Below are 144,179 nucleotides of genomic sequence, written 5' to 3'. Positions count from 1 at the left end.
TGGGATTCTTTCCTCATATTTCGATGATGTCATCGTCTTTAGCAAAACCTTTGACAAACATTTGCAGCGATTGTGCTCGGTCTTAGAGAGTGTGTACGGCCAAATTCAAATTCAAGCCACAGAAATGCCATTTGCTTAAGATGTCGGTTAGGTACTTGGGGCATGTAGTTAGTGTGGCCACGGATCCAGAAAAGACTTTGTGTGTGTGCACGTGGCAGGCGCCTAAATCGGTAGCAGATGTCCGCAGTTTCGTTGGATTCGCTTCTTACTATCGGCGGTTCATTAAAGATTTTGCCACCATTGCTAAACCGCTCCATGCCCTTACCGCCAAGGGCCAGAGATTTCGGTGGAATAGGGTTGAAGAGGATTCCTTCCTCGCCCTCCGCTCTTCCCTTGCCGATGCCACCTGCTCGCGTACCCCAATTTCACTAAACCCTTCGTTTTGGACTCCGCCAGTGACACAGGCATCAGGGCGGTCCTTTCCCAGCTTATCGAGGGAACGGAGAGAGTGGTTGCTTACGGCAGTCGAGTCCTGTCTCCTGCCCAGCAGCGCTATTGTGTCACGTGCAAGGAGCTACTGGCCATGGTCCACTTTATTCAGCTCAATCGTCCTTATTTGTACGGATGGAACTTTGTAGTCCGCACGGACCATGTGCGGCCCTCCAGTATTCCCTGGGCATCGACCAGCCGTCTGGCCAGTTGTCCCGATGGCTCGATCCTCCATGGATTCTCGTTCACGGTGGTGCACAGGAAGGACACCTGGCACGTCAACGCTGACGCCTTGTCCCGGCTGCCGCCCCATTTCGTATGCACGTGTGCTTCGGGCGCATCGAGATGTAAGCCCCCGCAAGGGAAGGCACCCATGGTGCTCACTGCAGCAGGGACAACGCGGCATGTGGGCGCTCAGTCGCCATGTGATTCTATTCTGAATCTCAACCACGAGACGTGGGCTAAGCTGCAGTTTGATGATGCTTCGTTGTTGACATTGCGCCGGTTTGCTTCTCGGGGCCTGGGTCCTGCGGGTCTCCCTTCCATCGTGCTGCGGGAGGGACTCCTCATGCGGTGGGAGGGGGAGTCCCAGCGATATGCCCTGATCATACCCAGGGTCCTTAGGGGCAAACTTACAAAGGCCATACACGAAAAGTGAATGCATTTGGGAGTGCAAAAAACGTTGGCGACATTGAAAAATACTTTTACTGGCGCGGAATGGAGAGTGATGTCCTCCTCCTGATTAAAAGTTGTGTCGATTGTGTGCATCAGAAATCTTCTGCCATGCGACCACATATTCCGCTACAGTCTATTGTTGTGTCACGGGTGAATGAATTAGTTGCCCTGGGCATTTTGGGTCCCTTCCCGGTCTACCGGAGAAGGCACAAGTACCTCCTCATGGGGGTCATATCTGACTCGTTGGCCTATGGCCTGGCCCTTGGCTGACCAGTCAGCTGCGTCTATAGCCGACACCTTTGTGAACAGCTATGTTCTGGATAAGGGAGCCCCGGAGCAACTGCTCACGGATCAGGAGGTGTGTGAGTCCTTGGGCATGCGCAAATATGCACCTCACCGTATTATCCACAGACTGATGGGATGGTTGAGCAGTTGCATAGAACCCTCACCGCTATGCTATGCCAGCAAGTGACCGAGGGACAGTCGGATTGGGATCTGCATATCCCGGGGATACTTGCTCCCTATGCTTCGACATGCTTCTCGCCATTTTACTTGATGTATGGGAGGGAGCCCGAACCCCCTGTGCAAATTCAGTTGGGACTGAGCCCCCCGCGAAAAGTTCGGCAGTGCCTGACCCCATGTTGAAAACACTGGAGCAGCTACGGTTGGCCCGTGAAGCCACTAGGGTCAACTCGGCCCACAGACAGGCCTGTAACGAGCGGCTGAAGGGTTATGAAGGGCCCGGAATACCGTGGCAAGTGGGGGACAAGGCTTGGCGACATTGCCCCCAGTTACCTGTGGGCACGTCCCCGAAACTGTACCATCCCTGGCACGGACCCGTTGAGGTCATTGAGGTTTTGCGACCACAGTGTGTGCATATCCGTTTGGGCCGGCGGCGCTGATTTGTGCATCTTTCACGGTTAAAAACATACGTCCGGTCCAGTCGATTCATCCCCACATCCCTGCCGGCCGGTGTCTGATGCGTCTGGTACGCCGACCACCATGCCTAAAGTAATAGGCCGTGAGGAGGAATGTTCTGTATCACCTGCAGGGCCAGAGGACCTAAAGACCACGGACGGAGCATTGTGGACTCCCTCATCGGACCACTCATCCAACTCAAGCTGACCCGTCTCTACCCGCGGGGACAGGCCTGCTGCACATACCCGTTCGCGACGCAACGTTTTTTAGTTAATTCCCCATTCCCTTGTTCTTGTTCATGGTCACTGCTTATGATTGTCTTGTAGTTCGGGGTCGGTCACTGGTCACTATAGAGTTGTGTTAGGGGTTGCACGTTGCGTGCGCACGAGGGATGTATGTTACAGCTGGGACGGCTGCATTTTTGTTCATGGGGGGGGGATGATGTAGTGTGGTAAAATACGCAGTGCACACTGCGGCCCAAGGGCAACCGAGGGCAGACAGGTGCGCGTGTGAAACGTAAGGTTGCACGTGCAAACCGCCACCTCTTTAACAGGAGATTCGGTTGCAGACAGGGTCGGTCCAGGGTCGTACGCTGGTACTGGAGGTGTCGCCTTGGAGATGTGCGATAAGGAGTGGTTGATGACCTGACAGGCGCCAACCTGTCGGGCCCTAAAGAGACACAAGGGTAGAGTTGGATAATTGGAAGAAGGATTTAAGGGGCTGTGTGAGAGCGGAGCAGGAGTTCGGGTTCTGGGACCAAGGTGAAGACATCTCGCCGCTGCCGCTCAAGCCAGGGATGGACCTCAACCCTCACGAGTCGACGGGCGGGTGATGGTTGATCCCCTCCAACCGGATCGGACGAGGGAGTGCGGTCTGAGGGAACGTAGGCGAGGGCAGCGGCGCAGAGGGAGAGCAGCTGTGTGCAATCTCTGTGTGAGCACGACTGTGTGAGCTGCTGTCTGTGTGCGAAGTTGTGAGTGAGGAGCTGCTGCTGAGAGGAAGAGCTGCCGCAGGCAGGTCAGCGAGGTGTAAAGTAGATAGGGTAAGTTGGTTAACAAAGTGACCATATGGACAGAGATAGGAGTGCCTACAACTGATGCGAGAGAGTAATAAAGTGTAAGCAGGTGACTTGGAACAACGTGTCCGACAGTGATTCTACACGACACTACAAATGTGTAATGCGGGCGTAAACGGCTTCGCGGATATGACGTCATGGGGGGAGGAGTTAGGTCACGTGGGAGAGAGGGGTGAGGTCTTAAGGGAGAGATACCGGAAGAGACGGGAGAGTGTGGGAGACAGAGTTAGAGTGAGGCCACGCAGGGCGGAGGTCGAGGAGTGGCGAGATCGCCACATACACGGAGGGTAAGACTTGGCACCGTCGGCCAGCGGTGACCAAGCACGGAGGAACGACGGGCAGCGGTGGAGCTGCAGTGAGGGCAGCGGTGGAGCTGCAGTGAGGGCAGCCGGAGGACTGCACCGGGGATCTGCAGCGGAGCTGCAGAGGTGTGGAGGCTACGGGAGCGAAAGCAGCTATGGAGCTGCCAAGGGGAGAGCTCTGAGCGAGGGCCGTGCGGGAAAGGTGTAAGAACCCGAATAAAGGACGACGGAGACAGAACCAGGATCGAGTCCCTTATTACAAATGTAAGCACATTTCACAAGGGGAAGGTGTGGCTAACACCATGACCAGTCCGCCTTTGTCTCCACAGTGCTGATGTATATACACTGCATCCGGTACTAATTTAGGGCTGAGTAGATCTAGGGGAGGCCCAGGACCCGTTCTGCTCTCACTTGTCACTGATGTTAGCCTTGCCAAGGTTTGTAGTTTGTAGTTTAGCGCATTCATCACTCGGTCACCCACGACGCACACTCCACACGACGAGCGAGCACAGGGGGAGAATGAGTGTGCTAATGAGTGTAATTTAGCCACGGTTAATGGCTGTTTTCCTGTAATTTGGGAATGAGGTGGGTGGACGTGATTATGCGTATTGTGGGAGTTCTGAAGCTGATTAAAAGCCACACACACGCACACGGTTGATAATCAGCACTAATTGGGTCTTGCTGGGCTGCACTTTGTATGTGTAAATAAACGTGACAGGATTGGTGTTTTGTTGTTATTCAAGTGTAAATGTCCTGTCTGTGCACGTGTAACGATGCGCGCGTGTGGTGTGTGAGCGCGTGTCATGATTCTCCCCTAGATCGACTCACCTTAAATGAGTACCCGGTGCGATGTGTAAAACATGTACTCACATCGCTACTTGGGGACAAAGGCAGTCGGGCGTGGTGCTGGCCACCCGCCCCCTCGTGTGCCGTGCCGGCCTTCATAGGTGCGACTTACTAACAGCACTTGCACCAACAGTCTGTTCAGGCTTTACGGAAGATCTTTGTCTTTTTTTGAGCGTGTGTGTATATGAATGTGCGTGTGTGTGTGTGAGGTGCTTGCTTACAGCACTTGTCGCAAAAAAGCAAGTTAAGGCTATATGGGGGATCTTTGTCTTGCCTTAGACAAATACTATCCCTAACTCTAGCGAAATAGCTAACCAACCACAAACACTAACCCTATGCGGAATAAACTAACTGATCAACCACTAGTTCTAGCCCTCTCATTGACCCAAACCAATTAACAAACCAGCCACTAGTTCTAGCCACACTCCGAAACCGGAGCCATGCAGTGATAATGCGTTTCTCAGTCCGCTTGTCCTGATGAGGGTCACGGCGACACCATGTTGAGTATGGTGGTCCAGACCTCCCTTTCGCTGGCGACAGACTCTCGCTCTTCCTGGGGAATTCCCAGGTATTCTCAGGCCAGCTGAGAAACATAGTCCCGCCAGCGTGTCCTGGACCGGCCCCACCACCTCCATGCCCCCATACTGGATATTCTACATACCTCGCCTTGATATCCTGTCCATGAAAATCACAAACAGGAGTGGAGACAAGAAGCACCCTTGGTGGAGTCTAACACCCACAGTGAACGACTTTGATTCAACACCAAGAATATGGATACAGCTCTCACTCTGGGAACAGAGGGACTGGATAGAACACAAAAACGGCAACAGTACATCATTCTCCCGCAGCACCTCCCACGACATTGCAGGGAACAGTCATTAGTTTTCTTCAAGTCTTCAAAGCAGAGGTAGACTGGAGAAGCATACTCCCATGACTCCTCAAATATCTGCGAGAGGGAAAAGAGTTGGTCCATTGTCCCACGACCATATCTAAATCCAAATGATTCCTCCTGAATCTGAGGCTCGACCAACGGGCGCAGCCTGCTCTCAAACACTCTGGCATAAGCTTTACCTGGGACACTGAGGAGTGTGATTCCTTTGTAGTTGGAGCACACCCTTTGGTCCCCTTTTTGAACATGGGAACCACGACCTCAGTTTACCAATCCAGAGGTACTGTATCCGCCTTCCATGCAACATTGAAGAGGAGTGTTAACCATGACATTACTGCACAGTCCAGCCCTTTCAACAACCAACAACTCTGGGCGAATCTCGTCCACTCCAGCAGCTTTTCCGCTATGAAGGCCCTAGACCACCGCAGCAACTTCAGCAGCCGTGCTGGATCCGACCCCCCCCCCCCCCCAGCTGTTTCCAGGGCTGCCTTCTGAGAGGAGGGCATGTCCACCGGGTTGAGCTCCTCAAAGTCTTCCTTCCACTTCTCGACTATCTCCTTAGTTGAGGTCAATATTACGATACCCTTATTTAAAACAGCTTGGACCACATCCCGTCGACCCCTCTTAAGGCGTCGGATGGTTGGCCAGAATATCTTTGAGGCTGCCTGGTAGTCCCTCTCCAAACTCCACCTGTGCCTGGGCTTTCGCTTCAGCAACTGCTGCAGCTAACGCCCTCTTGGTAAGCCAGTACTTCTAATTCGAGTCGGGAGACATTTTTACGAGCATAGCTCAGCCTCCTTCAAATTGACAGCTTCCCTCATGATTGGTATCCACCAGCGGGTCCTAGGGTTGCCGCCTTGACAGGCACCAACTGCTTTCAGGCCACAGTTTTTCGCAGCTGCATCCACAATCAAAGTCCTGAACATCTTCCACTCAGATTCAATGTTCATGACCTCCCCTGGAGTGCAGGAGAAGTTTTCCTGGAGGTGGAAGTTGAAATCTTTCTGCACTGGGTCTTCCGCCAGACGTTCCTAGAAACCCCACACTATTCGTTCGGGCCTTCCACATCTATCTGGTCGGTGCCCCAAGCGTCGGATCCAACATACCAACAGATGGTAATCAGTTGACAGCTCCGCCCCTCTCTTCACCCGAGTGTCCAGAACATATGGCCTTAGGTATGATGATACAACTATGAAGTCGGCCCAGTGTGCTCTGGTACCAAGTACACGTGTAGGGGTGATACGCGCTGGCAGTAGGGATCGTGGGGCAGCGCGTGGTGATTGGCTGTGTAGTGGTGACGCGCGCTGACAGTGATGGATCGTGTGGCAGCGCGTGGTGATTGGTTGTGTGAGCTGACACAAGCTGGGAAAAGGGATCGTGTGGCAGCGCGTGGTGATTGGTCAACTAGGGTGGGTGCTCACATCGCGGTCCGCATAGGCTCCGTCTCCTCAGGAGCGGAGGACTATAAAAGGCGGTGCGCGCTGGCGCTCGGGGAGTTGGTGACCAGTGAAGACGGAAGACGGAGGAGGAAGAGATAGGGCCCTGAGACCCCTAGTCCCGCTGTCTTTGTAAGGACCGGGACCCTGTGTGGCTCAGAGGCGGGACCTTGGGACCCGGGGCCGGACGTCCGTGTGAGGGCCGGGCCGCGGGACCCAGTGGTCGTGACCCATACCCAAGCTGGGGTGGGTCTGTAGGTTCCCCTGGATGCTACGGGGCTGGAGAGCCCGTGTGTGTGTAGCCGGGTGGAACGTGTAGCGTGAGCTGTAGTAACCACACGTGTCGGGTGGAAGGTGTAGCATGAGCTGTAGTGACCACACGTGTTATTGTGGCAAAGACAAGTGTTAATAAAGTGTGCTACCCGTCAAGTGGTCTCCCGCCGTAATTTACAATATTACACACGTATGAGCATCCTTGTGTTCGAACACGGTGTTTGTTATTGACATTCCGTGACTAGCGCAACATTTCAATAACATCTCACCATTCAGGTTCAGATCAGGAGGACCATTCCTCACAATCTCGCCTCTCCAGGTATCTCCATCGTTTCCCACGTGGGCATTGAAGTTGCCCAGTAAGACTATGGAGTCAGTAGGTGGCACTCTGTCGAACACTGCTCCTACCATCTCCAAGAAGGTCGAATACTCTGAACTGCTGTTTGGTGCATACACACAGACAACAGTCACAGTTTTCCGTTCTGAGACCCAAAGTCTCATTGAGACGGCCTCTTGTCTACTGGGAGAAACTCCAACTGAACAGCACCCAGCCGGGGGCTTGTGAGTATCCCCACACCCGCCTAAGACCCCTCACCAGTGGTTACTCCGGAATAGGAGACCACCCCCGATCGAGAAGTTTGGTTCCAGTGCCAATGGTGTGTGTGGAGGGGAGACTGACTATATCTAGTCGGTACCTTTCCACCTCCTCCACCAGCTCTGACTTTCCCCCCCAGTGACGTGACATTCCACGTCCCAATAACTAGTATCTATCGCCAAGGTCCAGTCTGTCTGAAACAATCCCTCTTCCTGCCATGCTGGCATAGCACCCATCTCTCACCCTTCATCCTACAGATCGTGGGCCCACAGGACAGTGCCATGTAGTAATTTCAGGCTGGACCTAATTGGAATACGTGGGTCACCCAGCCAACAGGCGCTTGCCGGCGAACACCACTTCCAGGCCTGGCTCCAAATGGTGTGTCCCGATATCCCTTGTTCGGGCGAGGTTCTCTGATTTTTGTTTTGTTTAACCATTCATGAGGGGCTTTTATTGGACTGTTACTTGTGTGGATCCTACCCCCAGGCCCGTTCGCCAAGGCAGACCCTACCAGAAGTACAAGACTCCAGGCGACATGGCTCTGAGGGTCATTGGAACACACACACAGATTCCACCTATTGTGTCGACGACGGGGACATGATCCCCCCAACAGGTCCATAATCAAGGACTCCGGAGATAAGTCCTGAAGCAGCGGTCCCCAAGGAGCAGCAAAGCAGGGACGTTGTCACCTCGCTGCCTGCGGCCGGAGAGGGTGGCGCGAGCTCACCTCACATCTCGCGGGCTTGCTTTCTGTCGCAGCGGAACTAGTTGTCCAGCTCGGGTCTGCAACGCCTACCGAGGATGCTGCAGCACGGGGGCAGCGGGCGGGCGGCCAGCTCTACTGTCGCCGCCGTGGAAGCGCCGCTATTTTTCCCGCCATGGGCGGAGCGCCAAAATCGCCCGTCATTTTGTCGACCTTAGTGGGAACCACTTCCCGCAAAATTCGAGTTGCCGTCGGCGCCTCGTCCGGAGGTGCCTTCTCTTCAAAAGCGGCTGCCTTTTGTCAAATCATTTGTTGATGCAGGGGGCCTCCTTCTCTTTGTGTCTCTGAGTCAGTCACTACACATGTACACTCGTGTGTTTGCATGTGCACTCGTGTGTGTGCGTGTGTATGTACATTGCTGTGTATGTGCTCTCGTGTGTATCTATGTGCACGTGTGTGTGTATGTACACGGGTGTGTGTTTGTGCAAGCGTGTGTGTGTATGTAGGGAGCGGTAGTGTAGTGGTGATACGCGCTGGGGTAGGGATCGTGTGTCAGCGCGTAGTGATTGGCTGTGTGTGTTGGTGACGCGCGCTGACGGTGGGGGATCAGGGGTCAGCGCGGGGTCATGGGTTGTGTGGTGGTGATTGGCTGTGTGCCGGTGACGCGCTTGAGAGGGAGTGATCGTGTGGCAGCGCGGCGTGATTGGTTGCGTAGTGGTAACACGCGCTGGGGAAAACGGATCGTAGGAACAGCGCGGCGTGATTGGTCAACTAAGGAGCGATGCTCACGTCGAGGTCCGCATACACTCCGTCTCCCGTGAGCGGGGACTATATAAGGGGATGCGCGCAGGCGCACGGGGGAGAAAAGTACCAGCGAAGACGGAAGACGGAGGAAGAGGCGGAACCCTGGGACCCGGAGCTGAACGGCCGTGAGAGGGCCGGCTCGTGGGACTCGGAGGTTGTGGCCCACGCCCAAGCCGGGGCGGGCCTGTAGGCTTCACGGACGTTACGGAGTCAAGTGCAGTGTGTGTAGCCGGAGGAATAGAAGCTACACGAGTCAAGTGCAGTGTGTGTAGCCAGAGGAATAGAAGCTACACGAGTCAATTTCAGTGTGTGTAGCCGGAGGAATAGGAGCTACACGAGTCAAGTGCAGTGTGTGTAGCCGGAGGAATAGAAGCTACACGAGTCAAGTGAAGTGTGTGTAGTCTGAGGAATAGAGACCACTCGTTGTATAGTGACAAGTAAAGATTTAATAAAAAGTGTGTTACCCGTCAAGGAGTTTCCTGCCGTCATTCAATACTTCAACTGGCGTCAGAAGTGAAACAGTCTTCCAAGCATGGATACAAGGAAGACCAGTCGGACTCACGAGATTGACCGCGAGGATAACCTTGACGACTCGGGCCAGCTGGCATCGGGGGGTGAGGAAGAAGAAATGCCGACGCCGCAGGATCCACCGAGGGCGCCGGACGAGCAATTGGGGACGGAAGCCGTGCTCCGCGAGGCGCACTCCCGTCTGGCGGAGCTGCTGCTCGCCGCCGCGTCCATCCTGGCGGAGATCAGCACGTCGGGAGGAGCGGGGACGTCGGTGGACTTTCAACAGGGTCGCCCCGGGGATTCCCGCCAAAATGACTGCGGGATTCCCGCCCTTTCTACTGCGCGGCCATCTTTTGGCGGGAACGGCGAGCACCACGTGGCGGCGGTTCTCCAAGCGCGCCCGCTTACGTCATCAACGCGCGCTGCGGACCGCCATCAGACACCCGCCATTGGGGCCGCCATCTCGCACACCGACGGAGCGGCGGAGAGGAACCACGAGGCAGAGGACGCCTTCATCTTTCAACAGCGCCTTCCAACATTGTCAGCCTTCAAGGCGGATGGTGGGGACTGGGCCCAATTCCAGCGCAGATTTCTGGCGCATCAGGAGATGTCCGCCTGGTCCGACGCTACAGTGCTGCGGGCACTGCCTGCCATGTTGGACGACAACGCGCTCGCGGCCTTCACGTCAGCACGGAGGTCGGACCGCTCCACGCTTAAGGCCACGTTGGGTCTCATGGCCAAGGTCTACGGACCTCCCTCGGCGTGTCGCCATCATTTCTAAGCAAGGCGGAAGGCGGACACGGAGACCGTGCTCGCCTACCGGACGGCGTTGCTGGCTCTCGCCGACGCCGCGTTCCCTCGTATGGACGAGGAGGGCCAGGACGCGATGGTCTTGGAGCAACTGCTCAAGTTGGCGCAGGACCTGGGGGTCCCCATCAACACGGCCAACGAGAGCGATATTTCTTCCTTGCGGGTCGCAACAAGTATACAGGCGCACGAGGTCCTTCAACGTAAACAGGGGGTCGTCTGCAATGCTGCCGTGGCCTTAGCTCCAGGCCCGGTGGTCACCGAACCCCAGGTTGTCAGCCCACGAGAGGAGGCGTTCACCACGGGACGACCGGGGGACTGGAGGTCGGGGGGTCATTCGCCTCTGCGATCGGCCCGCAAGCTGGAGCAACCGAGATCTCCGACGACCCTCATCACGTGTTATAACTGCGGCCTCCGGGGCCACGTGGCGTCCGGTTGCCGCGCTCCACGTCAGCGCCATGGGACCTCGGCTGGACGACGACCAAGGCCCCAAGTCGTCCCTACTAATCCCGGCAAGTCGCAGCACCTCACATGCTCGGCCTACGGGCACGACACACATGGGCCATCGCGTTGCAGTGGGGGAGAGCCGGTTAGGGTTCGGGAATTCGGTTCGGCGAGGGGGGTTCGGCCGGGACCGGGGGGACATTGAATGGTCGGAGTTGGGGCACAGAATAGTGGCTGCCTCGGCGGGATCATCCGTCGTTACGGGATTCATTGATGGGGTCGAGGTCAGGGTGTTAGTGGACACGGGGGCGTCGGCGACTATTATATCGGACCTCATTTACAACATTCTCCCCGTCCAATGTCGACCGCTGCTCCCAGTGGACGTGCCATTTTACGCCGCTAATGGGGGATCGTTGGGCATTATCGGTCAGATTAGGGCGTCCATTTGCATTGGAGATATAAAATTGTCGGGACCCGTTTTCGTTTCTTCTTCCTTGGCGGTTCCTTGTCTATTGGGCACTGATTTTTTGGCTAAAATGCCCGTTAAAATTCTCATCGATCAGCGTTGCATTGAACTACCATCGGGTCGCCGTATTTCATTTTTGACGAACCCTACTGAAATTCGGACGGCGTGCGCTACAATACAAGCGTTAGCGACACAGACCGTGCACGTGCCCCCGGGTTCACAGATGTTAATTCCCCTCCGGTTGCGGAAACCGTGGGTGGGGGAGACCTCGGAACAAGGCATGCTGTTGGGTCCTTCGAATAGGGCTGTCGGGGGTCTCGATTTGTCGGTGGCTCACACTTTGGTTCGGGCTGACAAGGACCCGTTTGTGATGGTTTTAAACGCTGGGTCGCGGCCGGCCGTTATTCAGCAGGGCACCGTGCTAGCTCACGCGGCACGGATCCCTGCGGAAAAGCGGCTGGTCGCGCAGGTTGATCCGAGCCCAACGGGGAACATTACAGCGACGGAGGACCTTGTATGGGTCGATTCGCTGTGCGCAGGCTCGAACGATTTGTCAACGGGACAGTTGGGTGCGCTGCGGGCGTTGCTGATAGAGTTTTCTGATGTGTTTAGTAAGCATAAGCATGACATTGGGTGCACGAACCTGTTACGCCACCATATTGAAACGGGCGATGCGGCACCAGTCAGGCAAAATCCCTTCCGACTGAGTCCTACTGAGAAGGAACACGTTCAGTTGGCCGTCAACGATATGCTGGAAGCCGACATTATTTTGCCTTCTTCCAGTCCTTGGGGAGCACCTATTGTGCTGGTTAAAAAGCAGGATGGTTCCTTGCGATTTTGGGTAGATTTCCGTCGCCTGAATAAAATCTCTGTGGCTGACGCGTATCCGCTCCCCAGAATGGACGAGTCCCTCGATGCATTGTCTGGTGCGCAATATTTTTCGACTCTTGACTTATTATCGGTATTCTGGCAGTTGCCACTCGACGACGAGTCTAAACCTAAGACAGCGGTTCGGACTCCAGGGGGCCTGTTCCAGTTTAACCGGTTACCCATGGGACTTCATTCCGCTCCCGCGACGTTTCAGCGCCTTATGGAGTTGGTTTTGTCGGGCTTGCAATGGGATACGTGCTTGATTTACCTTGACGATGTCATTGTTTTCAGTAAGACGTTTGAGGAACACCTCCAGCGATTGAGAGGGGTGTTCTTGAGAATGCGATTGGCTAATTTAAAGTTTAAACCGGCCAAATGCCACCTTCTTCGTAAGTCCGTTAGATACTTGGGCCACATTATCGACTCTTCAGGGATCTCTACCGATCCCGCGAAGACGGACTGTGTCAGTTCATGGCCGACGCCCACGTCAGATTCTGACGTGCGCAGTTTCATCGGGTTTGCTTCTTATTACCGCCGATTCGTTGAGCATTTCGCCACCATTGCAAAACCCTTGCACGCTCTAACGGCAAAAGGAATCAAGTTCCGATGGGGACCGGAGAAGGAGGCTGCATTCTGCTCCCTCCGGGACGCCTTGGTGGGTGCCCCACCCTTGCGTTATCCTGACTTTGCGAGTCCCTTCTTGCTAGACACGGATGCTAGCAACACGGGCATTGGGGGGGTGCTCTCGCAAGTCGTTGGAGGGGTCGAAAGGGTGGTCGCCTATGGTAGCAGGGTATTGTCACCGGCGGAGCAGCGCTACTGCGTCACCCGTCGCGAGCTGCTTGCTATTGTTTTTTTTATACAACAGTTTAGACCGTATCTATATGGCCGTCACTTTACGGTCCGGACGGACCACGCGGCGCTTCAGTATTCATTGAGGGTCGCCCAACCCTCGGGCCAATTGTCACGGTGGTTGGAAGTCCTCCAGGACTATCAGTTCACGACTACATACCGTAAGGGGTTGCGCCACACAAACGCCGATGCCCTGTCGCGATTGTCGCCTTGTCACAAATGTGCGTGCTTATCGGGATCGGCGCGCTGTAAACCGACAGTTGGGGAAGGTATGGGGGCGTTGGCTGCGACTGCGGGTGCACCAATCGGGGATGTTCCCGCTGTCCCTGAGGGAGAGGACTCGCTACTCTCACTGTCGCTGATTGAGTGGGGCCGTCTCCAAATGGAAGACAGCTCCCTGCTGGCGTTGCGCCGCAGGGTGGGGGGCCCCGAGGAGGGTTGTGAGCGAACTGGCTCCTGGGTACTTAAGCAAGGCCTATTAATGAGATGGGATAGTTTGTCCCGGCGGCACACACTCGTGGTGCCTTCCGCTGTGAGGGGGAAAGTTGTCCTGGCCGCACATGAACGCCTCTTGCATTTGGGAGTAAACAAAACGCTTGCTCTGCTTCAGCGTGACTATTATTGGCCGGGGATGGGGAGTGACGTGGTAAATATTCTAAAGGGATGTGTTGATTGTGCCAGACGGAAACCACCACCCGTGGCATCTAATCCACCGCTGCAATCTATTCAGGTCTCGCGCACTAACGAGCTCGTTGCGCTCGATATTTTGGGGCCTTTTCCAGTCACGCCTAGGGGTAATAGGTACCTGTTGGTGGGGGTCGAATATTTTACCCGGTGGCCTATGGCGTGGCCACTCGCCAACCAGTCGGCGGCGGCTGTGACGGACGCCTTTGTCCAGGGCTACGTCCTGGACAAGGGGGCTCCCGAACGCTTGCTGACCGACCAAGGGAAAAAATTTTCAAGTAAATTGCTGCAAGAGGTGTGCGACCTATTGGGTACTAAGAAGGTGCGTACCTCCCCGTACCACCCACAGACGGATGGGATGGTGGAGAGACTCCACAGGACTTTGACTTCTATGCTGTGCCAGCAGGTGTGTGAGGCACATGTTGATTGGGACCTGCAGGTCCCGGGGGTCCTCGCCGCGTATAGAATGGCCCCCCATTCAGCAACGGGATTTTCCCCATTCTATCTGATGTACGGTCGGGAAGCCGACCCGCCCATGGAAACGCAGCTGGGCCTGCCCGCACCACGAACAAATTCGAAATTGGCTGAACATATTAAATTTAATATCCATAAGCTGACAGAGGCAAGGGAGGCCGCACGGCTTAATTCGCGGGCTCGCCAAATTGCAAACGAGCGGTTGCGTGCACGGAAGGTGTCCGTGCACGACTGGAAACCTGGTGATAGGGCCTGGCTGCATTGCCCTCAGGCACCGTTGGCTACGTCGCCTAAATTGTTGAAGCCATGGCGGGGACCCTTGGAGGTCGTGCGGGTTGCACGCCCCCAGTGCGTTCAGATAAAATGGGGAAATATTCTTTGGTTCTTTTCGGTTAAGTCACGTCTAAAAATAAAATAATAAATCAAAATAAAACAACACATTACGACGTTTCGATTGCAACACAAGCAATCATCATCAGGCATAAGACGTGACTTAACCGAAAAGAACCAAAGAATAATTCCTGCAGTCACGAAAGCTCCCAAATTAAAAATGGGGAAAGCGTCGTTGGTACGTCCACCCCTCCCGACTGAAACCGTTCTCGCCTCCATATGGCCTCCCTTTGTGTCGTGGGGGCCGAGCATGTGACATGACCGACGACCCAAGGGGGGAAATGTCTCTGCCTGATCCTCACGTGTCTCCGCCTGATCCGCTCCCAGGTGTCTCGGAACTGACAGCTGCCGACCACCGGCGGCCGGATCTTCACGGCGCGACCGGTCCTTCCAGGCCCGATCTGCGCCGTCCAGAGCTGCCGGAGCCACCGGACGGTCGTCAGCGTCCCGTGCCATACGACGGACCGGCCAGGCAGACTCGCGCTAGGTCGCGCTACTTGTTATGACCTACCGATTGAGGAGTCGAGGCGGCCGGAGCGCCTCGTCACTGCATGTGGTCGCAGAGACACTGGATGCGTTCATTTTCTGGAATTCGCTTTTATTGTGTTGTTCGTCGGGCTGTACATAGCTTCTTATCTAGGTGTTGTTGTTGACTTTTATTGCGTTGGTTGTCGATTTGTACATAAGTTGTTGTTATTGTTGTGTTGTTGTTGTTGCGTTACGGGGCACACTAGGGGGGTGGGGTTTCTTGTGTTGTTGGTTAGCAGCCGGGCCGGCTGCGAGCTATGTGGGAGGGGGTGATGTAGTGGTGATACGCGCTGGGGTAGGGATCGTGTGTCAGCGCGTAGTGATTGGCTGTGTGTGTTGGTGACGCGCGCTGACGGTGGGGGATCAGGGGTCAGCGCGGGGTCATGGGTTGTGTGGTGGTGATTGGCTGTGTGCCGGTGACGCGCTTGAGAGGGAGTGATCGTGTGGCAGCGCGGCGTGATTGGTTGCGTAGTGGTAACACGCGCTGGGGAAAACGGATCGTAGGAACAGCGCGGCGTGATTGGTCAACTAAGGAGCGATGCTCACGTCGAGGTCCGCATACACTCCGTCTCCCGTGAGCGGGGACTATATAAGTGGATGCGCGCAGGCGCACGGGGGAGAAGAGTACCAGCGAAGACGGAAGACGGAGGAAGAGGCGGAACCCTGGGACCCGGAGCTGAACGGCCGTGAGAGGGCCGGCTCGTGGGACTCGGAGGTTGTGGCCCACGCCCAAGCCGGGGCGGGCCTGTAGGCTTCACGGACGTTACGGAGTCAAGTGCAGTGTGTGTAGCCGGAGGAATAGAAGCTACACGAGTCAAGTGCAGTGTGTGTAGCCGGAGGAATAGAAGCTACACGAGTCAATTGCAGTGTGTGTAGCCGGAGGAATAGGAGCTACACGAGTCAAGTGCAGTGTGTGTAGTCTGAGGAATAGAGACCACTCGTTGTATAGTGACAAGTAAATATTTAATAAAAAGTGTGTTACCCGTCAAGGAGTTTCCTGCCGTCATTCAATACTTCAGTAGTATAGGGGTTAGCACGCTGCGCTATGAATCTTGTGGCGCGAGTTCGATTTCCGCTTGTGACCAACACCAGTGACAATTATCTGAACTGGTCCTGGGTCTCCCCTAGATCGACTCAGCCTCAAATGAGTACCTGATGCGGTGTGTAAACATTGCCACTAGGGAGACAAAGGCGGCCGGGCGTGATGCTGGTCACCCACCCCCTCATGTGTCGTTCGGCTTTCATAGGTGCTCGCTAACAGCACTTCCCCCAACAGTCTGTTAAGGCTATATGGGAGATCTTTGTCTTTGTAGTGGAATGCAATCTCTTTGAAGATATTGCCTCGTGTATAAGGGAATTGGGGGGCTACGTGGTAAAGGAGGTGGCACCCCAACAGGGAACTCAAGCTGCTGCTGAAGCACTCATACATGCCATTGTAACCTCCACACTGGATCACTACAATTCTCTGTTATATGCTCTGACTTAACTGCTTCAATTTTGACTTAAAACTTTCGTGACTGCAGGAATTCATATTCTTTGGTTCTTTCGGTAAGTCACGTAGATAGAAAATACAATTTATTTAAAAAATGATGACGACCGCTTGTATTGCGATCAAAACGTCGTGAGGTTTTTTTTAAATTGTATTTTCTATATACGTAACTTTACCGAAAGAACCAAAGAATATGAACTGGTTCAGTTGGTCCAAACATGCCGCTGCAAGGGTGCTGACTCGCTCCCGATCTGTTTTAGAATTCGGTTTAAGATTTCACGAATGACGTGCACGCATTTTGAATGGACTTGCCCTTGCCTATAAATCTGCCCTCATTGAAACCTACACCCCACTCAGGGTGCTTCGTTCATCGGGTATGGAGCTGCTCATTTAGCTTCAGGTTAAATGCAAGGCACGTGGGGTGTGCGTGTCTTCCCATCTGTAGCTCCCGTGGCGTGGAACGCACTCCCGCTCCATATTCGTCAACTTCAGTCCATTCCAATTTTTTTAAATATCTATTTGTTTACTAAAGCATTTAATTGAGTTCACCTTCGTTCGGGTGTTCTATCTGTCTTGCAAGGGGCAATGTATAAATGTTAGGCCTCTCTCCATCATTTATGCAGAGACAATAAGAATGGTAAATTGTGGCCTGAACAGCTGATGACATTTTTAAACTGGCATCAATACCGTACAAAGCTCAATTCGTCTTAGGAAAATTTCGCTCCGCTGCTGTCGTCTCTGAGTCACTTCATATTTCTGCCGCGAGGCCGTTGTTGGCTGTGAGATAGTTGCGACTGTAGCCTTAGACCTCACGAGTGTATGACTGAGTCAACCATTGCATTCTGCCGAGCCAACACCGCGCTCACCTTAGCTTTCTTCCAATCTGTTTTCATGAGGCACACCCAGTATGAGCTGCAGCTGCCGTGTCTCGTTGTGCACTCGTGTGAGTCACTCCGCCATCAGCTGTGAGATGATTCAAAGGGGCAGAGTGTTTGGGTCCTCTTGCTGTTCTTATTTTAGTTTTGGGACAAACGAAGCTGCTCACTACTACGATCCCTGGAGAGTGTCTTTCTGTCTTGTCTGGCTGAGTGTCCTGCGAATGTACGGAAATAAAAATCGCCGCAAAACTCATCGCACGGCCTCCCCAATACCAAAGGGACCAAAAAAATCGCACGCACCTTTGACCGTGTGGTCGGGGAAATATTGGTTGGAATGAAATACGGTGAAAATAACAATTTGCTGTATTTTCACACACGAGTCAAATATCATCGTGACCTGGGCATTGGCGCGCATGCGATCATCAGAATGCGACAGAAGGTGTGTTTGTGCGCGCGTTTGCGTGTTTGCGTGTACATGTTTATACTGCGCGCGGTTTGCTTCCTCTAACAACAAAAAGAGGCTCCTTCATTTGAGCGGCCTGACAGTTTGTTCTGCATTATCGACCTACGCATAGTCCGGTCACGGGCGTGTGTTGACGGTGCTATAATTTATTCCAGTGCGTTTACTTCACCCGGGAAATAAATAATTCTATAATCTAATTTTTGTCGTACATTTGTTTGGCTCTTATGCTGCGGGCCACTTCATTGCAATTGGATTCACCTTCGTATTGACTTGTACGGAACTCTCATGCTCAGAAGACCCAGTCATGACTAACTCAACACATGTTTTCAATACCACGGTGGCCTTAAAAAGACAAATATGTAATCAGCGACGTTTCGGGCAATGGCCCTTCAAAATTGCCCAAAACCTTGACTATTATATATTTGTCCTTTTAAGGCCACAGTGCTATTGACGAACGTGTTGAGTGTTTTTTGTTGATTGTACTTTGGCACTACTGCCAATGCAGCGTCACCAAATAATTCGTTTAGTTTAGAAGACCAAGTCACTGTAACACAACGCAGGTTTTCTGAAAGGTAACTGGGTGGCTCACGGGGATGATAAAGCATCAAAGCACTGAGCCGGCACCGTGGATATCGTGGGTTCAAATCGGGGGTTTAGCCACCCATCATTAAACCAAGTTCCCATGCGTAGTGGGTACATGATCTCAGTCTGGTCACCAATGGCTGTACAATAAACCCATTACATTTTAAGATAGAAAAAAATGCTTATTAGCTGGACGGCCTTTACGGTCAATAACTGAGCCGGGCAGTGGTGGCTCTGCACGTGGCTGCCTGTAATCCAGTACTGTGGAGGCAGCAGCAGCTAGTGTTGGTGGATCACCGCACGCATGCTGTGAAACTCCCTTCCCGTGGGTGTCGAGGTGCTATACCTTGAATCGTCAGGAATACGAGCAAGTGGACTAATCTCCACCTGTTTTCATCTTACAGGGATAGTGTGCTTCCTCCTCGTGCGCGTGTGATTTATCCGGGTGCTTGAGTTTCCTCCCAAATGTATAAACACTCATCAGTGATTGGCTGTAAATATGAAAACAAAACCCATGCAGAACTCTCCTGAAAAATAAGATTACCTGGATAACTAAGTAATTATTAACATACTAGGAATACTAATTTTGGAAGGAATGTCAAATGTGTGCCCTTGGTGCAAATACAAAGAAATACCGATTCAAGAGACTCGAGCAGGAATTCTGTCTAATCACCTTCCCATGCAGTTATGTTTGACCCAAGGTGGGGGGCGTTGCTCGCTCCGAGAGTTGTGAACCATGCTACCACCAGCCAACACATTGGGGTGTTGGCTGGTGGTAGATTCAACGTTGAGGTTATCAGTTACTTCCTTACGGTGTGCACATAGCTTGGTACCGTACGTACAACGTGCGTTACGTGTATTCTCCTGTACCGATGCGAACAGGTGCTGGGTTTGTATGCATTCGGTGGGCCGGCGGTAGTGCATTTGCCGATTGTTGGAGAGGTTCGGATTTTGAAATACAGTCTGATTCAGACGGTGGTTAAAGAACCAGTGACACCATGAATGGTGCCGCGGTGGCGAGATGGTAACCTCGCCTGGTATATAGGAGGTCGTGGGATCGATCCTGACATGTTCTTCCCGTGGTCGTGTGAATTTTTCTGTAGTTCCTCCGTTTATTTCCTCCACATTTAGAAACATGCGTTTGGAGTATATGGCTGCAATAAATTGCCATATGATAATAACCCACTTCGTTGCGCCATCATTTGTGGCCAGGTCGCTTTTGAAAGAGAGCTACATAGCTCAGCGGGCCTTACCGGGTAAAATATAAAAAGTAGTATAATTGTAGTTTTAATAGTTTAATGGTCCAAATTTGCCAAATTTGAAATTTTCCATCGCTAATTACTGAATTTGGAAAAAAGTAGTAATGGGTGCCACCCTCCCCTCTTCTTATGCCAAAATCTAGCAGGACCCTCCAGCAAAAGAGTCTGGGGACTCAATTAGGCTTTCCTGGATAATTAAGCGATATGTAAAATGTTAACACAATGCATCTAAAGTCTCATGACAATCCCATGTGCAGCCCAAGAAACTGCACAACGTGCGCAAAGATGACAGTGACGCCAATTACACGACGGTCCAATTCGAGGAAAGCGGTGGGTGGGGAGAGCGAGTGGAGAGCTTGTGGTGAGAGCGGGTGGGGAGAGCGGGTGGTGAGAGCGGGTGGGGAGAGCGGGTGGTGAGAGCGAGTGGCTCGGATCCCCCGGAGAGCCGTACCGACGTCTCGTGTGCGTGTGTGTATGTTTAACTTCTTTCGTACCGTGCGTAGCGAATCGTGCCATTGCCACTGGCCGCACGGTGAGCTCGTGGTAAACCCCCACGGTACAGTTGACACCATGCGCCTCGCTTGCCCAGCGGTCCACACAGGGGTAGTGAGGGAGGCGCTGCAGGCACCGTGTGTACCAATTGGCCAGAAATCTCGTGCTCTGCCACGTGTTCCTTTTCCGCACCTTCCAATTAGCACGGATGGCTACGTACGGTGCAAAAGAGGTTCAACAACTGCCATTCACCACCAGGTGGTGGTGACGTCACCGCTGTGTTTGTGCTAGGGCAGCTAGGCTATGTGCACTTTAAGGTCACGTGGGGTGACGAACGCCCGCTGGCAGGTTACGGGACATACCCAGGTGCCATGGGTTGACTGAGATGGATGGCCGAAGTACCACCTGTGCCCCCTACTCTGCCAACTTGCTGTGTTTTAGCCGCCTGTGCTCCTCTCGTTGTTGTGAGCGTTGCTCCTCTGCCCTCTGTTGTTACGGGAGGGCGTTTGCCTACAACTACCCAATAGCGTCCTTCACATGCCTCCTCCACAGAGGCAGATTTTGATACCGCTGGTACCAGTTATTGGCAAGTCCACTCAGCTCCATATCCTCTCATACCACATCATTCCATCCCTTCTCTAGCCGTGCAGCGCATTGTTTAGCCCCCTCTATCTGGCTGAACAAAATCTATTTGGGTATGCGGTCGCCAGACATGCAGGCTACATGTATCAGCCAAACGCAACCTTGCCTGCCGTAGGAGCTCACCAATGGGACTGTGTCCAGATCTTTTGAAGATTTGTGAGCTCCTCACACAATCCCATCTGGTTAAACCCAGGATGGACCGTAGGCAGGCCAGCCTGAATGTTTCTAACCAGCGAAGATGTTCCACTAAGGGGGTCCACGTTTCGCAAGCATAGATAAGGAAGGGCATGACCGTAGCCGAGAAGACCCGAAGCTTCGTGTGGAGCAACAGACCAGGTAGCTTCCACACAGCGTTAAGCAGCCGATGAAAATATATAATGTCCCTCGACTGATTCGGTGTGAGAGCTCTGCTGTCAACCAGAACTGGTCATAAGCACACTACCCAGTTATGGAAACCTCTCCACTCCACAACTACCCCACCGATGGGGCGTTGAGGGGGTGGAGTGTTTGAAGACACAAACTACTCAGGCGAATGCTTAGGTGTGGTGGGGCTGAGTGAGCAGCAATTAACAGCACCTGAGCATCGATCAGCCTCCCATTTTATCTGTACCAGATGGAAATTCCTCCGCTACAGCCATGGAATCTTCTCGTACTACGTGGTCGAAAAATATGTTAAATGTAGGTGCCAGAGGACATCCCTGTCGCACTCCGAAGTGAACAGGGAATGTCTCCAACTCCCAGCCACGTAGCTTTACCCGAGCCTGCCCACCATCATGAAGGTCCTTAATGATTGTGAGCAGAGTTATTGACTCTGAAAGCACGAAGACCAATCCAGAGCCCAGGCCTATTAATGGTATCCTCGACCTTGACCAGGTCAATAAAGCAGAGATGTAGGTCCCATTGGAATTCCCTACACCTCTGCTATACCAGACGGACAGAAAATATGGCATCTGTGCAGGACCGCCCTGGCCTGAAACCACATTGGTGCTCCACAAGCTTCTCCTCAGCGTGTCTGGCAAGGTGATCTTCAATAATCCATGCCAGGACCTTTCCTAGCACACTGAGGAGGGAGATACCCCTGTAGTTGTTACAGTATTGCAGTCCCGCTTCCAATCCTGCGTAACCCATCCAGTTGTCCAGACTGTTATTGTGCACATAAACACCACCCTCCCTCAGCAGTTCGCTTGGGAGCTCAACTCTTCACGGCGCTTTTCCTGGAATTAAAGAGTGATTTGTGATCGTGAGCTTCTTCTTCTTCCTAGCGTTGTTCCCGCTGTGGCGCAGGGTCCGCTTTTCGGCATTGTCTTCTCCATTTGGCTCAGTCCAGGGCATCTTCAGGGGATGCGTTGACCGTCTTTATGTCTTCCTTTATTCGATCCATCCATCGCTTCTTCGGACGTCCGCGTGGACGGCGGCCCTCTGGCTCAATACGCATGGCAGTCTTGGCCACTGATGACTCTTCACTTCGCATCACATGGCCGTACCACCGAAGCCTTGCCTCAAGCATCTTGTCCGCAATGAGGGCCACACCAAGTCGCTTCCGAACGTCTTCGTTCATGACACGATCCCATCGAGTGAGTCCGAGGCTCCATCTGAGCTTCCTCATATCCATGGTGTGGAGAGCTTGTTCGTGTACAGTTGTGGCTGGCCAGCACTCGGATCCATAGAGTGCCACCGGTCGGACGATGGTCTTGTAAATTTTTCCCTTCAGCCTATCCGGCATTTTCCGATCACAGAGGACTCCGGTGACTTGCCTCCACTTCATCCATGCCGCATTGACTCGTGACCTCACATCAGTCGTGATGCTACCATCTGAGCTGATGGTGGAGCCCAGGTACTTAAAGTCCGTCACTTTCTTCAGATCTTCTCCGTCAATGCTGATGGTGCCGTCGGTTTGGGGGCCACACTCCATATACTCCGTCTTTTTGATGTTGAACCTCATCCCGTTTTCGTCCAAACGTTCCTTCCACAGGCGCGTTTGTCTTTCCACTTCTCCTCTCTCTTCATCTGAGAGGAGGACGTCATCCGCGTAGAGAATTGACCATGGCAGGGGCGTGTGCAGGTCGGCAGTGATCGTGTCCATGCACAGGATAAACAGGAGTGGTGACAGGGCCGATCCTTGGTGCACTCCAACGCTGATGGGAAATGGCGGTGATATGCCCACTGCACACCTGACTGCACTGGTGACGTTCTTGTATAGGAGTTGCACCCAATGCACGTAGGTTTCAGGGACTCCATGGGATCGAAGCGAGTGCCAGATGAGGTCGTGGGGGACCCTGTCAAATGCCTTTTCAAGGTCGAGGAACGACACGTGCACAGCTTTGTTCTTCTCTCTGTGCCTCTCCAGCAGGAGCCTCGCCGCAAATATGGCGTCCGTAGTGCCACATCCTTTGACGAAGCCGCATTGGTTGGGTGATAGGGTGATGATGTTTCTAATCCTCGTGTCCAAAACTCGCTCAAAGATCTTCATCGCATGACACACGAGCCGGATTGGCCTGTAATTCGAGCATTCTGCCACGTCCCCTTTACCCTTCCAAATTGGAACCGTCGTGCTGGTCGACCAGGCTTCTGGGACCTCACCGGTGCTCGTGATGGTGCTGAAGAGCTGGGTAAGGAGGGCAGCACCCTGCCTGCCAAGGATCTTCCAGGCCTCAGCAGGGATATCGTCCCGGCCAGTCGCTTTCCCATTCTTCATTCTCTTGATAGCTTGTTCCACTTCGGTGATGGTGATAGGTGAAACCGGACCGAGGACGTGGGTGGGGAAATTCCTGGTTGCAGATTCCAGAGAAGTAGTCGCTCCAGCGTTGAAGGATGGCGGGCGGGTCTCTGAGAGCGCTGTGATTCTCATCCTTTATGCAATTGACCTGACCAATATCCTGAGTCGAACGATAGCGCGCCTCTGCCAGTCGATAGATCTTATTGGCACCTTCTGGGGTGTCCAGTTCGGCATACAGTTGGTCGTATTGAGCTAATTTCACCGCTGCTACTACTCGCTTCGCTGCCGATTTGCAGTTTCTGTATTGTCAATGAAGTGTTTTCCCGGCTTAGTTAGCCCCAGTGCTTCCGTTGCTGCTGTGCACAGTTGGCCGGCGAGATCTTCCCAAATCGCATTCGCTGATCGGTTGGTGTTCACGTCAATCTGATTGAGGGCGACTCTCAGCTGATCCTTGCATTCCTTCATCCGCCACCATTTAATTCGCTGCTGTCCCGTTGTTGGTGAGCGATGTCGCTAGCCAATGTCCATTTTCATGTCCATGACCAGGATGCGATGTTGTGGGGCGATGTTGTCCGATGGTATGACTTTAGTGTTTGTCACCGTTTTCAGCTTATCCCGCTTGACAAGCCAGTAATCAATTTGAGTTGATCTCCCACCACTGGCGTACGTAATGAGATGGGACGGTCTCTTCTTGAAGAAGGTGTTGGCGAGGACAAGATCATGGGCTTCCGCAAAGTCCAGGGCTCGGTTTCCCTCATTGTTCCGGGTACCATATCCTTGGCCACCATGGTTTCGAGGGTATCCATCCCGGGCGTTTCCAACGTGTCCATTTAGGTCTCCATCAATTACTAACTGCTCTTCTCCATTTATCGATTGCATGTGTCCATCAAATTTGTTTCCCCAAAATTCCTCCTTGGTATCTGCTGGGCAGCCAGGCTGCGGCGCATAACAGTGATCGTGAGCTGAGACAAATTCCATCTCTTCAGCAACCCGCGACCACCACTCAACCTTGCAGTGCCGCACGGTTCTCCCAACCTCTGAGGGAAGGCTGTGCCTCATTCTCCGATGGGGAATGTTGTGGATGGTGGGAGTGGGCCTGTCACATTTTATCAGGCAGCTGGAACACCTCCATCAGCCAGTGTCTCCGGGCAGGTGTGTATCCCAAGCTGCCATTGCAGCAACATGAGCCATAGTCCTAAACCTTGCCCATTACCCCTCGGCATCAGGAGGGGGGGTCGGTGCCAACCCCGCTGCATGCAATGAGACCAGGCCACTGTGGGTTTGAATGGGGTCCTAGATAGACACTCACCACCGGAGTGGGAATATGGCAGGCGCATCTTACAAATGGCAAGCCAATGGTTAGTGGGCATATCAGCTCCACGGTAGGTCCTGGTGTCAAGGACATGGGCTCGCATCCGTTGTTCCGTTACTATATAGTCCCGCAAATGTTCTTGCTTGGACCCGGCGTGCATCTGTGGTGTTGTGCAGATGTGCCGATGCCGAAACAGCATGTTGGTAATTACAAGCCCATGGGCTGCACAGAAGTCTAGCAGCTTCCTTCTGCTGTTATTGAACTAATCTGGCTCATGCCTTCCAATCACTCAATCCCAGGTGCCAGCGTCATGACCCACTCAGGCATTAAAGTCACCCAACAGGCCAACACTATCCCGAGGGGCCACTTTAGGTAGCACCTGAGAGGTCATAGAAGGCATCTGACTCATCGGCCTTGCCTGCATCCCTCTATTGATGTTCACTTTCGGTGGGGATGTAAGCAACCACTACCATTCCTCGCCTACCGTTAATGGAGAAGTGAGCCCACAGTAGCATGGGGCTTATAGCTTCCTACACCTCACCGCCACGCTCCCACACCCCTTCATTCTTTTGTTCAGAAGAAGAGCCACTCCCTGTTGTTTATCAATCTCCTGCCCCGAGTAGAGGACTGTCTGCCCCATATGGTGACTGGACCCAGAGCCAGTCCACTGGACCTCCTGAATGCCAGAGATCCAGGAGGTACCAGTCCAGCTCTCCTCCACAGTGAGCGTTCGAACAAGTTCAAAATACAAACATACACAGCCAAGCGTTTTTCAACTGTACGTCACCTTTACAGCCAGCCGCCTTATTTGACGTGCTTCGCAAAACGTCTTCAGTCAGCCATTGTAACTCCCGTAAGATTGTAGAGCAGGTATGCAAAAGGTGTTGTTTTTTTCCCTTTCAGAAGATGAAAACAAATTATCATAGCCACAGACAATCAGTGCCATGGGTCTCAACCACCGGCCGGCAATTTGGCCGATTGAGATGTAAACTCTATGAGAATAGTTTTTTTACCCTTCTATCTGCCAACAAAACTGACACCTTTTTTTACAAGGCGTCATGTTTGCATAGACCACAATACCTGCAGTCATAATACAAACAAAAACATAACTCTGAAAATGTATGCACTGTCCTTGAAGTTGATTGATCCACACCCGAGACAGCTTTCCTTAAGAGCCTAGTCTCACATGGTGTTGAACCAGATGACGCCAAAAGGCGCACAACTCAAAGACAATGCACCATCAGAGTATGAGAGCTCGGGGTAAGCATTTACACCATTGGAACCTCATTTGCCAGTAAAAAATATGATAATTGGTTGTTTACACCTTTTTTACAAGGAGTCATGTTTGCATAGACCACAATACCTGCAGTCATAATGCAAACAAAAAACACCATGTGAGACTAGGCTCTAAGGAAAGCTGTCTCGGGTGTGGACTAATCAACTTCAAGGACAGTGCATACATTATCAGAGTTATGTTTTTGTTTGCATTATGACTGCAGGTATTGTGGTCTATGCAAACATGACTCCTTGTAAAAAAATGTGTCAGTTTTGTTGCCAGATAAAAGGGTAAAAAAACTATTATCATATGTTTTACTGGCAAATGAGGTTCCAATGGTGTAAATGCTTACCCCGAGCTCTCATACTCTGATGGTGCATTGTCTTTGAGTTGCGTGCCTTTTGGCGTCATCTGGTCCAACACCATGTGAGACTAGGCTCTAAGGAAAGCTGTCTCGGGTGTGGACCAATCAACTTCAAGGACAGTGCATACATTATCAGAGTTATGTTTTTTGTTTGCAATATGGCTACAGGTATTGTGGTCTATGCAAACATGACTCCTTGTAAAAAAATGTGTCAGTTTTGTTGCCAGATAAAAGGGTAAAAAAACAATTATATTTTTTACTGGCAAATGAGGTTCCAATGGTGTAAATGCTTACCCGAGCTCTCATACTCTGATGGTGCATTGTCTTTGAGTTGTGCGCCTTTTGGCGTCATCTGGTCCAACACCATGTGAGACTAGGCTCTAAGGAAAGCTGTCTCGGGTGTGGACCAATCAACTTCAAGGACAGTGCATACATTATCAGAGTTATGTTTTTTGTTTGCATTATGACGGCAGGTATTGTGGTCTATGCAAACATGACTCCTTGTAAAAAAAAGGTGTCAGTTTTGTTGCCAGTTAAAAGGGTAAAAAACCAATTATCATAATTTTTACTGGCAAATGAGGTTCCAATGATGTAAACTCTATTTTGAAAGCAGAAATCTACACAGTATTTTGACGAAACTTTAAAATATAACTGGCCTTTGAAAATCGATCACCTCAGAAGCACTTTGCTGGAAGACTCCCCTGTGGTTGGCTGAATTTATGTAATTGTGGCGCAAATGTATTATTCTGGCCGGTTTCCCATCAGGCGCTGATAGAAAAGCACTGCGGAACAAAATAGGTGGAAAATATTGAATTTGGTCAATTTGTTTCCAATTTTTGCAACCCTTGAGGTTGCGCCATGCGGCTAAATTACACAGCAGCACTTGATGGCAAATAAACACCGCGAGCAATGCTCCTTGCCAGAGAGATAGTCCCGTGGGTTATGCATGAGACACGACAATCAGTGCGCGAGAAAACAGAATTACATTTTGCATTCTGAGAGTGGTTTAAAAAAGCAGATAAGCATGTAAGCAAATCTCACACACACACACACACACAAAATGTCCCACGAGTTTTGAATGACTGATATATAAATTGCTTTTTATTATCGTCAGATGTTTAAATAAACATATTTTTACATAGCGAACAAAAAACAAGGCTTAATCACGTAACCAGTCGTTACAGAAATTCACAACAAAAGCTGATTGAAAGCACACCCTGCCAACGCTAATTTCAACAAATATAATATGCAGTAATCCCAACAATGTGCTATTTGACTGTTGAATTCGCATAATTGAGTGACATTGTTAGGAAAGAAAAAGTGCCGTTGTCTATTCCATACCGCGTGGCCGACATATCAGAAAAATCACCCAAAAAACCCTGAAATAACAAACCCCCGTTTTAAAAAATTGGAAACCAACTTACAAAACAATTCACCACAAGCCACCGTAATCTCTGTTAATTCATGAACATACACAATAATGGCAGCATTTGATATTTGTCTCATTGCAAACAAGGTTTCAAATTTGGAAAAACATGGGTGTTGAACTTCTTTCGCACTGTACGTAGCCAACCGTGCGAATTGGAGGTGTGGCTTTATGCTGAATTATTTTTCAGTTGTTATCAGGGAGCGCTTGTTATTTATGACTGAATATAGAAGGATGGTAATTATAGTCCCCTGCTTTGTACACAACCGCCAATTTAATCCCTGTAATTTTAATCTATAAACGCAGCCCGTGGGGCTAACATGCTTATGCAGTGTCTTTATTCTTGTCTCTTCTATATTTTGGCAACCAGATCCATCGAAGTCTACGAGAAGTAGTGCGTTCACACTGCTGGATAAACTCAGGATGCCACGATGAAGAATTTCCCGGTGGTGCCGTTCAGCTCGTTGACGTGTCGTGGGGTTTGCACCACGCGTTGTCCGGCAAATGTTTTCGACATTCGCCCCACATGCTGGAAGCTTTCTCAGGAACCCAATTGAGTTTCTGAAGAAGCTGGCACCAAACTATACTAAAGTATTTTTTATTTTATCAGGTAAGCCACACTGAACTATATCATTATTTTCAAAAGCGACCTAGCCACAAATGATTGCTCCACGGAGTGGCTTATCATTTGGAAATTTACAGCAGCCAAATACTCTAAACACATGTTTTTGAATGTGGAGGGAAAAACCGGAGAACATGAAGAAAAACAAAGCAACCACTCCAAATATACAAGCGGCAGGGTCGGGATTGAATCCATGACCTCCTATATACCGGGCGAGGTAATTCACATCTCGCCACCATGGCACCAAACACGTGCTACAACCAGAAAACACATTAGAGCTTTAATAATTTGGGTAAAACTACCACTTGGCCTCCCCCATCTGCAATAACTCAGAGGTGTGGCTTGTTTTTGCTGCCGGCGCTCTCCACGACTCCGTCAGCAAGAAGCTGCCGCACCTCCTGCTCGCCATAGCCGAGCTCGCGCAGCACGCTCTCCGTGTGCTGTCCGACCACAGGGTCGGCGGCAGCGGTGCCGTCGCCGGGCCGCGCCGGCGTGCGCGACAGGCGCGGTGCCGGCGCGGGGACGTTGGTGCCATCGGCGTTGCGCAGGAAGGAGCCGCGCCCCGCGGCGTGCGCGTCGCCCGCCACCTCTTCCGGCGTGAGCACGGGCGTCACGCACGCGTCCATGCCCTCGAACACGCGGCACCAGTCGGCGCGCGACCGCTGGGCGAAGCAGCGTGAGAACTCGCGCTTGGTGGCCGGCCAGTCGTCCATGCTCATCTGGTGCGGCATGGTCGCCGGGTCCAAGCCCAAGCCTGTTTGGTAAACACAAAGAAAGAGATCCCCCAATTTATAGCCTTAACGGATTTGTCTCCCCAGTACTGATGTTTACAGACCTCACCAGGTACTCATTTAGAGCCGAGTTGACCTAGGGGAAGCTCACAAACCAGTACATTAGGAATCGAACTCGGGTCGACAGGTTTGTAGTAGAGTGCACGAACCGCTATATTAGCGCTCGGGAAACACACACACAAAAACAAAGATCCCCTGTATAGCCTGAACAGACTGTTGGGGCAAGTGCTGTTAGCGAGCACCCATGAAGGCCGGCACGAGACATGAGGGGGTTGGTGGCCAGCACCACGCCCCGCAGCCTAGTGGAGTTGTTTACACACCGCACCAGGTACTCATTTGAGGTTGAGTCAACCTAGGGGAGGCCCGAGACCGGATCAAATAATCGTCACCGGTGTTGGCCATGAGCAGGAATCGAACCCGGGTTACTGGGTTCATATTGTAGTGTAATAAAGGTCGTTGAAGCGACTTCTGGAATCCGTTCTTTATTCGTCTTTCATTACAGCACTCCTTCACGCTGCTGACAGACAGCGTGAGAGGGATAGAAGAGAGAGACGCGCGCAGCCACGTGGCAGCCTGGACCCCCGCTCTCGCATGGCCTCCTCCCTTCGTTCATTCCAGTTCTGACCACGTGTTGTTCGTCTCCACCCCTATTTAATACCCGGATCACGTGGTACGTTTCCACCAATCCTGGCTAGCCTCTATGGAATCTTCCAGACTCCACCGTAGGCTCCCGGGACCACGCCCCTGACTCGTCTCCCCATTGGCTGTGGCTAAAGCTAGCAGAACCAATCCTCTACAAACAGCTGTCACCTTTCCATTACGTCAAGGCCACGCCCCTAGGCTTCCCCCCATTGGCTATGGACCAGGACCGGCAGAGCCAATCATCGTGACGAGTTGTAATCCGTCAACGACCCGGATATAACCTCACATTACAGTAGCATGCTAATGCCTACACTGCCGACACAATAACATCACCCGCCATTCGGCACTAAGTGGTGGTGACGTCACCACAGCGCTTGTGCATGGCTATGTGCACATTAAGGCCACGTGAAGTGTCGAACGCCCGCTAGCAAGAGGTTACAGGACATACCCAGGTGCCATGGATCGACTGACTGAGATGATTGGCCAATGCACCACCTATGCCCCATAATGTGCCAACTTGCTATGTTTTAGCCTGCCGCCGCTCCGCTTGTACAACACGTGGGCTCCACCGTACAACACGCGTACTCCACCATCCAACACGCGTACTCCACAATACAACACACGTACTCCACCATACAACACGCGTACTCCACCATACAACACGCGTACTCCACCGTACAACACCCGCACTCCACCATACAACACACGAACTCCACCGTACAACACACGAACTCCACCATACAACACACGTACTCCACCGTACAACACGCGTACTCCACCATAAAACATGCGTACTCCACCATACAACACACGTACTCCACCGTACAACACGCGTACTCCACCATACAACACATGAAATCCACCGTACAAGACACGCACTCCACCATACAACACACGCACTCCACCGTACAAAACGCGTACTCCACCATACAACACGCGTAGTCCACCATACAACACGCGTACTCCACCATACAACACGCGTACTCCACCAAACAACACGCGTACTCCACCATACAACACGCGAACTCCACTATACAACACGCGCACTCCACCGTACAACACGCGTACTCCACCGTACAACACGCGTACTCAACCATACAACATGCGGACTCCACCATACAACACATGTACTCCACCATACAACACGCGAACTCCACCATACAACACGCGTACTCCACCATACAACACGCGTACTCCACCATACAACACGCGTACTCCACCGTACAACACGCGGACTCCACCGTACAACACGCGCACTCCACCATACAACACGCGTACTCCACCATGCAACACTCGAACTCCACCATACAACACGCGTACTCCACCATACAACACGCGTACTCCACCATACAACACAAGAACTCCACAACACGCGTACTCCACCACACAACACACGTACTCCACCATAAAACATGCGTACTCCACCATACAACACACGTACTCCACCGTACAACACGCGTACTCCACCATACAACACATGAAATCCACCGTACAAGACACGCACTCCACCATACAACACACGCACTCCACCGTACAACACGCGTACTCCACCATACAACACGCGTAGTCCACCATACAACACGCGTACTCCACCATACAACACGCGTACTCCACCAAACAACACGCGTACTCCACCATACAACACGCGAACTCCACTATACAACACGCGCACTCCACCGTACAACACGCGTACTCCACCGTACAACACGCGTACTCCACCATACAACACAAGAACTCCACCACACAACACGCGTACTCCACCACACAACACACGTACTCCACCGTACAACACGCGTACTCCACCATACAACACGCGTACTCCACCAAACAACACGCGTACTCCACCATACAACACGCGAACTCCACTATACAACACGCGCACTCCACGGTACAACACACGTACTCCACCATACAACACGCGTACTCCACCATACAACACAAGAACTCCACCACACAACACGCGTACTCCACCACACAACACACGTACTCCACCGTACAAAACGCGTACTCCACCGTACAACACGCGTACTCCACCGTACAACACGCGTACTCCACCACACAACACGCGTACTCCACCACACAACACGAGAACTCCACCATACAACACACGTACTCCACCGTACAACACGCGTACTCCACCGTACAACACACGTACTCCACCATACAACACGCGTACTCCACCGTACAACACACGAACTCCACCATACGACACGCGTACTCCACCATACAACACACGTACTCCACCATACAACACACGCACTCTACCATACAACACGCGTACTCCACCATACAACACACGAACTTCACCGTACAAGACACGCACTCCACCATACAACACACGCACTCCACCGTACAACACGCGTACTCCACCGTACAACACGCGTACTCCACCATACAACACGCGTACTCCACCATACAACACGCGAACTCCACTATACAACACGCGCACTCCACCGTACAACACGCGTACTCCACCATACAACACGCGTACACCACCATACAACACGCGGACTCCACCATACAACACGTGTACTCCACCATACAACACGCGTACTCCACCGTACAACACGCGGACTCCACCGTACAACACGCACACTCCACCATACAACACGCGTACTCCACCATGCAACACTCGAACTCCACCATACAACACGCGTACTCCACCATACAACACGCGTACTCCACCATACAACACGAGAACTCCACCACACAACACGCGTACTCCACCACACAACACGAGAACTCCACCATACAACACACGTACTCCACCGTACAACACACGTACTCCACGATACAACACGCGAACTCCACCATACAACACGCGTACTCCACCATACAACACGCGAACTCCACCATACAACACGCGTACTCCACCATACACCACGCGTACTCCACCATACAATACACGTACTCCACCATACAACACGCGTACTCCACCATACAACACGCGTACTCCACCATACAACACGCGTACTGAACCATACAACACGCGTACTCCACCAGACAACACACGCACTCCACCATACAACACACGAACTCGACCATACAAGACACGCACTCAACCATACAACACGCGTACTCCACCATACAATATGCGTACTCCTCCATACAACACACGTACTCCACCATACAACACACGTACTCCACCATACAACACACGTACTCCACCATACAACACGCGTACTCCACCATACAACACGCGTACTCCACCAAACAACACGCGTACTAAACCATACAACACGCGTACTCCACCATACAATATGCGTACTCCACAGTACTACACATATACGCCACCATACAACATGCGTACTCCACCATACAACACGCGTACTCCACCATACAACATGCGTACTCCACCATACAACACGCGTACTCCACCATATAAGACACGCACTCCACCATACAACATGCGTACTCCACCGTACAACACACGAACTCCACCATAAAAGACACACACTCCACCATACAACACGCGTACTCCACCATACAACACGCGTACTCCACCGTACAACACACGCACTCCACCATACAACACGCGTACTCCACCGTACAACACGCGTACTCCACCATACAACACGCGTACTCCACCATACAACATACGAACTCCACCATACAACACACATACTCCACCATACAACACACGTACTCCACCGTACAACACGCGTACTCCACCGTACAACACACGTACTCCACCGTACAACACACGTACTCCACCGTACAACACGCGTACTCCACCATACAACATGCGTACTCCACCGTACAACACACGTACTCCACTATACAACACACGTACACGACCGTACAACAAGCGTACTCCACCGTACAACACGCGTACTCCACCATACAACACACGAACTCCACCATACAAGACACGCACTCCACCATACAACACGCGTACTCCACCATACAACACGCGCACTCCACCGTACAACACGCGCACTCCACCGTACAACACGCGCACTCCACCGTACAACACGTGTACTCCACCGTACAACACGCGTACTCTACCGTACAACACGCGTAATCCACCATACAACACACGTACTCCACCGTACAACACACGTACTCCACCATACAACACGCGTACTCCACCGTACAACACACGTACTCCACCATACAACACACGTACTCCACCATACAACACACGTACTCCACCGTACAACACACGTACTCCACCGTACAACACGCGTACTCCACCGTACAACACGCGTACTCCACCAAACAACACGCGTACTCCACCATACACACGCGTACTCCACCATACAACACGCGTACTCCACAGTACTACACATATACTCCACCATACAACATGCGTACTCCACCATACAACACGCGTACTCCACCATACAACATGCGTACTCCACCATACAACACGCGTACTCCACCATATAAGACACGCACTCCACCACGCACTCCACCATACAACATGCGTACTCCACCGTACAACACACGAACTCCACCATAAAAGACACGCACTCCACCATACAACACGCGTACTCCACCATACAACACGCGTACTCCACCGTACAACACACGCACTCCACCATACAACACGCGTACTCCACCGTACAACACACGTACTCCACCATACAACACGCGTACTGAACCATACAACACGCGTACTCCACCAGACAACACACGCACTCCACCATACAACACACGAACTCCACCATACAAGACACGCACTCCACCATACAACACGCGTACTCCACCATACAATATGCGTACTCCTCCATACAACACACGCACTCCACCATACAACACACGAACTCCACCATACAACACACGTACTCCACCATACAACACGCGTACTCCACCATACAACACACGTACTCCACCGTACAAAACGCGTACTCCACAATACAACACGCGTACTCCACCATACAACACGCGTACTCCACCATACAACACGCGTACTCCACCAAACAACACGCGTACTCCACAATACAACACGCGTACTCCACCATACAACACGCGTACTCCACAGTACTACACATATACTCCACCATACAACATGCGTACTCCACCATACAACACGCGTACTCCACCATACAACATGCGTACTCCACCATACAACACGCGTACTCCACCATATAAGACACGCACTCCACCATACAACATGCGTACTCCACCGTACAACACACGAACTCCACCATAAAAGACACGCACTCCACCATACAACACGCGTACTCCACCATACAACACGCGTACTCCACCGTACAACACACGCACTCCACCATACAACACGCGTACTCCACCGTACAACACACGAACTCCACCATACAACACGCGTACTCCACCATACAACATACAAACTCCACCATACAACACGGGTACTCCACCATACAACACGCGCACTCCACCGTACAACACGCGCACTCCACCGTACAACACGCGTACTCCACCGTACAACACGCGTACTCTACCATACAACACGCGTACTCCACCATACAACACACGTACTCCACCGTACAACACGCGTACTCCACCGTACAACACGCGTACTCCACCATACAACACGCGTCCTCCACCATACAACATGCGTACTCCACCGTACAACACGCGTACTCCACCATACAACACGCGTACTCCACCATACAACACGCGTACTCCACAGTACTACACATATACTCCACCATACAACATGCGTACTCCACCATACAACACGCGTACTCCACCATACAACATGCATACTCCACCATACAACACGCGTACTCCACCATATAAGACACGCACTCCACCATACAACATGCGTACTCCACCGTACAACACACGAACTCCACCATAAAAGACACACTCCACCATACAACACGCGTACTCCACCATACAACACGCGTACTCCACCGTACAACACACGCACTCCACCATACAATATGCGTACTCCACCGTACAACACGCGTACTCCACCATACAACACGCGTACTCCACCATACAACACACGAACTCCACCATACAACACGCGTACTCCACCATACAACACACGTACTCCACCGTACAACACGCGTACTCCACCATACAACAAGCGTACTCCACCATACAACACGCGCACTCCACCGTACAACACGCGCACTCCACCGTACAACACGCGTACTCCACCGTACAACACGCGTACTCTACCATACAACACGCGTACTCCACCATACAACACACGTACTCCACCGTACAACACACGTACTCCACCATACAACATGCGTACTCCACCGTACAACACACATACTCCACTATATAACACACGTACACCACCGTACAACAAGCGTACTCCACCGTACAACACGCGTACTCCACCATACAACACACGAACTCCACCATACAAGACACGCACTCCACCATACAACACGCGTACTCCACCATACAACACGCGCACTCCACCGTACAACACGCGCACTCCACCGTACAACACTCGTACTCCACCATACAACACGCGTACTCCACCGTACAACACGCGTACTTTACCATACAACACGCGTACTCCACCATACAACACGCGTACTCCACCATACAACATGCGTACTCCACCATACAACACGCGTACTCCACCATATAAGACACGCACTCCACCATACAACATGCGTACTCCACCGTACAACACACGAACTCCACCATAAAAGACACGCACTCCACCATACAACACGCGTACTCCACCATACAACACACGTACTCCACCATACAACACGCGTACTCCACCATACAACACACGTACTCCACCATACAACACGCGTACTCCACCAAACAACACACGTACTCCACTGTACAACACGCGTACTCCACCATACAACACACGTACTCCACCATACAACACACGTACTCCACCGTACAACACGCGTACTCCACTGTACAACACGCGTACTCCACCATACAACACGCGTACTCCACCATACAACACACGTACTCCACCGTACAACACGCGTACTCCACCAAACAACACACGTACTCCACTGTACAACACGCGTACTCCACCATACAACACACGTACTCCACCATACAACACGCGTACTCCACAGTACTACACATATACTCCACCATACAACATGCGTACTCCACCATACAACACGCGTACTCCACAGTACTACACATATACTCCACCATACAACACGCGTACTCCACCATACAACACACGTACTCCACTGTACAACACGCGTACTCCACCATACAACACACGTACTCCACCATACAACACGCGTACTCCACCATACAACACGCGTACTCCACAGTACTACACATATACTCCACCATACAACATGCGTACTCCACCATACAACACGCGTACTCCACCATACAACATGCGTACTCCACCATACAAAACGCGTACTCCACCATATAAGACACGCACTCCACCATACAACATGCGTACTCCACCGTACAACACACGAACTCCACCATAAAAGACACGCACTCCACCATACAACACGCGTACTCCACCATACAACACGCGTACTCCACCGTACAACACACGTACTCCACCATACAACACGCGTACTCCACCGTACAACACACGTACTCCACCGTACAACACACGCACTCCACCATACAACACACGTACTCCACCATACAACACGCGTACTCCACCGTACAACACGCGTACTCCACCGTACAACACGCGAACTCCACCATACAAGACACGCACTCCACCATACAACACGCGTACTCCACCATACAACACGCGCACTCCACCGTACAACACGCGTACTCCACCGTACAACACGCGCACTCCACCGTACAACACGCGAACTCCACCATACAAGACACGCACTCCACCATACAACACGCGTACTCCACCATACAACACGCGCACTCCACCGTACAACACGCGCACTCCACCGTACAACACGCGCACTCCACCGTACAACACTCGTACTCCACCATACAACACGCGTACTCCACCGTACAACACGCGTACTTTACCATACAACACGCGTACTCCACCATACAACACGCGTACTCCACCATACAACATGCGTACTCCACCATACAACACGCGTACTCCACCATATAAGACACGCACTCCACCATACAACATGCGTACTCCACCGTACAACACACGAACTCCACCATAAAAGACACGCACTCCACCATACAACACGCGTACTCCACCATACAACACACGCACTCTACCATACAACACGCGCACTCCACCATACAACACGCGCACGCAACCATACAACACGCGTACTCTACCATACAACACGCGTACTCCACCATACAACACGCGTACTCCACCATACAACATGCGTACTCCACCATACAACACGCGTACTCCACCATATAAGACACGCACTCCACCACGCACTCCACCATACAACATGCGTACTCCACCGTACAACACACGAACTCCACCATAAAAGACACGCACTCCACCATACAACACGCGTACTCCACCATACAACACGCGTACTCCACCGTACAACACACGCACTCCACCATACAACACGCGTACTCCACCGTACAACACACGTACTCCACCATACAACACGCGTACTGAACCATACAACATGCGTACTCCACCAGACAACACACGCACTCCACCATACAACACACGAACTCCACCATACAAGACACGCACTCCACCATACAACACGCGTACTCCACCATACAATATGCGTACTCCTCCATACAACACACGCACTCCACCATACAACACACGAACTCCACCATACAACACACGTACTCCACCATACAACACGCGTACTCCACCATACAACACACGTACTCCACCGTACAAAACGCGTACTCCACAATACAACACGCGTACTCCACCATACAACACGCGTACTCCACCATACAACACGCGTACTCCACCAAACAACACGCGTACTCCACAATACAACACGCGTACTCCACCATACAACACGCGTACTCCACAGTACTACACATATACTCCACCATACAACATGCGTACTCCACCATACAACACGCGTACTCCACCATACAACATGCGTACTCCACCATACAACACGCGTACTCCACCATATAAGACACGCACTCCACCATACAACATGCGTACTCCACCGTACAACACACGAACTCCACCATAAAAGACACGCACTCCACCATACAACACGCGTACTCCACCATACAACACGCGTACTCCACCGTACAACACACGCACTCCACCATACAACACGCGTACTCCACCGTACAACACACGAACTCCACCATACAACACGCGTACTCCACCATACAACATACAAACTCCACCATACAACACGGGTACTCCACCATACAACACGCGCACTCCACCGTACAACACGCGCACTCCACCGTACAACACGCGTACTCCACCGTACAACACGCGTACTCTACCATACAACACGCGTACTCCACCATACAACACACGTACTCCACCGTACAACACGCGTACTCCACCGTACAACACGCGTACTCCACCATACAACACGCGTCCTCCACCATACAACATGCGTACTCCACCGTACAACACGCGTACTCCACCATACAACACGCGTACTCCACCATACAACACGCGTACTCCACAGTACTACACATATACTCCACCATACAACATGCGTACTCCACCATACAACACGCGTACTCCACCATACAACATGCATACTCCACCATACAACACGCGTACTCCACCATATAAGACACGCACTCCACCATACAACATGCGTACTCCACCGTACAACACACGAACTCCACCATAAAAGACACACTCCACCATACAACACGCGTACTCCACCATACAACACGCGTACTCCACCGTACAACACACGCACTCCACCATACAATATGCGTACTCCACCGTACAACACGCGTACTCCACCATACAACACGCGTACTCCACCATACAACACACGAACTCCACCATACAACACGCGTACTCCACCATACAACACACGTACTCCACCGTACAACACGCGTACTCCACCATACAACAAGCGTACTCCACCATACAACACGCGCACTCCACCGTACAACACGCGCACTCCACCGTACAACACGCGTACTCCACCGTACAACACGCGTACTCTACCATACAACACGCGTACTCCACCATACAACACACGTACTCCACCGTACAACACACGTACTCCACCATACAACATGCGTACTCCACCGTACAACACACATACTCCACTATATAACACACGTACACCACCGTACAACAAGCGTACTCCACCGTACAACACGCGTACTCCACCATACAACACACGAACTCCACCATACAAGACACGCACTCCACCATACAACACGCGTACTCCACCATACAACACGCGCACTCCACCGTACAACACGCGCACTCCACCGTACAACACTCGTACTCCACCATACAACACGCGTACTCCACCGTACAACACGCGTACTTTACCATACAACACGCGTACTCCACCATACAACACGCGTACTCCACCATACAACATGCGTACTCCACCATACAACACGCGTACTCCACCATATAAGACACGCACTCCACCATACAACATGCGTACTCCACCGTACAACACACGAACTCCACCATAAAAGACACGCACTCCACCATACAACACGCGTACTCCACCATACAACACACGTACTCCACCATACAACACGCGTACTCCACCATACAACACACGTACTCCACCATACAACACGCGTACTCCACCAAACAACACACGTACTCCACTGTACAACACGCGTACTCCACCATACAACACACGTACTCCACCATACAACACACGTACTCCACCGTACAACACGCGTACTCCACTGTACAACACGCGTACTCCACCATACAACACGCGTACTCCACCATACAACACACGTACTCCACCGTACAACACGCGTACTCCACCAAACAACACACGTACTCCACTGTACAACACGCGTACTCCACCATACAACACACGTACTCCACAGTACTACACATATACTCCACCATACAACATGCGTACTCCACCATACAACACGCGTACTCCACAGTACTACACATATACTCCACCATACAACACGCGTACTCCACCATACAACACACGTACTCCACTGTACAACACGCGTACTCCACCATACAACACACGTACTCCACCATACAACACGCGTACTCCACCATACAACACGCGTACTCCACAGTACTACACATATACTCCACCATACAACATGCGTACTCCACCATACAACACGCGTACTCCACCATACAACATGCGTACTCCACCATACAAAACGCGTACTCCACCATATAAGACACGCACTCCACCATACAACATGCGTACTCCACCGTACAACACACGAACTCCACCATAAAAGACACGCACTCCACCATACAACACGCGTACTCCACCATACAACACGCGTACTCCACCGTACAACACACGTACTCCACCATACAACACGCGTACTCCACCGTACAACACACGTACTCCACCGTACAACACACGCACTCCACCATACAACACACGTACTCCACCATACAACACGCGTACTCCACCGTACAACACGCGTACTCCACCGTACAACACGCGAACTCCACCATACAAGACACGCACTCCACCATACAACACGCGTACTCCACCATACAACACGCGCACTCCACCGTACAACACGCGTACTCCACCGTACAACACGCGCACTCCACCGTACAACACGCGAACTCCACCATACAAGACACGCACTCCACCATACAACACGCGTACTCCACCATACAACACGCGCACTCCACCGTACAACACGCGCACTCCACCGTACAACACGCGCACTCCACCGTACAACACTCGTACTCCACCATACAACACGCGTACTCCACCGTACAACACGCGTACTTTACCATACAACACGCGTACTCCACCATACAACACGCGTACTCCACCATACAACATGCGTACTCCACCATACAACACGCGTACTCCACCATATAAGACACGCACTCCACCATACAACATGCGTACTCCACCGTACAACACACGAACTCCACCATAAAAGACACGCACTCCACCATACAACACGCGTACTCCACCATACAACACACGCACTCTACCATACAACACGCGCACTCCACCATACAACACGCGCACGCAACCATACAACACGCGTACTCTACCATACAACACGCGTACTCCACCATACAACACGCGTACTCCACCATACAACACGCGTACTCCACCATACAACACGCGCACTCCACCATACAACACGCGCACGCAACCATACAACACGCGTACTCCACCATACAACACGCGTACTCCACCATACAAAAAGCGTACTCCACCATACAATACGCGAACTCCACCATACAACACGCGCACGCAACCATACAACACGCGTACTCCACCATACAACACGCGTACTCCACCATACAACACGCGTACTCCACCATACAACACGCGTACTCCATCGTACAACACGCGTACTCCACCGTACTACACACGGACTCCACGTGGACTCCACCATACCACACACGCACTCCACCGTGCAACACGCGACTCCACCGTACAACATGCAGACTCCGTAAATACCAGCGGACACCGCACGACACGCAGACTCCGTATGACACGCGGACTCCACCGTGCCCACATCGAACCGGAGACGGATTCCAGGGAATCTAACTAGGGAAGTAGTTATTTTCAGAAAGAGAGAGTTTAATTTGTTTAACCAGGTGCGAACTCAAGAGAACTCCATGCGTGTAAAGAGTGGTAACCGTTTATAGCATGAGGGGAAACGTGACCGGAATAATGGAGGAGTATGATTCTTAGCCTGTCTAAGAATCATATTCCGGCTAACATTTTAAGACTGTCGAAACTGCTACAAGCTAAATCAAATATATGTCACAACAGCAAGCATTGAAATACGTACAAATAGACCAAATGTGAAACGAAAATGAATCAACTTTTAAATGAGAGCAGAACACGGGACAACACCATAATAGGCAGCATCAAGCGTGAAGGTAGGAAACAGGTGCAGAGATAAGAGGCTCTGTCACCTCGGAGGGACATGAGAGGGGAGGACGCCTATTAGAGTTCAAAGCCAGAAGGCACATGGTGATAATGAACACCGTTATTCAAAAGTAATAAGATTGTAGAATATGTAAAATGTTTATTTTCGAACATAATTATGTTTCTTTACTGATGAAAGCCTCATGAAAGACTCTCTGGGAGGAAACCGGAAAACCAGGGGAAAACCACATAGACTAAGGGGAGGACATACAAACTCTACGAAAAAAAACTGCTGAAGTAGGAAATCGAACCCAGACCCTTATTGCTGTGAGCCGTGAGTGTTACCACTGCACTGGCACCCTGGAGATATTGAGTTAAAAAAATGAGTCCCAATGAGAAAATTTGAAATTGACTCGATTCTGATGGACAAACCCCAGATTGTCAGAGATGTCTCCTCCCTTCATAAAACTCGAAACGGGAAGGGTGCGATGTAAGTTACAATTCAACATTGCCAAGGAGAGGGCAGAGCTAATCACGGGCAACATCAAGACTGTTAACATGAAAAACAAAGTGCAGGAGTTAGAATAATTTACACTTACTCTAAGCAATAGACTGAAAGCCATAAAGAAGCAAAATTATTACATCGAAGTAAAAATATATATATTTAGTCATACTGCTACATTAGCAGTGGTGCCCTGGCACAATGGACCTTCTTCATTTACGTGCCATGAAGAAGGTCCATTGCCTGAAATGTCTACCATTTCCTTCTCAGGCCAGGGTGTTCTTGACAAATGTGCTGAGTTGTTTGAATAATTCAATGACAGCACCCAAATGAATGCGTTAACTTATAGTGTAGTGAACTGAGAGTGGGGGGGAAGAGCAAATAATCGCAAACAAGCTACCTTGAGATCACGGCCATGCTACACGTGGCCAGTTGGTGGATCACACGACTCGGCAAAGCTCAGACTACCCAACGGCGTCGAGGTCGCCATCTCCTGGCTCACCAGAGCATGATGGCGGTGCGGTCAGTTGAGATCCTAGTGTAATATGAGGCTATATCCGGCTCACTGACGTATCACAACTCGTCATGGTGATTGGCTCTGCCGGTCCTGGTTAACAGCCAATGGGGGGAAGCCTGGGGGCAAGGCCCTGACGTGATGGAAAGGTGACAGCTATAAGGATTGGTTCTGCTGGCTTTGGCCTCAGCCAATGGGGAGATCAGTCAGGGGCGTGGTCCCGGGAGCTGACGAGGGAGCCTGAAAGATTCGATGCAGGTTAACGAGGATTGGCGGAAACGTACCACGTGACCCGGGTATTAAATAGGGGTGGAGACGGACGACTCATGGTCAGAACGGGAACAGACAGAGGGGGGAGGCCACGCGGGAGCGGGGCTCCGAGTTGCCACGTGGCAGTGCGTCTCTCTCTCTATATCTGTCCCTCTCACGCTGCCTATCAGCATTGTGGAGTAAACTGTAAGATAAGTTGAATAAAAGACGAAATCCAAAAGTTGCCTCAACGAGCTTTATTACACTAGGATGGAATGCACATTAATTTCCATTGGTAGTCCATCTGTAGAGGAGATTGAGTGTGACCTCATCCTGGCACGCGTGGTTTTCTCCATGTGTTCTGGTTTTCTAAAACAAATAAACGAAATAAAGATCCCCCATATAGACTTCAAAGACTGTTGGGGCAAATTCTATTAGCGAGCACCTATGAAGGCCGGCACAGCACAGGGGGTGGGTGACCAGCACCACACCCAGCCGTCTTTATTGCTCGAGTGGCAATGTTTACACACTGCACCAGGTACTCATTTGAGGCCGAGTCGAGCTACGGGAAGCCCGAGACCGGGTCAGATAATCATCACTAGTGTTGGCCATGAGTGGGAATCGAACCCGGGTCGTCGAGCTCGTGCGGCACGCTAACCGTTACACGACCACCCCGCACAACGAACACCTGTGGAAAGCGGTGTTCATTATTAATGGAGTTGGCCAAACACATCAAAATAAGACCACAGAGCTTGGGCAACTGCTGGTAGCTCCGGTTCTGGCCGCCTTCCCACTTGTCTGTGGTTTTCCCTGCTCATCTGTGCAAAAATTGCGCTGCGTTACAAATTGCGCAGTGTTTTTGAGATGCGATTTTCATGATTGATGCTGCTATATACGTAAAAATTTTGATTAAAAAACCATCATGAAAGAATACAGACAAACTATATCGAAGACGCATAATTGTGTAAAACCATTCTGGAAATAATGGTAATGTAAATTATCGCACAAAACACATACGTGATTGCAGGTGTCATAAATGATGGGTCAAAGAAAGCACTACTTCGATAATTGAATATTTACTAACGGTGGCCTTTAGCAAAACGGACCATCTCGCGAGGTATGTCAGAGAATCAAGCAATCTCATGCAGATATTTTCTTATTCACAGCATGAACAAACTGGAACACTCCTGTACCAGATTGAAATAAGTGTGGAAATGATCAAACGAGGAGGGCCAGCTGTTTTAACTAAATTCGCAGACATTTATTCAAGGAAGAGACATAAATTAACTCCCACTATCGTGCAATGGCATGTCAATAATTATTTTATTCAACACAACACTGACTTTAAAATGCAAAAAATGGAAATGATTTCCTGCCTCAAGTGAGCACTGAGGCATCGGTGCTCATCTCCTCTTTACAGTGCTGCAGAGCCAACGGAAGAAACTCCACATTCCTATGGCGGCGGCGGGTCCCTCCGTAGGACCACTGTTGGCTATCTCACTAAATGTCACTCGTTTCTTTGGCCCCGAAGGGACGACATTGGAGGGATAAGTCAAGACCCAATTCGGAGTTGAACTCTCGACCTTCCAATTGCGAGCTGCACGCTACACCCCTGAGCCGTCATGGGGCCAGAGCGCCGTCTTCACTTACCACTAAAATAGGCCTTGACCAACTCTTTAGTTTGGTCGATTGCTCTGGTTTTGTTTTTGTTTCCTACTTTTCTTGCATTATGCATTGGGATCCTAGGGTGGAATGCGCATTATACATTTCAATTATTATTTTTAACGTAATTAAGGATAGCCTATTTTCACGAATTAAATATTTACCTAATTAGACGAATGAACCCTGTAAAGTACGTAAAAGCAATCTGCGATCAACTATTATTACACTAATTAACCCTGTAAGTTACAACCAATCAATATGCAATCAACTCCAATATCCGGTTAACCTGCAGGGGTGGTGTGATGACGTCATGGCCGGTCTGATGACGTAAATGAGACCTACTTAAGGACCCAGGTCAATGAAGTTGCAGGCAATCACCTGACTTTTTGCGAATATCTGAAGATGCCGGTTCTGATCTCCAGTGAAACGTCGTACAAAAGAGCTAATTTTAAAACAAGCAACGGATCGCACTCCCGCAGGCAGAGTTTATTGTTCGTGCCAGATCCTAAGTCTACTAACGCTACTAATCCTCAACAAATGTTACGTTGTGTTCCTCAGAAAGTCGGCAAAGTGAGTGCGAAACAACGTACATCGGGGCGACGTATTTAGGGGGACCCCTGTAATTTATTTCAATTGGCAAATGTAGACCATGACACCGGCACAACATGGTTAACATCCACCGAGTAGCCGGTGGCGTGCAATTACGGCTAGTACACCTGCAGCAATAATCACAGCGACCTGCCGGGTTCGAAACCACATACCGCTGCAACACGCAGCCAACGCACCACTGCTGGGCTGTGATGAATGTCACAACCCGAAAACTAGTGGGCGATTAACGAGATGGTAATCGTGTCAGCGAGTGATTACCATCTTGTTTTGTGTTTTTCATTTGTCACACTCGTGTTTCAAATGGTGGACGCCGCTCCCGAGCACTTTTCAGTCACAGTTTCTGCATCCCCTTTTTTCCCCCCCATGCTCCATTGACGCTGTTTAATTGAGAGCATCGTGACTTCTCCATGAGGCGCGACCTTAGCGGGAGGTTTAACCACGGCGGGTTGGGGAGTGCCAAAACCCCGGCAGCGGGGGCGGCCGGCACATAACCCACGTATCACACACGGTCATACAAAGCACGCTGACACGTTCCAATTAGACGCGGGCGCCGACTGCATCGCTCCTTCGCTCGCTATATTCTCGGTCCTCCTCCTTCACACGCACAATCGGGGCGTAGGGTTCGCCGCTGGCTCTGCGCTCCCCCGTGGCTTCCTGCAAAACCCGATTCGCCTGGTCTGACCCGCACGCGCTCTCGTCCCACTTGTGAGCGTGCCCCCGGGGGACCCAGAGACCTCTCTCCCACGAGGAATTTCGCCAGGAATTTAAATGAGTCAATAAATTGCCTCCGTCGAGGCACACAGCCAAGGGGGGGTGGCGGCGGGTGAGAAATCTGTACAATTTTCAAGAGCTGATTTCGCCAGGCAGATGCTCTTGATATCCCTGTATAAAAATGCAGTCTTTTTTTACGTCTATAATGATGCCCTGACAAATCCTCCGAGCTCTCAGTTGGGTTCCACGGACACAAGTGCTGGGCTACTGCACAAGGCTGGCACGGCCACCTCCGATAACAGTACAGGATTAAGGAGTCGCGTGATTGTAACTGCACTGCAGTCATTGCCCCAATACACACTTTTTCAGGAGGTACAAATGGAATGGGAGCCTTTGGCCAAATCACCCGGATTGCACTCAATCGCATCAAAATATCAGAAGCTAAGCCGGAGTGAGCCTGGTTAGTTCTTGGCTGGGTGATCACCGTGTATAAAATGGGTGTTAAAGGATGTTGCATGGGACAGTGCATAAAATACATTGGTGTACTGTACTCCAACATATATGCTCCCCACCTTCACCATCCCACATTGAGCAACATACTGAAGTATGGTAATTGAACCCCCAAGACCCGCACGGCATGGGGAGGCCCTCAATACAGCAGTGGATTGGCATAACGGCTGCAAACGTACACAAGTAAACATGTATATGCGTACAAATAAATTCCGTTGCTTTTGAAATGCAATACAAAAGAAGAAGTAGTTCTAGTAGTGCCGGACTTCCGAGGATTTCTAAACACGGCAGACCTTTGAGGAGGGCGGAGTAGAACTGAGGCTCGATGGCCCCGACCGCCACATACTGCCCGTCGGCCGTGCGGTACGTGTCGTAGAAGGGTGCCCCGGTGTCCAGCATGTTCTCTCCACGAGGCCGGGCCCACAGGCCCGCGGGCCGCGTGCGCCACACGAATGAGCCCACATAGGCCGCCCCCTCCACCTGCCCGGGAGCGCAAAGTAGACAGGAGGTGAGGTGAGACAGCGGCCCCCAAGTGACGTCGTCCCACAGTGACCGACTTGGGAGAGATTTATCAGAATCAAAATATATATTTATACTGGGGGATTCCGATGAGCTATGTAGCTAGTTTTCACAGATGTCAAGGAGGGGCGGGTCAGAGCGCTACAACAAGCAATACAAAAACACGACAGGAGTGCAAAATATAGGAAAGGTAAACAAATCGCTTAAAAAAATATATAAAATAAACTATTTTTATCTTTCCAGGCAAAGCCCACCGAACTATTAGCTTATTTTTCAGAAGTGACCTGCCCATAAATGATAGCGCAACGAGATCGCTTACCACATTGGAATTTACAGCAGCAAAATCATCCAAATAATATATCTCCTTTCTTACACTGTGCAATCGAGTCCATGGTGATGTGGCTCAGAAGGCGCCAGGTTATTTTCCCACTGCAGGACATGAGCCGTGCTGCTGACATTACTTGCAATAAACGAGTCGAGTCGCGTGCAGATAGTGATATGTATAACGGAAATTATTAACCCCGCCCCTGGCCCTGCTTGGCCCCCAGCCAGAATCCGATGGGAGGCCAGGGTTTAACGGTTTGTTTCTGGCTTGGCTGGACAAATAGCCGATGGAAAACCACCTGTAGTCTGAAGGTCCCTCATGTAGCTAGAGCTTAGGGGCTCACATTATGAGGGGCCTTTAAATATACAAAAAAATATCTGATATGAAGTGTCAAGTTTTACATAATCGGTTGAAAAATTTAGGAAACGAGGAAAAAAGACTCTCTAAAATGTTTTTTTTCATTCCGATATGACAAAAATATAGAGGTATTCTTCGATGGGGCCTCTTAAGCTTGACATAGCTTAGGGCCCCCAGCTATGTCATAATCCGGTCCTGGTTGCATCTCTCTACAACAGGGGTGGCCAACCTGTAACAGACCAAGAGCCAAAAATTACCCATGAGTTCTGCAAAGAGCCAAGTGTATTTCTATTGACAGTTTTAGGCACAGCACGGGAGACATTCATTATTTTTTGCTACTGTGAAAGCGTGTTCTATGTTATGCCCTTTCAAAAGAACTGCATGTGGTGGATTAAAGAACCGCATGTGGGTCGGAAGACGCCCAGTTGGCCACTGCTGCTCTACAAGAAGACAGAGCAGCCAAGGGGGCAGGACACTTGGCACCCCTCACGTCACATGCAAAAGGTGTGGGTGGCCTGCCGTTCCATTACCAGTCTTTTCCAAAATACCTTGTTCTTCAGCCAGAAATGCATCCTGCCCAAGAAGACTTATTTTCTTAAACAGCCAATATCAATCATCTAATTTTATTTGTTCCCAATCTATGCACTCCGTCTTCATGTCTCTCAGTGCAATTCCCAGCGTGCACCTTTCCAAGTGTCTTTGTACACTGTTCATCTCCTGTTCCATTTTCTTTGCGAGTGTCCTTTTTCTGGTTCAAATGGAATTGCGGTAACATGCACTGATTACTTTTTCATGTAAATTGCCTTTTGACAGCCTAAACATGTGTAGATTATCATGGTATTTTATATTCATTATTTTTTCCCAGAATCTGATTGATAGATGCATGACTGAAGACGTCATATCAAACAATGAATGGGAGCATGATAGCAGTTGATTGACTATTCACAAAAGATTGCCATTTGGTAGAAAGACGGAAGCATTACACATGATTGGGACGAATCCTTAACATTAGTGTATAATGTAACATGGATCTTTGTAGCAAAACTCATGAGTATGAATTTTACACACTTTGTAATGCTTACCTAATAGGACTGAGAGTTTGTTTGAATTAGCTGTCCATCCATACATCTCTCTGTTCTGCGCTCCGTTTGTCTGTCCGTCCATAACAACATAACTCCCGTGTAGGTGATACAATATGAACCAAAACTTAGAATGTTGCGTTGCTACAGTGAGGGAAAAAAGTATTTGATCCCCTGCTGATTTTGTACGTTTGCCCACTGACAAAAAAATGATCAGTCTATAATTTTAATGGTAGGTTTATTTGAACAGTGAAAAACAGAATAACAACAACAAAATCCAGAAAAACGCATGTCAAAAATGTTATAAATTGATTTGCATTGTAATGAGGGAAATAAGTATTTGACCCCTCTGCAAAACATGACTTAGTACTTGGTGGCAAAACCCTTGTTGGCAATCACAGAGGTCAGATGTTTCTTGTAGTTGGCCACCAGGTTTGCACACATCTCAGGAGGAAGTTTGTCCTACTCCTCTTTGCAGATATTCTCCAAGTCATTAAGGTTTCGAGGCTGACGTTTGGCAACTCGAACCTTCAGCTCCCTCCACAGATTTTCTATGGGATTAAGGTCTGGAGACTGGCTAGGCCACTCCAGGACCTTAATGTGCTTCTTCTTGAGCCACTCCTTTGTTGCCTTGGCCGTGTGTTTTCGGTCATTGTCATGCTGGAATACCCATCCACGACCCATTTTCAATGCCCTGGCTGAGGGAAGGAGGTTCTCACCCAAGATTTTACAGTACATGGCCCCGTCCATCGTCCCTTTGATGCGGTGAAGTTGTCCTGTTCCCTTAGCAGAAAAACACCCCCAAAGCATAATGTTTCCACCTCCATGTTTGACGGTGGGGATGGTGTTCTTGGGGTCATAGGCAGCATTCCTCCTCCTCCAAACACGGCGAGTTGATGCCAAAGAGCTCCATTTTGGTCTCATCTGACCACAACACTTTCACCCAGTTGTCCTATGAATCATTCAGATGTTCATTCGTAAACTTCAGACGGGCATGTATATGTGCTTTCTTGAGCAGGGGGACCTTGCGGGCGCTGCAGGATTTCAGTCCTTCACAGCGTAGTGTGTTACCAACTGTTTTCTTGGTGACTATGGTCCCAGCTGCCTTGAGATCATTGACAAGATCCTCCCGTGTAGTTCTGGGCTGATTCCTCACCGTTCTCATGATCATTGCAACTCCACGAGGTGAGATCTTGCATGGAGCCCCAGGCCGAGGGAGATTGACAGTTATTTTGTGTTTCTTCCAATTGCGAATAATCGCACCAACTGTTGTTACCTTCTCACCAAGCTGCTTGGCGATGGTCTTGTAGCCCATTCCAGCCTTGTGTATGTCTACAATCTTGTCACTGACATCCTTGGAGAGTTCTTTAGTCTTGGCCATGGTGGAGTTTGGAATCTGATTAATTGCTTCTGTGAACAGGTGTCTTAAATACAGGTAACAAGCTGAGATTAGGAGCACTCCCTTTAAGAGTGTGCTCCTAATCTCAGCTCGTTACCTGTATAAAAGACAACTAGGAGCCAGAAATCTTTCTGATTGAGAGGGGGTCAAATACTTATTTCCCTCATTAAATGCAAATCAACTTGTAACATTTTTGACATGCATTTTTCTGGATTTTTGTTGTTGTTATTCTGTCTCTCACTGTTCAAATAATCCTACCATTAAAATTATAGACTGATCATTTCTTTGTCAGTGGGCAAACGTACAAAATCAGCAGGGGATCAAATACTTTTTTCCCTCACTGTATTTGGGACTTACTTCATTAAAAACTGGCCACATTGCTAAAAACGGCTTGGTTTACTCACACCGATAGCATGGCGGTGGTGGCTACGCACACCTGTAATCCAGCACTGTGCAGGCAGCAAGGATTGGTAGATCACATAAATATTGCAAACCTCCCTTCTTGTGGTCATTGAGGTGCCATACCCTGCCTCGCGTAGGGGCCACTCTTGTAGAGTGTTGCACCCACGCACAGTGGGTTTTCTCCGGGTGCTGCGGTTTCCTCCCACATGTGTCGTGGGTTACATTCAGGCGCACACTGGAACTTTCGAGGCAACACCATTTATCAGCTAAACACAATGGGTAACTCTTAACATTAACAGGATAACAATATAGGGTGGTAACCACCGTTCCTAACTTAGCTAACACACGGGGATACTACATTACTGGACCGGAGACCGAGGATCGTAGATGGTGGCTTCATCCCAGAGTTGACCCAGCAGAACAGCCCAGCTCTCCGTCCACACCCCGCCCTAGGCCACACCCCCCTTTCCGATCCTTCGGGAAGGCCCGAGCCCCCAACCACGTGACCCCCTGGGGCCCCTGGCCCCCCTTTATCCGGTCACGTGTCCTGTTGGGTTCACGCAGAGTGTCACGGTCTGACACGACCTCCGTGACATCCGCCTACAGCCCCCATACCGAGCCAACACAGTAGTGTCATTCTACTACACTACACATGTATAAACACTCATTAACTGGCTGCAAACATCTTAATATATAGAGAACCGAAGAGCTTGGTAAATTGTTGGTGGCGCCGGCTCACTGTCTCTATGCTACCTACCAGCTTGTCTGTGGTTCTTTGGCGATTGTGATGCAATTTGAATGAACAGCGCAAATATACAAAACTAAACATGATTATCCATAATACAGGTTTTTTGGGTTCAATCGCGTAAATATATGTCATTAAACCCGCCATCACCCGACACAGCCAATCAGTAAGGTTTGTCACGTGAACAGAACATGCCAATTTGTTACTAGTGTAATGCGAGCAAGGATTGAGGGGGGGCAGAGTCTGGGTCACGTGGGGAGTGGGTGGAGTTAGGGTCACGTGGGAGAGAGGATTTAGGGGGAGATCCGGAAGGGGAAGGGGGAGTGGAGACGGAGTGAAACAGGAGGAGGCCACGCTGGGCAGGACAGAGAGAGTAGCGCGGTCGCCACGTGGTGGGAGACGTCGACACCGTCAGCCATCGGTAGGGGTCGGCACGGTTTGAACCGACTCAAACTGGTTTCAAATTGAGCAAGCCAAACCAAACCAAACCAGCGACGACTGAACCAAACCAAACCAAAACCAAACCAAACTAAGCTAAACCAAACCTCTTGAGTTGGCTTGAACCGAAAAGATGCGCGGCAAACAATATTCGCATTCAATACAAATATCAAGTGTATTAATCGCTAATTTCTACGCAGGCTTTCTTCATATTGAGATTCACTAGCAAGTACTGGACGACGATGTCGTCCACAGCCATCTCCTCAAGCTTGGCACGCCCAATGTCCTTGAACGCAGTGTGGTAGTTCAATGGCAGTGAAACCCCAACACTAGGCAACATCCGCGCCCACGAGCGCACACACATCTCGGCCTTGAACGTGCACTTGTGCAGGTTTGGTCGGTCGAGAAAGGAGCGCTTGGCGGCCGAGTTTGCTCTCTCGGAGGGCACGGACGACGCCGGGATAGGCAAATAGTCGAGGGCCACGCGTCGTAGGCGCGGGTACTTGCCGCCGTACAGCTTCCACCACTCGACGACGTCCATGCTCAGGTCCTGAGTCGGCTCAAGCAGGAAGCGGTCGACCTCGGAGGCGGCGCCGTCGTGAGCGTTGGGCGCGTAGACCATGTCAAAGAGGATGTTAATGCCGCCACGCGGCGCCGCCTTCGGCGCCGCGTCCGTCGTCAACGCTGGGTAGCGCTGGTTGAGAATGTCCGTCATCATGTCCTTGATATTGCTGTACTCGGTGCTCGAGGCCGCGGGCTTGGGGTGGCGCAGGTCGAGAAAGCGGGCGACGCGGCTTGGTTCGGACGAGAGAAGGTCGCTGTACTTGACCATGTAGTCGGAGATGGTCACGGTGGCCGAGCTCACGACCACATGAGGACTCGGGCGGTGGGTCATGCAGTGGCTCAAGAGAGCCTCCTGCGCCGTGATGGCGTTCGAGATGGTGCAGTACTCCTCGGCGCCCATGGCATCGGAGATGGCCGCCGGCTTCTCCAAGAACTGGCAGAGCAGCGCCGCCTGCTCCCACTGCTCGTCCGACAAGCCGGCCTGGCTCCGCGACCAGCCGGGCTCAAGGCAGATGGCGTCGATCACTTGGCGCTGCCTTAGCGACGCCGTGAGCATCACGTACGTGCTACCCCAACGTGTGACCACGTCGAGGCAAGGCGGCTGCAGCGGGCACTTGAGGTAGTGCCGCGCGAGCGACGTGTAGGCCGCCCTCTTCGTCTTGCTCTTGCGGATAGCGCCGAGCGTCGCGCGGAGGCTGCGCAGCAGTGTCTCGAACGCGCCGAATGAGGCCTTGACGCCGAGGTTGACGCAGTGCGCGATGCACCGCAAGCAGCACGTCGAGCGCAGGTTGCTCCCCTCGAGGAGCGTGAGGGACTTGGCGGATGCGACGGCGTCAGAACCGCTGTCGGTGACGACGGCGAGCAGGCGCGGCCACACGCCAAAGTCGTCGAGCAGCTCGTGCAGGCGCTGCGCCATGCGCTTGCCCACGCCTTCGCCCGGGGCCACCCAAAAGAAGTCAATGATGCAGTTGCACATGGAGAACGACGCCGGGTCCATCCAGTGGAGGGTGACCGAGAAGAAGCCGGTCATGGCGTCGTTTGTCCAACCGTCGTAGGTCAAGGAGACGCAAGAGCCAAAAGTAGTAAAGTACTGTAGCACGAGTAGCTTGAGGACGACATACATCTCGAGCATGCGGCGCTTGACCGTGCGCTCAGACTTGGGCTCGTAACCCGGGGCAGCTCGTTGAAGAAGAGTCGTAAAGGGATCCGATGTTACGTGTTTATGGCCTAGACCACTCGTCGCGATGTACTCGGCGACAAAGCTGTCCATGGCCTTGCTCGCGTGCGCTGACATGGGCGTGGCCATCTTGGACTGCACGAGCAAACCCTTCCCCGTCGGCGGCGACGTGACGACCGTGGGCGACTCGGGGTCGACGATCCCATGGGTCTTGAGATGCTTGATACGGGTGCCCGAGGAGGTGGAGCCCGCGTACTGGAGGGTGCAGATCTTGCAGGTCCGGCTCTGCACGTCGCCCGCGGCCTGGCTCGTCTCAAAGTACTCGTCGTGCCACAGCGCTCGGGACACACGGGCCTTCTTGGGCTTGGGCTGCGTCGCGGTCTGCAGCGCTGCGGCGCCGAGGGTGCGCATGAGGCTCTGCCGCGTGTCGCCGCGCGTGGCGTCCGGGCTCTCACGTTCGCTCGCCATCGGCTCCTCGTCGCTACCGGCGTGTTTGGTCTCTTCCACGTCGTGGATGAGATACCTTGTGATGCTGGAGCCGCCGGGGATGGCGCCGTCTTGAGCCGCTCGAGCCATGGAGATGCAATTGCAAAGTGAATTCGCAGGCAAAGGCAACTACAGCATGTCCTTTCGTGTCGCCTTTACAACCAACCAAACTAGTTTGAGCCGGTTCCACCCTGTCCGAGCCAAACCGAGTCGGTTTTCGTAGCCCCAAACCAAACCGAACCAGTTCAAACAGAGCCAAACCAAACCGATTTGGTTCGGTTCAAACCGCGGTTTGGTGGTTTGAGCCAAACCGTGCCGACCCCTGTCAGACGCAGAGAGCTAGTGGCTGTGGGAGGCTAGCTGTATATGGGGCAGCAGTGAAGCTAGAGAGCGGAGCAGCGGTGTGGCTGCAAGGTGGAGCAGCAGGGAGACTGCCTAACGGAGCAGCAGGGAGACTGCATATCGGAGCAGCAGGGAGACTGCATATCGGAGCAGCCGAGTGGCTGTGGAGAGATCGTCGGGAGGGACACGGGCCTGAGCGAGGACGCCGTGGTAACGAGATTCTACGAACCCAATAAAGGACAACGGAGATCGACATCTGAGAGAGAGTCCTTTATTACACTAGTACAGCACACCGGTGTGTTGGAGAGCAAAGCCACAACATTTACAATGAGTACGACGTTTCGCCGACGAGATAAACATTTACAATCAGATTGTAAATGTTGTGGCTTTATTCTCCAACACACCGGTGTGCTATACTCGTGTAGTGTCAACGATTCAGAGACAGAGTTTCTAGGAGGCACTTTCTTTATGAACAAATATCACGGTCTCATCCGCACACTCTCCATAGTAGCTCAGCCTGTACATAACACTAGCCGTCTAACACTGACAGTGTTGACTGAGATAGCCAACTGCTATCATTCGTAGCACAATATCTAGCGGAGGCATTTAGCAACGATGCCGATGAGACGACAGCAACGACGAGACGAGTCTATTCCCAGAACCGGCAGCCTCGAGCTCCTTCCTGCTCTTGGGTCCTTTTATGCTCCCAGCGCGGCCTGGCTTCGCCCTCACCGTGCCTCCCTTCTTGAACCCGCTAGCAGGTTCCAGGGGCCTCTAGACAGGGTCCTCCATGACCCTTACCCTAGTTCCTCCCTTCTGCCCACACACCGTGCACACCCTCACTGGCGTGTGTACTATCTGTCCACCACAGTTTCCGCTGTTGTCCACCAGCCGGTGCTATTACACTATACTAGTAACGAATTGGCATGTTCTGTTTGCGTGACAAACCTTACTAATTGGCTGTGTCGGGTGGCAGTGGGTTTAACGACACATATATATTTACATGATCTAACCAAACAAAACCTGTATTATGGATATTGGTCGCAAGATGGTTCAGTCATTAACACGGTGACAAGTGTGATAGCAATGCTCACTTGACATTCGTGAAGTAGGCAAATGGGAATGTGTGTGTGCTGCACAATGCAGGACATTGCTTGGTGCGTGTTTTTACACGTGGGAATGTGAAGTGGGCATAAGGCACATCACACATCGCAGCTGATTTAACGTGAAAACTCCCCCCTCGTGTTGCGTGCATCACAGAATTAAAGTCACACAATTTACGTATGTATGTACGTTCAACTTCTTTCGCACCGTATGTAGCCAACCATGCCAATCTGATGTTCGAGGGAAGGACCATAAACGAAACACAGCCCCTTTGTCAATCCACTGCTGGATGAAGGTATTCCCATGCTATGTTAATCATGAAGCTGGTCAATGCGAGTTGGTGACGGTGGTTAGAGGAGGGTCGAAGACCGGTTCAAATATCTCTCGCCACTTATATAAGTGGCCGGAGTCAGGAATCAAACTCAGGTCACCAAGTTCCTAAAGCAGTGGGCTCACCACTGTGCCACTTTTACCCTCATACAGATGTAGTGTCAGTGATTCAGAGACGAGGTTTGTAGGAGGCACCTTATTATATTTAGAACATTCATGGTCTTGCCTGCACACTCTCTACAGTCTCTTAACTTCGCCTATACACAACACGCGCTGACTGAGACAGCCAACAACTATCTGGCAGCGCAATATCAAGCGAAGATGGCAGCGACGACGGTGACGAGACAACAGCAACGACGAGACAAATCCAATCCCAGAACCGGCAGCCTCGAGCTCCTGCTCTCGGTTCCTTTTTCCCTACCCACTAGCAGGTTCCAGGGACTTCCAGACGGGGTCCTCCGTGACCCTTGCCCCAGTTCCTCCGCCCTGCCAAAACACCTGTGCACACGCTCACCGGTGTGTGTATTGTCTGTCTACCACAGTTGCTGCTGCTGCCCACCAGCCGGCGCTATTACACTACACAGAGAACAAGTAAGATTTCATTTCTAAACAGTGTGAGAACCCATACAAGCAAAGGTCTCTTTGGCAAAGGAAACCGAATGTGAAAAACAAATCATGCAGTATGCAAACACATTTCACTGGGGGAAAGGAATAAATGCAATAATAAAAAAACTAAAGTGAAAAAGGTTTCTCAACATAAAATTGGATTCATATGTACAATAAAAATCCTGACGTAAATATTGGGCAGGGATAGGCAGTCTGATGCAACACCAGCCCAACACTAGGCCACCCGGCCACCACACAACACGAGGCTCATTATGATCATCATCATTATGTTCATCATCATCCTCATCATCAGTCTGTATCCAGACATCCAAGTCGATTGGAGGGCAACATCTCCCATTGCCTTCATATCCTCCCATCTGCTGTCTTCATCACTCTTCAGTGATCTTCTCTCCTTTCCTAGGCCTATATGACACCAACTTTCCACCTCCTTCCTTGGCCGTGCCTCTTGGTCTCGTTCCCTCCATTCTCAACTCAACAAAAGTCCAACCCAAATACTTAGTTTATTTTGTTCAAATGGGTGCAAACTCAGGAAACCAGGATAGTCTAATTTGCAACACCTGGGGCATTGGTATGCCAGTAGGGGGTGATGAATGCAAGGTATAATCTCGATTAAGTATATTGTGGTAAAAAAAATTACTCGCCAAATTTGGACCTTGTCACCGTTACACATTGTTAGCTTGTGAATGAAGTCAGGGGATCTTTAATGTCTGCTGTCAAACAAACGGTATGTAGGATTTAATGGTTAATATACCCTCAGTAATAATCAGGACAGCAGTTGGATACGAGCTGTGAACCTCTGCAACAAATGGCGAACGCCCCACTGCTAGGGGCCACGTCACCACCAACACTGAGCACAACGTCGACAGGGCTCAGTTTCCTTTCAACAGCAGCATCGGCAAAAATGTAAATTACGCGGGGAAGTACGCACCATGCTCGTGTCGATGACTTGCCCGAGGCCAGACCTGTTCCTCTCCAGCATGGCCATGGTGATGCCCATGGCACACATGAGCCCACCGCCCGCAAAGTCCGCCAGCAGGTTCAGAGGCGGCGTGGGCTTCTCGCCCTGGCGCCCCAGCATGGACAGCAAGCCTGCAGGGTCAAGGAGAAACGGCCGCACACAATATTATGACGCAGCCACCGCCACGCGAGAAGCTCCAGCTCAGCAGAAGGATTCCCCTCCCTCTACAAATCCACTTTAAAACATTTCACAAATATTGCATACATATGTAATGCGGGCGTAAATGGGCGGGTCGGATGTGACGATCCGAGAGGGAGGAGTCAGGGTCACGTGGGGGGAGATGTTATAGCGGGGAGACAGGAAGACATCTGGGTCAGTCGGGGGAGTGAAGAGTGGAGACCACGTTGGGTGGTCGCCGTGCCTCAGCCTGGTGGCTGAGGGGCTCATGACGGCGCCAGCCAGCGGGGTGGAAGAGAGAGTGTGGGATATAGAGTTAGAGTGAGGCCACGCAGGGCGGAGGTCGAGGAGTGGCGAGATCGCCACACACACGGAGAGTAAGACTTGGCACCGTCGGTCAGCGGTGACCAAGCGCGGGGGAACGACGGGCAGCGGTGGAGCTGCAGTGAGAGCAGCGGTGGAGCTGCAATGAGGGCAGCCGGAGGACTGCACAGGGGATCTGCAGCGGAGCTGCAAAGGTGTGGAGGCTACGGGAACGAGGGCAGCTATGGAGCTGCCAAGGGGAGAGCTCTGAGCGAGGGCCGTGTGGGAAAGGTGTAAGAACCCGAATAAAGGACAACGGAGACAGACCCAGGATCGAGTCCTTTATTACACTGGTGTCAGAAGTGAAACGGCATGTCAAACAAGCTCAGAGGAAAGAATATTCCTGCACCATCATCTGCTACATCATCCGACGACGACGACCTTCCTCAGACGGTGGATCTGCCTGCGATGGAAGAGGAGATCCGTGCTGGAACGAGTACGGGTCCGGGTGAGCAAGATGTCGCCGCGTCGGTGGACCTGTCTGCGCCGAAGGACGCCAACTTACGATGGAGACAGATGGCGGCGCAGCTGGAGACCTTGAAAATCGTGCTGGCGCAACTGTGTGAGCTCACCACGCCGAGGACGGCGTCGGGGAGGCCCGGTGGTGATCTGCAGGCCTCCGCCTTTCCTGCGCTGCCAGCGCCATCTGCCACGCGGCACGAAGACGCCATCTTGGGCGTGGCAGGGGAGAAACGGCGGGAAGCCACCATCTTGTCTTCACCGCGGCGGGAAGACGCCGCCATCTTCAACATCGCGGCGGGGAGGCAGCCTTGCGCTGCCATCTGGAGGTGCCGCGGGGTGAGCAGCCTGCTGTGAGCTGCTGTTTTGCGAGGAGGAGCTGCGAGGAGAGGACGCCGACGCTGCAGCTGCTGGGGCGGGAGCTCTCCCGTTGTTGTATGTGTCGGGTTATGAAATTTTGATAAAAATAATAAAAATTAATAATTTTCCAAAAAATGCGCAAATCGCATTAATTATGTTAATGTGTGTATTAACATGCATAAATTATGATAATGTGTGTAATTATATGCATAAATTATGATAATCGCGGAGATAAGCGTAGTAATTTATGCGGATGCTTGCGGTTATGTTAATGTGTGCAGTTGTGATAATTAGGCTTAGCTTCGTTTATCCAGAGTTATATCAATCAGGATAACACGATTATCGTCGATTAAACATTTACTGATTATCTTAGTGTGTTTATATTATTTTAGGTCTCCAGTTTCAGATCTCATCACAGGATACAGTTATCAAGAATAAGATAGTTTTGCATGGACTTGGAAAGAAGCACTCGAACAGTTGGTGTTAAGAAATTTTAATTCTAAACAAGCACATGACACTCTAGTATGCGAAAGCAAGTATACGTCAATAAATTCATGGACAAGATTATGCAGTAACGAAAATGAATGACTAAAAATACTTCTTCATTGGCGTGATTATGTAGTTAACGAAAATGATTGACTAAAACATTTCTTTTTCATGTAACTCGACGACAGCAACTGCTTTGCACGATCAGTTGATATTGAACGCACCACCTCGAAATGGCAACCCTTTTTGAAACGCAAAGATAATTTTTTTTTTAGTCTTATTCGTGTGCGTGCTGTGTGTGCGTTATCCCCTCGTAATATTAATTGTGTCGTTAGCTTGTGTGGTGTAGGAGGATACAAACAGCGGCCAGAAGTTTTCTCTGGGTTGGGCGTGGCCGCCGCGAGCCCCTGCGTGTCTCTGCTTGTGCGCTCTCTCTCCCTCCACTGCTGGATGACGAGTTGGCACGACGCTCGGTGAGGGCCCGGTGACGTCCGAGTCGTGCTGCTCTTGCGCTCTCTCTCTCTCCACTGCTGGATGACGAGTTGGCACGACGCTCGGTGACGCCCGGTGACGTCCGAGTCGTGCTGCTCTTGCGCTCTCTCTCCCTCTACTGCTAGATGACGAGTTGGCACGACGCTCGGTGACGCCCGGTGACGTCCGAGTCGTGCTGCTCTTGCGCTCTCTCTCTCTCCACTGCTGGATGACGAGTTGGCACGACGCTCGGTGACGCCCGGTGACGTCCGAGTTGTGCTGCTCTTGCGCTCTCTCTCTCTCCACTGCTGGACGACGAGTTGGCACGATGCTGTCCTTGAAGATGCTCGGTCGCTCGTTGTCGCTCGGTGGCGCACGGTGGCGCTCGGTGGCGCACGGTGGCGCTCGGTGGCGCTCGGTGGCGCTCGGTGGCGCTCGGAAGACTTTGACTCTCTTTCTCCACTGCGGGATGACGAGTCGGTTTTGGTTGATGCTGGTTGATCTGGGTGTGTATTAGACACACGGCGCATTCAATAGCGTTGTCCTCCTCCTCACAGCCGTTTGACCAGGCTTTCTCCACTGCTTCGCGCTCTCTGCTTTGCTCGCTTGGTCGACGCTTGGCGATCTCCGCCCTTTTACAGGTTGATTGCTTGTCGTCGCTCATCACTCTCTCTGCTCCGTGCTTCCCTTGTTCGTGCAGCTGCCAGCTTCACTCGCACTTAACTTCGTTCTGCGAGAAGCGACACCTGCTATCGGCATCGGTGTTTCGTTTCCTCACGACGCTCCGCCAGCCGGAGCACGGCTGAAACCCAGCCCCGACCCAGGTTGAACTCAGACTTCTGCGACTCGAACGACCCCTCCTCGTTCCATCACTTCTCGAGGCACGATCTGCCCCCGCTCTCTTGCGAGCCCTGTCGCAACGCTGCGTCGCAAGCCGAGTTGCGAGACCGAGCACGACTCGACCCAGACTGCTCTCAGACTGTCACTTTAACGACGTCTCGTCGTCCCATCTCCTTGAGGCACGACTGCCACACCTCTCTTGCGAGCCCCGTCGCAACACCGCGTCGCAAGCCGAGTTGCGAGACTGAGCACGACTCAACCCAGACTGCCTGTTCGCTGTGTGCGCCCGTGCCTAACTCAAAACGTGACTCCCTTCTGTGCATTCCTTGCGAGCGGGCAACAAAACACAAACAGAGCGAGAAAAAGCAGACACCCCCGCGACCCTTGCGAGAGAAAACAAACCATGTCAGCACAAACCCCCCCCCACCCCTTGTGACCTTTTTACTCCCTCTTTGCTTGTCAGGCCCTGCTGGAAGACAAAGGTGGCTGAGGAGATGTTTGCAATACATTTATGTGGTGCTGTGTGTTACATTTATTCTTGAATTATATTTTATGAGTTCCTTCGGTCTTGGTATCGGGGTTATCATTCGTCTATGTTTAATGAATATTCGTCATGATCCTCGTCACATTATTATTTTGGGCTTCGCCAAGTTTAGTTCTCAAGAGATTGGTGTTTTTATTCTGAGTTAATTTTTTTATGTCCTGAGGTTAAGTGTACTATGCACTTAAGCTTTCTGGAATTCGTACTCTTTAGTTTTTCGGAAGGTCGTGTAGATAGGAAACATATACTTCTAAATAATATGTATGCGGTGAATATAAGGGAATTACTAATAATAAAATTATTGTTTGTTGGTTAATTATCTATGTTAAGTTTCTACTTTTCGGTAAGGAAAACGTTAAGAAAACGCGAGTTTCAACCGTTGTTTGCTCTGCACCTTATCTGTACATCTCCAGATGTCTTTGGGAGGTTAGTCCATACATCTTTTGTCCATCTGGATGTCTATGACCTCTCTGTCACCGACTTCTTACCAGTTTAATGGCCTTCTTGGTTCTTTCGGTAAAGTCACGTAGAAGGGAAGTAATAAAATAATAAAAATAAAACATAATATTATGTTTTATTTTTATTTTTATTATTTTATTACTTCCCTTCTACGTGACTTTACCGAAAGAACCAAGAAGATGAATCCCTGCAGTCACGAAAGCTTTAAATCGAAGTTTAATGGCCGTTTCACAGATTCCTGGTGTGTTTGTAGTGGGTTGTTTTCATTATTTAATTAAAAGGTATATATAAATATAATAAAAAGAGAAATAGTTTTTTTTTCTTAATTATTCTTAATATTAATAACGGAAAACAGGGCATAGATCCAACACCGTCCTGGCTCGGGTGCGAGACAACAGAGCAGTCAAGTCGCCGAACGAGTTCTGCGAGGCGTCTCAAGTTACCACCCTGCCGTCCTCTGCTTGCTGCAGCCCCGGGCGAGTCGTAACGATACGCACCCAGCCTTAACACACACCTCACCCATCTTTCGTGTGCCGGGGGGCGATTTTTGTCATGTCTCGAGCGTGCGGAGCGCGGTTCGGGCTGTGTGTGTGTGTCTTCTGGATGAACGCGCTATTTGCTTGTTGCTCGGTGTCAATTAGTGTGTATGTGTGCGTGTTGAGGATGGAAGGAGAGTCTGCTGTGCTTGCTGAGTGTCAAATAGTGTGTGTGCGCTGCGGCGTGGAGTTGTTATCTTGATGGCGAAGTTAATTATTAACTCGGGAGCGTCGGGTATCCTGCGCTGTACCATCTCGTGGGTTACTGTGTGCGACGGGCTTAATTGAAAAATATATTTTTTGGTGTATTGTGCTACGAGGTGCTGTGTGCGATGTAGTTGTTTGCAAGAGAGAATATTTGTGTTGTTGCTGCAAAGTTACGACAGGATTAATGGTGTGTTGGTTGCCTGCAGATCTGCTTGCTATTGTGCTTAAATGTACGCGTGTGATCGCGATATGCTGACTGCATGTGCTGTTACACCGTTCTGTACGGTTATGGGGTGCGATGCATTGGTTGACTATTGGGTTGGGATTGTTATTAATTGTGCGTACCTGTTTGGAAATTGGTAACAAATTCGAGGGGGACCCAAAAATTTGGTTGTATGGGTGTTGTGCACACGAGATTGCGTGTATATTATAGGTAATTGAGCTTTTTGAAAATGAGGGTGCGCGATGACGCCGTTGTGGGTGGCTCAGATGTTAAGGGTGATGAGACCGTAAATTGGCGCCAAGTGGCGTCGCTCATTCGGTTGATTGCATGCAGCCAGGAGTTGCTTTGCGGGTTGGTGTGTGTAACCAATGTGTTTTGGTAAAATATTGGTTAAAAATTCCCCGATATGACTGCTGTGCGCAGCAAGCTGGGGCTGTGCGTCTATCGTTAGTGGGGTTGTTACAACGTGACGGGGGATGCGTCTTATGACCCCCAGCAAAGGGCAGCTGGGGTGCACGCACGGAGAAAACTGGCCACGTGTTCGCACGTTGGGCCGCCATTTTGCGCGCACGCGGGGTATGGCGACGATGCGCTTTGCGCAAAGGGCCGCCATTTTGAGTGCGCGCGAGAGATTGCGAGAACGCGCTTGGCGAAGGGGGCCGCCATTTTGAGCGCGCGGGAAAAACCTCGGTGGGGCAAATATTCCATCTGTTATGCCTGCCATTGTTGATTGGGTGATGCACGAGTTGTGGTCACGTCGGCCTATGGCTGATGGCTGACCTGACAGCCCGGAGGCGAGACCTCCGTGGTATGTCTCAAACTAATGGGCCGTGTGCTCATATGGCTCGGGGAGTCATGGTTCAGTTGTGCGGTGGCAGACTGAACCTGGTGTGCCGGGGGCTCACGGGATTTGGGTTAGGTTGTTATTGAATCTATAAGAGAACATTGCCCCGTGGGGGGGGTCGTTGGTGTCTGGCCTTGCCGAGGGATTGATCTTCCCTTGGCTATAAAGCGTCAGACTATAAGATGCTGGTGTGTGTCCATCGCTGATGGGATAGTAAGGGAGGAGCATGGCCGAGTTGCTGCTCATCCCCGAAATTGCACTAGCCGAGAGTATGATCAGTGGATGTTGCTGTCGTTTGACGACCACGGTGAGGGTTAGGGCGAGTTAAACGTTACCGCTGGGGAGCGTGGCTCTCTCCACGCGAGGGTGTGCGACTGGGGGTTTTGTTGAGAGTGACCGTGGGTACATGCTGTGTACGTGTGATGTCTGTGCTGGTCCTCAAGGGAGGACTGCTGGTGGGCAAGAGCAGGAATTTTTTTTTGTTGTTGTCACGTGTAAATAATATTGTTGTTAAAATGTAAATACTGGGGCATCCATCGCGTTTATTTTGGGTAATTATTGGGGTTTCTTAAGCGGGCCGGAATTACATCATCTCCACTACCCTGGGGCCGGGTGGCTGTCGTGTACGACATGCGGATGTGCGTTGTTGTGCTGTGCCTCAGGGGATTAGATTCTCCTTCTCGTCACAGATCTTCGGCGCCTGCCACACTGGGTGTTACCTGGTGTGCTAACTGGATGAGGACTTAAAGGAGCAATTGAGCGCCCGTTCGTCATTCTGCTCTACCACTTGCTCTTTGATGTTGGACTTGAGCCGAGGGGATGGAACAACAACAGGGACACGCTCTAAGACACCACATTTCTGGGTTGTGCGCGTGTGCCATTCTTGCGTGTCGGTTGCCGTTGTTGTGCTTTGTGCCATTATTATTCTTGTTGTTCTGTTCTGGTTCCTGATCCCTCCCCTTTCGTTACTTGTGTTGTTGTTGTTATAATCTCCGTTGTGCCTGGGGGACTCCTGATTGTGATGCCTTCGCCCGCATTATTTTGTTCTGTTTCAGCCGAGGACGGCTGGAATTTTCTCTACGGGGGAGGGTGGTGTAATGCGGGCGTAAATGGGCGGGTCGGATGTGACGATCCGAGAGGGAGCAGTCAGGGTCACGTGGGGGGAGATGTTATAGCGGGGAGACAGGAAGACATCTGGGTCAGTCGGGGGAGTGAAGAGTGGAGACCACGTTGGGTGGTCGCCGTGCCTCAGCCTGGTGGCTGAGGGGCTCATGACGGCGCCAGCCAGCGGGGTGGAAGAGAGAGTGTGGGATATAGAGTTAGAGTGAGGCCACGCAGGGCGGAGGTCGAGGAGTGGCAAGATCGCCACACACACGGAGAGTAAGACTTGGCACCGTCGGCCAGCGGTGACCAAGCGCGGGGGAACGACGGGCAGCGGTGGAGCTGCAGTGAGGGCAGCGGTGGAGCTGCAGTGAGGGCAGCCGGAGGACTGCACAGGGGATCTGCAGCGGAGCTGCAAAGGTGTGGAGGCTACGGGAACGAGGGCAGCTATGGAGCTGCCAAGGGGAGAGCTCTGAGCGAGGGCCGTGTGGGAAAGGTGTAAGAACCCGAATAAAGGACAACGGAGACAGACCCAGGATCGAGTCCTTTATTACACATACATGGACTCTGTTTTTGAGAGCCCACTGCCTTTTTTTGCATGTGTGTTTGTTTAGTCTGTTGTCCTTCCCCACACCTCCAATGAGCATGGTTGTCTACATACGGTTCGAAAGAAGTTCAACATACATACATGTGCCCAATTTTTTTTCAGATCTCACAAGCTAAGCAGGGCTGAGCATCGATAGTGCTCGGGTTGGCGCCGCATACATAACATGTGTCACAGGGGGCTGCAGGACAACGTAGCCAGCAGAGGAGAGTGCACCGAAATCCATTGTTGCGCTGTACTTTGCTCTAAAGTCTACGCTCCCGGTTTTACATTCGGTAAGCCCATTATAGCAACAGATTTACGAACCGAAGCTAATGCATGAAAGCTTTCAACACTTGTTGGAAAGCACGAATAACCACTGCTCTGTTGTCTCCCGTGGCGACTCCACATTGCCGGCAACGTCAGCGCCCCCCCTGCCCCCCCCCCCGAACTTATCTACGCCGTGCATCGCGGGCCCTACCGGACACGGCGACATAGTTGATGTCGTGGCCGGCCATGCTGGCGTAGGGGCCGCTCTGGCCGAAGCCGGTGAGCCGCGCGTAGATGAGACGAGGGTTCTCGCCAAGCAGCACGTCTGGGCCCAGGCCAAGCCGCTCCATCACACCTTGGGGAAAAGGGAGCACGTGGAGGAACATGGAGACACAGGACAGAGACAAGGGGGACGTGGGGATGTAGGAACATGAGGACAGGACAGCCACAGAGGGATGTTTTTGCCGATTCATTTTTAGATACTTAATGTTCTACTTGTGGGAAGAAACTGGTGTCACCAGAGAAAACGCAACACAAAACAAGAGGGTTAACACTCACTGGTCCGTACAGCAGAGTTCACAAACCCACATACTCTTTGGTTCTTTCGGTAAAGTCACGTAGGTATAAAATAAAATAAATTAAATCACGACGTTTCGGGCGCAACACAAGCGTCCGTCATCAGGTGGGACAACCACAACAAGAAACAATTGCTGAAGTGGGCAAAAGGGCTGCTGTAACAAGAGGCTATCTAGGCAAGAGAGGGGGGGAAGAGCCAGGGAGGAGAGACAGAGGGGGGGGGGGAGTGTGGGGTAGGGGGAGTGGAGCGCTGCCGAGTGAAGAGCAGCTAGAAGGGATTAAAGGGCGAACAGAGACAAAATGTCGGGGGGTGGGGAGGGGAAGAGAGCAGGCCTGGGAGTGGGGAGCTGAAGCAACAGGAGATGCGGATATGAAGGCAACACCATAAAGCATTTAAGGTCATACCTACCATACTAACATCTCCTGGCCACCCCTCCAACAGCCCGGTAGGTTTTGGAGTTTTACAGATCTTTGAGATATACCAACCCTCACCTTCGAAGTGCTCGGTCATAGGCATGCACCACCATGCTGTAAGATAACAGTGCCTCCTGCCAGCACTGATGCATGCGTGTGTGTACCTGTGTGCTGCTCAGTAGTGCAGCGGTTAGCTCTCTCCACTATGGCTCCAGCAACCCGAGTTCAATTCTGGTTACGGCCAACACCAATGATGATTATCTGAACCAGTCCTGGGCCTCCCGTAGGTCGACTCAGCCTAAAAAGAGCACCTGGTGCGGGGTATAAAAACATCAGCACAAGGGAGACAAAGGCGGCCGGGCGTGGTGCTGGTCATCCACCCCCTCGTGTGCCATTCCAGCCTTCATAGGTGCTACTCGCTAATAGCACTTGCCCCAAGAGCCTGTTAAGGCTGTACTGTGGTGGGGGGTGGAGTCTTTGCATTTGTGTGCGCTTCTCTGCTAGTACCGGGACGGAAGGGCTCAATGAGAACATCGGAGGCACGGCACAGCCGGCGCAGCACGGCTACGCCTTGCGGACACTTCAGGTTGAGCGTCAGCGATTGTTTCCCCCGTGCCAGCACATCCGGCATGGTGGCACGCGTCCCCGCGCGGTCAACACGCACCACCTGTGCCCCAAAGTCCGCTAGCACCATCCCACAGAAGGGCGCCGGCGCCAGGCCAGCCAGCTCCACAACGCGCGTGCCGGCAATCGCCATCGCTCGCAATGCTGTGAATACAAAGGTGATGTGTTTAGCCGTGGCAGGCGCTGTAAATCGTCTGTGTCGGATTCCAAGGTTGTGCGGTATAGGTTTCTCTTTGTTTTTGGTTTGGAACACACGTTGTTCGAGGCCAGAAATATTCCTCAGTTCCTGAAGAAGCTCCAAGAACGTACAGCCAAACGTCGAACATCATACCGAATAACACGCTGTGCAAACATTATACACATCAGACAACCCTGTAAATAGAGTAAGTTTATCCACGCTCTACGCCAGTGGTGGAAATTCCATATTCCCATGGTCGAGGGCAGTATTTTCTTAGGACGACCACCGTTGACTTCCCACAAAGTCAAAATAATGTTTTGACCACAGTGCTATTGTTGAACTGTTATTAAGGTCAACGTGGCACGCAAGGGGTGGTGTTGTCAGATGTACGTCAGACCACCTGTATCTTTCGAGTGCACCAGGTACACACTGCACCAGGCACACATTCTAGGCCGATTTAACTTAGAGGAGCCCCAAGTTCAGATTCCATTTCAATGCGCAAAACTACACCACACACACCGCATACGCATCGCAAAAGATGTTTGTAACACACAAATTTAAATTTTGAGAGATGCTTAAATGTCTTAAAGGACTCTCACCTGGTTAAAAATAATGGAGATGTGTTCACCAATGCTTGCAAGCCTCCTGGTGCAAATATTGATGCTCGCAAGCTGGTTTTAAACGAACATGTGAATGTTACAAAGTTGGCTCCTTTTATCAGTAATGCGCTGCGAGCAATGCGGCTAACGTTTGGGGCAAAGTCGACTACTGTGTAAGCCATTGTTGGGCATAACAGCAAACCTAACCCTGTAAATTATCTACTCAGTCATTCTTTGTTTGTTTCGGTTAAGTCACGTCTAAAGATAAAATAATAAATTAAAATAATAGCATATTACGACGTTTCGATTGCAACACAAGCAATCATCATCAGGCATAAAAGAAATAGCAACAAAAATCTGACTAGAAAACTATAGACAGACATACAAGCAGACAGACATCACAACGGCACACAGAGAGAGGACACATATCGGCACAAAGAGAGGGGTCGTTTCTGTGACGGTCCCTTAAATATAGAGAGGGGGGGCGGGGACGGAGAGAGGGGGGGGCGCAGAGAAAATTAGCATATGAATGAGTGTACGGCAACGTACTGCTGCTGCAAGTAAGATGACGATGTGGCACGGGCACGCAAGCTTGAAAATTAGGAGAAAGGCACACGAAAATTAAATAACCTAGCAAAATATCGAAATGTGATGTAATACAACACAGAGAGTCGGTTAACACACAATTAACGCATAGCCTGGTTGATTACGTATTTCAAAGATTGCTAAGTTAGAATTTTAAGTGTGAAAATTCCAAAGAGAGGACACAGGCAGAGAGAACACATAGCCAGAGAGAGAGAAGGATAAGCTTAAAACTTCCCCGTAGAAGTGGTTCAATCTTAAATTTGGAGCTTTCGTGACTGCAGGAATTATTCTTTGTTTCTTTCGGTTAAGTCACGTCTAAAGATAAAATAATAAATTAAAATAATAGCATATTACGACGTTTCGATTGCAACACAAGCAATCATCATCAGGCATGAAAGAAATAGCAACAAAAATCTAACTAGAAAACTATAGACAGACATACAAGCAGACAGACATCACAACGGCACACAGAGAGAGGACACATATCGGCACAAAGAGAGGGGTCGTTTCTGTGACGGTCCCTTAAATATAGAGAGGGGGGGCGGGGACGGAGAGAGGGGGGGGGCGCAGAGAAAATTAGCATATGAATGAGTGTACGGCAACGTACTGCTGCTGCAAGTAAGATGACGATGTGGCACGGGCACGCAAGCTTGAAAATTAGGAGAAAGGCACACGAAAATTAAATAACCTAGCAAAATATCGAAATGTGATGTAATACAACACAGAGAGTCGGTTAACACACAATTAACGCATAGCCTGGTTGATTACGTATTTCAAAGATTGCTAAGTTAGAATTTTAAGTGTGAAAATTCCAAAGAGAGGACACAGGCAGAGAGAACACATAGCCAGAGAGAGAGAAGGATAAGCTTAAAACTTCCCCGTAGAAGTGGTTCAATCTTAAATTTGGAGCTTTCGTGACTGCAGGAATTATTCTTTGTTTCTTTCGGTTAAGTCACGTCTAAAGATAAAATAATAAATTAAAATAATAGCATATTACGACGTTTCGATTGCAACACAAGCAATCATCATCAGGCATAAAAGAAATAGCAACAAAAATCTAACTAGAAAACTATAGACAGACATACAAGCAGACAGACATCACAACGGCACACAGAGAGAGGACACATATCGGCACAAAGAGAGGGGTCGTTTCTGTGACGGTCCCTTAAATATAGAGAGGGGGGGCGGGGACGGAGAGAGGGGGGGGGCAGAGAAAATTAGCATGTCAATGAGTGTACGGCAACGTACTGCTGCTGCAAGTAAGATGACGACGTGGCACGGGCACGCAAGCTTGAAAATTAGGAAAAAGGCACACGAAAATTAAATAACCTAGCAAAATATCGAAATGTGATGTAATACAACACAGAGAGTCGGTTAACACACAATTAACGCATAGCCTGGTTGATTACGTATTTCAAAGATTGTTAAGTTAGAATTTTAAGTGTGAAAATTCCAAAGAGAGGACACAGGCAGAGAGAACACATAGCCAGAGAGAGAGAAGGATAAGCTTAAAACTTCCCCGTAGAAGTGGTTCAATCTTAAATTTGGAGCTTTCGTGACTGCAGGAATTATTCTTTGTTTCTTTCGGTTAAGTCACGTCTAAAGATAAAATAATAAATTAAAATAATAGCATATTACGACGTTTCGATTGCAACACAAGCAATCATCATCAGGCATAAAAGAAATAGCAACAAAAATCTAACTAGAAAACTATAGACAGACATACAAGCAGACAGACATCACAACGGCACACAGAGAGAGGACACATATCGGCACAAAGAGAGGGGTCGTTTCTGTGACGGTCCCTTAAATATAGAGAGGGGGGGCGGGGACGGAGAGAGGGGGGGGGGCAGAGAAAATTAGCATATCAATGAGTGTACGGCAACGTACTGCTGCTGCAAGTAAGATGACGACGTGGCACGGGCACGCAAGCTTGAAAATTAGGAGAAAGGCACACGAAAATTAAATAACCTAGCAAAATATCGAAATGTGATGTAATACAACACAGAGAGTCGGTTAACACACAATTATGCCTGATGATGATTGCTTGTGTTGCAATTTATTAATTTATTATTTTATCTTTAGACGTGACTTAACCGAAAGAAACAAAGAATAATTCCTGCAGTCACGAAAGCTCCAAATTTAAGATTGAACCACTTCTACGGGGAAGTTTTAAGCTTATCCTTCTCTCTCTCTGCCTGTGTCCTCTCTTTGGAATTTTCACACTTAAAATTCTAACTTAGCCAGTCCCTCCAGAAAAACGCGATTATGCGATCGCAAGATTTCACGCAAAATCAGCCAAAGTCCGCATATTTATGCGGGGGGGCGCGTTTTTTTCAAATACGCCGCACTTTCGCTGCATAAATTGCAGATTTCCGCGCGCAAAATATGCGGGCTTGCATGATTTCATAATCCCCGCATTTTCGTTGCAAAAAGTCACATATATCTTAGCAGAAAGTTGAAAAATGTTGCGTTTACTTCACACAAGCGCAGCCATTTCCCCTGTTGCCATGGGAACGTTATGAAGTGACGTCACTCATTACGCGACATCATTGAAAAGCTGCAAACCCCGCGATGCCAATGAAACCATGATGAAGCCCGCAAATCTTTCTCATTTGCCAACAAACATAAGCGCAAAAGACCGCGCAAAGCAGTTCCCCAGTGTGTTACATGACAGTGGGGGCAAATTATTTTGCATAGCTACCTCTGTAAAACAGGAAGCACACATTTTATTTTTTAATATTTTATTTATTCATTTTTACAGAAGTTGTAGCATATTCATTTTGTAAAGCTACAGAACTTGTTCGACTCAATGTTTTGTAAGTTTGAGCCATTTGTTTGTTAAGGTCTGAAATAAAACAAGATGAGAACTTAAATATTCCCAGCACTTTCTGTGATGTAGTATGCTTGCTTATCATAGGAAGTAATAATAAATGACTCTTTACATTAAAGTAGTAGCCTAGTGAATAGGGTGTTGGGGGAATCACTTTTTTTTCTCTTTTTCATCAAACCGCAGTTTTTGCAAGTTCCCGCAATTTTTGCAAGTTCCCGCAATTTTTGCAAGTTCCCGCAATTTAATCGCATAAAATTGCATAAATATCCCGCATATTCCATCGCATTTTTTAAGAAAACGTGCCGCATAATCAACGATTTTTGCCCGCAACAATCACCAAAAAACTCCGCGTTTTTCTGGAGGGACTGCTTAGCAATCTTTGAAATACGTAATCAACCAGGCTATGTGTTAATTGTGTGTTAACCGACTCTCTGTGTTGTATTACATCACATTTCGATATTTTGCTAGGTTATTTAATTTTCGTGTGCCTTTCTCCTAATTTTCAAGCTTGCGTGCCCGTGCCACGTCGTCATCTTACTTGCAGCAGCAGTACGTTGCCGTACACTCATTGATATGCTAATTTTCTCTGCCCCCCCCCTCTCTCCGTCCCCGCCCCCCCCTCTCTATATTTAAGGGACCGTCACAGAAACGACCCCTCTCTTTGTGCCGATATGTGTCCTCTCTCTGTGTGCCGTTGTGATGTCTGTCTGCTTGTATGTCTGTCTATAGTTTTCTAGTTAGATTTTTGTTGCTATTTCTTTTATGCCTGATGATGATTGCTTGTGTTGCAATCGAAACGTCGTAATATGCTATTATTTTAATTTATTATTTTATCTATAGACGTGACTTAATCGAAAGAAACAAAGAATAATTCCTGCAGTCACGAAAGCTCCAAATTTAAGATTGAACCACTTCTACGGGGAAGTTTTAAGCTTATCCTTCTCTCTCTCTGGCTATGTGTTCTCTCTGCCTGTGTCCTCTCTTTGGAATTTTCACACTTAAAATTCTAACTTAGCAATCTTTGAAATACGTAATCAACCAGGCTATGCGTTAATTGTGTGTTAACCGACTCTCTGTGTTGTATTACATCACATTTCGATATTTTGCTAGGTTATTTAATTTTCGTGTGCCTTTCTCCTAATTTTCAAGCTTGCGTGCCCGTGCCACGTCGTCATCTTACTTGCAGCAGCAGTACGTTGCCGTACACTCATTGATATGCTAATTTTCTCTGCCCCCCCCCTCTCTCCGTCCCCGCCCCCCCTCTCTATATTTAAGGGACCGTCACAGAAACGACGCCTCTCTTTGTACCGATATGTGTCCTCTCTCTGTGTGCCGTTGTGATGTCTGTCTGCTTGTATGTCTGTCTATAGTTTTCTAGTTAGATTTTTGTTGCTATTTCTTTTATGCCTGATGATGATTCCTTGTGTTGCAATCGAAACGTCGTAATATGCTATTATTTTAATTTATTATTTTATCTTTAGACGTGACTTAACCGAAAGAAACAAAGAATAATTCCTGCAGTCACGAAAGCTCCAAATTTAAGATATCTACTCAGTGTTGGTTTAAATGTGCGTGAAAATGTTGAACAGCAAAATGATTCCTCTTCACAGAGTTCAGTTGAAAATATTCGAGACATGAGAGTTCTAAAAGTTAATGATTTTTTCTTAATTCAAATTTAAAACCATTCCAACGTTTTGTTCAGAACCTAACATTGCACGCTTCATCTTTATCAGCGGAATAAATGACGACTTGCATTGTTTAACAGTTACATAGAAACACGATCATTCCCTTTATCCAGCAATTCGAGATTCTCAATAATTCATTTAAAGTAACATCTGTTAATTACCGTACATTAAGAAGGCTCTGGTTTCTGTCACAGAAAACCAGAGAAGACCCACAACGAATACGATGGGGTAACGCTCAAAACTCCGCACAAAATGGATTCAAGAATCCATTTGCTATTCTGACATTTAGGGCACCTTGTAGCCCAAACCTACAACACTTGCGTATTACTGGGGTCTCGTGTCCAACCACGAAGCAGGCTCAACACCGCTCTTAACATTTGGCCTTTGGCCACCCTAGTTAAGAATTTAAGGATAAATCGCAACGCAGATAAAATTACGGTACTGTATTTACAATGCATTTACATCTTTCTTCAAAGTGTATGTTTATTTCTCACTAGAAATGTTGCAAATGAGACCCCTCGTTCGGCTGCACATTAAACGTTTTCCCTTTAATGTTGCTACCTGCGGTAACGTTTGACAAACATTAACTGGACTTGTTTTAAGTGACCGGTCACCTCGTGCCCGGCGACCCCTGTCGGCCGGGGTGTACCCGCGGTCACTCACGCGGGGTGAGGGAGGGGGGGTCCATACACCGAGTGTGATGGCAATTGAACAGCGGTCGTCCGATGGATATACTTTGCCCTGTCGCAGTGACGTCAAATAAGTTTCGCACGCCGTCATTGCCGGTTTTAGCAGGGCCGACGCTCAGATTGTGTGCCCGTAGTTAAATATATTCTAATTTTAATCGTTTGAGGAGAGAGTAGCCCGACATTAAATGTAAATGTGAGTGACCTTGTCACCCTGAGTGAGGACTGCGCGAACGAGCGGACACCACCTCACGCGCCATCCACTTAATGACAACTGCGTACAACAGCCAACTCCCCTTCACGCCGAACGAATAACGTTCATGACAACAATGTCAACATATTACAATTTAGAATTATTGCATCGCAGTCAATGATAACAACAACGGACGACGACTCACCGCGGAGTACCCAAACAACAGAAACGACGCCACCGTTTTGCTCGCCGCTCTCCGCCCTCGTGGCGGATCGTCGCCGCGACGTACTCTCGAGGACAATTCTCGGCGGCCCTCGGGGCGCTTCGTGCACTCAAAACGTCACGTCACGTGGGTCACAAGTTGAGCCGCCGCGAGTGAAAGCGGCCCCCGTGCTGCTGCCGTGAGCGCTTCCCGCCAGAATTCCTCTTGAGTCGCCGATTTTGCGTGAACATTTTTATATTTATTGCTTTCATTCTTCTGCTTTTTAATTAAGTTGCACCTTTTTTTAATCTGTAGTAATTGGTAATGTTCGCCGTTTAAAGCGAGGCGCGCGCACGTTGGGGTGGTTGTGGGGGTTGGGGGTCTTGCGGCGAATGGCTCCGAAGCCTGAACCCAAGCCCAAGTTTCAGGAAGGTGAGCGGTGTGAACCTATAACCCTCTAAAGTATGCGGCCTGTGTTGAACCTATCCCTCTAGGGTATGCGGCCTGTGTTGAACCTATAACCCTCTAGGGTATGCGGCCTGTGTTAAACCTATAACCCTCGAGGGTATGCGGCTTGTGTTGAACATGCGGCCTGTGTTGAACCTATATCTAGGGTATGCGGCCTGTGTTGAACCTATACATTGCAGGGTATGCGGTCTGTGTTGAACCTATACACTGTAGGGTATGTGGCCTGTGTTGAACCTATAGGCTTTAGGGTATGCGGCCTGTGTTGTTCGTTTACCATCCTTGTAGGGAATGCGGCCTTTGTCAATCCTATAGGGACCGGGGTCGTGTGTCTGTGTTAAACGGATAGGCTGAGCGGCGGCGGTGGTGGTGGTGGCTGAGCAGTGGTGGCTGAGTGGCAGCGATGGTGGTGGTGGTGGCTGAGCGGTGGTGGTGGTGGCTGAGCGGTGGTGGTGGTGGTGGCTGAGCGGTGGTGGTGGTGGTGGCTGAGCGGTGGTGGTGGTGGTGGCTGAGCGGTGGTGGTGGTGGTGGCTGAGCGGTGGTGGTGGTGGTGGCTGAGCGGTGGTGGTGGTGGTGGCTGAGCGGTGGTGGTGGTGGTGGCTGAGCGGTGGTGGTGGTGGTGGCTGAGCGGTGGTGGTGGTGGTGGCTGAGCGGTGGTGGTGGTGGTGGCTGAGCGGTGGTGGTGGTGGTGGCTGAGCGGTGGTGGTGGTGGTGGCTGAGCGGTGGTGGTGGTGGTGGCTGAGCGGTGGTGGTGGTGGTGGCTGAGCGGTGGTGGCTGAGCGGTGGTGGTGGTGGTGGTGGCTGAGCGGTGGTGGTGGCTGAGCGGTGGTGGTGGTGGTGGTGGTGGCTGAGCGGTGGTGGTGGTGGTGGTGGCTGAGCGGTGGTGGTGGTGGCTGAGCGGTGGTGGTGGTGGCTGAGCGGTGGTGGTGGTGGTGGCTGAGCGGTGGTGGTGGTGGTGGCTGAGCGGTGGTGGTGGTGGCTGAGCGGTGGTGGTGGTGGCTGAGCGGTGGTGGTGGTGGTGGCTGAGCGGTGGTGGTGGTGGTGGTGGCTGAGCGGTGGTGGTGGTGGTGGTGGCTGAGCGGTGGTGGTGGTGGTGGTGGTGGCTGAGCGGTGGTGGTGGTGGTGGTGGCTGAGCGGTGGTGGTGGTGGTGGCTGAGCGGTGGTGGTGGTGGTGGCTGAGCGGTGGTGGTGGTGGTGGCTGAGCGGTGGTGGTGGTGGCTGAGCGGTGGTGGTGGTGGCTGAGCGGTGGTGGTGGTGGTGGCTGAGCGGTGGTGGTGGTGGTGGTGGCTGAGCGGTGGTGGTGGTGGTGGTGGCTGAGCGGCGGTGGTGGTGGTGGTGGCTGAGCGGCGGTGGTGGTGGTGGTGGCTGAGCGGTGGTGGTGGTGGTGGCTGAGCGGTGGTGGTGGTGGTGGCTGAGCGGTGGTGGTGGTGGCTGAGCGGTGGTAAATGATGGTCATCGACGGCTGATTGATTCGCGCTTTGCTTGCGTGTTGTTTTGTTCAGGAGAGAGGGTTCTTTGTTTCCACGGGCCCCTGCTGTATGAAGCCAAGGTTGAAGTGAAGCTAATTTACATCTTATCTGCACCCTACACACGATTACTCTCGCGAAACCAGTTCGGTTTCCCTCGCGGGTCAAGTCAATTAATCGGTGTTTTTTTTCTTTTCTTTCGAAAATAGATTATGGAATCGAGCGTCGGCGATTTGATAATCGATTGGGCCGAAAAGCACACACGTGCGTTTAACGTCACGGCACATCGGCGTGACAACGTTACGTACAATACACACCACAGCATAGTCCTGTATACAGTACAGAGATATAACTTACAGTCATTTGTAAGTCCACTGCTGCATGAAGAAGGCCTCAACCACGCCGTATTGGGTCGTGTTGCTTGTTCGACCATACTTCACGCTGTTCGGTGCGGGATTGGCAAAGGTTGTTGGTAAACCGATCGGTAATCGCGTTCACGAATTAACACGAGCAACTAGTTTAACAAACCCTCGTTCAATGGGACGCGTGCAAGTTTTAGCTCCTCTGCAGCACTCGTGTTTGCGGGCGGGCCACAAGACAGGCGACGTATTTATTGTGCTGCTGTTTTGTTAATTGGCTTGGTTGTTTGCGATTCATAATTAACTTCCTTTGGGTTAGATCACTGCAGGCTTACCCAGAACTGAACTTTTATGAACGGCGGATGATGCTGGATGTAATCTGCCAAAACGTCGTGTAAAATTGTCGCTTGTTTTGCTTGGGATTTTTAACATTCCTCCTCCACTGGTTTGGCTGTTAAACCAAATCAGTGTTAAATTCTGTCCATGATGCGACAATGTGATTTGTTGGCCCTGTCCGGTGGCAGAGGGTCTTGCTGAAAATTAACGTACCCACTCGATGATCTAACCCAAATTAAACTAATTACGAATCATCATGTGATTCGATCGTGAAATCCTATATTAAAATCGGTTGGTTTTTGTTGCAGTGTGTGAAGATCGTGATAAAAGACAAGCAGATCAAATACTTTGTTCACTACAATGGATGGAACAAAAAGTGAGTGGAGCATTTCTGCACACAAAGCTCTCGCACACAAACGTGCTGGTCTTTTACTGAGTGGTTGCTATTTGCAAACTTGTTATTTGTTTTCTGCAAAATGTTTCGTGAAAAATTATTCTTTTTCCAACCTGGCCCATCACAGAAAAAAGATGTAATTATTTGAAATTCAGTGTACACACACTTTAGCTGTTTGCCATCATATCTGCTGCTATCGTTTTCATATGGCCTGTAATTAAGTACCTTATGCTGCAGAATAGGTACGAAACAACTTGGCACCTCAAACAATACAAACAAATTGTCGCAATTTTAGTCACATAGTAGCAGTAATATTCTGCTATTTAACCAGCACATTAAAATATTCCATTTAGATACACGTAAAACATTGCTTTTGAAAGGCAAACCTGAGTTATTACATGAAGTAATTTTATGTAAATGCTATATTTTGAGATTTGTTTTAATCATAAGTCTAGACTGCATTGAACAATGACTGAATAACATGGTTTTTAATATGGCTAAGTAAAGGAGGTGAATTCCGCCTTCAAATTCGAATGTACAAGAAATATAAAGTCATTGCTGGAATGAAAATTTACTAGATTAGGCAAATAGAAGCAGTGGAGAAAATTATTGATATTGTGATAAAAATGAAAATAAATTTGCATAAGGCAGCAGAAAAACATTCAAACAAACACATTACGTACGACAATGCAGTCAATAGAAATCAATGCAAACGACCAAATATAAATGTACAACCAAGTAATGAAATGTCATCAAAGAACATTTTTGAAGTTTAATTCTCATCAAGCCCGATGGTGTATGGTGCATGGTGCAGTCTCCAACTCTTCTTGTTATCCACTCCATCTCTGACTTCTTCTTGTGCTATGAACAAGGGCACTTGCCAGAAACGTCGCATATTATACATTTATTTGATGAATGCGTTGAGAGTTTATTTGTTAGCTTTGTTTGTGCAGCACTGCCAACACAACAGCATCACCATGATATAATCTGTTACATAGAAATTTGGACCAGGTGATGTTCCTCAATTTAATTCCTAAAGATGCCCATAGTCGTGCCTTCTGCAAGCTTTGAGTAGAAGCCTGCAAGATCGCTCTTTAATTACGAATCGCGTGATGTTGGCTACAAATTCGTGAAGGAATCGTCGGGGCCATGTGATGTTATGTACGTATGTTGAACTTCTTTCACACGGTACGTAGTCAACCATGATGTTCACGCTAGGCTGCCATGTTTGTTGTTCCCCAGCTGGGACGAGTGGGTCCCTGAGAGCCGCGTGCTGAAGTACGTGGAGGCAAACCTGCAGAAGCAGAAGGAGCTGCAGAAGGGAAACCCGTAAGTGTCCCTCAGGGCGCCCGTTCGCACATGCCATCACGCGCTACGCACGTAACGATTCACCCGCCATGCGATTCGACTTATGTTTTCTGGGACACGATTTAATTAGTAAAATAATTATTTTAAAAGATTTCCAATGAAGTTTGAAAGTGTTTTTGCATTGTATCTGTTGGTCTGTATTTTCATCCGTAATGTGGTGGTAGGGGTGGGAGGAGCATTATAACTTGTATAAAGACTATCCGTTGTGAATGAAACTTGTGTAAAGTTGTGTTGCAATTCGGGACAGATTGCCCAAAACTTGAGGAACAATCCAGAGAGTGAAAAAATATAACTTTTCAGATATGCAAAATGAATTTTGTCTCGACAGCTATCCATCGTCGGCTTGCGTACTGCTAATGAAATACTTCCAGTGACAAACGCATGTTGGAAAGTGTTACATGATCCATGCTTAAGCAAGTATTTTTTCTCCAAATTTTGTTATAATCTCATTTGTATTGTCTTGTTTTCTCCATTAGCCTAAATGTAAAATATATATTGATATACATGTAGTGTAATGTACAGCCCTTGATCAATTCACTGCTGAATGAAGGCCTCCCCACACTGTGTTGCAGGGGATTGTTTGACCTTACTTCACCACACTGGTCAGTACGGGTTGGTGAAGGGGGTGCCCAGGACCGGTTCAGATATCACTCACCACTGATCTTAGCCATGGCCGGGAATTAAACTCACTGGGTTCATAGCGTAATGCGATAACCACTGCACCACCGCTGCACCCCAGGCTAAATGTCACGGCAGATAAATTAGCGTACCGCTTTCAAAAACGATATATTAATTTTCACGTGCCGATTTTATGCAAGTAAGCATAAGACTAAATCTTAATCGGTACAATCTTAAATTCCCGATGCTCACATATTCTTTGGTGACCTTTTAAGATCCCAGATGCATCTTTTGATGAGATCACGCAATAATGCAGTGACATACGATTCGGGTTTATAAAGATAAATGCAACCGCATCTCACGATGCTGTGCATAACACGGACGGCGATGCTTGCCTTCGTTTTAGTGGCGATCATGAACACTTAAGCGCCCCCATCTTTGTGTAATTGGAAAACGCCGCACATTCATAAAAGAGCTTTTGAAAAAAATGTCAATCCAAGATGTTGTATGGACATGGAGTGTTGAGCTATAATGACTCACCCCTTCAACATTTGTTGAATTGTCACGAATTGGGATCACGAGTCAATTAACTTCTCATCCATGTGGTGCATGTAGAATCTAATGTCCGCTGGGTTTCTGTGACCCCCTCGCACACTTGTCCAAGATAATGAATTGTACCTTTCTTAAATGTGCTTCGGACATGGCGATGCCGGCGCTGTTTTTTTTTGTTTGCAACCACCCAGCCGTGTCAAAATTTCAAAACGCCGGCCTTTTGTTAAGGAGTTTGATAAGCCTTAGCCAATCCAGCCACAGTAGGTAATGCTTTTTATCTTGATAATTACGGTGATTTTAACGGCACAGGGCTCTTATGCAGAAGTGCGCTTCAGGGACAGAGGATTTAATGAGTCCTGCGTCTGCTGACGTCCGCTTGCACATAAATTTGGCATGTGCGGTGCGTCGAGCTGAGGATTTGCGCGCCACGAGGCGGAATTCATTTTCCCTCGTTCTTTTGGGGTTTTTTTGGCATCGCATTCGCATTTTTACAACGGACGCGTTATAAAGAAAGTAATGAAATACAAGCGAACGTAATGCCATTTTTATGATTCTTAAATGTAATCTTAACCTCGCAGGCATGGAGAGCAATGTGATTATGTGTATTGAGGTTTATTTCGTTTGCATGCTTATTTATTTTCCCCCACCGTATTTTAGAGTGCGACCTCTCCTAAGCCCCCCGAATATTTAAGATTCGAACAATGCGCATGCTCTAGTGAGTCGAGGCACGCTGTGCGTAATTACTAACATGCTACGACAGGGAAGGATTTGCAGATTGTGATAACCAAGTGCTATTGAGAGTAAGCTTTAATCAAAGGCCCCTTTGGCCTGGGTCGGTTAATTTACAGTGAATGAAATTTTAACGATGACTTAACAGGTTTTGTGTGTGCGGTTTTTTTTGCAGCAAAGGGAAAAAGAACAAACAAAAAGGTATGGTTGACATTCCAGAAATTTGTCTTTGTCATCTTTTTGATATTTAATTTATTAAGCGGTTAGGTGTAGGTTAGAGAACGAAACGTTTGGCCGTCGCTCGCAGTCGGCCTGTGAAAGTGACTCCTCTCATCATCCTCGTCATTGCCATTTGATGTTTCTAAAGACGCACCCCCACCCGCCTCCCTTTGAAGGTGCATCTGCACGTTTGAGCGACTAACAACTGCACGCTGGCACGCCGCACGACTGACAAAAACGTTCCCAGCGGCAGCCTTTCCCAAAGCTGGATCGCCCCAAGTACCCATTGAGTGTGGGGCTGAGTTGCTTTCCTATTGCACTGCCCGTGACTTTCATCGAAGTGACCTGGGAACAACTTGTGCACGAATTCCATTGTATGGATAATAGCACCTTAATGTGAAATATAATAACTGCTTTGTGCCGCTTATTCAAACTTATTCTGTAATGTTGGGTGGCAGGGCGGTGCAATGGTAACGCGTGTGCCTCGCAGAAAAATGGCCATGTGTTCAATTCCCAACTCGACCATTTTCTGTGTGGGTTTCCAATGGGGGTTCGCTAAAAAAAAAAGTACACTCTTAACAGGTCTTTTGGCCAAAACATCCCAATGCTGAAAAATTACCTGCAAATTGTTCAATTGGGATTACACATAGCAACATTGCGCCCCACTGTGAAAAACTGGGTGGGAACGTACGAATAAAGAGTATTGAGACTACTTTCTTGGGAAAACAAGAGTGCTCTTACTATATTATTTAAAAAAAGATTTCTGGCTGGCACGCGGGCGGAGAAGTTCCAAGTGCTTATGCCACCGAGCAGATCTGTGCTATGATGTCACCTGCATCCCACAGCGTTGAGCCGGGTTTGTGCATCATTTTAATATCACGTCGACTCCCCCCCACCCTCCACCCCGGCCGTGGCTCCCCCACAAATGTGTGGGCAGTACAGAGTAATAATAAAAACATTTAATACTATTCGAGAAGAGTAAAAGTACTTTACAGTACAATGGATCAGATTCTGGAAAAGACAATATCAAATATCAACATGCCTGGTTTTTGTAGACTGAAAATGCATTTGACTCGGTGGAAATTGACACTCATCCAAGTACTCGCATACAAAGGCCTAAATAAACAAATATTTATGAATTAAAACAAACATGGAGTAGCTGCAATGACGTCACACATTCAGCCATGGAGATAAGAGCTCGCCAAACTTATTCCAGATGATAGACAATACTTTATGAAAGTTAAGTATACAGGTATGGAGGCCCACGTCCCAATTCAGCGTTCCGCTCATGTCATCCTGGCCGTTTCACTTAAACCGCACAGTGAAGGCAAGGGGCTGTTCCCCCCCCCCCCCCCCCCCCCAGCAATGCGTTTTATCACTGCAAGGAATCGGCCCTAGCAGATGCGCAGAGTAAAGGGGTTGTTTTGTACGCAGCCTTGAGACGCTTTGTGCACAGATGCTCGGGAGGCAGCGCTGCAGTTAGTGGCACTAATTGGTGGGCTTGAGCAGCGGCAGCAGCCCGTGTTCCTGTGACTTATGGACATGACTCCTCCCTTCACAAGCGAGCGTTCAAATTGACACCGAGCAGTTTCATAATTCGACGTCTGATTTGCAGCTGGAGTGGATTTTTTGCGAACCCCCCCCCCCCACATGGGATGAAATGTTTCCCGGGTTCCAATCAGAATGCATTGTTAGTGCTCCAGTATCTAATTTAAGTCAAATCAGCCCTCAGGTGATTTTGAAACCACAATGCAGTTGTGACATGGCTGTGTCAGTGTCGTTGATTGTGTCACGGTTGACTTCAGCGGGTGACTGTGCGGTGATTGTGTAACGGTTGACTTCAGCGGGTGACTGCGGCTGTGGTTGACTCTGGCGTGCTCTGTGCTGCACGTGTCGCCCATAGGCGACGGCCCTGGCCCCAGTGAGCCACCCAACCCCCCTCCCTCACAGGTTCCTCGCAAGAAGCGCGCGCGGGTGGACCCCACAGTCGAGAGCGTACGTCTCGCACGCCCACGTGGTCGCGTCAGGTTAACTACTCCATGGGTGACTGCTTTGATTGTGTGATGGTGGTTGACTGCCGTGATTGGTTGTTGACCGTAACAGCTATGCCCAATATGCGGATCCACAGTACAGTGAGTACCTCTCACATGGCCACGTGATGCATTACTTCCGCTCTTATTAATGCATACGGCCCTTTGTCAATCCACTGCTGGATGGTCCTCGATAAGTCATGGCGGTTGCTTGATTATACTTCATGCAGTTCATTGCAGGCTCGTGAAGGGTGTATTGGGAGGGAGGTGTCGCAACCGGTTCATAAATCACTCGCCACTGATGTTAGCTGTGGCTGGGAATCAAACTCGGGTTGCTGGATTCATCGCGCAGTGCACTAAACACTGTACCACTATTCCACCCCAGCGTTCATACAACATACTAAAACATATATTTACTACCTTTCTTCACCTGTAACTATCTTGCAAGAGAAACACTGCAATGGCCATTTTTTTCAGATATTTGAGAGATAGAGGTATATGAAGTATTGCATACATTCTGTACATTTATTGCTGTCTGTAATAGTTTGACATTTCCCAAGAGTGTTCTGGAGGCAGAGGGTGGGGAGTGGGATTCAATGCTGGAGTACTGCGGAGAGCATGATTGCTATTTATTCCAGAAAAAACTATTCACCCCCATGGCAAATCGACAATTCTTTTGAAATTTGGAGGCACGGTTCAACACGATAACTAATTATTTAGCTTTCATCGAGAGCCTAAAAATGTATATTACTCTTTGATTGGATGCATGATTATTCTACCACCCCTAACTAGTTAAGTATTGATTTCCAACCTTTGCAATGGCCATCTTTCGCAGCGCCTCGGGAGAGTATTTAATCCCACATTTAGAGAAAATGCAGCTTTATAGTTTGCACAAACTTGAACACGATGAAAAGAACACTCGGAGGGAATTATTTTGCGATGGGATGGGAACGATCGTAAAAATACATTTCCAACGAGACGCGAAACATGGCGTGACCCATCTGGTTGGATAATTACTTGCAACTTCAAAAACCACTTCATTTCTCCACTCGGGCTCTCTTCTCGCACCGCGTACAAGCGCATCTCAAATGCGACTCGGCAGCCGAACAATCCGCCCAGCTGCTGATTTAAACGAGCTCAATGAATGCTCCTCCACGGCACTCGGCAGCTGCGCTTGCAGCGCTTACTTAGTAAGCCCTCGCGAGCACAATGGGCTCACATGATCGCCGCTGTTCATCATAATTCCCGCTGCCAGTCATATTATCCTGCTAAGTCACTCAACGGATTGACTAAATAGCTTTTCTTCATTTCCACTGGTGACATTTCATGAAACATTTCCTTTTATTTAATTGCCTGTCGCCGCATCGGCCGTCCGCTTGTCCCCAGGCGGACAAGCGGATGGCCGTGTGTCTGTTCGGGGCCTACAGAGTTTCTGATCTTGCGGTTGCTACTCTCTGAGGACGACTTTTCCGCACAGCAGCTGGGGAGACCGAATATCACGACACTGCTCACCACTTCCATGTTGTAGCCACCAGCTCTCGCCAAAAATGTGCCCCAAATGTGGGCGATTTAAATTGATCGCTTCAATTTTGGTCTGTTGATCAGTTGTAAATCTTAGTGGGGGTATTCGCTCGTGTATTTGAACGTCGCTTCATTGAAGCGCCATGTTATCCACAAAGGGCCAAAGATGTTAGAAATGAACAGGTTCAGGCCATTGCATATGTGGCCGTTAGACGCATTGTAGTGTCGCAGGACAGTGAGGGATTGCTACGGAGTGGGGAGACCATTTAGCAATGAATAGGTGTGATGATGGAGACCCTGATGATGCTTTCATTTGAGGAGGTCGTCGACAGCAGGCTCGCAATTAAAACAGATTGCACGCTGACGAGCGTGCCATCAACGTGGCACTTAGGCAGAAACGTCCTCGCTGATTGCAGGCAACTCGTTGCTAATTGCAAATCAATTTTCACTTTCTGACTGATGGTCGACCCCTGATCTGATAGACCTGAGCCTTGTAAATAATGTGAAGGAGCCGGACACCGGGTCAATCTGGAAGTGAAACGCACATCTGCACAAGCTCGTCTTAGCAGCGTGGTGGCGTGTGTGTGTGTCCTGCCGTGTTTGCGTACAACGCCCAACATTCACACAATTGGCTGCATCGTCCGCTTATCGCTTGGGGATGTTGGCTCGTCGTTTACCATTTTTTTTTCTGGCCAACTGCTCGAGCCCTCTGGTCTAACGCTGTTTGAGACGAGGCTCTAAAGAAAGCTGTCTCTGGTGTGGACCAATCAGTTTCAAAGACAATGCATATACTGTCAGAGCATGTTTTTTGTTTGTATTTTCACCACAAGTATCTAGTTAATGCAGACATGATTCCTTGCAAAAGATTTCAGTTTGGTGTTTTAACATCTTAATAATAATGCAATTTATAACGCACGCAAATTTGCGGACGTAATGGCCACAACTCGGAGGCGCGGAGCCAAGCTCGGAGTCATTCGAATGCGTGGTTGTAGAGGTGAGTTTTTAAGTGTCTCTTGAAGGAGACGATTGAGGTTATGCTGCGAATGTGCAGAGGGATGGCTTTCCAGACTGTTGGGGCTGCCACCGAGAAGCGGCGCATAGACATGACCATCCTGGATCTTGGTATCAAGAGGAGGTTGTGAGTCGCGCTGCGCAGGCATCTACCGTGTGCTGAGCTGCAATTCTTCAATAATGAAGAAAGGTACGGCGGGCAGGCAGATGTGAAGGCATGGTGGCAGAGGCAGGCGATCTTGTATATGACCTGCTGGCAATGGGTAGCCAGTTGAGGGCACGGAGACCGGCAAATGAGTTGAGACGGGGATGAGTGCGGCCAATGATGACTCGTGCCAGGTTGTTTTGTATTCTTTGAAGTTTTTTTAGGTTGCCAGTGGAGGTCCGGACTAGGACGGAGTTGCAATAGTCGAGGCGATACCCAACTATGCAAAATGCCAATGTGTTGGAAATTTCAGTGGATATGAGAGGACGTAGGTGTCTGAGAGCTATCAAGTGAAAGTTACATGAACTGATGATATGATTGGTTTGATGGTCAAAGGATAAAGTTGAATCTGGGTTGACACCGAGGTAGCTGAAGTGATCAGTGAACCTGATGCTATGACCAAAGATGTGTATGTGTGTTGTTAGTGCTGATGAGTTAAAACGTTGCTTGGTACCTAACATGATGGCCACTGACTTTTTCGGATTAAAAGCTAGGTTGTGTGCAGTGAACCACTGTTGCAAGGCGGTGGTACATTCCGAGAGCCTCTCGAATCCAGATGCATTGCTAGAATCGATGGCGGCGAATAGAATAGTGTCATCCGCGTATGAGTGGTGCTTAACACCGAAGCTTGCGATGAGCCGGCCGATCGGGGAAGTATAGGCTGTGAAGAGCAGGGGACCTCGGATGGAGCCCTGGGGAACCCCATATAGTGCTTTTGTGTCAGGCAATGTGGACGTGCCCACCCTGACTGAAGATTGCTGGTCCGAAAGGTACGACAGTATCCACTTGAGTGCTGAGTCACATAGACCGAAGTCGGATTTCAGGAGGGAAGTAAGGAGCGAGTGGTTAACGGTGTCAAAGGCTGACGAAATGTTCAGACTTACAAGTGCAACAATGGAGCCGGAATCAATAATCGTTCAAATGTCATTGAGCACTCTAGTGAGTGCTGTTTTTGTGAAGTAGTTTTGACGGTAAGCTGACCTGTTTTGTTGCCAGAAAAAAAGGGAAAACCTATTCTTATACAGTATTTTGACACTGGCAAAGGAAGTCCCATGATGCAGCTGCTCACCCCGAGCTCTCATTGTCCTGAGTGCATTGTCTTTGTGCTGGTGCCTGATCGGCTCATTCTGGATTGTGGCGTGGAGGGTAGTTTCGGAGTTAACAAGCGCTGCAGGGAGCTATTTACTCCCTTGAAGGGGGATTGCAGCTACATCGTGACCCAAGCCGGTCATTGATTTGCACCACTGATGTTGTTATCCGAGAGCTTTCTGCACACCATTGAACAGAGCTCCATCTTTTTTTAATATATTCTCGTTTGATAGGAAATTTGCATGCCAAAACAAAAACGAACCACTCCCAGCCAAAACTGCAAAGGCGCACGAGCGAGCAACGGGAGCGCTGCTCGTTGCCTGATAACTGTGTGGTCGCTGTTTAACCACTCAGGGTTTAGTGGATGCAACCGGAGATCTACCTAATTCCTTCTCTGAGTTGGTCACTCACTCTCTCTCTGTATCTTGCTCATCACTCAATTACTCTTTGCTCACTCACTAATTCAATCCCTCATTCACACCATTTTCTCATTCACTGTCTCACTCAGTTTCTCGCTCCCCTCACGCCATATCCTTAGCTCACTCGCTCACTAATCAAGTCGGTCCCCTTCCCGACTGACTCGTCCACTGACTCCCGCTCGCTCGCTTCTGTGACTTGTTAACTCACTCACTGTCTCCATCATTTTTTCTTTCCCTCACTCGTCCAATCCTTGACCATCTTTTTCACTCCTTACATTTTAACCTTCCATACTCGCTTGCTCACTCATTTTTAGCTATTCTCTGGCTCTCTTGAGTGTTTCGACAGCGAACCCAATGAAGCTTAAGCGCACACAGCGGCTGTGGTCATTTTTCTCTTGTACAAGTCCAGATTGAAAACCTGTGATGCCTACGCCCATGCTCTTACCCTGAAATGATCTGCACATGTTGCTTTAAACAATGTGTTATCCTTTTTTTGTTTTAAATGTTTGCTTGTATGCGATTACTGTGCCTAAACTAGAACGTGGAGAGCTGTCATTCCACCCACTTGGTTGCTCTGGTAGTGTGAGTCACTGCCCTTTTTAAAGTACTCCGTGTACTTTTTAGAAAACAAGACTTGTTTACTCCACAACGTTGGTCCAATGCAAACGCCATGCCTTGCCTCAATGTGGACCCGTGGAAATTAGGGCAGGCCTGGGTATTGCATGGTTAGAGTGCTTGACTGTTAATCGCAAGGTTCATCGTCATTGTCATCAACCATTGACAATCCACTGCTGGATGAAGACCCCCATCAAGCTGCCATCTCTCAAGATGTTTTGGTGTAATAATTAATCCACCTGTGCACGAGATGATTTCATGCCTCCATCTCTTCAGGTGGACATCCCCTCAGACACGTTTTGCTCTCTGGCTGCCACTCCATCACCTCTGCTAAGTTAAGGGTTCAAATTCAGGGCTCAACTTGGCTCCTCGCCCAATTCATAAACATGCGCTTAGATTATTTATATTATTTTCCTCCTATAAATTTCCATATGATAAGCCACTTTGTTGATCTATTATTTGTGGCCAGGTCACTTCTGAAAAATAAGCGAATAGCTCAGTGGGCTTTACCTGGTAAGATAATTTTTTAAGTGATTTGTTTACCTTTACTATACTTTGCACTCCTATCGTGTTTTTGTATTGTTGTCACGTTCTGACCTGCCCCTACTGGACGTCTGTGAAAAAGAGCTTTATAGCTCATCGGATTCCTCCAGTAAAAATAAATGGATTCTGATATCGGTAGAATGAATATAGCACTTTGTAAGAAGTTGGCCATTCTTGTACCATTAAGGGACCACCCCCTACCATTGGAATATCGAATTTTCACAACTTCCTCAAGGCCACCAACAGAGATGAGTGCAGCAGATTGCTCATTTGACCAGGGAGATATGCCTTGGCTTGATCAATCGCAGTAACCTGAAGATTTCAACTTGTAAAGGAAAACTCAATCCTTCAGATGGAAGGAGGCTGTTGTTGGTTTCAATCCCGAGTCAAACACGTCACTTTTATTTCCACGGCTTGAAATTAATCTACTGCTGGAAAAAACGCGTGATACTGGTAAAAAAAACTACGTAACAGAAGATTAATGAGGGCGAGAATTATTTTTTACTTTTATCTTGTAGCTATGCACCTACAATGTGTGTTGCGAGCAGTCAGCCTTCTCGTGACCTCATCGCAGTGACGTGTCACAAAGTACATGGCAGCAAAATCGTTACGGCGGCACTCCTGAACGTCCCTTTAAAACCTAATTCTAGATTTGAAGCTTTCGTGACTGCAAGGATTCATACTCTTAGATTTTTTCGGTAAAGTCACGTAGGTAAAAATGTTTTTAAAAATAATAATAGAAATCCAATTATAAATCACGACGTTTCGGAGGCAACACAAGTCTCCGTCATCAGGTGAGACCGTCACAGCTAGATTTACTGTATCAAGTGAGGCAAAATTCCAAGAGACAAGCCCTTAAATACAAGTTAAGGGGGGAGGGGGTTATCTGCATGTGGCAGCCAATGAATGGAACGTGTTGGGGGGGGGGTGGGCAGGTCTTAAAGAGAACAATAGTTGCACATGTTGTTTTACCCGGTGTTGGTTGACAATCCAAATACAAAAAGGAGAGTACTGTTAGGGCCTGTCAGATAAGATGGTCAAAAAATGTGTAATTAAATCTTTTTTGCATGGTTGATAACATCTTTCCAATGATTACTAAGTTTGTACCCATCATCACGGTTGAAGTTTTGTCTGTGTTTATATATCTGGATGGCTTCGTATACAAACCTTTGATGGTAGCCACAAGGTTTGCAGAGCACCTTGGTCTCAGAAAAGACAATCTCATGAGAGCCCACAGCATTATAGCAATGATCTTTAAAACCTTATTTTACGAAGATTTAAGCTTGTGTGGGACAAACTCGGGTCATCTGTGTTCAAGGTGTATTTACACGACCACAGCAGTTTTGTGTGTATACTCTTAGTTCTTTAGGTAAAGTCACGTAGGTAAAAAATGAAATTAAAATGAATAAAAATAAAACAATAAAATCACGACGTTTCGGAGGCAACACAAGTCTCCGTCATCAGGTGGGACCATCACGGCCAGATTTGCTGCATCAAGTGAGGCAAGGATTCAAGATGCAAGCTCTTAAATACAAGTTGAGGGGGGGGGGAGCTTATCAGAATGTGGTAGCCAATGAATGGAACGTATCGGGAGGGGGGGGGGCGGGGCTAAAAGAAGGCACGAAGTGCTACGTACGGCGTCGGCGACGTGGACGTGTTTATGCGCTAGTAACTATTGTTGCACATGCTAACGTATTGGACGAGGAGGGGGGGGGGGGGCTAAAAGAGAGTACGGGGTGCAAGTGTACGTGGACATGTATATGTACATGCACCTGTTGATACACATGATAGAAAAGAACGAAAATGCCCATGTTTATACCAGTGTTGGCTGACAATAAAGAGAGTATTGTTAAACACTGGGGATGTTAACCCTCGGTAAAGTAAAGTAAAATAGTGCCTCTCAGATAAGATGGTCCAAAAATGTGTAATTCAATCTTTTTTGCATGGTTGATAACATCTTTCCAATGATTACTAACCAACCAAACGTCCCTCTCTAAAACCCTCGGCTGCTAGACCTCCCAGACTCTATGGTCTTCCCAAGATCCATAAAGAAGGCACCCCTCTATGACTCATCGTGTCAACGATTAACTCCCCTACCTACAAACTAGCCCGTTTTCTATCAGATACTCTACTTCCCTTCACAGGCAGGACCTCTTCGGCAGTACTCAACTCAACCCAACTCGTTTCTTTGGTCAAAGACATTGTACTATCTCATGATGATATCCTCGTCAGTTTTGATGTAGTATCTCTGTTTACCAAAGTTCCAGTGCCTGACACCCTAACAATAATTGAGGACTTGGTCCAACATGGATTGAATTCGGATGTACCTGCGCTGGTTAGGCATTGCCTCACCAACACTTATTTTACCTGGAATGGCACCTTCTACAAACAGAATGAGGGTACCCCTATGGGCTCCCCCTTGTCACCAGTGATAGCCAACATGTTCATGGAATAGTTTGAATCAGACGCCATCCAGACATCCACCCTGCGTCCTTCCCTGTGGAAGAGGTATGTGGATGACACTTTCGTCATTTGGCCACATGGCCTCCCAGCATTGGACCACTTCTTGGACCACATCAATTCCAGACATCCATCCATCTGATTCACCATGGAAGTGGAGAAAGATGGCAAACTACCATTCCTAGATATTCTGTTTGAGAGGAGACCTGACGGATCCTTGGGACATTCTGTCTACAGGAAAGCCACCCACACAGATTCCTACTTGAAACCGGATACCCACCACCACCCATCTCAAAAGAAATCTCTCATTAAAACGCTATACCACAGAGCTCATGGCATTTCTGACCAACACCACCTGGCCAGTGAATTGAGACATGTACATCGGGCCCTCAGGATGAACGGATACTCTGAACGCACCATCCGCCAAACTGTTTCTCCCACCATACAGAAACAGCCACTTGAAACTCCGATCAAAACTGTCACGTTACCTTACATAGCAGGCGTGACAAAAAAAAAAAGATCTCCAAAATTCTAAACAAACATAAGATCCAAGTCCGATTCGGTACAGTACATAAAATCCGTGATCTAATTCCATCTGTGAAGGATGTCATCCCTGACTTGCAATACCCTGGAGTCTATAAACTGAGTTGCAGCTGTGGTGACTGTTACATTGGGGAAACGAAACGTCATGTCTCTGATCGTGTCCACGAGCACAAGTCAGATTTGAAACACGGCAAAATTGAGTCTTCCGCCGTTGCCAATCATTGCTACAACGCGGTGGGCTCTCATGAGATTGTTTTCTCCGAGACTAAGGTGCTCTAAAAACCCTCTGGCTACCATCAAAGGTTTGTACACGAAGCCATTCAGATATACAAACACAGACATAATTTCAACCGTGATGATGGGTACAAACTTAGTAATCATTGGAAAGATGTTATCAACCATGCAAAAAAGATTTAATTACACATTTTTTGACCATCTTATCTGACAGGCCCTATTTTACTTTACTTTACCGAGTGTTAACATCCCCAGTGTTTAACAATACTCTCTTTATTGTCAGCCAACACTGGTATAAACATGGGCATTTTCGTTATTTTCTATCATGTGTATCAACAGATGCTTGTACATATCCATGTCCACGTACACTTGCACCCCGTACTCTCTTTTAGCCCCCCCCACCTCGTCCAATACGTTAGCATGTGCAACAATAGTTACTAGCGCATAAACACGTCGCCGACGCCTACGTAGCACTTTGTGCCTTCTTTTAGCCCCGCCCCCCCCCTCCCGATACGTTCCATTCATTGGCTACCACATTCTGATAAGCTCCCCCCCCCCTCTCCTCCCCCCCTCAACTTGCATTTAAGGGCTTGAATCCTTGCCTCACTTGATGCAGCAAATCTGGCCGTGACCATCCCACCTGATGACGGAGACTTGTGTTGCCTCCGAAACGTGATTTTATTGTTTTATTATGATTAATTTTTATTTCATTTTTTACCTACGTGAAATCTAGAGGTTTTGTGTGTGTTGTGGTTGGTTCTTCCTTGAAGTACATGATGCTAGTTCCAAATTGATGCGGCGAGGACGAAGCGATGAGGTCGACCATGCGCCGTGTCAGCAGAGTCATCCCCATCCCGTTTTTGCGAGCCGATTCTCTACCACCGAGTAGCCAGAGGCCGTGGTCGCCCACTCGCCGTGAAAGGGAGCCGTGATTGCATCAGAATCTCTCCCTTCTCGCTCGGTCGCTTCTTTTGTCCGCAGATAAGCGTGGTGCGGCGAAACGCAGTAAAAAATGTTTCCTTTCGCCGCCCGAAAAGAGTACCCTGAATGTGGGAGCGAGATTGTGGGGATGGGGGGAAAGGGCTGCATTATATTTGTGATGGCGTCATACTGCCGCCCCCGCCCCACGCCATTTTTTTTTGTTCGCTCTGTGAAAAATTGCACCTTCGTAATTGCTCTTTATGGCGATGGAGAATAAAGCGGCTAGCATTTTTGAAGAGTTGCTATGCTTCACAGACCCTCGTCGATAGAGAACTGTGCATCGCTTACGGATGGGCTTTTAACGATGGGAGACAAAAAAAAATGCAAGAAAGTATTGGTTACCTCTGACAGGTTCACAAATTACTCGGCTTCCAATCGAAGAGACCACCAGGCCCGACCCTGCAGAGGCAGTCACACGTGAAGACCGTAAGAAATACATTTTTGAGAAACAACTTCCCTTCAATCTTCAATGTAGATAAAGTTAGATTTATCGTCGCCAAAACAGCTCCTGTTTGTGTGTATGCGTGTGTACCCTGAGGCTATTGATGCATCATCGGGTTTGTATCTTGCATGCATGAATGGGAAGAGCCAGGCAAAAGGATTGAATGTTTTTTAATGTTAAGTAAAAGGCTTTGGTGGAATTAACTAATGACAACAATGAGCCGCAGGACCTGTTTTTTACTCATCTGCACAGCTACTGCTTTTGGAAGTGTATGAGGCCGTTGCATTTGTTTTCTGTGCGTATTAGCGTCTCTATGGACGTCTAATTTTGTGTGTGTGTAACTTACCATGTGCTGCTAAACCCAGTGACCTATATTATATTTCTTGCCATGGATAACAGTGAAAAGCGGAATCTCATCTGGTCTTGGGCCTCCCGCTAGTTTGACTTAACATTAATTGAGTAACTCGTGAAGTGTGTATCATAAGTAGGGAGACAAAGGGCAGCCAGGCATGGTGTTGGCCACCCATCCCCTCTTCAGAGATGCTCGTCAACAGCTCCTGCCCCAACAGGCTATTATTGGCTACATGCAGCATCTTTATCCTTTATATGTGCGAATGTATCTGTGTGTTCGTGCACATGCTTATGCCTGTGCCTGCACACCTTTGTCCACATGTGCGCGCATCTATATTTGTATGCGTGTGTGCGTGTTTGCTCTTTGTCCTGTATTGCCTGCCATGGGTTTAATGTTTTTCTTAACATCTAGAAATTCCCCCTCGAGCCAATACTGGACCGCAACGCCACTTGCCTCGGCATGAGACACGGCAATGCCTGGAACCGCTTGCGTTCCCCAGCAGAGCGAGCACTACTGCCCTTAAATGACATCTCAAAACAGCCAATGTCAATGTGGACACGTGGGAGTAAATGTCAGCCAAAACCGTAAGCAGTGAAGTGGCTTCTGTAGCCGACTTGGTCAAGAAAGAACCAAAGAGATTCGTCAAGAGGGTTGAAGTTAAAAGGGAAAAGGCCTATTGGCATCAACACCAGCAGCAATGCCGCAATGCACATCCCATTCAGCAGACGAGTAGAAACTCTTGCCCACAATACGGCCAATGCTTCCGCTCAAGGACTGGCCTCCCACCAGCGTGCAGGAAAACGCTGCGAGCCGATCTCCGCAGTCATTTGCGATGGGACAGCTGAAGAGAAGAAGGATCACGGCGCGTGGATAGCACTTGCGAGCAGTAACAATGATGAGTCTGGAAGCACTCACGATTATTCGGCTGTTGTCAGCATCCACCGTTCCAAGCGCTCACTTGGTGCGTGCTGCAGCGAGCGTGCCGTAGTGAGCATGCATGAGCATCGCAGTCGCAATTACTGCTCGTGCTCAAAGCTGCAGATGAGACCCAAGCTACCCCACCAGCTGACAACAGCGGTAGAAGATTGGTGGTGGATACGCTCGTCAGCACCCCTGACCAGTCATCCAGGTATGAGGATCTCATTGCGGGGGCGGCTTTTCTTCGTGGATAAGAGGGGGGACGTGGGCGTGGATTTGACGCAAGTCTCGTCGAGGACTTTCCCGCATATTTCATGCGGACAAGTATGTCCTGACCAGAACGACTGGGCATCTCTGCCCTCGGTGGCCACAGAGACCCTAATGGTCTTGACTAGACAGATAATTGTTTTTTTATCCTTCTATCTGGCAACAAAACTGACACCTTTTTACAAGGAGTCATGTTTGCATAGACCACAATACCTGCAGTCATAATGCAAACAAAAAACACAACTCTGATAATGTGCATTGTCCTTGAAGTTGATTGGTCCACACCCGAGACAGCTGTTTCGGGTGTGTCTCGGGTGTGGACCAATCAACTTCAAGGACAGTGCACATTATCAGAGTTGTTTTTTTTTTGCATTATGACTGCAGGTATTGTGGTCTATGCAAACATGACTCCTTGTAAAAAGGTGTCAGTTTTGTTGCCAGATAGAAGGGTAAAAAATCAATTATCATATTTTTACTGGCAAATGAGGTTCCAATTGACTAGATAGCTTAGGATTTTTCTACAGACCCCACATTCTGCTAGGGCAGTGAGAGCCTCGGAAGACGAAAACCTCTTCCTGAAACAAATCGGACTCAACCAGGACCCACCTGCCATCGTTGGTCCGAGGCTACCAAATACCCTGCATTCTGCAGTGGGAGCGTCGGTGTCTGAAGATGATAAAATCTTCCTGGGACCAACTCGTCGGAGCGTCCACTTGCATCTCGCTGTAATGTCATTGGCCTGTACGAGTACATCTCCCAGGAACCCAAAGACGATGTCATTGACCTGGACGTGTACGTCTCCCAGGAACCCTGGATGCAGCATCAGCGGCTCACCTTGACGTGCGAAGCTGTGAGAGTGGAGCTAAACAGGAGAGAAGCAAATCGGAAAAAAACAAATAGGCGACGTAACTCATCGGCAGAGTCATCCTCCGACCGGGATTCATTGGACGAAGAGAGAGATAAAAAATGAATGTTCCCACGAGATTTTCTATGCTCGAGCTGTAGGATCAGGCGCAAGCTCAGGGCAGTGGTGAAAATTGTGGGCGCCACACACGTTTGTCGGGCATTGCAGACAGGAAACCTTGCCTTCACAGGATGCCTCCTTCAGGAGAGCACTTTTGTCTGCTGCCGTCTTAAGGAGTGGCCGATCCCTCCAGCAAGCACCAGCTCTGGTCTCGCATTGGGGCAGTAGCTGCAAGTATGGATTAGAGGAAGAGGTTTTTACCAAAGTACAAAACATTGTTGAACGTGTGTTGTGTATGAGCATAGATGTATCCGAATTCATGTGTGTGGGTACGTATGTATGTGTGCATGTGCGTAGGGAGAGGTAGCCTAACGCTTCGCGTGCAGCACTATGAACCCAGCGACACAAGTTCGATTCCCGCTCACGGCCAACACCAGTGACGATTTTCTGAACCGATCCTGTGGCTCACCTAGGTCAACTTGGCCTCAAATGAGCAGCTGGTGCGGTATGTAAACATCGCCACTAGGGAGACAGTCGGCCGGGCATTGTGCTGGCCACTCACCCCCTCGTGTGCTGTGCCGGCCTTCATAGGTGGTCGCTAACAGCACTCGCTCCAACAGTCTATTGAAGGATATATGGGGAATCTTTGTGCCCACGCGTGTGCAGGAAGAGACGTTTATGAGCCGCGTGGAGGTAAAGGTGAAGATCCCGGAGGAGCTGAAGCCCTGGCTCGTGGACGACTGGGATCTCATCACGCGCCAGAAGCAGGTGAGCTCGCCGTCGACCCATTGTGCGGGCGCTCTGGGGGGGCGGGGGGAGGGCCGTGGGTACGTTTCCTTGCACTAGCCCAGGAGTCGGCAACCTTTCAAAAAAGAAGAGGCTTTTTTATTTTTGACTTGTACACAAACACAAGCAAATTCAGATTTAAATACACAAAATGTAATGAACTAAACTGTATCTATTTCTTTTTTCCTCATTTATTCTTGAACAATACTGTGCATTTAGTTGTCACCAAGAAATTCCATAGTGACCCATTCCCTGTCATCTATATATACTAAATGGAAATTTGTGAATGTGTGACTGTTCGAAATGTTTAGCATACTTCCCAACATGCAACAAACTTGAAATTTGGCATGTGCGTAGCTTCCAGACTGTACACAATGCAAAAAGTATCAAAATTTACTTTTGGATTTTGGGGGGGGGGGGGCGGCGCAATAATGGATATATTTTGCACGAGAAGTGCAAAATATATCCAAAGAGCCACAGGGGGCAGCCAAAGAGCCACAGGGGGGAAGCTAAATAGCCAGCATGCGGCTCCATAGCTGCAGGTTTGCCGACCCCTGCATAGCCCCACGCGTCCGTGGTGACCGACACCCTGCTTTCCACTACACACCGTGAGGATGTGGGAAATGGCGTTGGTTTGGGTGGGCCTTCAGCGGTGGATTTAAGGCGCTGGGTCGATGAACAAGTGCGACGTGTGCACACGCACCGCGGTGGCGCGCGCACGCACCATGGTGACAGTCGTCTGTGGGAGCACTCGGCGCGCGAGTCAACGCCCGCTCCTCTCCACCGCGACAAAAATCAGCTCGCATCCCCCGCCATTGCCATGGCCATTTTCCAAATACCGCTGTCACGCCAGATGAAAGGGCTGAGCGGGTGAGAGGTGGTGGGAGGGGACATTTAACCGATTCCTGCCACATGACCACAGGTGGGTGGGATAAGGTAAATTTAAAGGTGCATTCCTACAATTACTTGCTCGGGTACCTGTTGGCCGAAGGGCCTCTCCTAGAGGGAGCTCTATCGGGCCTCTCGAGAACGTATCTAGAGCTAGCCCTCGGCAAGGTAAGGTAAAAGTTAAACGGTAAAAAAAACAAGACTACCTTTACCCTACCTTTTACCTTACCACACTACCATCGCTCTACCCTACCTTTTACCCTTTAGCAGGTAAGGTAAAAAGCAACGAACCTACCTTTACCCTACCCTTTACCCTTAGCCCATACACAATTACCCGATTACAGGTTAATTACTAGGGAACTACACATGAAAAAGGTTTATAACGGTAAATGCTAGGTAGAGCGCTTTATACATATAGAATACTCGAGAATTGGGCGTTGAGGCTGTCGACGACGCCGTCCTCCATAACCTCCTCGTCCCAGTCATCTTGGTCGATGGCGATCTCGTCAACAACCTGATCAAGTTCGTCATTGCCATCGTCCTCGGACGAACGACAGGCAATAAGATCCTGCGCCGCTCCAGCCCAGTTAGACGGAACCTTCAGGCAGCCGACGCCGACGTCCTGACCTCGCTGCCTGGGGCGAGCACGTTGTGCTTCTTGAGGTGGGCTTTCCACACCGACGCGTTCGTGTGGGTGGAAAACCACTTCCCTTGCTGTACATGGGGATCACCCTCCATCCAATCGTGCGTGCGCTCCCACGGGAATGCATGCCGCTGCCTCTTTCGATTGCTGTTCGCAGCGACCCCAAAAATGCCGTTGCTGGCGTCCTCGACCTCGTCGTCTAGTACCTCAAGAACGTGGACCGTCTCCATCTGATGCGACATCAATTATCGCAATTTAAAATAGAGGCCACGGACAGCGCCACGGAGCTTTTAGCGGTAAACAAGGTACTGTATTTACCGGGTAATTATTCGTGCTAACTTTACCCTACCGGGTAATTTTTCTGAGCTACCTTTACCCTACCCTTTACCTTACCCCTTGGCATGTGGAAACCTTTACCCTTTACCTTTACCCTTTTACCCGGTAAAAAAGGTAATTTACCTTGCCGAGGCCTATCTAGAGCGTATGTAGCTTCCCTTCTTCTATGCTGGCCAGGCGTCTTGGAAGAGGTGCAAGTACCCCACAACTTTACCCCTCCACACTCAACGAGCTACCAATCTGCCAACTATTGTGTACCCGTTTACAACTGCTGTGAGTGGACGGAGGTGGCGGGGGATTTCTTAAAAACCTCGCCCAATTAACTCCCATGCTGAAAGATCGGACTGAGCCGGCGACCTCTGTTGACACATCCATGGGGTGGGGGGTGGGGGGGTAGGTGGGAAAAGGGTTATGCGAGTGGTTTAGAAGCGGCATGCTCGACCGTCATTGGGAGTTTGATATCAAGGGGAAAACGAAGTCCACATGATCAGATACTGCAATAGCAGACATTGGAGGTCAGGTGGTGGCTGTGCATGTGCTGTGGGATCTGGCAGAAGGACGGGAGTGATGGTGAAGTGTGGTGGCGATCATGGCATTGGCCATGATGACCTCTTGACCATGACGTGCTCATTTTGAGATGCTTTCTGTTGTAAGGCAGCATTAGCTCTGAGTGCGATGATACATTGAGAGAAAAAAGTATTTGATCCCCTGCTGATTTTGTACGTTTGCCCACTGACAAAGAAATGATCAGTCTATAATTTTAATGGTAGGTTTATTTGAACAGTGAGAGACAGAATAACAACAACAAATTCCAAAAAAACGCATATCAAAAATGTTATGAATTGATTTGCATTTTAATGAGGGAAATAAGTATTTGACCCCCTCTCAATCCGAAAGATTTCTGGTTCCCAGGCGTCTTTTATACAGGTGAAGTATTGGAAATGACGGCAGGAAACTCCTTGACGGGTAACACACTTCTTTTATTAAATCTTCGCTTATCTCGATACAACGTGTAGTCTCTATTCTTCCGCGTACGGTCACCAGACACCGGTACAACTCGTAACCTCTATTCTTCTTATAACACACCGTACTGAACTCGTGTAGACTCCAGGCCTCTGGCTACACACGCCTCACTCGTCTCGTGTAGACTCGCCTCGTGTAGACCCTATGCCTCTGGCTACACACACATCACTCGTCTCGTGTAGACTCTTCTCGTGTAGACCCTATGCCTCTGGCTACACACACATCACTCGTCTCGTGTAGACTCTTCTCGTGTAGACCCTATGCCTCTGGCTACACACACATCACTCGTCTCGTGTAGACTCTTCTCGTGTAGACCCTATGCCTCTGGCTACACACACATCACTCGTCTCGTGTAGACTCTTCTCGTGTAGACCCTATGCCTCTGGCTACACACACATCACTCGTCTCGTGTAGACTCTTCTTGTGTAGACTCGTCTCGTGTAGACCTTACGCCTCTGGCTACACCCATATCACTCGTCTCGTGTACACTCTAGGCCCCGGCTACACACTCGGCATGCTGACACTGCATGCTCACCCTACACTCCGCCTCTGGGTTACACAGAGTCCCGGTCCTCGCAGGACAGCGGGACTAGGTACCGCAGGGCCCTGGCTCTTCCTCCCGTCTTCAGTCTTCGCTGGTTACACTCTCCCCGTGCGCCTGTGCGCATCACCTTATATAGTCGTTCCTCCCGGGAGACGGAGCGGATGCGGACCTCGATGCGAGCATCGCTTGTTAGTGAACCAATCACAACGCGCTATCTCTACGATCCTCTTTCCCCAACGCGTGTTTCCACTCCCCAACGAATCACGCCGCGCTGCCACTCGATCACTCCCACACCAGCACGTCACCGGCACCCAGCCAATCAACACCACACAACCCACGATCCCGCGCTGACCCCTGATCCCTCACCGTCAGCGCGCGTCACCACACACACATCCAATCACAACGCGCTGGCACCTGATCGCTACCCCAGCGCGTATCACCACTACACAGGTAATGAGCTGAGATTAGGAGCACACTCTTAAAGGGAGTGCTCCTAATCTCACCTTGTTACCTGTGTAAAAGACACCTGTTCACAGAAACAATCAATCAATCAGATTCCAAACTCTCCACCATGGCCAAGACCAAAGAGCTCTACAAGGATGTCCGGGACAAGATTGTAGACCTACACAAGGCTGGAATGGGCTACAAGACCATCGCCAAGCAGCTTGGTGAGAAGGTGACAACAGTTGGTGCGATTATTCGCAAATGGAAGAAACACAAAAGAACTGTCAATCTCCCTTGGCCTAGGGCTCCATGCAAGATCTCACCTCGTGGAGTTGCAATGATCATGAGAACGGTGAGGAATCAGCCCAGAACTATACGGGAGGATCTTGTCAATGATCTCAAGGCAGCTGGGACCATAGTCACCAAGAAAACAGTTGGTAACACACTACGCCGTGAAGGACTGAAATCCTGCAGCGCCCGCAAGGTCCCCCTGCTCAAGAAAGCACATAGACATGCCCGTCTGAAGTTTGCCAATGAACATCTGAATGATTCAGAGGACAACTGGGTGAAAGTGTTGTGGTCAGATGAGACCAAAATGGAGCTCTTTGGCATCAACTCAACTCGCCGTGTTTGGAGGAGGAGGAATGCTGCCTATGACCCCAAATACACCATCCCCACCGTCAAACATGGAGGTGGAAACATTATGCTTTGGGGGTGTTTTTCTGCTAAGGGGACAAGACAACTTCACCGCATCAAAGGGACAATGGACGGGGCCATGTACCGTCAAATCTTGGGTGAGAACCTCCTTCCCTCAGCCAGGACATTGAAAATGGGTCGTGGATGGGTATTCCAGCATGACAATGACCCAAAACACACGGCCAAGGCAACAAAGGAGTGGCTCAAGAAGAAGCACATTAAGGTCCTGGAGTGGCCTAGCCAGTCTGCAGACCTTAATCCCATAGAAAATCTGTGGAGGGAGCTGAAGGTTCGAGTTGCCAAACGTCAGCCTCGAAACCTTAATGACTTGGAGAAGATCTGCAAAGAGGAGTGTGACAAAATCCCTCCTGAGATGTGTGCAAACCTGGTGGCCAACTACAAGAAACGTCTGACCTCTGTGATTGCCAACAAGGGTTTTGCCACCAAGTACTAAGTCATGTTTTGCAGAGGGTTCAAATACTTATTTCCCTCATTAAAATGCAAATAAATTTATAACATTTTTGACATGCGTTTTTCTGGATTTTTTTGTTGTTATTCTGTCTCTCACTGTTCAAATAAACCTACCATTAAAATTATAGACTGATCATTTCTTTGTCAGTGGGCAAACGTACAAAATCAGCAGGGGATCAAATACTTTTTTCCCTCACTATGTTTTTATGCACACAATTTTCAATACAGCCCCTTTATTAATTATTTAATGGTTGTTGACTGCGTACACCCAATAAATTTACCATTCGGTAACTGGAAATGATGACATGAAAGCTTCAAACTCCATACCAACCACGTGACATTCAAACGGACAAATGTTTTAAATAAATAAACCAACAGTTGTATTGTGGCAAAATGATGAAATGTGCGAGCACGTAGCCAGTGGCGCCAGTCCCTCGTTTGTCATATTGATTCATACTTGTGTACATGCCTCGTCCCCCCCCCGCAGGCCTGCCGCTGAGCGAGCAGGACGCCACCAATGCGATGAATGCTTCCCCGGGAATTCTGAGCAGTGTGCTGCCGCACGTTCGTAAAAGTCTCTCAATCGCCGGCCACCGCTAGCCCTCGCCTCCTGCTAGCAGCGTAATTCTAAACAGAAGCTGGCCTTGACCCATCGTCCCTGAGAATTGTAATTGCTTTTCATGAATGTCACGTGCCAAACTGACCCCGTGGCTCTGGAGTCATGGGGGCTCATACCACCGTGTCAGAGCGCTGAGTAAGCACCGCTGAGATTCTAGATTTGAAGCTTGAGATCCTCGATTCAAGCCGGGTTTTCATTTGTACCAAGTTGATTGTCTCAAGATGGTCACCGATTCGCTGCACGATACACCCGTAATATTGAATGTGGTTTATCATTTAAATCACATTCTGCCTCTGAATAGTATCATATATTTACCTATTTGATTGCCTTGCAATGAAAACCTCTTTAGTAAGGCAGGTGAGAAGGTGGCACCAATTAAGCCCAAATCCTTAGTCATGGCTTAGCTCAAATCCATGCTTACCTTGAGCTGGCTCTGAGTATTGTCCCAGCCACACTCAGGAGCTTGAGTTGAGTAGTGGCTGAGCCACTCGTGCATCTCTAAACAAGCAACTGAGTGGCTCATACATGAGCTGAGCCTGAGTGTTAGGGGGCGAGCCTGAGCCGAGCCACAACTAAAAATACGGTCGTTAGTACGTGCAACAGGCAAACGAAGGGACCTCAACAGTGGTTGTGTGGTGTCACCTTCCAGAAGCCCTTCTATAACAGGTGATGATGTTAGACTGCTGTGTGTGAGAATTCACGATGTGAATGTTTTTGTGTCGTGGCGTGTGACTTTGGTAGCACATTTAGAACGCAATTGAGGAACAGGAACGCAATGTCCCATACTGTTGTCAGAGCTGCGACGGGAGAGAGCTGTCATGTTCTCATGGTAACAAAGGCACTTTCACCTTCCATCTCTCTCACTCTTTTCTTGTTCAGCTATTTCACCTTCCCGCGAAGAAAAATGTCGATTCCATCCTTGAAGACTACTCCAATTACAAGAAGTCACGGGGGAATTCGGACAACAAGTAAGTTGCCTAGCACAAGACAGCACTCAATAGTAATGTTTTCCCAGGAAAGCCTCAATGAATCTCAAGATTTTCTCAGGAGGCTCCTGTGTGGCTTGTTTATGGCCAGTTTCTTTATATAGAGTTATTATTATCTGGGGAGAAACCCGAGTACGTGGAAATAACCCATGAATATGAGAGTAACTCAAAAATATCTGGACGGACAGGTTCATAACGATTAAACTATTTTTTTTATTTTACCACTCGCAGGAAGTACCCGGCGTTGCCTGGGTCCAAAATATATTTCAAAAATACTCTTAAAAATCTAACAGCTGTGCGTACTGACTGTTGGCACCGGCCGAGGTGGCACCTTGGCAGGCTGGGGCTGGGCTGCTACCCCTGACCCCCCCCCAGCTACGATCTTCCCGGCCGCTCTGCAGTAATATCTACGGCCTATAGTGGTAGCATCTACCGACTGTATAGTAGTAATAACTGCACGCATCAGGGTGGGGGGGGGGACATTGCACAGTGAAGCATTAACGTCAGCGTTTAGTGTATTTTTATAGCATTTTTAACGCGAAAGAAAATGTCCCCCTCACTCCCACCGAAGGCGTGTGACTTGTCATGGGCCGCCCCCCCCACCAAAGGCGTGCGAGTTGGTATGGAAAGCCCACAAACTTTGCTTTTGTGACCAGGACCTTATGTGAAGGAATGACATAAATGCACACCATGTTTTCTCATTTAAAACAGGTAAATTTCAAAATATCGCTGTCCTGGTCACAAAAGCAAAGTTTGTGGGGAATAATAGCCATTTTCTGTACTTTTGAAGCATAAGCAATTGGAAAATAACACTTACTACCCAGGAACAAAACATTTTTTGTCACGCAGTGTAATCCCTCTTGAACCACCGGCGACCCAAAGTGAACCCAAAAGGGTTCAATTTAAACCGCGCGGCACAGCGCGGGAAAAGTCCACGCGTGTTTACCACGGCACTGGGGTCAGGTGTGTGTCACGCATTTAATTACATGATTGATCGCCTTGAGAGCAGCGCACAGTTAATCCGTGGGCGAAGCCTAGTACTTTACCCATTTTCAGCCACATTATTGGGGTGGGAATTGTACAAAATTGCCCGGTGACCTCACATCATCAAAGGCCAATTTCGAAGCCGTAATCCCGTTGGGTTTCACATTGGTAGCTGATGGCCATTGTCGCATTCGGCATGTGTGTGTCCATCCCAGCGCGTGCTTATCCCGGAACCTGCTTGTCCCGGAACGTGCGTTGTCCCTGCATGTCCATGCGTGTCCCGGCGTGTCTGTCCGTGTGTGTGTCCCAGCATGTGCGACCATGTTCACGTGTGTCCGGTGTGTGTGGAGCGGTAGTACAGCGGTAAGTGTGCTTCTTTACGAACCCGACAACCTAACTTCGATTCCTGCTCATGGCCAATGCAGGTGACAACTGAACCGAGCCCTGGGCCGTTCTGAGGTTGACTCAGCCTCAAATTAGAACTGGGTGCGACACATTACCACTGGGGAGACGATGGCGGCTGGGCATGGTTATGACCACCAACCTCCTTGTGTGCTGTGCCAACCTTTGAAGGCTATATGGGGGGAGGAGGGATTTTTGTTTGTGTGTCCGTGTGCACCTGAGGGATTTATTTACCACTCAACTTCTGTTGGAAAAACAATTCGCACAAACTGTTAATTTTTACTTCCCCTCACAAGCACTCACGGATGTCATCGCGCCCCAACCCACCACCCCCACCCACCTCTCCCCCCCCTTGAGGGAGTACGCGGTGAGCGACGTGGTGGCGGGGGTCCGTGAGTACTTCAACGTCATGCTCGGCACGCAGCTGCTCTACAAGTTCGAGCGGCCGCAGTACGCCGACATCCTGGCCGACCACCCCGACGCGCCCATGTCCCACGTCTATGGCGCCCCCCACCTCCTGCGCCTCTTTGGTGAGCGCATCCCCTGAAGTCGCGGGTGTGGCCTCACTTGCGAGTGGTTCCTGTGGGTCGTTGGTCAGATTACCGATGGGATCTGGTGGCAGCCCCCCCCTACTCACTCCCCACCTCCCCCTTCACTTCATCACGGATAAGAGGAATTCTACAGCAATAGGTATTATAAATCTGCACAACTGCTGGCGAGGACTGAACCTACTTTTCGTGTGCGCTTCCGTGTATTTTAAAGATTCCGTTGTGGCATTCAAAGGGATTTAGGTCGCCTCGTTAAACGCGAACTCAGAAACAGCAGAACTTTTCTACAAAATGGTGTGGGAGTCTCTTAGCCGTATCTAAACATGGTGGGGGTGTCTGGACATCCACGGCACCCACAGTGGCTGTGCTCCTGGCCACCGGGGCCTGGCTTAGGGGATGTCGCTGCTGCCGATACCGCCGCCAGCTCGGGGTAGGGGCGCCTGGTGGGGGAGGGGGCCCAGGTGGGGGGGGCAGGCATCACCGTAACGGTTTCTTTTGTGGGAAGGGCTCTATACCACCCACCTCTACGGCACCACTCTTAGCCAATATTCACCCCAATTCACGGCACGTTATATAATAGATTGGCATTTACAGAACGCTCTTCATTCAGAGCATCCTAGAGTGCTTTGCAATCGCACAGACACACAACAAGTAATAACTCAAACCCATTTGCTGATCAATCCTGCTCTAAAATAAACTAACTGCAATTGCATGTGTTTTAAAATTTGATTTAAAAGGTTTGATTGTCCAGCAGCATTGCTGATTTGTCGGGGCATTGAGTCTCTGATGCACGGAGTATAGCAACTATAGGCCCCCCTTGCCCACTCTCCCTTCTCTAAGACAACTGCTGAAAGTTCAGCGCTCACTGATCTCAAGGTGCAACTAGGAGCATTAAGGTTATTGTAAATGCAAAGGCATTTTACTGCGAAGGGGTGTATTTAAATAAAATAATGAGCAGAGTTTTTTTAATTCCACTGTTGAAGAAGCAGGCGGCATGTACTTTACAGTGAATACCGCTGCAGTATTAACCAGGGCAGCCTGCTTGGATTTTATCCACGAACGACTGCAAAGGATCAGCATGCGTGCTACCGCTGGGCCATATCACCGCCCCACGAATGACACTTGCAAAGTGTGCACTCACAATCAATGTCACGAATTATCATTAACGTAACCATCATCATCATCGGCCATGGTCAGTCTACTGTTGGATGAAGGCCTCACCACACAGTTACCAACCCACATGCTCGCCTCAGAAAATCAGAGTTGGCTTTCTCCCACGTATGTGTTTATGCCTGCAATCAAATGTTTTGGAAATATGTTATAAAATTAACAGGGGCTCCACCGTTATTCCACCTTAGGCTTTTGCTCATTTCGGATTGTGAAGGGTGCTGCTTGCTTCTTAATGGGTATAGGAGGCTTTTTTGGTTTCGTTTCTTTGAGAGATTTGCTTCAAATTCTATCTCTGTAAAAAAAAAAACTCAACACATTCATCAGTAAAACTTTGGCTTTAAAAGAAAACTATATAATAGGTGACATTCATAGCACGTGATGTGTTTATTGTTTTTGTTGATTGCACTTATGCACAACTGCCTATGCAGCAGCATCCCTTTAATAATTAGTTTTTTATTTGTGTCGTTTATTATTGTTCCGTCTTGCGCTCTCAGGGTTACGGTTCTCCTTTCATGCTCTCAGTGGTAATTGTGAAATCTTCAATCACGTTCTCATTGTGTCCTTTCAATTCAAGTCTTGTACCTTGCCTGAATGGCTTCACAGAGTTATTTGTATTATGTTTGTATTTTGACATTTTCATACATTTCCATGTCAGCTTTTCGTCATCGTGCCTTTTTGTTGCTTCGGGATAGCTTTTTCTCCTCTTTGCTTTTTGTGCTTTGCCCCGCCAGCTAATTAATAATAATAATTCTTAATTTCAACTTGAAACTCGCTGCATACTATCCCGCTCGCTCACAAAGAAAGACGACATCTTGAGACCACACTCGAGTGCAAAAGACATCGGCGTGGCGGAGAGCCGGATCCAAATTCCCCACCCAAGCTCTGCGGTCCTTCATATTCTTTGGGTTTTTCGGTAAAGCGACGTAGATAGAAAAAATAATACAATATCACGATGTTTCGATCGCAACACAAGCAATCGTCTTCAGGTGAAAAAAGAGGGGGAAATCTGCCGAAGCAGGCTGTTTATAAAGGTTTAGAGATGGGCAGGGAAACTAATGTTAATGTAGGAGAGGTCTCTGTAGCCTGCAGTAAGTCTACACCGATCAAAGAGCTGTTTACAAATGGTTTAGAGATGGGCGGGGCAGCTATTGCCAATGTGGAAGAGGTACTACAGAGCTGTGGGGGGTGGCCAATGTATTGTGAGAGATTAGCATGTCAATGTAAGAAATTTGAAGCTCGGCGAGAGCTCGGACAGCGCAGTGGCCACATGGAGGTGGAAAAGAATGGCAAGTCGCCATTTACTAACACAGCTAACGGTGGCTTTGCGTTGTGGCCGAAACGTCGTGAGAATTATTTTATTATGTTTTATTTTCATTATTGTATTACTTCCCTTCTACGTGACTTTACCGAAAGAACCAAGAAGATGAATCCCTGCAGTCACGAAAGCTTTAAATCGATAAGAGAATGAAGTTTAGCTGAAAGCATATTATAATTTTGCGACATAGAATTATAATGTATTACTTACTGTTAGTAGATCAGCTTATTGGAGAGTATATTTAGTATACTGATGATACTATGTAGTTTATACTTTAGTTGTTTACGTGGTGGTTGAGTTACTGCAGCTACATACTATTAACATTCCTTCACTTCATTAATGCTACTCCTACCCCCTCCCTTTGATTCTGCTAATCCTGCATAATGCACGGGCATAATGACTTTAAACCCCCTTTCCACCTCCTACGCACTTCACAAGTAGTACTAATCCCATATCTGCATTTTCCATAAATATGCTAAATTCCTATTGATATGCAAATTATTTTGTTAAGGTGCACCTTCCCGCTCCAACCTAGCTTAAATAGACACTCCAAGCCTGGGGCGTGTCATTCAGACGCTGTCTTCTCGACAGACCTGTTTCTTCACCTGAGGACGGCTGCTTGCGTTGTGGCCGAAACGTCGTGAGAATTATTTTATTATGTTTTATTTGTATTATTTTATTACTTCCCTTCTACGTGACTTTACCGAAAGAACCAAGAAGATCAATCAAATGAAGATATCACGTCATGGCCAAATATGCCAATCGATTTTTTTTCTTTCAGCAAACCACCAGAGTAATGCTGAAAAGCAATTTTGACAATTTTATATGACACTTTGCGCGAGATTACAGTCCGGAGCTCAGCTCGCACACGATGAGAGCTCAGCATCTGTTAACACCTCAGGATGCTGGACGTAATCTCCAGCAGAACGGCGTAGAAAATTGTCAAAATGTTGGTTGGGCTTTTCAATGTTTCCGCTCCTCCGGTTAGCACGGTTGGCTACGTACAGTACAAAAGAAGTTCAACATACATATATGCATAAGTTCCTCAGATTTTTCTGGATGACCAAATTATTCGGCATATTTTCCCATGACATGAAAGTTTAGTTTAAATCAAGGTATGTTTATTTTACCAGGTAAGGCCCACTGAGCTATATAGCTATTTTTTTCAGAAGTGACCTGGCCAAATATGATAGCTCAACGAAGTGGATGATTATAGCAGCCAAATACTCTTCACCTGTGATTGGTTCTATCGGGTGGCGAGGGTTATCGTAAAATGATGATGCAACCCGAAAGAATCCGATTAGAAATCACTCGGAGAAAATAAGATGACCACACATAAACAACCTCATCTTACACCATTGGAACCTCATTTGCCAGTAGAAAAATATGATAATTGTTTTTTTACCCTTTTATCTGGCAACAAAACTGACACCTTTTTTACAAGGAGTCATGTTTGCATAGACTACAATACCTGCAGTCGGAATGTAAACAAAAAACATAACTCTGATAATGTATGCGCTGTCCTTGAAGTTGATTGGTCCACACCCGAGACAGCTTTCCTTAGAGCCTAGTCTCACATGGTGTTGGACCAGATGACGCGTCACCTTGGCAGGCTGAGGCTGGGTTGCTACCCTCTCCCCCACCATCCCCCCCACCCGCTCTACAATAATATTATATAAGCGCTATAATATTTGTATCTACCGACCCTATAGTAGTAAGTGAACACAATGGGGTGGGGGGGAAGAGGACATGACACTTTGAAGAATTTACCTCAGGGTTGGAAAAAAATTAATAATAAATAGCGCTAAATTGCTAATTTAACTACTTTAAAGTTGACGGATGGGAAAATGGAATAGCGCTGGCTCACCACGGGGCTTATGGCGTGGTACCTGGCTACTGTTTTTAAACGTAAGCCCCACGGTTTGCGAGCCACATCCTTCGCAAGTTTCGTATACAGACAGACACGCAGACGGACAGACAAAAAATTACGTTTATAGGTTAGATACACATCTGCACATCTTCTTGGCCTGTTGTTGGGCCCTGTGTTTGAATAAAACCTATCCTTTTTTTTGGTCAGAGCATTTCACGCGAGCTGAGAAAATTATATCTTGAGAGTTTTCCAATCGTAAAATTCCCTGTTTGATTTCTGGAGATGCTTAAGCGTTACACGTACTTCTTCTGTCAGCGTGTCGTATTTTATTTGAGCATTTAGTGCCGTGTCTTTTTTATGTTTTCGCCATAATTTAAGACCTCGTATATATTCATTAGCGTCTGTTTTACTTGTTGCAAGGCAGTGTGTTATTTATGACATACATAAAGTATGTTCGGCCTGGGCCTCTCCATCACTGTCAACCCTGCCCCTGAATTTGTTTTTGATCTGTATATAGTATATATGGGCACCTTACATACACGTACATCCCGCCTCGATACATGAAATTGGGCGATGTTGATGTGCACATCTATGTCCGCATGGGTGCAAATGTTTGTGTGCGTGCTTATGTCATTACATCTGCGTGGGTGTATGCGTGTGTTTGCATGTGTGTGTGTGGGCGTATACATGCGTTGCTTCACTGATTCATTCGAGTGACATTCTCTTTTCGTTGGCTGGGTAACGCTGTGTAGAAGCTTTTGCCTGTCCTGTCGCTCCGGGTCTTTTCAGCCTCGGTTTTGCCCTCCCTTCTCTATGCTTGCAAAAGGTTGGATTTCTTTATTGGAGCATCTGCACTGGATTCGAAAAATTCATTGTGGCCTGCCTACAATCCATCCTGGGTTTGACCAGACTGGATTGCGTGAGGAGCTCGTAGATCCTTGAAAGGTCTGGACACAGTCCCATCAGTGAGCTCTTCTGCCAGGCGAGGTTGCATTGGTTGTGTTATGTATCCTGCATACCCATCCACCGCATGCCAAAGCAGCTTCTGTTGGCCACATCGAGGGGGAAAAAACACGGCACAGACGGGCTGATGAAGCACTGGATGATGTGAAACTGAGTGGACTTGCCAATGACTGGTACCAGGTAGAGGAGCAATGCTAACAACAATTAGCGGAGCGCCGGGCGGCTAAAACACTGACATTTTTCACAGTAGGGAACGCGTGCATCTGTCAGTCATCTCAGACAGTTAACCAATAACACCTGGGTCTGTCCAGTGACCTGCTAGCTTGCCTTTCACACGTGACCTCAAAGTCCACCTAGCCTGGCACAGGCGTCATGGTGACATCACCCTGACTTAGTGGTGAATGGCGGGTATTGGTGTGTGTGAAGGTTTGGTACTCATTGTCTGTTGATGGGGAAAAAAATTACTTCATATATCAATTCAGCAATGTACATTTGTAGTGGGTTCAACTGAGTCGCAAACATAGACTTGGAGGCAACACATTTATCAACTCCAACACACGGGGTAACTTTCCCCTTAACAGAATAACAACCTATGGTGGTGACCACCAGGCTAGTTGCACTAATCACAATGTAATTGCTACGACGGACGGGGACCAACAGCTTGAGTCCAGGTCCACGTGTTGGAGACTCGTTGAACGGAGAATGTAGACGAAGGTTTCTTCCATGATGAACAACAACCCTGGTCCCTCTCGGAACCCGGCTTATATTCTCTGCGGCGTGGCTGGCTCCGCCCTTTGCCACGACCACCTTCTAGAATCCTCGGGAGAGATCTGGATCCCAACCACGTGACCACCCCTAGCCCCCACTTGGGGCCCCTTTGCAGACTTGACTGGTCACGTGTCCTCCTGGGTCAACCAGAGTGCCATGGCCTTTAGTAACCTCATCCTACGGCCCGCACTCACACACCCTGTCCTGTAGGGTTGGCACTGCACGCTAAGTGTAGTGCCATCTCGCGTTATCAATCAATGCTCACCGGGCCCCTCTAGGGCTGGTACTACATGTTGACATCTCGCGATGTCACTGCACATTTATGAACTTGATCGTTTTTATAACATTCCATCTCAGAAGTTGTCATTCTTTCCGCTCTCGTGCTATTGCCCGACACCTTAACCACTGTTATATGTTTCTGCTGCTATGCAGCGATAATGAAGATGTTATGACAACAAGTTTGGCGCATGCAAGCACTCGTGTATGTGTGTGTGCGCATGTGCTCATGACTAGCTCCGGTTTGACAGCAGAGGTCTCAATCCGAATCAGTCGAGCGGCATCTTTTCATCGACTGCGTACCTGGTCTGTCACTCCACGAAGCTTCGGGTCTTCTCAGCCACGGTCATGCCCTCCCTTCACTATGCTTACGAAACATGGACCCCCCTAATGGAACATCTTCGCCAGTTAAAGACATTGAGGCTGGCCTGCCTGTGAGGAGCTCACAAATCCTTGAAAGATCTGGACAAAGTCCCATCGGTGAGCTTCTCCGGTAGGCAAGGCTGCGTTGTTTGGGTCATTTAGCCCGCATGCCTAGCCACCGCATGCCTAAACAGCTTTTGTTCGGCGGGGTAGAGTGGGCTAAACGGACGCGGCATGGGTTACAGAAGAGATGGAGTGATGTAGTACAAGCGGATGTGGAGCTGAGTGGACTTGCCAATGACTGGTATCAGCGGTGTCAAGATCGGCCTCTGTAGAGGAGGCTCGTGAAGGATGCTACTGGGCGGTTGGAGGCAGTCGCCCTCCAGCAACAAAAGAGGGCAGAGGAGCGACTCTCACAACAATGAGCAGAGCGCTGGAGTGCTATAACACCAAGTTGGCAGAATAGGGGGCACAGGTGGTGCATCGGAGGGTCATCTCAGTCAGTCAACCCATTGGCACCTGGGTCTGTCCCGTGACCACCTGCCGGCAGGCATTCTACACTTCACATGGCCTTAACGTGCACATGGCCTAGCACAAGCACCATGGTGACGTCACCGCCACTTGGTAGCAAATGGCGGTTGGTGCGTGCGTGTGTTAGGTGGGGAGGGGCAATGTAGTGGTGGTGACCCGAGTGTGATTCCCGCTCATGGCCAACATCCGTGACGTTTATCTAAACCGATCCTGGGGCTCCCCTAGGTCGATTCGGCCTCAAATGAGTACCTGGCGCGGTATGTAAACATTGCCACTAGGAAGACAAAAAGGCGGCCTGGCGTGGTGTTGGCCACCCACCCCCTCGTGTGCTGTGCCACCCTTCATAGGTGCTACTTGCTCACAGCACTTGCCCCAACAGGCTTTTAATTCTATACGGGGGTCTTTGTCTTTGTTAGTTCGGATAGGCTCCATGCTGGCCTACACTCCTCTGGACGAGAAAGGCATGGCTCTGCTTCTCATCTTCCTGCACGACTTTCTCAAGTGAGTGTCACCCATTCGCCCTCTCCCTCTGCACTGCCAGGTACCGCATCTTAGAAAAACATCAACACATTTGTCAATAACAATTGACTTTAAAGCAATGGAAAAAAACTCTTTGAGTGACGTTTCAGGAAATGTCTATAAAATAATGGGCCCTTGAAGGCAGACTTTTTGACTAACGTGTTGAGTTTGGCTTTGGCCGTGAGCAGGATTCGAAACCCAGGTTCGCCAGATTCGTGGCAAAGCACGCTAACCGCTCCGCCACCACTCCTCACTCCCGCACACTCCTTGTTTACGCTGTTCGCATTAAAACGCCAAATATAGATAAACTGCTACTTTTCTTAATGCCACAAATGTAACGCGCTTTTATTCACGGCCCTCCCTGGATGATTTGTCATGAACTAATGTCCCCATTAGTGACCGGGTCCCCTAAATCTGACACCGTGCGTAGAGAACCTCTCAAAGGGCACCGCCTGGTTATTTGTGCTTGTGAACCACTACCAATGCAACAGCATCACCAAATAATTTATTATTATAGTAATACGGTTCTTTACCCAGGAATGTCTCACTGAGTCTCAAAGACCATTTTTTCAGGGGGGTATCCTAAAATAGTTTATCGCATTGGGGGAGGGGGCAGACGATTTCTGTGTCTTTCCCAGTTGAGTGATTTGCTATAATTTTCAAACGTTGATACCACAAGAGTTGTGGTGGTGGTGATAATGGCGGTAACAATGTTGCGATGTTGATGGTGCTAAACGTGACAGTGGTGAGTGTGATGATTCCATCCACGATGATGATGACAGATATTCTAGTGACTGGTAATAATATTGTTAGGGGTGTCAGTGATGATGACATGTGGACTGCTCATGCGATCGCCCACCCCCCCCCCCCCCCCTTTTTCGGTCGAAGGTACCTCGTGAAAAACTCTGCCGCCCTCTTCAGCGCGAATGACTATGAAGTGGCCCCACCAGAGTACCACCGGAAGGCCGTATAATAATCCAAGAGTGAGAGGAGGCAAAGGTCAGACATGATGGAGCTCGGAGCGAACGTTTCCTCTCGGAGCATTTTTCCCCATTTAGGAAGGATGCACTTAAAGCGTCGTATTCACTGCAGCATATATAAAGCTTTGAAGTGTTTTATTCATAAGCCTTTACATAAGGGCTCTTTATATATAAAATGCATTATTGTTTCCGAGCATTAATTTGTCACGGCTGAAGCTGTGTGCATGCAAATAGATTGTACTGCTTCGTGCCACCGCTTCGTTTCCATAGAGAGAGGCAGAGTCTGGGGGGCGAGCGCAGAGGTTGAAGGGAGTACGGTGGTGGGGGGGAGGTGTAGAGTTTGAGGAAGAGCGTTGCGAACAATGACGCGCTTAAGAGAATTCTCGTTGCATACCGTCATTCACATCGTCGTCTTGTTCTTCCCGTGTGACCGGCTGGCGGTCGCAGACGGGACCGGCAGCCAGCACCTGGCCGCGTAGACGCCGTGGGCGATCGTTTTAGACAGACGCCACCCGTCGCTATCGTTTGGAAGAGGCAGTCATATCGCTTGGAGATGAAAATGGCGAAATATTGTATTGAATCACTGGGCGACTCGTGGCTTTCAAGTTTTGCAAGAAAGCCTCCTGTTTATTTTCTAAGCCGTTGTTATCAATGTCACTAATATTAAAACAATAAATCGGCCTTTTCGTTAGGGGAAAAGTAAATAAAGAAAGCCTCACGGACTATGTCCATAATTATTTCCACTCTTTTGTGCCCTTTAAGATAGGTCAACGCTTGAAATGTTGACCTGTTACCTATACGTTCCTCAGTTGTGAGGCAGCGTTAATAGTGTATCTGGCGGTTTTTTACATCTGTGCTGAGAATAAAACGTATGGTTGTCAACTTAACGTTTAACTCGGGTTTTCACGGCTTAACATCGTTATTGTGATGTTTCTGTGTACAGTATTAGGTTCTCACAATGTAACTTTACAGTTAATAAACACGAAGTTGATGTCTTCCAAAGGTCAAATGCTTGTTGTTTAATCGCTCAAACGAACGCGCATTAATCCGTACGTGGTGTGTCGTGTCTAAACTCCCGGTGATGTGGTTGAGTGGTGGCGTGTTTTTGCCGCGCCTTGCAGAGGTTCCCAGCTCGAGCCCGGTGGCTGTCCTGGTGAATGCTGCGGGAATGTGAACCATAGATGCTTGCGCCGTCTGCTTCACGGCAGACATTAAACGATCCAGTGACGTTATTCGAACTAGATCAGGCCGTGCATGCCAGTATCGCGGTGCAAATTCGCCAAATTGTATTAATCGTTCGCAAATTACTCAATAGGGGCAAACTACGTAGCAACGTCGCCCGCCTACTGGCAGACTGATGTCTGAAAAATAAGAATAGGTTTTACTCTTTCTGGCAATAAAACGGTTGTTAAGATGTTCAAACACCATATGGTTACCTCTTGCATGGAATTAAGTCTGCATTAACCACGCGTACCTGCGGTGAACATGCAAACAAAACATGCTTTGATAATGCGTTGTCTTTGAAACTGATTGGCCTATACCAGAGACCGCCTTCTTTATGGCTTAGTCTCACCGGTATCAGACCAGAGAATGCAAAAAGGTTAACAGCACAAAGCTAAGCGCATTTATAGCTCGTGGTGAGCAGCTATATCATTTGATACCTTTTTGGTCAGTATCAAAGTATGAAAAATAATAGGTTTTACCCTGTGTTAAGAAAGAGCTACTGTCCGTGCAAATCTTTATCCTTGAGTTGTGGTCACTTGAGTGGCGTGACTTCAGGGCATCTTGCTGGGGGTCCTCGTGCATTCGCAACACCCCGTTGCGATTAGGTAGACACATTGTTGTTGTTCCACGAGGGGTCAAGGGTTTATTGAGTTTGTGTTAACAAGAAAAAAACCTCTGCGAGTGAAGCAGCTGCGTCGGGCCTCGTGTCGTTCTCACACAGACGCACCTTCCCCCCAACGTCACTCCCCGCAAAGCGCCGTACGGAAGAAACGAAAGCGCTGGGGACATTTCCCCAAAATTCCCACAATTGGTAAAACAAAAAGATGCACCAAGGGGAACGGTATAAGAGCACCGTGCGGCCGGGTTGAATGTGTGCAGGTCTTGAAAGAAAATGTGGGAATTGTCTTCCTATAATTTTACGCCCCCTTCACCAATTTGTTAATTGTTAGAAGAAGAAAAATCCCAATTTAGTTTCTAACCCAAAAAAATACTATTTTTTTATTTCTTCCTGTTCTTAACGACTGGCGATGCTGGATTGTCACTGACGTGAGCCGCTTTGCGTCAGTCGGCCCAACCTGGCACTAAAACCGATTCGATTGCTCGCGGCCAAACATCGGCACTGCCAAATGTATATAACGCAAAATCTTGGATTCACGTATGTTGAACTCCTTTCGCACCGTACACAACCAACCGTGCTAATCGGAGGTGCTCGTCTTGATTGAATGGCCGCGAAGCATCAAATTACACTCTCATGAATGGGGGGGGGGGGTCGCGGGGGCCCCCCCTAGAGGAATGGGAAGCCAGATTGAGTGGCAGGTGTTTTTTTTGCGGTTAGCGGATTGCGGTGCTCATGTTTTGTGTCACTCGCGCCCCTTTGCCCTGAGATCTGGAGGCTCGGTCAATATCACGAGTTGGAGCAAACACGAAGACGAGTTCCCCCCCCCCCCCGTCCCCCCCCCGTATCGCCTTGAGCAGACTTGGGGAAAGTGCTGTTAGCGAGCAGCTACGAAGGCCGGCACAGCACACGAAGGGGTGAGTGGGCAGCGCCACGCCCCCCGCCGCCTTTCGTGCCCCCAGTGCCAATGCTTACACACTACACAAGAGTCGACCTCAGAGAAGCTCAAGACCGGGTTCAAAGATGTCCCTATTATTGGTCGTGGACGGGAATCGAACTCGGGTCGCCGGATTTTAGCACATTGTGTTATAACTATAAGCTATTTTTATTGTCCCAGGTGAGGCCCACTGAGCTATAGCTATTTTTCAGAAGCGACCTGGCTATCACAAATGATAGCTCAAGGAAGTGGGCATATCGTGTAGAAATTTATAGCAATCAAATACTCTAAACGCATGTTGATTCTAAATGTAGAGGGAAAACCCGGAGGGAGGACCTGAATAAAACTCCACACGACCACAGGGAGAGAGGCGCAAACTCCAAAATATACAGCAGGCGTCAAGGTCGGGATCGAACCCACGACCTCATGTATACCAGGCGACGTCAACATCCCACCACCGCGGCGCGTTAACAACTGCGCCACTCCTCCCCGCACAAGAGTTGGCACGCATCCACACACGCACAGTTGTCGGGGTGCAGCAAACTCGTGTTTTCTTGTGGTGGGGTAAAGCGTGGGTACACTCATCTCTTTGTTTTTCCCCCATTCAGCCGTCGAGAAAGAGTGACGCCTCTGTGCTCTGGGTGAGAACCGCACTGGGGCCGACTGCAAGCACGGGAATGACCTCCGTCCGCGGCACTTGTTGATGGAGATGGAAATTAGCAGAGTGGGTATGCAATGCCCTACGTTGTGCGGGCGGCGAAACGCGTCCTCCAATGCAGTGGTGCACTTTTATACCGCAGGATTTTTGCTGCGCAGTGACGTCACAAAGGGTTAACGGCGCGGGACACGTGCCGTGGTTTTGATCTTCGTCCTTTAGTGGCGGGAGGGTCACGCAAACGTTTAACGTGTTTCTTGTTTTGGACGGGTACAGACTTTGAGCGGAAGTTTGGGTTAACGTCCTGAAAGGGATAAACGATCGACGTGTGTAAATTGATCCGTGTGCGACACTGAGAGAGTTGTTGACACATTCGGCTTTGCCAGGGTTGTTTTTTTATTGTTGGTTTACAAGAAAAAAATAACAGTGGTTCAAATCAGTTCACATTGGACTGCCACGATTATGCGGTTGTAATTGACTCATTGACCGGAACCCCCGTGAACAGAGAAGTCACATCACAACTTCCGAGAATATGATTAGGGTTAAGCTAAATATCCGTAACGATATTTACGTGATGTTCAGAATTTTCAATGCACGAAGAGGTCCAAACAATGTAGAGCTGTATTTGTTTCATCGCGTATTGTGCTAATTTGTATGTGGCAGAGCCGATTGTACTATGGGTCTTAATTGGACATCAGGTTTGTTCATCTTTGGTAGCCCATAAAGTATTGGTGGTTTTGACGCCCTTGGTTTGATCATGTATTTGTACGTGACAAACCTTACTCATTGGCTGTGGCGGGTGGTGGCGGGTTTAACGACACATTTATATTTATGCAATCTAACCCGAAAAAAAACCTGTATTCCTCCCGTCTGTTTGCATGAAACTGGTGGATTGGTTCACATGAGCACTAAGGTTATTTATCAACAGACATTACGCGAGGTCACACTGTAGTGGCATTGTACACCACGGAGACATTGTACACGAGAGAGACTGTACACGAGAGAGACATTGTACATGACAGATACGTTATGACCGTACTCTTAGGTTTTTTTTTTATGACCGTGCAACTGATGACCTTGTGATAGATGAAGCGGTCGCTCTCTGGAGCGCTGCCACGGCTTTTGCCGCCCGCCCTTCCCTGGCTCTCAGGATGAATGTCACCTCGGATTTGCAGGCATCTACCTGGAGATTTCGCAGTCTTGTTGACATTTGTGTTTAACCTCAATTACAATCTGCCACGGAAATTGACACTTTCCTCTTTTTGCATCCCTCCTGTCGCCCCGCCGGTTACGTGCCTTACGAGATTTGTCAGCACCTTAGGCAAGGAGCATAAACCGCAGCAGCAGCGCCGGCTTTTGGCTGGCCATCGACGGTGGTCACTGCATCGCCCTGCGCTTTCATGTGCGCTTCTGCAGCAATCGGAAACGCCTTTACTTCCAATAAAAGGAAGCCATTGGAGCTATGCACGTTTAGATGATCTAGATCAGGGGTCCTCAAACTTTTTAAACAGGGGGCCAGTTCACTGTCCCTCAGACCGTTGGAGGGCCGGACTATAGTTAAAAAAAACTATGAACAAATTCCTATGCACACTGCATATATCTTATTTTGAAGTGAAGAAACAAAACGGGAACAAATACAATATTTGAAATGAAGAACAAGTAAAGTTAAATCAACAAACTTGCCAGTATTTCAATGGGACCTATGGGCCTGCTTTTGGCTAATGAGATGGTCAATGTCCGGTTCCATATTTGTCACTGCTAGTCGTAACAAGTGATGCAAGTGTGCATCCGTTAGTCTAGATCTGGTTGGAGATTTCAAATGTTTCATTCTGGAAAAAGTCTGTTCACAGACATAGGTGCTGCCAAAGATGGTTGCCATTTTGAGTGCATGGTTCCTGGGATGAGGATATGTCTCAGAGGGGAGAGATGCATAGAAATTATGAAGGCTGCTTGACTTGAATGCGTCTTTCAGAGAGTCACAATTCTGCAGTTCAGCCAGTTCCATTTGGTAAATTGTATCCACATTTTCAATGTCAATAGAAAATGGGTTACGGAAAAGCTGTATGTCCTGTTCATGGAGATGAAGCTCTTTAAATCTAAATTGGAACTCCTTTTGCAATTTTTCCAGTGAATCCACACATGTTTTGTTTGGGAATGCAACCAATGGTTTTTCCGCTAACAGATTTTGAGTTGTGGGGAGATGGCAGAAGTTTTCCTCCTTCACTTGTTTGATGAGGCCTAATTTTACTTCAAATGCTTTGACATGTGATTGCATATCACAGATGAGCTTCCCCTTTCCTTGAAGTTGCACATTGAAACTGTTGAGTAGCTCTGTTACATCTGTCAGAAAGGCAAGGTGCCATTTCCATTCTGCATCATTGAGCTCTGGTACTTCTTTGTTTTTTGAAAGCAGAAAAGCTGTAATCTGTGGAAGTAAGTCATAGAAACGTTTCAAAACTCTCCCTCGACTCAGCCAACGGACTTCTGTGTGGTACAGAACATCGTCATAGTCAACATTTAGCTCAGACAGAAATTCCTGAAATTGTCTGGTTTAGTGCATGAACTCTAATGAAGTTAACACAAGATACCACAATTTTTATAACAGTCCCACTTCAGTGATTTACTACACAGCGCTTGTTGGTGGATGAGGCAGTGTATGGCTATTGGATGAGAATGATTATATTTGTCCATCTCTTGGTTAATGAGAGCAATTACTCCTTTCTTAGACCCCACCATGCTAGGAGCACCATCAGATGTCACACTGGCTAGTTTAGCCCAGTTCAGCTCCAAACCATTCACAGTTTGGCAAACCTTTTCATAGATATCCTCTCCTGTAGTTCCTTTGATGCTTTTCAGTGCAGCAAGCTCTTCTGTGACTTCGAAATAGTCATTCGTCCCACGAATAAAAATTAGAAGTTGTGCAGAATCACGAACATCATTGCTTTCGTCGAGTGCCAAGGAAAAATAGGAAAGTTTTTTTGTGGAGTTTTGCAAATGCTGATGCAAATTGTCTCCCATTTCTTCAATCCTCCGTGTAATTGTAGGTCCTGAAAGACTCACTGTACTAAATAAATCGGCCTTCTCTGGACACATCTCTTTGGCAACAGAAGGAAGGCATTCTTTAACAAATTCTCCCTCCACGAATGGTCTGCCAGTGCACGCTATTAGCTTGGCAACTTGAAAACTTGCTCGCAGTGATGAAATATTTAGCTGCTTCTGCTTCACAAAAGTATTTTGCTGAGTTGTTAATGTATTTTTCAGTTTTAATATTTTATCTTTTCTCACTTCTCCGACCTAACAATCATATTTATCTTTATGTTGAGTTTCATAGTGTCGATGTAAATTGTATTCTTTGAACACAGACACTATATTCTGGCATATCAGACACACAGCTCTTTCCTTGTACTGCATGAAAAAGTAATCATAAGTCCACTGTTCTTTGAATATCCTACACTCCGAGTCAATTTTTCTCTTTCTTGACATCATTGTTCCTAGGGAGTCAAAATTGCTATTAGTAAAATACCAATATATATGTAGTGGTGGTGTTGACGTGCGCCGACTGTGACAGTGATGGATCACGGGGCGGCGCGAGGTGCGGGGTTGGGCACGCGTTGTGGGCGTGGTGTGGACGCGCGCGCCGGGAGTGACAGATGACGGGGCGGCGCGGCGTGGGTGCTGAGGCACGCTGAGATGTGGGAAAACAGGATCGTAGCCAGCGCCCAGTGATTGGTCGAATAGGATGGGTGCTCGCAGCGACGTCCGCAGGTGGGGTATAAAGGGGGACGCGCGAGAGCACTCGGGGAGAAGTTACCCAGTTGAAGACCAGAAGACGGAGCTGAAGACCTAGTGCCCCGAGACCCCTAGTCCCGCCGTCCTTGTGGGGACCGGGGCCCTGTGTGGCTCGGAGGCGAGACTGGGACCCAGGGTCCGACGCCCACGTGGGTCGGGCTGGGGACCCACAGTCAAGACGGACACCCCGGGCAGGGAGTGTCCCGAGTAGCTCAGTGGGCGTTAGTCGCCAGGGTAGCTAAGTGGGTGTTGGTCACCCGAGTAGCTCAGAGGCGTTAGTCGCCGAGTAGCTAAGTGGGTGTTGGTCACCCGAGTAGCTCAGTGGGCGTTAGTCGCCGAGTAGCTAAGTCGGTGTTGGTCACCCGAGTAGCTCAGTGGGCGTTAGTTGCCAGGGTAGCTAAGTGGGTGTTTGTCACCCGAGATACTAAGTGGGTGTTTGTCACCCGAGATACTAAGTGGGTGGTTGTCACCCGAGATACAAAGTAGGTGTTAGTCACCTGTGAACGAGTTTGGTAAAATAAAGAGTGTGTTACCCGTGAAGTCGTCTCCCGCCGAGTTACTACATTACATATATACAGCGCAACAAAACAATATACCAGCAATAACTTTGCCCACACAGAGATATACAGACTGCACTGCCCATCAATGCAGTCTGATTGGGGGAACTCCGCTTATACCCCAGGCTCACACTGGTGCGGGTGCCATTAAAAAGTTAATTACACCTGCAGTTTTGTTCACAGATCGCAGTGCGATCTGCGAACTCGCATAGGAATCTGATCGCATGGGGGAGAAGACCCATGCGATCCGATTCCACTGCAGGAAAAAAGAAGGCACATGTGCCTTTTTTCTTCCGAATCTAATGCAAGTTCAGCCATACAAGCATATGGCTGAACTCGCACTGCTCAGAGATCGCAACAGAATGAACCGGGGCTTACACAACATACAACATATAACCTCATACAACTGAATAGCAATCAGAATATAAATGCATTTACTGTCATTTAAATTGGGTTTCCTACTCCTCGGCTGTCTGTCACTGACCAGCACGGGAAAACAGCAGGCAGGCCCTCAAGAGATCAGAGATCACTCTGTTATTACCCCTCTATCATTTACTCAGCGGTGCGTGTGCTGGGGATCTACATCCCCAGCACACAGGAATATCACTGGGAGTGGAGCCGAGGGGCAAGTGAGGGAGCTGAGGGAGGGAGAGCCAGTCAAGTGCAGCCAGGGGAGGGATGGCAGCCTTAGGCCTGGGGGGCAAGTCCAGTCAATTGGCCCATTGAACCATTCACCAGCGCAGCCCAATGAGTGCCCACTGCCGCAGCTCAATCAGTGCCCACCGCCGCAGCTCAATCAGTGCTCACCAGCGCAGCCCAATGAGTGCTCACCAGCGCAGCCCAATTAGTGCTCACAAGCGCAGCCCAATTAGTGACCATGGGCCGGATAAATGTCCTCGGCGGGCCGCATGTGGCCCGCGGGCCGTAGTTTGAGGACCCCTGATCTAGATTGACAAACTCCGTTCTTTAGAACTGCGTTTTGCCTTTAGTTTGTTGTCCTTCCCCCGCACCTCCGGTTACCACGGTTGGCTTACGTTAGGTGCCAAAGAAGTGCAACACACGCATTAGCCAGGCCGGGCGCTCGTTTGTAGTCTGCGGTTGATGGGAATCTGAGACTCCTTATGGGGTCTGTGAGACTTCTTATGGGGTCTGTGAGACTCCTTATGGGGTCTGTGAGACATTGGAAAGGGGTGAACAAACGTGAGACTTGCTCATCGTCTGCGTGCCCAAGAGAATTGGTGGCGGTAGCTATGCACGTGGCCTGTAAACGCAGCACTGTGGAGGCGGCAGCGGCGAGGGTCGGTGGGGTGTTGTCACGTGTCCGTGTGTTGTCGGGGGGCCGCACTAAAGGCCACCAGGGGCCGTCAGTGGCCCGCGGGCCTTGCACCGAAGAACGCCGCTCTGTCCTATACAGATGGAACAGGTGAGGTTCCACATTTCTCGCTGGACTCTACCACCCTGTCACGGCGAGTCAAGGGTATGGCTCCTCCTCGATGCTCCCCGGAAGGGAGATTCACGACATCTGTGTGTGATCCACCAACCCTCACTGCCTCCCCAGTGCTGGATTACAAGCCACGTGCATAGCCACCATCGACCATCACGGGCAGCACTTAAGAATCGTTTATTATTTTTTGTCGCCCCCCTTCACTGGAACAAACTTTCCCTCCACATTAAGCGGTTACCTTGGTTGACTCGTTTCCGCTCCGCACTCACAACTAACTTATTGTTCCCTAGCTCACCCCACGACCACCACCGTTACTGTTCCCTCTTCATATTCTCATTACATGGCTTTCACACATTCACCCCATTCACTCATTTACTCACCCCATTCATTCATTAAACCCATTTATTCACCCCATTCACTCATTCACCCAATTCACTCATCCACCCCATTCATTCACCCATTAACTCATTAACACAATTCATCATTAATTGTCATCAATTTCACTTTCACCGAATTCACGCAACGTCACAGATTCGCCCCCTTTGCTTCCTTTAATTTATTGTATTCACCTCATCCCCACCGTCACATTCACACCTTGTACCGTTCTTAATTCTCAGTAAAACGCCTCAGTTAAGGCGCTATATAAAGATAAGATTATACAATCATGTACGATACTTGTGATTGGAACAAACGCATTGAGTTCATGGCAGGGTTTGTAGCAAACACAATTTAGCTTTCAGACCAAATGCGGATTGTGTACAATCGGATGCCTCACACTCTCCCTCTCCTGTATGCCCAATCCTTTGCTCTTTTCGCATTCAAGACGTAGACCTGGGCGACCGCAACTGCTTCCGGGATATCATCTCGCTTGCCTGGACGTCGCGGTGGGTTCGATCAAAGATCCCGACAATGTCTGTTGTATATTTTGAGTTGGTGTGTTCTCTCTCTCTCTCACGTGGATTGTTCTCCTGGTTCCTCCTCCGGTTTCCCCCCCTCCACCTCCGCCCCCCCCCCCCCCACATTTATAAACAACATGCGGCGCTCAGATCATTTGGCTGCTCTTATAAATTCCCACTCGTGGCGATGAGACGTAATGTGTGGCCGTGTTGTCTCTGAAAAAGAGATCTACAAGCCCAGTGAGCTTTACCTGGTACATTGAAAAGAGTGCTGGAGTCTGGTTTTAACAATGAATGAAACAAAATAACCCATCAGTAACGGTGTCACGAGCGTGTGGTAGCTGGCCACCCCCTCCCCCCGGTGTCCAAAGCTACGAGTTGGGGCCCCCTTGACAACTACCATGAGATTTGTTTTCATCAAAAGTGTCAAAGACCAAGGACTTGTTTACAACGCCGTGTAATTTCTTTTTTATGAAAACGCTTTCGCTTATGTTATATGTTTTATTTGAGTTAATTTACAGCAGTAACCTAATGTTACAAAGAGGTACTTACGGAGCTGTAGTGGCTGCATTTTGCGAAGACACTGCCCCTACAGCGTTAAATGTTCGAAACCGTGAGCGTAACGACGTGATTAGGCAAGAGGGACCGCGATATAGGATAGCCTCTAGGTGCGACCGAGTAAGACAAATCAAATATCGGGGCCCCACCTGATCGACTACAGCACCCCCTGAGCTGATAATATAGTTACTACGCCACTGATAATGTAGTTACTACGCCACTGATGATGTAGTTACTACATCACTGATAATACAGTTGTTACGCCACTGATAATGTAGTTACTACACCACTGATAATGTAATTACTATGCCACTGATAATGTAGTTACTACGCCACTGATGATGTAGTTACTACGTCACTGATAATGTAGTTACTATGCCACTAGTACCTATTAATCCCGAGATCATGTATTCTGCTTGCAGAGATTTTTGTGCGGCTACCATCAATGCATGCATTGCAGATCACACGTTGAAGTAGGCTCTCTGAAACAACACTGTTTTGCGTCTGTTGCGGAACTGGCTCAGACTCACGGAGCTGGGTGCGTGTTCCAGGTCTTTGGGTTGAAGACCCCAAAACTGCGATGACCGTATCGCGCGAGGTTTACATGCAGCGGGTACAGCAGCAGGTCTTCGTGAGCTGTGGATCGTAGTTGGAGTCGGAGTCGATTTGGGTCTGTTGAAGCTGGTACGCACTGAACGGTGAGATAGGATGGAGAAGGTTCATGGAGACTCATCAAGACGAGTAGGCATAGTTTATATGCAATCCTGTATTTAATTGATAGTGCAGCTCATCACGTATCAAACTCGTGATCGGATCATGTTTTTCTGTTTCCTAAATATCAGACGAGACACTGACTGGAGTTGCCACAGGTGGACAGCGCTAGCACAGCTGAAGATGCTGCTGTTGTAGTAGTCCACATGGCTGATGATGAATGCGTGGACGAGCATCCTTGCAGTCTCCATGGTCAGAGAACGACGGACTGCGTGCGGTTGTCGAAGCTGGTAGAAGTGTAGAGACATAAATAGAGTATCTAGGGCATCTACGCCATCTATGTTCACAAGCACGTAACTGTATAGATCATGTACCTAACTCTGGCACTGGCGGAGATATGAAAGAAAAGCGGGCTCTAGAGGGCATGGTCTCGTTGCAGAGAGAGAGAGCACATTAACGACATAGGGTAGTGAAGGGGGCCCGAAAAGGGGGCTTGAGGGACACGTGATGCTGGCCCCGGTTCCATCCGGAGAGATCAAGCAGGGGTCATGGCCGGAGGCGGAGCGAGGCCACGCTCAAGAGGATAAGAGGAATGGGGGCGGAGCGACCATGGTTGTCTGGGCGAGGAAACTCACCGTGTTGCATCTTCGGTCGTCGGTTAGATAGTAATTAAGGTTCCGTGGGTCAGGAGAGTTAACGTCCTGACCCAGTTACATAGTGACTCGGTTGGGGTCTAGTAAACCATAGTATCGTTAATGTGTAGTGACATAAGAAGGGAGGGGCTGCTGGGGGCTCTGGTTCCCTGGGAGGGCCAGGCGCTTAATCCCCTTGGCGCCAGGCGTGGGTTCTCAGGCGGGTCAGACGCTTAAGCCTCTTGGCGTCAGGCGTTGGGTTCCCAGGCACTTAATCCCCTTGGCGCCGCCAAAGGGGGGGCTGTGTGTGCTCTGTGGGAGATCTGGGGGCGCACACGGCCCCACCCCTCGTTGGGGACTAGTTATAAAAGCGGAGCTCCCTGGACGATCAGGGCCAGTCGCAGCTCAAGACCCAAGACCCAAGACCAGCCATCGGAGGACCCTGGGACGATGTGAGAGCCAGTGGTGGGACTCTGGAACTCCCGACTCGACGACCTTGTGAGGGCGAGTTCCAGAGCGTAGCCAGAGTAGAGTATCTAGGCTGTGTACCTAGGCTGTGTACCTAGGCTGTAACAGAGTATCAGGACTGTTGGAGTGTTGTATTGTAATAAAGGAGTTACCTCTACAAGTGTCTCCGGAACCCGTTACATTTGGCGTCAGAAGTGGCTATGGAGACAAGAAGTAAGCCACGTACCTTCAGTCCTGACGGCGATGTCGAGGAACAAGCAGCGATGGGGTGGCCAACGCCGGCCGACAGCGACGCTGCACCGCCGGCTGAACAGCTGTTTGCTCCGCCGACTGTCCCCTCTCCAGCGTCGGGAGCAGGTATGGAGGAGGCGCTGCTTCGCCTCGCAGAGCTGCTCTGCGCCACCGCCTCCCTCCTGGGTGAGATGCGGTGCTCGCGGGCGATGGCAGGAGGGAGAGAGGAGGCGCGGCGCTCGCCCGAGCCCGCCGCCGCCGCCGCCACAAACATGGTGGACGCCGCCGCCATTCCCGCCACCGGCGTCCCCCCCACGGATGTGAGGGATACTTCCGGGAATGACATCACTTCCACCGGAGGAGCAATGACCGCTGGGAGCGACGTCACTTCCGGGCCCAGCGTGGGCCAACCCGGAGATGCCGCGTCATCAGCGCTGCGTCCCTCACCGCCGGGTGACAGCTGTTTGCAACCTAGCAACGCCGCGTCATCAGCGCTGCGACCTTCACTGCCGGACGACAGCTGGCTTCAACCTAGCATACCGCATCATCAGCGCTGCGACCGGACAGTGAGGGCGCCATTCTTACTGTAACCGGCGCCGGGGCCGGCACAGACCGACACGCTGGTCGCCGCCTTTGCTGCTCTGGCCAAAGGTTGGAGGTCGGGAGACCAGGCCCCTGATATTTCGTACATTTATGCGCTCGGATTAATGATTTTTTTGTTGACACTTTCTTCGTTGTCGTCGGGGAGTCGTGACTGTTGTTGGGTAAACTGTGTGGAGCTTCGCTCGTGAGTGTTGTCAATGTGTGTGCGAAACTTTGCTTGTGATTGTTAACAATGTATGGTTTGTATTGAGCTTTGTTCGTGATTGTTAATGTATAGCTTGTGCTGTCATTGATAACGATGTATAGACTGTATGGGGCATTTATCTTGAGATGATGACATGCTGCCAAGGATTTGGAATTGTCAGGCTGGCTCTCAAATATCTTGGGGTGCAGATCCTGACCAGGATGGGCCAGCGGGTGTTGCGTGTCTAACACGAGAGTTGTGGTCCCGTCATGCTATGGCTGACGGCTTGACCTGACAGCCCGGAGATAGAGACACTCCGTGGCATGTCTAGCCTAGTGGGCTGTGTGCTCACATGGCTCGGAGAGTGTGGTCCCGTCATGCTATGGCTGACGGCTTGACCTGACAGCCCGGAGATTGAAACACTCCGTGGCATGTCTAGCCTAATGGGCTGTGCGCTCACATGGCTCGGAGAGTGTGGTCCCATCATGGAATTGCTGACGGCTTGATCTGACGGCCCGGAGGTTGAGACCCTCCGTGGTGCGTCTGGAGCAATAGGCTCGCCCTGACGGCCCGGAGATTGAAACACTCCGAGGCGCGTTGAAACAGTGGGCTGGAGATTCGTGGTGTTCAGGTGTAGTTGTCCCGTTACATTGGGACTGTATCCCTCAGTTGTTAGGGTGCATGTTGTGCAGGGAGTGAACGATGGGTCGTCTCAGCTCGGTCGGTACAGCTATATGCTGCGATGCGAGTCTTGGAGAGAGATTGGGTCTCAGCTCGGTCGGTACAGCTATATGCTGCGATGCGAGTCTTGGAGAGAGACTGGGTCGTCTCAGCTCGGTCGGTACAGCTATATGCTGCGATGCGAGTCTTGGAGAGAGACTGGGTTGAAGCCCCCCAATATGGCCGACGTGCGCGGTTTTAGGATGGAGACGCCACGTTGGAAAGGCGGGGGGTGCTAACGGTTGACATGTAATGTCGGTGGTGGTCCTCATTGAGGGCTGCTGGGACGCAAGCACCGGATGCCTTTTGGAGATGCGGTTTGCACGTGCGGCCACCATTTCTGGGCAGGAGCAGGCAGATTTATTTTGTTTGTGTCATGTAAATTTTATATATATATTTAAAAATGTAGATACTGGAGCAGCCCTGAAGTGCGACTTCTTTGCCCAGTACATGGGTCGACCCTGAAGTACGACTTCTCGACCCGGGACATAGACAGACGTCCGGATTAGTGTGTGTAGAGGGATGCTCGACATGTTGGTCTTCGCCTTCTCTCCACCTGATGGATGGGAGGCTGGCAGGGTGGAGTGGAACCCTGCCATCCATGCGGTGGTTGTGCATCCAACGCGTCGGAATCTGTATATTTGTTGTTGTTAATTCCCCGTTTTCTATGCGGATCCCGAGGAGGGCTAGGTGTGCCGCGGGTCGTTTGTTCACGTGTTATTGCTTCACCTTTTTGTTGATTGATGCTTGTATATAGTGTAAAGTTGTACAGGTTGGTTATGTTATTTATGGTTGCTTTCTTGTTCTCTTTTCTTTTCCTGTTGAGGCTCGCATATTTTTTTTTCTCTCTCTCCCTTTCGTTAATTTAAACTTTCTAATTATTGACAGCCGGGATGGCTGGAGGCTACATAGAGGGGGGTAATGTAGTGACATAAGAAGGGAGGGGCTGCTGGGGGCTCTGGGTCCCTGGGAGGGCCAGGCGCTTAATCCCCTTGGCGCCAGGCGTGGGTTCTCAGGCGGGTCAGATGCTTAAACCTCTTGGCGTCAGGCGTTGGGTTCCCAGGCGCTTAATCCCCTTGGCGCCGCCAAAGGGGGGGGGCTGTGTGTGCTCTGTGGGAGATCTGGGGGCGCACACGGCCCCACCCCTCGTTGGGGACTAGTTATAAAAGCGGAGCTCCCTGGACGATCAGGGCCAGTCGTAGCTCAAGACCCAAGACCAGCGATCGGAGGACCCTGGGATGATGTGAGAGCCAGTGGTGGGACTCTGGAACTCCCGACTCGACGACCTTGTGAGGGCGAGTTCCAGAGCGTAGCCAGAGTAGAGTATCTAGGCTGTGTACCTAGGCTGTGTACCTAGGCTGTAACAGAGCATCAGGACTGTTGGAGTGTTGTATTGTAATAAAGGAGTTACCTCTACAAGTGTCTCCGGAACCCGTTACAAATGTAGTAGCCCCGTTGGGCTGTATTGTAATAAAAGACTCGGACGCTTCTCTCTGTCCTGTGTCCTTTATTTGGGTTCGATCTCTTTTCCCTCACGGTACTCCCCAATATACTCTCCACTCTGCAACCCCAGGCTGCTGTCGCTCACGTAGCCCAACCTCCCTCCTAGCAGCCCCGCTGCTGTCACGTCGTGCAGACCCCTGCTGCCGACTCCTCCTTTGCAGACCCGCTGCTCTCTGCAGCCTCCTCGCTGCTCCTCCTGCCCCGGGGTCGGTCACCGTTGGCCGACGGTGCCGATCCTCGTGGCTCGGGTGTGTGGCGACATCGCCACTCTCTCTCACCCTTCGCCCTGCGTGGCCTCTCACTTTTCCCAGTCCCCGATCACCCCCGACAGCTTCCGGTTACCCCCCTTATAGACCCTTACCCTCTCCCCCACGTGACGTAACTCCTCCCCCCATGACGTCACTTCCGGGAGGTCGTTTACGCCCGCATTACACCACCATCCCCCGTAGAGAAAATCCAGCCGACCTCGGCTGAACACAAATCTAATAAGCAATGCGAGCGAACACGACCGAATATGAAAAAGGACACAGAACATACGATAATATACCGAAAGAACAAAAACATAACACAATAATTAACGAAATGTGAGGGATTTCGAGCGGGTGCGGGTCGCCGGGCCGTCCCGGACGGTCGGTGGCCCTCCCGCCGAGCGGGAACGTGGCAGGGTTTTAAGAGCGACAGGCTGAAGTTCGTCTGTCGCTATTGGAGGCCTGGCAACGTCCCGGTCCCCTATTTTCGAAGGCGCAGCATCAGAGGCGTCCCGCGATCGTGTCCGCGGCGGGGTAGGAAGGGCTGCGGGCCTCAAAGGTTCCGCAGCCATGGTAGGCGCACCCCGAGCTGGGTCTGCTTTCCCCTGCCGCGTCACGGCCGGCTCGTCTGTGAAAGTCACGACAGGCGCTCTAGCAAAGTCAGCAGGCACAGGCAAGGGCGAGTCGGCACAAACAGACCCCGGCAAGGCAACCTCAGGAGATGACGCATCCGGTCGAGGGGCCACGTATGGTTTCAACCGAGATGTATGGACGAACCAACGCCGAGAACCAAACCGAACACGCGCCGACTGTGGGTTGGGAACCTCGATGAGGCGAACCGGCCCTTGCCATGGCTTATGTAATTTAGGAGAGGTACCTGGCAGCACCTGTGGACAATGGAGCCAGGCCAGGTCCCCCGTTTTCCAAGGGCATTCCCCTTTTGAACGTCGCGCACACCGCTCGTTCCGAAACTGGGCTTTGGCCGTAGCCATGCGAGCCTCCACCCGCGCCTCAGTGACTCGGCGAACGGTGTCCTGAATGTAATCAGGAAGAGGCTTGACAGGTCCCCTCGCCTCGGTTCCCAACTGTTCATTAATCGGCGGTACGTTTTCACGACCGTACATTAGAAAAAACGGTGAATATCCTGTAGCCGCATGCGGCGTCATCCGGTACGCTGAAAGCACCCCAGGGATATGCAAATCCCAATCAGATTGTTTTTCACTAACCGTATGGCACAACATGGCGGACAGGGTCCGATTAAGCTGTTCCACCATACCATCCGTTTGTGGGTGGTAGGGAGATGTCCGTATTTTTTTTGTATCCAGCGCCACACACACCTCCCCCAACAATTTGGAGGAAAAATTCCGGCCTTGGTCTGTAAGGAGCCTCTCCGGCGCCCCTTTGTCCATAACATACCAAAAAAGAAAGGCGTCCGTGATAGACGCCGCTGACTGGTCAGGCAAAGGCCAGGCCACCGGCCAGCGGGAGAGGTACTCCACCCCTACCAGCAAATATTTATTTCCCCTAGCGGATGGCAGAAAGGGTCCCAAAATATCTAACGCCACCAACTCATTAACTCGAGACACCTGGATGGATTGTATCGGCGGTACATATGGATGTTTAGGCGGCTTACGGCGGGCACAATCGGGACACGCGCGAACGTGCCCGACGACATCCGTCGTCATGCCGTGCCAATAGTAGTCTCGCTGCAGCGTCAATAGCGTCTTCTGCACCCCCAGATGTAAAAGCGTGTCACAATGCAGAGTCCTAATCAATTCGTACCGCAATGATGCTGGTACAACCAGACGCCAGCGTTCCTGCATCCCTTCCCTCCACATCAGCAAGCCATCACGGAGAGCGGTTTCCGGCACGCCGCCCGCACAGAGTCGCCCACCCCCCTTGACAGGCCGCTTACGTAACGTTACCAAGGAATCATCCAACATCTGTTCCCGAATCCACACAGACCTCGGGAGATGTAGAATGCCATCAGCCGGTCCCCCATCAGCCGGCCCCGCATCAGCCGGCCCCGGCTCAAGTGGAGCTTCCGGCACTTCGACTGCCAGCGCGACAGGTGGAGGGGGGTGCTGCATCGGGCCACACCTATGCGTCCCCGACGCACATGCGCAAGGGGATCGCTGCGGCAGCCTGGAAAGTGCGTCCGCATTAGCGTGACGCACTCCCTTCCGATGGTGAATTTGGAAGGAAAATTCTTGCAGCGTGTCCAACCATCGCGCCAGCTGGCCGGTCCATTTTAAGAGCATACTGCAAGGCCGCATGATCCGTGCGAACAATAAACGAACGACCGTACAGATACGGTCGAAATTGGCGGAGAAAAAAAACAATAGCCAAAAGTTCCCTGCGAGTGACACAGTAGCGGGTTTCAGCGGGAGACAAAACCCGGCTACCATACGCGACCACGCGTTCTACACCATCTTTGGACTGAGATAACACCGCCCCAATACCCGTGTCACTCGCGTCTGTATCCAGAATGAAGGGATGCGCAAAATCCGGATAATCCAACGTCGGTGCCGTAGCCAATAGATCGCGTAGGCCTCAAAACGCCGCCTCCTCGGGGGGTCCCCAAGCAAATTTGTGTCCTTTACCCGTCAGGAGATGCAAAGGCCTCGCGATCGTAGCAAAATTTGGAACAAACCTCCGATAATATGAGGCGAACCCCAAAAACCGACGCACATCCCCACCGTGGCAGGGGTTGGCCAGTCACGGACGCACGCAGTTTTGTCCGGATCAGTGGCCACCCCGTCCGCACTGACGATGTGCCCCAAATAACGCACGGAGTGTTGCAGCAGGTGACATTTCTTGGGCTTAAATTTCAAATTAGCAGAACGCATCCTGGTGAACACGGCCTCCAACCGCGATAAATGCTCGTCAAATGTGCGGTTGAAAACGATAATATCGTCCAAATATATAAGACATATCTCCCACTGCAACCCGTTAATACCAACTCCATCAACCTCTGAAAAGTGGCAGGGGCCGCATTCAGCCCCATCGGAAGACAGTTAAATTGAAATAACTCCTGCGGCGTACTGAAAGCAGTCTTTTCTCGCGAGGACTCGTCGAGGGGAAGCTGCCAGAAACCCGAAGAGAGATCTAGCGTTGAAAAGAACTTCGCCCCCGACAAGGCATCGAGAGAGTCGTCCATACGCGGCAGGGGATACGCATCTGCCACCGACACCTTATTTAATTTACGAAAGTCTACACAAAATCGCAATTTGCCATCTTTTTTCTTGCCCAAAACAACAGGTGCGCCCCATGGGCTGTTAGACGGAGATATTATGTCCGCAGCCAACATGTCATCCACTGCCCCTCGAACATGCTCTCGCTCAGCCGGACTCATCCGATGCGAGTTCAACCGAATAGGGGCAGCGTCCCCTGTGTCAATATGGTGGTAAAGCAACGAGGTGCGTCCTAAGTCCAAATCATCGGAACTAAACACATCAGAATAGCGCGATAACAATTTACGAATCGCACAACGCTGTTCCCCAGAAAGAGCTGAATTCTCCCCACACAATTCAGCAATCCAGTGGTCATCCACAGCTCCGGGCCCCGAAACACCTCCAACAACCCCCCGGCCGGACAGATCATCATGAGTTGTAAACGCAGTAGTGGCATGTGCCACAACGGTACCCGCCGGCACACACACGCTTTCGGCACTCGCGTTAAGCACCTGCAAAAACGGCTGCTGGTCTGGCCTAACAATAGTTTGTGCCCCAACCAGCGCCGATCCACCCGTGATGGTGGCGGACGGTGACAACAAAACCCCAATCGCTCCTTGACGACCAGGTACAGGCTTCCGATAACGCAAAGGAATGAGAATCTGTGAGCCAGGTGGAATATCAACAGACACTTCGGACAACGCCTGCACCTGGGCGAAAGGAGCAGGTCGCCCCCAGGGCGACGGCAAAAAGGCAATTTTACGGCCTTCCGGTAATTAAATGCAGTTCTCATTAATTCTAATTAAAATGGGCATTTTGGCCAGAAAATCGGTCCCTAATAAACAAGGAACCGCAAGAGACCTCGAAATTAACACAATTCCCGAGGCCGACACTCCCCCGATAGCAATTGTATCGTACACCTGGCCCACAATGCCCATGCTACCCCCGTTCGCGGCGACGCAGGAAGCGTAAGCCGGACTCATGGCCTCTGGTGGGATGTTCAAGAGATGGAATATTACATCCGAAATAATGGTCGCGGACGCTCCGGAATCTACCAAAATCCGTACGTCCACCCCTTGTATCGACCCAGGTACGGTGGACGAACCGGTAGCGGCCGCAACGACCCGCCGAGCCAACTTACGCCACTGCGTTACCGAACGACAAGGCACAGTCAATGGTCTCCCGTTATTAAAAACACCCGGATCGCATGACAACGGTGATGAGTGAGGTGTCAAGCCTTGCCGGGTGTCTGGTGCGCACCGACTTGCCTGTGCTGGCGAATCCTTCCTTGGAGCGGCCGCTGTCGAGGCCTCCTGCTGGGGCGGACCCGGGACGCGGGCCCAGCAGTCCCTGGCATAATGGCCCTTACGCCCGCAGCGGAAGCAGTCGATGTTGTTGCGCCTTGCTGCGGGCGCCCCGTCCTGACGCGGCCGTGTCGGCGGCGCAGCCCGCGGCTCCGGCCACGGAGCAGCGGCAGCCGACAGCTCCTGCGGGCTCCTGTCGTCCGGCACATAAACAGCTTTCTTGGGGTCCCAACCCACGGCTCCCCCTTCGACGATGGGCCCACCCGTCCACGCCGTAACCTGCTTCCACCGGCGCAGGTTGAACTGGGCGTCCAGACACTTAGCCGCAGCCCGGGATGTGAGCTTCTCGTGACCGCACACCGGCATGGGAATGCCGAGATCCCGGGACAACTCCAACATCTTCCCCAGGATGAGAGGTTCCAACAGGTCAGGCTCCATTTCCGGGTATGCGGCCATTGCCAGCTCCAGTACCGCGCCCCTATACGCCACCGGAGACTCCTCGGGTGCGCGTTGTCATTGCACAAACCGGCGATGAGCGTCATCCGGCGGCTCGTAAGCATCTGCCATTTCGTCGAACACACCACGCAATGTTTTCTTCTTCGCGGCTTTTATAGAGCGAAAGAATCTAACGGACTCATCATCAAGGAGAGTCGGAAGAACTTCTAATGCCTCGGCGTCAGTCCACCTCGCCGAGCGCACAGCTGCCAAAAATCTGCAGGCGAACGCACTCCAATCGCCCCCGATGGAGAATTCCTTGACAGTCGTTAGGTGATGACTGCGACGCCTTGGCGCGTTCCCTCCAGCCGCTGACTCTTCCAGTGGCATGTTCAACATGGCGTCGCAGCGTGGTGTCGACAAGATGGCGGCCTTCCGTCGCGGAGGGCCCAAAATGGCGGCTTCCCGCCTTTCGTTGTGCGCCACGCCCAAGATGGCGTCTTCATGCCGCGTGGCTGATGGCGTCGACATTGAAGACAACCCGGGCTCCTGCGGACCACCAACATCGCCTTCCAACGCCGTCCTCGGCGTAACAAGCGCACACAACTGTGCAAGCACGTTCTTGAGAGTTTCAAGTTGCTCTGCCATCTGACTCCATCTCAAATCCGCGTCCTTTGGTGCAGACTGGTCCGCCGACGCGGCGACATCTTGGACCCCTGGACCCGCACTCGTCCCAGCACGGATCTCCTCCTCTGCCAGAGTCGGATCCACCGCAGGATGAAGGTCATCGTCGTCAGAAGATGAAGCCGATGCCGAAGACGGAATATTATTTTTTCTCAGTTGTTTAGCCATACCGTTACACTTTGACACCAGTGTAATAATAGACTCGGACGCTTCTCTCTGTCCTGTGTCCTTTATTTGGGTTCGATCTCTTTTCCCTCACGGTACTCCCCAATATACTCTCCACTCTGCAGCCCCAGGCTGCTGTCGCTCACGTAGCCCAACCTCCCTCCTAGCAGCCCCGCCGCTGTCACGTCGTGCAGACCCCTGCTGCCGACTCCTCCTTTGCAGACCCGCTGCTCTCTGCAGCCTCCTCACTGCTCCTCCTGCCCCGGGGTCGGTCACCGTTGGCCGACGGTGCCGATCCTCGTGGCTCGGGTGTGTGGCGACCTCGCCACTCTCTCTCACCCTTCGCCCTGCGTGGCCTCTCACTTTTCCCAGTCCCCGATCACCCCCGACAGCTTCCGGTTACCCCCCTTATAGACCCTTACCCTCTCCCCCACGTGACGTAACTCCTCCCCCCATGACGTCACTTCCGGGAGGTCGTTTACGCCCGCATTACAGTATAATAAACGTGGTGCCTCCAGATTCCAGTGTGCGTCTCCATGGAACCCACTACATCTGGTGTCAGAAGGGCCAATACTCTAGCTAGGTGATAGCTTAGAGTAGCAACATGTTTACTAGGTGGAAACAACCCACCAAGGTTTCTTAGAGGAGGAAGACGAAGAGGGGGTGAACCCCCAGACAGCCCCAGGAAAGGCCGCCCCAGAGATGGAGCGCGAGGGAGCTCGGCAGGCAGACCAGCGCCAAGAACATGACCTCACCGCGCCACCCGCGTTGGGGAGAGACAGGCGGGCGCGTAGCCGGCGCCTGGCCAACTTACTGTCTGCTGCGGCAGTGCTCGTCGCTGAATTGGAGCTGGACGAGCCGGGCGAGCAAGTTGGTAGGCTGGAGCCGCGGCGTGACGATACCGCCACTGCTACGTCCCGCACGCGGGAAAGCAGCCCGCGCGCGTGGCCGACGTTTTGAGCGGAGAGCGGGGCGGGATTCCCGCCATAATGAACCTCCCATCAGAGGTGCCAGCACTGAGGAAGCGCCTGCCCTTTGTGAAAGAATTTGTGGCTGCGGGAAGAAATTAGGTGGCTTCAGCCGCCGGTTCACCGCTACCTGTGACCTGGTGGGGTGGACGGAGTTGGAAGCTCTACGGGCACTCCCGACTGTTCTGGACGACGACGCCTTGGGAGCGTTTTACTCCATCCCATCAGAAGATCGGGTAACATTGTCGCAGGCTCTCACACAGATGGTGGGAATTATTGACCCGCCATCTAACATGTGCCATAGGTTTGCTGCGCGGAGACGAGGGGAGGCCAAGACGCCTCTTGTCTTCCGCAGCGCACTTATATCGCTAGCACAAGCGGCGTATCCTAAAATGGATAAGGGTGGCTTCGACTCACTGGTCCTGGAGCGCATGTTGGGGCTGGCCCAGGATCTAGACATCGTCCTTCCAGCCACCGAAGAAGACGACTTTAGTAAGTCCAAATATGACATTGGCCGCACATCATTGGTGCATCACCATATTGACACAGGCAACGTGGCCCCCATTTGTCAGAACCCATATAGGTTAAGCCCGACAGAGAAGGAGCATTTTCGCCAAGCAGTCGACGAGATGTTGGCTGCAGATAGTATCGCTTCTTCAAACAGTCCTTGTCAAAAAAGCAAGATGGGGCCTTCAGATTTTGTGTGGATTTTTTTAAGTTTAATAAAGTGTCCGTGGCTGATGCGTACCCGCTCCCGCGGAAGGATTATTCCCTGGAAGCCCTGTCGGGGGCACGGTTCTTCTCAACCCTTGTTTTACTTTCCAGATTTTAGCAGTTGCCTTTGGACGATAGTTCAAAACTGAAGACGGCGTTTCGAGCTCCTCAAATATTGTTTGAATTTAACCACCTCCCCATGGGCCTCCCTTCCAGCCCGGCCTCATTCCAGAGACTAATGGAGTTGGTTTTGACAGGACTCCAATGGGACTCATGTCTGATTTACCTCGATGACATTGTGTTTGCACGTACATTTGAGGAGCACCTACAGTAGTTTCAGGCTGCTTTTTTTAAATACCGGCAGCTAATCTGAAATTTAAGCCACAAAAATGCTATCTGCAGAGATCGGTTCGATATCTGGGGCACATTGTGAGTGAATCGGGAATAGCGACGGACCCTGACAAAACGGCGTGTGTGCGTACATGGCCGACCCCCAAGTCGGTGGGTGAAGTGCGAAGTTTTGTCGGGTTCGCCTCCTTTTGCCGTCGGTTCGTGCCTGGCTTTGTGACTAATGCGAAACCTCTACATGTCCTCACGATGAAAGGTCAGAAATTCCGATGGGGGGCAGAGGAGGAGGCGGAGTTTGTCGCGCTGCGGGAGGGTCTGTTCGAGGCACTTCCTCTCCGATACCCTGATTTCTCCTTGCCTTTTATCCTCGACACAGACGCCAGTGACACTGCAATTGGCACCGTGTTGTCCCAGGTCGTGGACAGGGTGGAAAAGGTTGTGGCATATGGGAGTCAGGTGTTATCCCCTGCAGAACAGCGATACTGTGTGACGCGACGAGCGTTGTTGGAAAATCGTGTATTTCATCCAGCAATACCGTCCGTACCTCTATGGGAGGGAGTTTGAGGTTAGTACGGATCACGCGGCCCTCCAGTATGTGTTACGGGTCGAACAACCGTCAGGGCAACTCTTGCAGTGACTGGAGTTCCTCCAGGACTATGCGTTCAAGGTCTCCAATAGGAAAGGGATTCGACACGGTAATGCGGACGCACTCTCGAGTCTGTCGCGTCGGAACCAATGTGCGTGTCTAACGGGTGTGGGATGATGCAAAACCACTGCTACAGGGTTGCCTCAGGCTATGGCAGCATCAGCGAACGTTCCACCTCCGGACACGGTTCAAATGTGTGACAAAATGATTGGCTTCACACATGCTTAATGGGGGCGCCTTCAAGTGGAGGACGCTTCCCTGGTAAAACTACGGCGCCTTGTTGGAAAGGTAGAGGGTGGTGGGAACAGATGAGGGGTGTCTCCGGTGATCCTTAACAGGGGGACTACTGATGAGATGGGATGGGGAATTCCATCGATACACCATTGTTGTGCCCACAGTTCTGCGGGGTAAAGTTATATGGGCGGAGCATGAACGATTGATGCACCTTGTTGTCCAAAAAGCATTGGTGACTCTTAAACTTCACTTTTTCTGGCCGGGAATGGCAGAGGACGTCTATAATGTACTGCACGGATGCACGGAATGTGCTCGCCGCAAACCCCCACCGAGAACGGATCGCCCACCTCTGAAATTCATTTGCGTATCTCGGTTTAACGAACTCGTCACGCTCGACGTCCTCGGTCCGTTTCGCACCACTCCACAGGGGAATTAATACTTATTGGTGGGGGTGGAGCACCTCTCGCATTGGCCGATGGCCTGGCCACTACCAAACCATTTGGCTGAAACCATCACTGACGCATTCCTTCATGGCTATGTCTTGGACAAAGGAGCCCCGGGAACGTCTCCTTACTGACCAGGGCAAACATTTTTTGTCAAAGCTGTTAAAGAAAGTATGCGATCAATTGGATACCAAAAAATTAACCCGTAAAAACAAAGTTTTTCACTATAAATCCTTTATATGCGTGTTCAATGGGACACAACCCAGCCCACATTGGTCTTTGAAACGGGCGGCTAGAGTCCTCTCGTCCTCTGGCTTGAGATGGCTGCCACCTATGGGTCAGATGATTGCCTGCCACCATTAAGCAATTGGTAATTAAATATTTTAAAAAATTACCTAAAAAGTGTAAAATTTTGGAAAAAAATTTTCACTAAAATAAATTGTCACGCACAACGAGTCTGTGTGCAAAATGTCAGCTCGATTGGATCACGGGAAGTGGGTTAAAAAACGACTGAAAGATGTGCACGGTCGTAAGCGCGCAAGCAAGCAAGCAAGTGAACTTAATAAAGGATTTAAAAAGGTGCCTACTTTGCCTTATCACCCCCAGATGTATGGAATGGTGGAACGGTTACACAGGACCCTGACTTCTATATTGTGCCAACGGGTCAATGAAGCCCAGTCTGACTGGGACTTACATGTTCCGAGTTTGCTCGCTGCATAGAGATCGGCCCCTCTTGCTTCGACCGGGTTCTCTCCATTCTTTCTTATATATGGGAGGGAGCAAGACCCCCAATTGATGTTCAGCTGAATCCAGTGCAAATTGTAAAAAGATGCCGAGCCCCATGCGCCTTACCCTACAGAGGTTGTCAGAAGCTAGGGAAGCGTCCCGGGGCAATTCGGCCTTGCGGCAGGCTGCCAACGAACAGCTTGTGAAGCCCCGCCAGTCTGTAAGTCAATGGACACCAGGGGATAAAGCTTGGCTTCACTGCCCCCATGTCCTGATGGGTACATCCCCGAAATTGCATAAACCATGGTAGGGCCTGGTCGAAGTGGTGGAGGTAAAGAGTCCACAGTGCATGTGGATTCAGTGCGGTCGCAGACGCTGGTTTGTGTACCCGTTGCGTCTGAAACGTATTTTTTCCACCTACCATTGTTCTTTCATCTCCACTTCCCAAGCGCCAGGTGTCTGGTCAGTCCGATGAGCTGGGTCGCGCGTCGGCTGAGGTCGTGCCTCAGGAGGGTTCTATTGTTCCGCCCACAGGACCTAAGCACCTGACACCCTCAACGTCACCGGTCATGTCGGCCCGGGGTGGACTAGGGAGTACGGAGCTGCTATCGCCCGATCCTCCGCCACATGTCAATTCTTCGCCTCAGGAGGTGCCGCCCATCAGGCCATCTTCAAGCTGTTCCCGGAGCCTGCAGGGAGCCCACACCCACCTTGCCTGAAGGCCCGGCAACAAGGACCCGTTCAAAGACTGTCCATTTTAAATGACCTCCTCCAGCGTCAAAGTACACCTACACCAATGGTTGGTGGTCGCCCGCGTGAGCCGGATGGGTCATTGGCTGACCCGGGCTCATCTTGTGCTCGTGTGCGGGGACACACATACGGAGAGTAGAGGTGTGCTTGTCTGGAGGGTGGGTTGGCCCTTTACATTGTTACAAACTTTTTTTCCTTCTCTCTCTCTCTCTCTCTCCCATTCTCTGTTACTGTATATATTTTAGATAGTGTATTTCTTGGTCGTTCAGAGTTTAAAATTGTTATTGTAAAAAAAAATTCTTCGGAGGGCCACATTTTGGTAGATAATAATATTGATCAGCCGGGACGGCTGGGTTTTATGAGGGGGGGGGGGTGATGTAGAGACGTAAATAGAGTCTCTAGGGCATTCATTCTAGATTTGAAGCTTTCGTGACTGCAAGGATTCATATTCTTAGGTTTTTTTCGGTAAAGTTACGTAGGTAAAACATCAAAATTTATAAAAAATAAAATAAAATAAAAAATCACGACGTTTCGGAGGCAACACAAGTCTCCGTCATCAGGTGGGACCGTCACAGCCGGATTAGCTGCATCAAGTGAGGCAATGATTCAAGATGTAATCCCTTAAAAGCAAGTTGAGGGGGGGAGGAGAGGGGGGGGGGAGCTCATCAGAATGTGGTAGCCAATGAATGGAACGTATCGGGAGGGCGGGGGGCGGGGCTCAAAGGCGGCACGGAGTGCCACGTACAACGCATCGGGAGGGGGAGGGGGGCGGGGCCAAAAGGATGGACGGCGGCTTGGACGCGATTTCTGCTGCACACGCCAACGCATTGGACAGAGAGGGGGAGGGGAGGCCTGATACACATGATAGAAAAAGAACGAAAATGCCCATGTTTATACCAATGAAGAGAGTACTGTTAAACATATCTAGGGCATGTACGCCATCTATGTTCACGAGCAGGTAACTGTGTAGATCACGTACCTCTTTCTGGCACTGGCGGAGATATGGCAGAGAAGTGGGCCCTAGGGGGCATGGTCTCGTTGCGGAGAGAGATAGAGAGGGCACGTTAACAACACGGGGTAGTGAAGGAGACCCGGAAAGGGGGCTTGAGGGACACGTGACGCTGGCCCCGGTTCCGTCGGGTGAGATCGAGCAGAGGGCGTGGCCGAAGGCAGAGCGAGGCCACGCTCAAGTGGATAAGAGAGATGGGGGCAGAGCGATTGTGGTTGTCTGGGCGAGGGAACTCACCATGTTGCGTCTTCGGTCTTCGGTCATCGGTTAGATAGTAATTTAGGTTCCGTGGGTCAGGAGAGTTAACGTCCTGACCAAGTTATGTAGTGATCCGGTTGGGGTCTAGTAAACCGTAGTACCGTTAATGTAGTAGCCCCATTGGACTGTATAATAAACGTGGTGCCTCCAGATTCCAGTGTGCATCTTCGTGGAACCCACTACATATGCTCCGTGCAGTCATGCTCCTGATGTCAGTGGCAAATGTCAGTTCGCTGTCGACAAAGACACCAAGGCACGTTGGTTTATCCGAGACTGGGATGCCACAGCCATCTATGTGGATAGACTCACAGTTGACGAGCATGCTGATGGCGGGTCCTAAGTACGATAAATATAGTCTTGTTCAAGTTTAGCTTCAAAAGGTTTGATGTCATCCAGTTATTTATGTCTTTGATACGCAATCTGAGGCATGGAACATGTGAGACGCACGAGTCCGCTTTTGTATGAAAGTGTAGGGGTGTTACGGAGGAGCTGTATGTATGGGATCACACGGGAAACTAGTGTAGGGGTGTTAGAGAGAGAGCCGTTATGCATGGCAGCTTATGGGAAACAAACACAGTGGGCGGGGCTACGTGAGTGCACGGGGGGGGTGCTCTCAACGACGTCCGCACCAGGCAGCCCGGGGCCCCACCCCTCAGCGGGGGTGGAGTATAAAGGGGGATGTGTCAGAGGGCTCGAGGCAGAATGTTTAAGTAAACTCTTGAAGACCGAAGACTGCCTAGCTAGAGCCCTGGACTCCCCTGGGACGCCGCCCTTGTCAGGGCCGCGCAGGACCGAGCCAGCGGCGTGGTCCCGTGAACCAGAGCCAGGACTCTGGGACTCCGGGTACCGTAGCCCGACTGACCAGTGTCGGGCCAGACAGCCTCCCCTAGCCCAGTATTTGGAGGATTAGGAGGCAGGCTAGGGGTAGCTAGCCGTGTGTTCCCAGCTATCCGGGTGAGGGGGCCGATACCCCCTCCAGTACTGTATGTCCCCAGTGACTGTTGTGAAATAAATACGTGTGCCTCTACTCCGGTGTCCACGCGTCCTCAACGGTACTACATCTGGTGACAGAAGTGAACAACTACGAACATGGACACGCGCTGAACAGCTCGGGCCGGGGTGAAGGAGGCGGAGGACACCGCGGGAAGTGCGGTGCCAGAGACGGCTGATGGGGGCAACGAGCAGCCGGGGCCGAATGCATCCTTACCGGGGCATCGGGAGGAAGGGGAGTCGCCATCCGACGGACTTCGGCTGGCGCACGCGAGGCTGGCGGGGCTGCTGTATGCTGCTGCCGCCACACTCGAGAGCATCACTCGGCTGGGGGCTGCTGGACCGCCGCGGGGCGAGGACGGCCGACGACCGTTGCGCCTTCCCGCCATTTCTACTGACTACAACTTCGAATCTCCCGCCATCGCCGCAGCAGCTGCCGAGGGCGTGGCCAGCCTCAACCTGGGGTCCGACATCGGCCTCGCAGGGGCTGCCGCGTCACCACCAACGGACGGAGCGTCACCATTAGCGCGACAGGCGATTCCATCTGTCGTTCGTGCCGACGCTCAGCCGAGTTGCGGGGACAGCAAAGCGCGGGCCTCCACGGCGATCGCTGCGCAACACCAAAGGCTGCCTCCGCTGAAAGAGTTTGTAGCTGAGGAGGGCGACTGGGGGGGGGTTCCAGCGGCGCTTCCTCGCGCACCAAGAAATGGCGGGGTGGTCGGACGCCGAAGCCCTCTGCGCGCTGCCGGCGCTCCTCGACGGCGACGCCCTCGCCGCTCTTACGTCGGCACCGAGGGACAAGCGCTCCACTCTTCAGATGGTGCTGCAGTTGCTGGCTGGGGTCTACGGACCTTCGGCGGAATGCAGACAGCGATTTTACGATCGCCAGCGGGGTGCAAAGGAGTCGCCCCTCGCCTACCGTACGAGCCTTCTGGCGTTGGCAAAGACGGCCTTCCCTCGTATGGATGACCAAGGCGTGGACGCGATGGTCACTGAGAAAATTCTTCTGCTGGCGGACGACCTGGACATCGCCATCGTCGCACAGGAGGACACGGAGATGGGTTCCCTCCAGGCGGCGCGGCTCCTCCACGCTAACCTCCTGTCACAGCGACGGAAGGCCAGCAGGGCAGCGGCCGGGCGTACGGTGGCTGCCGTCACCCCCCCGACGGAGGAGGTCTACGCC

The 144,179-nt window shown here is 50.1% G+C and overlaps 2 protein-coding genes across 9 annotated transcripts; one reads left to right on the top strand and one right to left on the bottom strand.

The window, feature by feature from the left end:
• Positions 1-27,582: 27,582 nt before the first annotated feature.
• Positions 27,583-75,059, bottom strand: AMACR (alpha-methylacyl-CoA racemase). 3 transcript variants are annotated; one of them, XM_078612815.1, is made up of 7 exons: positions 74,952-75,036; positions 67,871-68,131; positions 66,585-66,728; positions 58,424-58,584; positions 49,488-49,550; positions 47,895-48,081; positions 27,583-29,305 (listed from the first exon to the last, which is right to left on the bottom strand). In XM_078612815.1, the coding sequence occupies exons 2-7, from the start codon at positions 68,118-68,120 to the stop codon at positions 28,881-28,883; spliced, it is 1,230 nt and encodes a 409-aa protein (XP_078468941.1). In that variant the 5' UTR covers positions 68,121-68,131; positions 74,952-75,036; the 3' UTR covers positions 27,583-28,880. The 3 variants fall into 3 exon arrangements, with proteins under 3 accessions (XP_078468941.1, XP_078468942.1, XP_078468943.1); XM_078612816.1 differs by lacking the exon at positions 74,952-75,036 and adding an exon at positions 68,765-71,652; XM_078612817.1 differs by lacking the exon at positions 49,488-49,550 and having other exon boundaries at positions 74,952-75,059.
• MORF4L1 (mortality factor 4 like 1) lies at positions 74,559-115,182 on the top strand. 6 transcript variants are annotated; one of them, XM_078612820.1, is made up of 12 exons: positions 74,559-75,095; positions 76,916-76,962; positions 77,883-77,950; positions 79,211-79,297; positions 79,909-79,938; positions 81,411-81,436; positions 83,358-83,449; positions 96,715-96,816; positions 103,378-103,466; positions 105,228-105,400; positions 113,091-113,175; positions 114,082-115,182. In XM_078612820.1, exons 1-12 carry the CDS (start codon positions 74,924-74,926, stop codon positions 114,164-114,166), a joined length of 1,056 nt encoding a protein of 351 aa, XP_078468946.1. In that variant the 5' UTR covers positions 74,559-74,923; the 3' UTR covers positions 114,167-115,182. The 6 variants fall into 6 exon arrangements, with proteins under 6 accessions (XP_078468946.1, XP_078468945.1, XP_078468947.1 ...); XM_078612819.1 differs by having other exon boundaries at positions 76,916-76,968; XM_078612823.1 differs by having other exon boundaries at positions 75,073-75,380.
• Positions 115,183-144,179: the final 28,997 nt, after the last annotated feature.

The sequence above is a fragment of the Lampetra planeri genome, chromosome 39 (assembly GCF_965212315.1).
Source record: "Lampetra planeri chromosome 39, kcLamPlan1.2.h2, whole genome shotgun sequence".
In the NCBI taxonomy this organism is placed as follows: domain Eukaryota; kingdom Metazoa; phylum Chordata; class Hyperoartia; order Petromyzontiformes; family Petromyzontidae; genus Lampetra; species Lampetra planeri.
This window is presented reverse-complemented; position numbering and strand designations above follow the sequence as displayed.

Excerpts from the sequence above, each read along its gene's own strand:
- AMACR (XM_078612815.1), bottom strand. The coding sequence starts at position 68,120 with ATGGCGATTGCCGGCACGCGCGTTGTGGAGCTGGCTGGCCTGGCGCCG. Across the intron at positions 49,551-58,423 it reads AAGTCATCGACACGAGCATG|AAAAAGGACACTCGCAAAGA; the intron begins GTGCGTACTTCC and ends CATTTGAACCAG. Across the intron at positions 48,082-49,487 it reads GTACAAAGACACTTGGAAAG|GTGGAGGGGGCGGCCTATGT; the intron begins GTGCACGCTGGG and ends GCTCCCGGGCAG.
- MORF4L1 (XM_078612819.1), top strand. The coding sequence starts at position 74,924 with ATGATAACAACAACGGACGACGACTCACCGCGGAGTACCCAAACAACA. Across the intron at positions 103,467-105,227 it reads CGGGGGAATTCGGACAACAA|GGAGTACGCGGTGAGCGACG; the intron begins GTAAGTTGCCTA and ends CCCCCCCTTGAG. Across the intron at positions 113,176-114,081 it reads TTCCTGCACGACTTTCTCAA|GTACCTCGTGAAAAACTCTG; the intron begins GTGAGTGTCACC and ends TTTCGGTCGAAG.